The sequence below is a fragment of the Euprymna scolopes genome, chromosome 45 (genome assembly GCF_053919585.1).
Source record: "Euprymna scolopes isolate OS-2025 chromosome 45, ASM5391958v1, whole genome shotgun sequence".
NCBI classification, from domain to species: domain Eukaryota; kingdom Metazoa; phylum Mollusca; class Cephalopoda; order Sepiida; family Sepiolidae; genus Euprymna; species Euprymna scolopes.
Genome location: NC_136526.1, coordinates 20,988,819 through 21,111,318, shown reverse-complemented (window position 1 = coordinate 21,111,318; position 122,500 = coordinate 20,988,819). Strand labels below are relative to the sequence as shown.

Genomic DNA, 122,500 nt, shown 5'->3' with positions numbered 1-122,500 from the left:
AATGTTTTATTTAAATTATAAATTATCTGAATATTATATTGTTTTTACAAACAATAATTTAACACTAGTGTAAATTTTTCTCAAATTTTCCTCTTCTGTGGTAAGTTAAATGAGATGAAGTCGACTTCGTCTAAAGTAAGAAGCAGAGATTGACGTTTCATTCATTAATCACTCCCAAGCATAAATACAATTCATAATATATATATATATGTGTGCGTGTAGATTAAGTTGCCCATTTAAAAGTAGCTCGATTATCTAATCTTTCTCTTAAGAACCAACTGTTTTAGAAACCCAATTTATCCTCCAAAAGATATCTGCCACAATGCTTATTGGCTATAGCCCGACAGCGCAATTCAATATATATATATACAAGTGGCCCACTTAAAAGTAGCCCGATCCTCTCTAATCTTTCTCTTACAACCAACTGACACCACAAGCAAAATGCAATTCTTTTTCCAACAAGATGGCACTACATACCACACGTCTCACAGATCACTGACACGAGTGCAAGACATGTCTACAAGAGAATGAACAATAAGCAAAGTGTTGTGACCATCACATTCCCCAGACTTGTCATCATGTGATTTTTATCTTTGGGGGACTTTAAAACAACAAGTTTATGCAAATAATCTCCACAGTCTAGACCAACTAAAGGAGAACATTACTAACGCTATCAGGAGAATCATGAGAGAAGGTCTAAAGACAGTATCTGCATACACTGTTAAACGTGCTCAGAAATGAATCAACGGGGAGCACTTTGAGCATCTTTTATAACATTACATTTAAAAATTTAATTTAAACAATGCTACAGGTAATTTAAACAATAAAAGAATGTTCCTCGTCTCAACTACCTTTTCTGAGTTACTTTAAAATGGGCCACCCTATATATATATATATATAATAAAATGGTCAATATTCTGAAAAATTCCAAATTTACTTTGAAAACATTTCATTTGCATACAATTGTTTTTGCCCACATCAAAAGTATCTATTTTTATTATATACAAAAATCTTAATCACTTACAAAACGTTTTATCCATGCATATCAATCCATGCATAAAAGAAAGGAAGAAAGGGGAGTGCTGAAGATCTTAATCCAACATGTAAAAAAATACTGACCCACATTGATAGATTTTAAATAAATTTTTTTTCTATTTCTCAATAAAATTTTTATTAGACTTCATTTTATTATTTTAAAGAAGAATTGACTTTCTTTTAAAAAAACAGATTCTACTTATTCGGTTCCCACAATGCAATGTTAATAGTTGATATCTTATTCATCCAGTAGGCTTTGCATTTTTCTTTCTATCTGTGTTAAGTAGCTCTAATTGTCATATATTCCTTTCTTGAATAGATAAAATGCAAGTTCCTACCAGATGAGGTAGAAAAAAATAAAAGTGCATCCAAATTCATTTATACACTCTATTTGCTACTAGAAATTAAAGAGATATTTTAAACAATTCATATTATTTGCATTTAAAAATTCTGAATAAATATTTTCTTATTATTTAACTTTTCATTTGCAATGTTTATATATAAACTAAAACATGTGAAAATGTACATATAAAACTGACTGTGCACTCACCATAAATGTTTATTACCTTATTTTTTCTCTTTTTTAATTTTTTATACTTAATTTTTTTTCACTTTTTTAGAAATTATTTTTTACTTTTCTCACGAGTTTATTACCTTAATTTTCCTCCTTTTTAATTTTCTACTCTTAACTTTTTCAGTTTTTAAAAAATTATTTTTTCTCAAGAGTTTATTTAACTTATTTTTCCTCTTTTTTAATTTTCTATTCTTAATTTTTTTTACTTAAAAAAAAAAATTTTTTTTACTTTTCTCACGAGTTTATTACCTTATTTTTCCTTTTTTTTCATTTTCTATTCTTAAATTTTTTTCATTTTTTTTTAAATTATTTTTTTTAGTTTTCTCACGAGTTTATTACCTTAATTTTCCTCTTTTTTAGTTTTCTATTAACTGTTTCACTTTTTTAAAAATTATTTTTTACTTTTCTCACGAGTTTACTACCTTATTTTTTCTTTTTTAATTTTCTATTCTTAATTTTTGTCACTTTTTTAAAAAATTTTTTTTTACTTTTCTCACGAGTTTATTACCTTATTTTTTTTTTTTTTTTTAAATTTTCTATTCTTAATTTTTGTCACTTTAAAAAAAAATTTTTTTTTACTTTTCTCACGAGTTTATTTTAATTTTCCTTTTTTAGTTTTCTATTCTTAAATTCAAATCAACTAAGAATACAATTAAGAATTACTTAAGACTTCCATTGATCATGACTGATGGAACAACAAACTTAGATCAAAGAAATGATTCGATTCAAAATTCTGTATGCTAGTCCATAACCTCGCCTCCCCCCCACTTACATGGAAAACAAAACGAAGAATGCTTATGATGTATGTATCATGGCAGAAAGAAAATGCCAACAATCACGTAAACTGATCAAGTAGTTTTAGTTTTATAAAGAAAATCATTTTTACATGATTAATGGGAATCTGTAGGCATTACAAGATTGTACAAGGATTATTTTAAACTATTTTTTAAGAACTATCCTAAAGGGAAATTAGCCAGTAATGAATGTGACATTTTCCAATACCTCCATGTTAAGAATGACTTTCAATAATTCCGTCAGTTTGAATTATCTCCCTTGTCCTTCAACCTACTTGCAAAATGGCATTATTTATCGATAAAATTTGATTTTTTTTTTTATATATATATATAAAAATACCTGATCAATTCACGTGATTTCTGTGGTATGATATTTGCTTTCTGTCACAGGTACGTACATCATAAAGATTTTTCATTCTTTCTTTATGGGGTGGTGAGTTATGGACTTGCAGCAAATTCTATACCGATTCCTGAGTTCAACAAGATGCACATGAAGAAGGTCGGAGGTTAAATTGACTGAAACGTTGTGAAGTTACCATACAAGACGAGAACAGTAGTCTGGATAATCCAAGAATTTTTTACATCCAGAAACGTTCACAGTGAAAACAACAACGTGCACATCAGTATGAGAAAATAATCAAATAACCAAGTACTGAATAGTGAATATTGAAACAAACACATTTCAGGTAAAAAGACTTTTACATACTTGCATGCGATGTTAAAATAAGTATAAATTCCCAAAATTACAACAACTTATCCAGATGTTATATATATATATATATATATATATATATGAAAAATGTGACAATCGGAATATCCTGGCAAAATCACTAGGTGTATTAGAATTTTTGACACCCCTAACACGAAACTGCGAATAAAATATAAAAAACTCGTAATTTCTCTTTTAAAAGTGGGTTATTTTCTTTATGGATTATACTTCCAAAATAAACTATTAAAGTTGTTTTAAAAGTAATAGAAATTTTTTTTTTTTTTTTTTTTTTTAAAACAGTAATGAATTTTACGAGTTCAGTATTTTTCAATTTTTAAACTTTAAAAATCTATCAACATTTTTCTATTGATTCTATTTTTAGGATATTTTCAGGGTCAATGTGAAATTTTATGTTCTTTCCAATAAACCGAATATAATATTTTAGATGAACGTTTTTTTTAATTCACGCCCCCCCCATTTTCAAGTGTCTATTAAAAAGTAAATAATTAATTTATTCACCAAAGTTTTATATATCACAAATTGAAGAGAAACGGTCAATAAATAATATATTCAAATTTAAAACAAAAAAGTAGTGTTTTTAAGAAATTTACCTGTAAAGTTCGAAGTTTAAAACCTTTTTTTTTAAACCACGTTGTTTGATTTTTCTTTTTTTTTTTTTTTTTACTGAAACCTTGCTCCTTGCTCCTTTAATTGAAAAAAATTAGGGCTTGAATTAAATTTTTCGAGTAGTTATAAGCTTGGAAAGACAGGGGGCTGAATAATTCACGCCTCCCATTTTGAAATGTCTATTAAAAAGTAAATAATTAATTTACTCACCAAAGTGTTATATATCACAAATTGAAGAAAAAAGGTCAATAAATAATATATTCAAATTTAAAACAAAAGAAAGTAGTGTTTTTAGAAATTAACCAGTAAAGTCCGAAGTTTAAAACCTTTTTTTTTTTTAAAAAAAACATGTTTTAATGAAACTTTGGTCCTTGCGCCTTTAATTGAAAAAAAAAATTAGGGCTTGAATTACATTTTTCGAGGAGTTATAAGCTTGGAAAGACGGGGTGGAATTATTCACTATTTTTCACGAAATTTCTGACACACCTACAAAATCACTGCTAAAAAAATCGTCCGCATCCAGCAAACTTAAAGACCAGACCAGAAAGTCGAAAATGAAATGAACCAAAAATTAATAATAATATTATATATATATATATATATATATATATATATATATATATATATATATTGCTGCACTTATTTTTTCATTTATTTTAGTCCAGCGTACCTGTTTTACCCTGTTATTATTTTCGTAAGACGAATTAATATTTCGTTATCCTTCTTACTAAAATGAAATAAAATTATTAATTTTTGCATTTTTTCCATACGCACTTGAATAAAATTCACTGAAAATGGAAAAAATAAATAAATAAAAATAACGAAAAAAAAATCTTCATTTTCTTCTTGGTCAAATAGCACGACAAATAAGAAACCAACAAGAATTTTTTTCCAAACAGAAAAATATTTGAAAATCAAAACATAATAATAATAATAATAATTATAATAATAATAATAATAATAATAATAAATTTCGTTTCATTTCATTTTAGAGTTTCCGGTCCAGTCTTTAAGTTTGCTGGACGCGGATGATTTTTTAGCCGTGATTTGGCCAGGGTATCCCGGTTGTCACATTTACCTATATTACATTGTAGAGATTAATGGTCGGGTTTTTTTTTCATATGGCAGGATTTCAAGGATAAATCAGTTTCTCATAAATAATGAGATTTTAAGGACTCTCTCACTTTAATATTTTAAAACCTACGATAAAACTCGATAATTCGATACTGACTTCTATTTTTCTACTGGATTATTTTTAGTAATTTTTGGAATTTATGCTAATTTCGACATGACACGTAAGTACGTAATAATGTTTTCACCTGAAATGCGTTTGTTTCGAAGTTCATCCCTCTTCACATGCACTAAAATATTAGTGCATTAGCACGAAACAAAATGGAATGAAATTTAATTGATTAAAATCTAAAAATGACAAAATAACAACAAACAAAATTAGTTGTAAATATACTTACAGTTCTTTGGGGGGGGGGCGTTTGAACTATTTTTTTTTATAGGAAATAGATAAAAATATTTTTACCATTAAAAATCGTTTTATGGTTAATTTTTCCGTTTTTCTATTTCAGATGTGGTTACAAATTCCACTAAGGGCGGCTTCCTAAGACTTGTTTACAGCTAAAGGAATAATAATACTAGCTTTCACAATAGGCGTGGTAGATTACTTCCGCCGGTGTACATCGTATATGTGTTCCGCGAATCGCGATGATCCGTGCATAATGTAGCAGTTTGTAGTTCAAATAGAAAATAGATTTATCACAAGAATTGGTTACCTTGAAGCTACTAATGCAGTTTAATTAAGACATTAAAAAATGAAAATATCGTATAAAAGTTATATCTGTTATGGAATGGATTTCTCCGAAAAAAAGAAATTCACTTAATTTGATCAATAGGCACCCCCAAAAGTCACCACAGAATTAACCCCCCATATGTAAATCTTTGATAATATTTATTTGTTACATATTTGTTTTTGACAACTTTTTCGAATCTATGTGTACAGTAATACAAACCCAATAAACTAGTAATAATTTTAAAAAAAATTTTTTTCATCGTACGAAAATAATGAAATTACGAGTCAAAAATCGTGTTTACATAATTGGCGCTTTAAAATAACGTTCCCATATAGTAAGCATTTCAAACGTGAAAACATACCCGTGTTTAATAAATCTAGCAAAAATCAACTAATGGTCAGATTTTCGTGAAATTTTCTATACTTATCTATTTTAGAATAAAATTACATATAAAATGCAGTTTCCGTAAAATATACGAGGGGAAATATTTTTTTTAGTGCGTGCCGCCCCCTATTTATTTTTTCGAAATTTGAACAAAATATATTTAAATCTATCGAAATTTCTATTTATTATGAAACATAAGAGTTCAAAGAAGGAAAACATTTATTTATTAAAAAATTAAATCCACATATTGAACAAAAACTTACCTTGAAGTTGCAATTAAAAAATAATATTAATTTAATATTAGTATGTTTTTTTTTTAAATAGCGTATTTACTTTTAAAAGATTAAAACGATTAAAATTCCATTATTTCAAAATGTTCGTTACAGCATAGATTTTTAATTAATTGTGTTTAAATTTTTTTTAATATTAACTTTTAATATAAATACGGCTCTTGTCAGCTATTTTATCGCCAGATTAAAACCGATTTGAAAATATTATTACACAAATATTAAGCATTTTGTAGCCCCCACCCCAATATTTTGTTTGTCTCTTTTTACTGAACAAAATATGGAAGCAGGTAGTTACCCAAAATAAACACTCGTAAAACCGTATTTGATATTTAATATATAAATGTTTATAATAATATTAATCATTAAACTGTGTAAATTTTAAACCTATAAAAATTATAACAAAGATTAATTATTAATTGCAGTTTGGAGAAGATAAACAAAGGGTTAAAAAAATTATTAAGTCGCTTCTACTTTTCCATAGTTCGTATAATTAACACAAGTCTGACGTCATGGAATCATGCTTTCTTTTTTTTCACATTCATTTGGCAATGCCTATTAATCAAGTAGTTTTTTTTATATACAGCGAAAAAAAAACAAAACAAAAACAATTTGTTATGATATCAATCAAAACGTAGCCCTGTTTCGATTTTTAAGAAGAAAAGCTATCATTTAAGATATGGAGGAAGGTATTGGCGGCGCATTAGACTGAGTTATCTCCCTTTGGCGTGTTCTAAAATCCAAACATGGCTACCTTCAGCGTGGTGTCATAAAAACGCGTTTGTCCGCTTTGAAAAAAAAAAAAAAAAAAAAAAGGTACTTGTACAGTTTAATTAAGACCGAAAAAAAAAAGAAGTTATATTGTACGTATCCGTTTTGACATGAAGATCTCCAAAAAATTTCGCTTAATTTGATCGAGTATTTTTTTTTTTTTTTTTTTTTTTTACAACGAAAAAAAAACACGTTTTAATGAAAGCGCGTTGAAGGTAGACATATTGGATTTGTTTTAAATTTTTGTTTGAATTTTAGAAACGACACGGGAAATAACTCCATATAAAGCGCCGACACTCCCTCTCCATCTTTAATGACAAGCTTTTCTTTCTAAAAATCGAACCTTTGGCTCGGTAATATAACAAATTGTTTTTTCGCTGTAAAATAAAAACTACTTGATGAAATTAAGTGATTTTTTTTTTCGGAGAACTTCATTCCACAACAAATACATACAATTTAAACTTTTTTCAACATTTTCATTTTTTAATGTCTTGACTAAACTGTACAAGTACCCCCCTCCCCCCAAAAAACCTACTCGATCAAATTAAGTGAATTTTTTTTTTTTTCCGGCGAACTTCAGTTCAAAACAGATATGTACAATATAACCTTTTTTTTTCTCGATATTTTCATGTTTAAATGTCTTGATTAAACTGTTTGGAATAGGGTAAAAATAATATATTTTTACCCTATTCCATTTTTGCAGTTAAGTGCTTGTTAAGCGCCAGTCGACTTATCGATTTTTAAACATATCGTTTTAAGCAAAAACAATATTATAATTGTCATATCGAAAAAAAGCAATATATCAAGAAACTACGAAAATTCATCGAGTAGAATAATGCTTTCGTGTTTTTAGTAAAAAAATAATCGTCTATCGCTATAGACAACAAACATTGCAGCCATGACCAGTGATTTAAAACTTATTCCTTTCATAGTTATTTCCCCTGCGTATAGCCTCCTACTGCTTACTTTATAACGTACCTTTTCTCCACGTTAAAAAACGACCCTGGTGTCTAGCTCTGTCCCGTGGGGAGGCATTGTAAATAGGTACTTTATAACGTCTGTTGCGGACCAGGATATAAAATACCCTAACTCGCTACAAGAAAAAATAATGAAACGAATTGAATGAATAAAACACAGAACTCAAATGCTGGAATAAAATAAACATGTCGTTTATTTTCTATTGAGAAATGATGGTCTTCGTGTACACGTGTTCATTCAGCCGTTGACGACTATGCGCGTGGAAGGAATAGAGAAATGCGAAGTGGCATGCCGGCTGTAGAAAGAAAGGGTTAAACTCAGTAGAAAGTCGCGCACATGTCTGTGTCGATGGGCCAAAGCGAAGGGGAGATAGAGAGAGTAAGTCAATCCAGTTCATGGAGAGGGAAAGCGTATTAAGTGTGCTTGCGCTTGCCCCACATTACAGTAGCAGGAAAAGGGACATTAGAACATGAGGTCAGTTCGTTGACTAAGCAGGTCGAACGCTGGTCCAGACGCAAAAAGGGGAAGTTGACAGGTTTTGTTGACTTTTATACTGGGGTCAGTGTTCTGACTGCGCATGTCTGGCTTTCACTTTAAAGGAAGTGACGTTTCGCATGTGTGCGTACTTGTGCACATATGTGTGCGTATATGTGTGTGCATGAATGTGAGTGTATGTACGTGTCTGTGCGTATGCGCGTGCGTACATGTGGGTGTGTATATGTAAGGGAAAACATGTTCGAACACGTCTAAGTAAAAATGCAATTTTACTCAATTTTTTGTAAAAATTTCTTTTAACTAAAAATAAATTTCTACTCAAAAAACTTTCGTAATTTTGGAATGTATTACTATTTCGGCATCACAATTAAATACGTAATATTGTTTTTGCTTAAAACTGTGAGAAATTACATGACCTTAATCGTGCACTTCATTGCTTGATTGGTGTAACACATTGTTTTAATTACAGCCTTTCTCATGGGTGGATTTGAATTTTAGCCCGCAAACGCGAGCATGTTTAAACTGAAAACTTTAGTCAATGTAAATCTTTCAAGTTTGACAGACTCATTTTTAATATATTAATTTCTCTTCGGCCTTTAAGGTTGGATTTGGAATGTCCAAATTTTACTGAGTCTCCATTAGCCAACAAATCTGAATTTAGAACTGTTGCGGACCAGGATATAAATATCCTAACTCGCTACAAGAAAAAATAATGAAACGAATTGAATGAAGGAAACAAAGAACTCAAATGCTGGAATAAAATAAACATGTTTATTTTCTGTTGAGAAATGAAAGTCTTGGGTGTACACGTGTTCATTCAGCCGTTGATGACTACGTGCATGGAAGGAAAGGGGGAATGCAATAGAGAAATGCAAAGTGGCAAGCCAGCCTGTAGAAAGAGAGGGTTAAGCTCAGTAGAGCGTCGCGTACATGTCTGTTTTGATGGACCAAAGTGAAGGGGAGATAGAGTGAGAAAGTCAATCCAGGTTATGGAGATAGAAAGCGTCTAAAGTGTACGTACTGTCTGTTGGCTTTTTGTCCCACATAGTAGCAAGTGGCGAGAGGTACGCGCACCTGCCAAAACAGCGGTGGCTGGTGTGCCGACCAACCACCTCGGAAGGCAGGTTGGAAAAGGAAGAAGCCGCTTATTGCTCTTTCTTTTATAGTTGTTTCCGGTGGTCTTTTGCGCATGTGTGGATTTCCTTTGAAAGGGGAAGTGACGTTGTCCATGCGTGCTTACGTGCGCGCGTGTGTGAGTACATGTGTGTATGTTAGCGTGTGTGTATATACACGTGAATGTGAGTGTATGTACGTGAACGTGAATATATGGACGTGTGTGGACGTGTGTGCGTATGTTTGTGTGCGCGTATGTATATGACAAGTAATATAGCTTGAAATGTGAACGTGAGTATATGTTTTTGTGTGAGACTTGAAAAAGGCTCGCGCAGAACCTTCCTGAGAAAATTTGAATTTTTCACCACTAATTCAGAGGAAGCAAATGAATTGCTTCTCCTTAAATCTGAGTTGAAGGGGAAAGCCTATGGCTTAATCTAAAATATGGATGTTTCCTATACTATAGCCTTGGATTGTTTGAAAGAAAAATTTCCGAATCCTTTTCTTATCAAGGATTGAAATTTGAAGGAAATTATTCTTCAGGTGGTGCAGATAACAGAATTGAAAGAACTCAAAACCTTTGTAGAACAAGTTAAACTGGACTTGTCTGAGTGGACAAATCTTTTGGGACAGATATTTTACAAAAGGCTCTACCTCTGGATCAGTTGTTGCTTGCATTTTGTTCCGCAAGTTTCCTATTAACGTCAGATGGGAATTAATATTAAGAATGAAGTAGCGTTATTATTCTTTTATATCTACTATGTCCAACTTTTTTGATACGATAGAATTTCTACTGGTAGCGTCTTTGAATATGAAAAAGTGAAAAAGTTGCTTGCTAAAAATGCCATTTTTTCTTCCTCTTCTTCTTCATCAGAAGTTCAACCAAATATAGTGGTCAGCTCTGATTTTAAGACCGTTAATCGTAAAAAAGGGCATAGATCCCTTGAAACTCAATAAAATTGGTGAACGGAATAAAATTTGTAAATTGGCAGACCATTCAGTTTAGGACTAATATCCAAATATTCTTCTTATGACTCGAAGGTTCTACGAGCCAAAGGGTTTCAAATCTGTACTAAGTATTTTGGTAATCACTTAGATCAAGAATGTAAGGGAAATAAGGGATTCCCTTACCCATGCGTTACTTGTAGGTTGAGGACTCACTTCTCTGTAATGTGCCCAAATACATCAAAATCCTTTGTAGGAAGGACTACCTTATCTTATGAGGATAATTGTATATTTCCTGTTATCAGAGTGCCATTAAAAGGAAATTGACCTTCAGTGATTTCCATTGCATTTTGGAGACAGGAAGTCAAAAATCTTTTTTCTCTTCAAACAATGCTCACCTGGAACTGTGAAGATTCAACGTCTCTATCCACTGCGCCATGGAAATCAACGTCTCTATCCACTGCGCCACAGAAATCAACACTTTCGACTTGCATGTGTCGCAGTGGACATTGAATCTCCACAGTTCCGGTTGAGCACTGTCTGAAGATAGTAGTTTCAATCTTACCCAAAGCTGGTCAGAGGCTTAGTCGGCCAAAATGTGGTGAGATGACAAACAACTATGGAAGGCAGTAATTGCTGAAGATGCAATTAGGAGATTCGGCATTCCTATCCCGTTGTAGAAGGTGACGAAGGCCAGAGAAATAGTTAGCTGAAATGTCATGAAACAACAATTAAAAGATGGGGATAATAGTCTGCAATAAATGGATAAATAATACAAATTACTCATCTCAATCAGAATTCCAATTAATAGAGACTTTATATTAGCGTTTATTAGGTTTACCAATCTGCTTAGTGTTCCTACGCATGTTTGTTCCGTAGCATCTGCTATATATGGCAGGAACAAACCTTTGGTAGAGACATTTCAAACCAATCACTGTTTTCAACTCGCATGTGTTAGAAGAAAGCATAAAGACACAACGTTGTGATTTACCTGCATACATATGATAAAAGGACTACGTTATGCTTTACGCGTAGCGATATAACAAATAGTCCGAGATATTCTAGAACTTGACTATATAAGTTTTTGCATAAATCAAACTAGTCCAGTCTAGTATGCAGTTCTATGAATAACATCGCTGCTGACTCCGTCTTGTGGGATGTAAAAACACCAACATGACTTCGCGCGTCATCCACCTAAATTCTCAGCATGGAAAGTACCATATACAAATGAGAATTAATTTTTTTCAACAAGTTATTTTCATATGCATTGGACACACCCACACATGCATATTACTTAAACACATAGGCATATATATTTTAATGGCTATTTTCTTTTCCCTCCAGAAAATAATTATGTGTGTTCCCTCTCAACATGAAAATTCATAATCATTAACTTTTTGCCTTTTCTTCGAGACATACCTTAACAAAGATTATGTCTAATGAACACTTGTTGCAAAAAAATGATTTGAATTACTTTTTCTTAAACATGTTAATTGTTATGTTTGACGTTCATCTTTGTCGCCAACTGTTATAACGTATAAGGCAATACAAATGAAAACTCAACGAACAAAGATAGATCGAGAAGAAGTGTATTAGGAAAAGTATATTTACATAATGGTTGTCAAGTAAGAGAGTCTTGGCTGAAGAACATATGGTGGCTTCTGGTTAACACACTCTCAGACTAACCGAGTCTTTCTGTTTATGTGTAATATTATCCACATATGTAAATGAGTGAGTGTCACCACAACATTAATAAATGTTCTTTTATCCCAGTACAACAATCTAGCGCTTTTGTTTGATTGTCATTATTTTTCCAAAGTTATTCGCGCCTTTTAAATTTGTATGGGTGTAGATGTAACTTCGTAGGACGCTTCTCTAAGTCGAAGATCTCATAAAATTTATCTTTAAAGGTTCCAGTGATACCACTTTCGACTTATAGATATCCCTGCACCTGCAACCATGATCTCTACTATTGATGGATTCCGACTGCAAATTCATGAATGCCGACTCACACCCCACATATCCTATATCTGGTGACTTCACCACGAGTCTTATAATTCGGACAATGTAAAGACCTTCTTAGTGCCCGGCATCATGATATCTGAAATCGTCATTCCGGATTAATTTAAAGAAAAATTTAGGTAAACTTCAATTAGTCATCTCACCATTCCTCTTTATTCAGCTTGGCAAGGAGGTGCATGGGAAAAGGATGATAAAAAGAATCAAACAATGTTTGAAAAAATTAACAGGTAGAAACAAAGTCAACTTCTTCTTTGACTTCTTAACTATCCTTTCGGATGTAAAGAAAGTGATCAATGCTTATATATATTATTACTTCTGAAGGAGGTCTCGAAATTTTAACCTAATCTAATCATTTTTTACAAACTAGTTATAATCAATGTTTGTTGATCAATAATTATGGATCAGACGATTTGTGTCCTGATCCTCCCAGTAGAGCAAAACTTTTTCAATCTCTGGAATTGAGACACAGGCATATTGAAAAATTCAGAAAGATATGGCACAACGATTACTTGTTGTCCTTGAGAGGTTGATGCTAATATATTGGGCAATCACTTGTAGAAAGTGTCGGTGGGAGAAATCGTGTTAATTAAATCTCCAAATAAAACTCGACCCTTTTGGAGTCTTGGCAAGGTACTTAAACTCATTAATGTGAACAATGGCAAAGTTCACTTGGCTTGTGTATTACAGGTTCATTCCTTAAAACATTTATTTCCCCTGGATTTAAAGGCAGCAGAATTTATGGTGGTCTCTTCTTCTGTCCAACTTGTACCATCGTAAATGAGGATCATCTCCTATGGTGTGCTGTGATGCCTGTGGAAGTTGGTATCATTCTGACCGTGTTGCGGGACTATGGGTGTCAGTCTTAGTCCCTAAAAATAAAATAAAAATGTATAAAATGGAGTTGAACAATCAAAGATGGCCAAGGCAGAGAATAAATTTAATACAAAATTTATTTTCTTAAAATCGTAAATAAGTGAAAAGAGAAGACCAGAAAGTTTCCGTTGTTAATTGAGAATCTCTTCCTGCGACTGAGGTAATAAAATGAAATGAAGTAGAAAAAGCAAATGCTCTAGGTTAAAAATAAATAACCAGTTCTTTTCAGAAAATACTTTTCAGAAATACTTAAACAACATAAAACTCAATTGCTTACTTCAGCAAAAAGCAAGAAAATGGTAAAAAGTCCATTCCCACGTGGAGAATCAAATGATGGGTGTACACGCATTTAATGTCCTGTGGACGGAATCGATGTTGATGTTTACAGCATGCTGACAGGGGTCGACTGATTGGTTTTGAGGCAAAATGCCATTTTTATAGATTTCAATCGACTCCACGAAAACTGTCAGAAAAAATATTTTTGAAATTTGTTTTCTTCATAATCCGATTGGATGAAAAAAACATCTTTGTGGCATAAATTGCTTTGGAAGATGTCCACGTGAAAAGGCAGAGTTTTAGTTTTATGCCCACAGAATTTGCTTGGGTGTAGAAAGGCAATGTGCGTGTAGCTGAAATGATATTTACACAGCAGCGACTGGGTTTTACAGTTGGAAAGCATACAGGCGCTGCGTGCCATTATTCTATTTGAGTAGATCCCACCGTCGTTTGCCAAGTCAACAGTGGGGCTACGATAACCATGTTAGGGTGAAAAAACAGGATATTCTCGGGGAGTGGATTTGTCTGAATTATTCAGAAAAGTATCACACTAACCCCTTGATTCCAGAACCTATTAAATTATTATTTGACAATCACTTGAAGTTATCATTCTGGTTATTATTAATAGATTGGTAATCTCAATAAAAATAGGTTTGTTGGCTATAAATTCATTTATCAAAGCAGACAGAAACACATATAGTTCCTTTTTTAAAGAAAATCTACAATAGTTTTATAAGTTCTTGCGCACACCAGAATTATTTACTTGTTGCTTAATTGCCAGTCTAATACACTGTATTCAATAGCTGAAAAAGTCATGGATATCCATTATTTTTATTTATTTATTTTTGCTCCTTTCGCAATGTGTGAGAAATTACATGACTTGAATTGTGTCACTTCATTGGTTGATTGATTTAACACATTGTTTTAATTATAGCCTTTCTCATTGGTTAATTTGAATTTTCAACCCACAAGAACGGACAAGTTTAAATTGAAAACTTTAGTTTGAGTAAATCTTTCATGCATGACAGACTCATTTGTGAAATTTTTATTAATTTAAGGCTTTGGCGTCCAATATTGTCATGGTACTTTTGAGACAATGTAACCTAATAAGTTAGGTGTTCTTTTCTTGACGTAATATCAAATATCATCTTTCTAATGAACAAAAATGTTGATTTTGGTTTTACTTCTTTGACGGAATTATCCACCTTTTTCTATTGGAACATCGTTTAAATGGACCTAAAGCCATGGACTAATGATAATCTGCACAGAAGATTTTTTCCCTACAACTTCTTACAAAGTCAACTACCAAGCTTGGCTGAGCAGCAAAATGGCGCAACATAATTTTGCAATCTAGAAGTGCGGTTTTTTATGTTGTGTGTATTTTTTGCTCTGCCAGAGTTCTGAATTATATGAGGATAAAATTCTCACAAAACAGATTATTTTTTTATTTTAAAATCGATCTGTTAACTGTATGTTAACAAGCGCCATTTTGTATATTATTTTACATATATTATTTTACATATATTGTTTTACATATATCGTTTTACATATATCGTTTTACATATATTGTTTTACATATATTGTTTTACATATATTGTTTTACATATATTGTTTTACATATATTGTTTTACATATATTATTTTACGTATATTATTTTACATATATTATTTTACATATATTATTTTACATATATTATTGTACATATATTATTGGACATATATTGTTTTACATATATTGTTTTACATATATTGTTTTACATATATTATTTTACATATATTGTGGAATTTTTTCTTTCTTTTCATTTTATTATTTTGTTATCTAATTTTTGCGGATCAAACCACTGTGTAAATTATTTTGTGGTGCTTGTTAAGATAGAATCGACAGATCGATTTTTTAAAATATGTCTTTTTAAGCAAAAACAATATTATATACTTAATTCTCATGTTGAAAATAGTAACATATCCAAAAATTACAAAACTTCATCGCATAGAACAACTGCTATTGTGTTTTTAGTAAAATAAAGTCTATCGCTACGAGTTAATCCGAGTCGCCATTAAAATGTAATGTAGAATATGCATTCCAAGTTATGTCACATGTGTGTGGAATCCTCACTGTCTTCTTTAAAACATTGGTAATTATGCCCTAATTGTACTACGCTGAAATAATAACGTTATTTAGAAAGCCATTCTGAACATGGGAAAGGTATTTTGTAACGAGTCTGTACTTTCACCTAACAATTTAATAACTTGAAAATACTATTTTAAAAACACAGTAATTTTCTAAGCACAAAAACATCTAAAAAATGTAATTTTACCCAATTTTTTGTAAAAAATTACTTTTAAGGATTTGTTTTCTAATCCACAAACGTACTGTTGGAATTTATTTAAGGCTTCCCCTTTCCTCACTGATTTGTTGTTGCTTTGTCCCTTTAAGGCCCATGAATTGGCTACTCCCTTAGGGGTCATATGAGCCAGCCTATAAAACCTCTCCCATGTTACGCACGGGTCTCTTTTTCGACCCCAGTAGGATAGCGGCTGAACTTTGGTGACAAAGCCCTTGACGGTAGTCCCAGAAAGCCATCCCCTTCTTCTTTGCCATTATCACATTGAACACTGGCTACTCCTCGGTGCAGCCCCTAATGGCAGCAAGAAGATAAGTCATTATTCATCCTTCAACTCCCGCTTACATTGTGACTAAGGCCAAGAAGCAGAATATATTTACATCCACACCAAAACAGCCAGAATTGAGGGACACACACATGCAACCTGTTACTCCAAATCTACACCCAGGTGAGTTCTTGTGAAGCACATTTTCGCAAACCTAACGATCTTCCTTGTTTCTGAACATTCATCTTTTTCTTGTTATATTATTTTGACTCACCCAGTAAAATTGTTCTTATATTTGTTGTGTTCCTTTTCACAAAAGCTGTTGCCATATTTCTATTTAAGAACTTATCCCCAGAATTATTACCGCATTCTCATGTAGAAGAATTAAACGTTTTTGCAGAGTAAAATTAATCACAATAGTACGAAACATAACTATGAGACGAATGGATTCGCCAATTATATTTATAACCAACGACTGTGCTAAACAACCAATGAAAATGTCCCAAAATTATTATAAAAATTGTCAAATTTTGGATTCAATCAGTTCGCCGTTTACTACGTCATGGACCGCATTTAATTCTTGGTGATTTTCTGAATTAATCGCCTCATTATAACTTTCCGATGCGCTGTTCAACGAATAACAGTAATCCAGAATCCACGGCGTAATCTTGTATCTTTTCAATTTGTAAGTCTGGCCTTTTTCGCTCCCTTATTGGGTATCGACGTGTCTGGTTACTATTTTCGTCAGAAGTACTGCAATTGTCGTCGTTATTAATATTTTCATTGTGATCGATTAAGATGCTAGGCAATATTTCACGTTTTTCAGTCACTGGATCGCCATTTTTTAAATTTAATGTATCATTGAATTTTACACATATAACCCTTTTATGGCATTTTGAGCTGCGAAGTAGATTAAGTATGCCGGGCTATTTTTATCGTAACCTACGAAAGTACCTTTTTCGCTTTTAGTATTTAGTTTACTGGTGTTTTCTTTAAATGCAAAACAATCAGAACCAAATAGATGCATTCTGTTCATTTTAGGTTTTACACCGCAAAACGCTTCATTCAGCGGTTTTCCTAGCCTCTTATTGAACGATCTATTTCTGATATATGCTGCTGCCACTAACACGTATGTCCATAAACTATGCGCTAATTTCGATTCGATAAGTAGCCATCTTGTCATCTCAAAAAGGGTTCGCCATGCCCTTTCAGCTGTGCCATTTTGGAAGGGGGAGTACGGCGCCGGCGCCGATTTCTCATGTTTAATATGGTGGTTAATTAATAGAAGTTCAAAGTCTTTACTAGTAAATCCAGTCCCATTGTCTGAGCGAATACATTTTACTGAACCGTACGGGGCAACATCAGCTAAATATTTCTTAGTGGCGAGGATAGTGTCGGATTTGTTTTTTTAGAAAATAAACTATAATTAAACCGGAAAAATCATCAATTAAGTTCAAAACGTACCTTAGATTGTTTCTCCCCATTGAGCTGATCGAACCTGCTAAGTCACAATGCACAAATGAGAGAATTTTTGTAGCTTTTTTGTCTGGCGTTCGGCTTATATCTTTTGTCATTTTCCCCTGTGCACACACATCACAATTTGGGAGATCGTCTGAAGGTATTATTTTCATGCCTTCGACTACATTTGGTAATTTTTTAATATCAGCTGTATAGCAGTATCCTAGAATTTTATGCCAGGTTTCCAAGTCGTGACAGGCAGTTTTTGAGGGAACCATACTTTTTAAATAATATAGTCGGCCATTTTCTTTTATGTCAAATACAGTTCCATTGGGGTATGTCAATTTTGATGTATTTTGGCCAAATTGTATATTCGTGCCTTGTTTAATTGCAGCCTGCACGGAAAATATGTCTTGCTTAAATGTAGGTATGAACAGAGCATTTTTTAGAATACAGTTACAGATTTCGCCTTTATTATTTTTTAGGGATATTTTAGCATCGCCTCTTTTCAAGACTATATCATTTATTTGACTACCGTCGGCAAGTTTGACAAAATGACTTTGAGGATTAAAGTTTGGAGCGCACGTTATCACCAAGGAATCTGATTTTATTCATTTTGAATAAAATCAGATTCCTTGGTGATAACGTGCGCTGTAGCATCACAGTCTACAAGATTTTTACCGTTTGTGGCATTGTCAAAATTACATGTGAATAGAAATGTATATTCTTCCTCAAAGTTCTCAACGTTTTTTTACGGAGTCCATTTTAGAGCGTTTATATCGACATTGGAAACTTTTGTGGTTGGGTTGTCCACAATTATAGCAGATAATTTTATTATTTTTCTTGGGAAAATTACTTTTGGAGAATACGTTGCGGTGAGGTGCGTAATTTGGTGGTGTCTGCTTTCGAGAAGCATTTTTGAACTTCATAATATTGCTGGAGTTGTTATTGTCCACGAGCATATGATTAGTCTCTTCATAACTGCGCAATGCCACTTTAAATTCGCTGAAATTTATGGGTTTATCTGAGTTATAACAGTTGTAAATGGTTTAAAATCGGCTGGAAGTCCCTTGAAGGTCATTGATATCAACAAGCTATCGCTTATTATTTCACCTGAGAGTTTTAAGGCATTGGCGGTTGTTTCTGCCCTTATAACGTAGTCGGTAATCGTTTCATCCTCGTTACGTTTCAAAGACGTTAATTCTGTATATAGGGATATTATTTTCGGTTTCCCTTTTGATAAATAATGTTCTCTTAATATGTTCAATGCTTTCCTCCCATCATCAATGCGTCTCTTATAATCAGAGACAGACTTCTATTGTCTGAACATTGAATCAGTTCTGCAAAAACAGTCGCGTTTTTTTTCGAGAAATTCGGGGGTCGTTTGGATTCTCTGTTGGAGATTGTATGACTTTGTGTAGTTTTCGAATCCTTAGATATCCCAGAAATTTTACCTGCCACAATTCGAATTTAGATTCCGATCCATCAAAGAAAAGACGGTGTCTGGGCGCATAACCTGTTAAGTTTTGAGACATTGTGTTGAACAAAGATGGCAGCGTAGTTCAGATCAGTAACCACCATCTTTGTTCAACACAATATCTCAGAACTTAAGAGGTTAACTACTCCACGGACCGCATTTGATTCGTGGTCGCCATCTTGGTTACTGATCTGAACTACGCCGCCATCTTTGTTCAACACAATGTCTCAAAACTTAACAATAACGTTAATAATTATTAATTAATATTTTCAAAATAAAAATAATTTATCATAGTGATTGTAAAAACTAAAATCAGTAGTAACCGCTCTGCCTGGCCAGAACAAATGCCCAGTAGGAACATTTCACAGCAATCACCGCTTTGATACACTATGATATGAAGAACAGGTAGGAACATGATGTCATGATGCGACCACTGCACACATAAAACAAAGGGAACTATGTTACGCTCCCTTATGTGTAAAGATAGTGAATAGGCTGGAACATTTTAGAAGTCCTGCATATAAAGATTTGCCTGCCAAAAATCAAATCAGTTTTCTCTTCAATTTCTCACGTGTTAATATGTGTTCAAGTAAACTCCGTCCTGGAAGACATACACTCGTCATGATTTTGCGCATGACTGACATGAACTTTATTACCCTTGAAGAAACTTACCACATTAAGTGAGGCTTAAATTTTCCTTCAAACAATTTTATTTTGAACTACTGTTCTTATAACACACACATGCATGCACATATTCGCTTATATTGATTTATGGACTGCTTTTCTCAAAAATAACCTACATGTGGCACTTTTATGAAAAAAAAAAAAATCAGTAATTTCAAACCTTGTGCTATTCTCACAAAATCCTTCTGTATGAACATTCCACACAAGAAATCATCATCATCATCATCATGACAGGCTTCTTGCCCGGACCAATGTGACTCTTCCTCTTCAGAGTTTCCTGTCTTCCATCAGTTGCCTCAGATCTTCAGGTTCACAGTTGGCGTTGTGTGCTATTTGTTGGATGTACATGGATCTAGGTCGTCCTCTGCTTGCGCATCCATGTCGTGGAGTCCATAGCAATACATCACTCACCAATTCATGCTTGCTCCTCAGACAATGACCGGCAAATCGTAAGCGTCTTTCTCTGATGATATTAGATATGGCAGGTAGATTGCCATATAGTTGCTGCTTCGTGGGAAGATTTTGCCAAGATATATTTAATATTGTTCTTAGCATACGGGTGTATGTGCCGTCTAGTTTTCTTTCCAATCTTTTGGTGAGTGTCCAGGTTGTAGCACCGTAAACAAGGACAGACTCTACCACTGCCCTGAAGAACTGCCTTTTCAGTTTGTCAGCCAGTCTCAAAGTTGGATAATATCACAGGTGATATTATCCGAGCTATCGAAAGATTCAATATGTTGGAACAATTTAAATTAATATTCCTGACATGTAAATAAATGTTTATGTTAATACAATGATTTCGTGTTCTTTGTTGAATGTTTTTAATATCTGGATTTCATTTTTATTTCCTTATGTAAGTATGTGGGTTGGCAAAACTTTTTTATTAATCGGCGATCCCATTAAATTTACTTTTAATGGTCCCACGGATACCCTCCTACTTTCGACTTCAATATATATGTGACATGCGCAACCTCAGTCTTATAAATTGACAAATTCTGATTATAAATTGATTTCCGACCTATATTTCTATAAATTGGTAACTCCACTTTGAATTCGCAATCTGATGACCACTCAGATGAAATACTGATGGTTCATTTCAAATAACATTGCTAACAAAATAGCGACGGCATACATTGTAATGATTTAATAAATTATAACTACTGTGCATACAGACAGTAATCGGGGAATTACTGGACGACAGTGGCTGACTAGAACATCCACTCGGCACACGATAGAGAATGACACTATGTCATTAAATTCAACTACACTTCCAACAGTAAAAGTGTCACCATTTTGGGTAGCACATGTAGAGGCCCAATTTTATATTGAAAGGATCCACAGCAAGCTTACTAAGCTCAACTGTCGTAGCCTTGCTATCACATGAGGTACTGGCTGAAGTGTGTGATTTCATCATAAGTCCACCTGGATCGGTTGCTTATGACACTTTTAAGTAGGAATTGATTAAATGAACGTCAGATTCACAACAACAGAACCTCTGCCAAGTCCTCATGGAAGAGGAGCTGGATGATAGGAAACCTTCTCAACTCTTGAAAAGAATAAAGCAACTACTAGGCAAGAACTCATTTCAACTAGATATTTACAAGCAACTATTTGTCAATAGACTGCCATCCAAAGTCCAACTGATACTTGCGTCCACTCAGGAAACAACACCAGTCGAAGGTTTGGCCAACCTTGCTGATAAAATAATGGAGGTCACAGCATGTCTCGCCAGTCAACCAAACTCCTGTCCTGACCATCTCTCTTTCCACACCTGAAGTTGACAAAGACAACACAGACGTCAGAGAGATGCTTAAAAAGAGTTAAGCAACCAGAATCTACTAACGAGAATCTAACAACAAGGCAGCATAGGCCTTACTGTCTTTAATAGTACATCTTTGATCACCGAAAGTCTGAGAGTCAAAACAGGTACCCTCTTCAAGACAACAACGATAATATCAATTATGCTATTATCATCAGAGTTACCGAGAAAAAGCTGTAAAATGCCAAAAGCTCTGCACATTTACAAACATCTAAATTGATGAGAAATAGCATAGCCAGGTGGTTAATGCCACTGACAGCCCTGGCTGGCTTTGTATGTGTCGCACTTTCTATGACACCGACAGGAATTCAGGCATACATTTTCTCTTTGATACAAAAGTAGAAGTGAGCTTAAAGGCAGCTAAACAAGAGTTTCAACGTATGCTGGACTTAGGCATCATTTGTTCATCTCTAAGCAACTGGTCATCACTGCTCCACATGGTTCGCATGAAAACATCAGGTGACTGGCGCCCTTGTGGGGATTACAGGGCACTTAACAGCTGAATACTATCTGATCCCTCACTTGCATGATTTTTCTAATTCGCTCAACAGAAAATCAATTTTCTCCAAAATCAACCAACAACAGAAAAGATGATTTGTAGTATAAAAACAAATATTGCACTTTGTTCCACGACAAAAAAAAAAAAAAAAGAAAGTAATTTCAAGTTTTATTGTTTACTAATGGAGGGCACCTGGCTTTGCCCGGTTGTAAAATATGCTTAAATATATTTGGATTCATGCAGATTTCGTATTTATTATTGCAGAGCCAATTTTCTATTAGTACTGATTTCAAGATTTAAAAAAAGAACTAGGATGCCATCAACTAGAATCGAAATCAAAACATTTAGCAATGTTTCCTACTGTTTGAGCTATCAACAGGTATAAAAGATTTAAAATTAAACCATGTCATTTAATTTGTACATGCGCAAAAGTAATAGAAATATGTCGGCATGTTGAAAAAAAATTTTGCATTTCAACTTGTTGACTTATTTATGTACACATTATTCATCCATCAAAGCAAAGATTTTACTCATTATTTGGTGTATAGCTATTTTCTGTTCATTTCAGTAGTTGTGTGACCAGTAGTTTAATGACAACTGGTACATATTCACTCGATCACTGTTGGTCAGGATACATACACAATTCAACTTTCCACAGGGTTAAGTCAAGTAAGTTAAGGTCAAAGTTAAATGCCATAAACAAAACAGTGATATGATAAATGACGTCATGTATTCAAGAACTCGAAGAAACAAAGGTTTTCAAATCAGTAAAAAACAATCATGAGACATGGAATAATGCAAGGCAGTTGACCAATAATGTAGAAAAACTAAGAGAATATTAGTCTGTCTGTCTCTCTCTCAAGTCAATACTCTTCAAAACAAAACTTTGAAGTGAACTCTTGGGAACATTTCTTTGCATTAGTTTTTGTGTGAAAAATGCATAAAAAATATTGTTATTGAAAATGTCACAGAGTCTTGAGAGAATAGTCATATGATAGGTTTAGTCTTAGTCATTAATATTTAAGAAAAAGTTAAAAAAAAAAACGATTTTATTTTGTAAGATTTTTAATTGGAATTATTTAAAATTAACTAAAAATCATTTTCGAAGTCAACTGAAATTGAAGAGTTACAATAAAATGTTTTCATTAAAGATTTTATCAGGGTTTATTTTTATAGAAATTATTCTCATGTTAGACAGAAAACACTTGAGAGTTGGGTTATGTCCAAAAATTCAGTATGCAAAGTTAGAATACTGGTAGTGGACTCTCTTTATCTAAATATGGAATGGAAGTCAGTAAACATGAAACGAAACAAAAAATCATATGTAAATAATTTATTTTTAAAAATTATTTTAATGTTAACATTTCTTGTGCTATTATGAAACAATAAAAAAGTAATAAACTTTCATTTTTTTACATTTCTATATTTTTTTAACACAAGTGTTAAAACAAAAACACTTTTGTAATATTTTTTAATTGAAATTATTTAAAAGTAACTAAAGATAATTTTTGAAGTCAACTGAAATCAGAAAGTTATGAAAAATATTTTCGTTAAAGATTTTATCAGAGTTTACTTCCTATAGGAAGTATTCTCATGTCAGACAGAAAACTCATGAGATTTGTATCTAGCAGGCTTTTAAATTCACTAAGTGCAGACATTCATGTGCACTTTTAATTTTGTTTTAAATATTAAAATATTTAAAGAAATGTAAAAAAAGTTTATTTTTTATTGTCATGCTAAAACAAAAACTGGTTCCATAGTGTTTTGTGTTTTATTTAATGTTTCCATTCCATATTTAGAAAACGGAGCCCATTTTTGGTATCTTAACTAAATTTTTGAGCATTACCGAGATTTCATGTGCACTTTTAATTTTGATTTTTCAGAAAATGAGGATCCGCATTTCCTACAGGAAAAATATCTTCTCCGCAGTAACAATAGAAATACACACGTCATTAATATTTAAGAAAAAATAAAAAACAGAAACAAAACGATTTTATAAGATTTTAATTGAAATTAATTAAAAATAACTAAAGATAATTTTGAAGTCAGCTGAAATCAAAGAGTTACAAAAAATATTTTCGCTAAATATTTTATCAGAGTTTACTTTATATATATATATATATATATATATATACACACACACACACACAGCACAATCACATTGACAAACCGGTTCTCACCAGATCACCGAAGTTAAGCAACGTTGAGCCTGGCTAGTATCTGGTGACCATTTGAGAAGGCGAGGCTCTGTATGTACTGTGAGGTAAAAATACTAGGTTGGGAAACTGGTGCTGTTTATCCTTCTCTCAAGGGTGATGGACCTCTCTTAAGCCATGGTAGGCAACCCATCTAGTGATGGCGTTGCAATAAAAAATACCCTTGATAGCTGTGGCAAAGCATCAAGTATTTCCAGCCATTAGAAAAAAACGTGAAAGATTCTGTGGAATTTATCCATGTTTCCCCTGCACCTACAACTACTGGCATCGGATGGAACATAACTGAGATTGGTATCTAGCAGACTTTTAAATTCTCTAATGTGCAGACATTCATGTGCACTTTTAATTTTGATTTTTCTGAAAATGAAGATCCGCATCTTTCACAGGAAAATGATTTATCGCGAGAGTGTAAGCGCATGTGTCGATTTAGGTTGGATTTTTCCGAAAATGAGGATCCGCATATCCCACAGGAAAATATCTTCTCCCCCATGTGAATCCTCACATGCCGATTCAAATTTGACTTTTCAGAAAATGAAGATCCACAAATATCACAAGAATATGGTTTCTCTCCAGTGTGTATACGGACATGGTTTTCAAGATGACATTGCACGGAGAATGAAGATCCACATAATCCGCAACAAAATGGTTTCTCTCCAGTGTGTATACGCATGTGGATTGTCAAATTTGACTGCTGGGAAAACGAAGATCCACAAATTTCACAGGAAAATAATTTCTCCCCGGTGTGTGTACGTTTGTGACGATTTAATTGCGATCGCTCGGAAAATGAAGATCCACAGCTTTCGCAGGTAAACGGTTTCACGCCAGAATGTGTTCGCATGTGTCGAGTTAACTGTGCTTTCTCGGAAACAGAAGATCCACAAATGTCACATGAAAACGGTTTGACCCCGGTGTGTATGTGCATATGACCCTGCAATGTTGATTTCAAAGAAAACGAACATCCACATATTTCACAGGAAAACGGTTTCTCACCGCTGTGTACACGCATATGCGTCTTAAAGTTAGACTTCTTTGAAAAAGAGGAGCCACACACTTCACAGGAAAATGGCTTTTCTCCAGTATGAACACGCAAATGAATATCAAGCTTAGATTTATAAGCAAAAGTTGCCAAGCAAAATGTACAGGAATATGGTTTCGCTACTGTGTGTATTTGTGTGTGCTTTGTTAGTTTGGATTTCAATGAAAATGTAGATCCACAATATGAACAGGAAAATGGTTTCTCTTCTGTCGGTAGAGCCAATTTATCTGAAAATAACAACAATATTAACATAAATGCAATAAATTTTATTTAATAGTCTTCTATTATAGAAATCTCACCTGTCTGTTAGTGTGTATTTATGTATGTGTGTCTGCTAAACATTTTTGTCAGCCGCATTAAAAAATCACAAGCCTGGTATTGTTAGAAAGAGCAAAGTCTCAGATGAATAATATCTCAAAATTAGAAAAAAAATGATTCATTCTATGAGGAGCAACTGGGCCAGTTTTTTGAAAGGGGGAACCTTTTCTCCCGGATTTCCAATGTTATTATGACATAATTTTAAAAGAATTCAATGAATTTATGAATTAATTTGGAAAAATGCTGAATCATTTTACCGGGAATTATGTCATCTCTTTTAAAAGGTGTCTATTATTACATGGAAAATACTGGATGCTTCTATAGTATGAAATCCAAAATATTGATTTTCAAGTAAAACAAATGAAACCTACATTATTGTCACGTGTCAAATAGTAAAATATCCAAGAATCACGAAAAACTATGAGGTAGAAAAATAATTTTAAATATAACTTAAATACATTGTGTTCTATGATTAATAAATGTTTATACTTGTTGTGGTGTGTCCGCCCTACAGATAATAATGAACTCTTTCAGGTCAATATCTTTTGGCATTAGCACTGGTTATGCTCAAGTCTTCCACTGATACATACCCACATTGTTTATTTGTCTTTTGTTCAATATATTGTGTTTCCCCTAATTACAGAGTTGTGTATAACTCAGTATTTGTTTCCGTCAATTAAAGGATGGAATATATTTAGTTTACTCAGATACAGAAAAAAATGTACTCACATTTCGGATGATGATAAAATATTTATTCATGAACTTAGAGTGAAATGAATACAGAAGATAAATGCAATTGAAGAGTCATGTTCACAAATGTTCAAATTGATGACAATTCGTATTATTTGGATTTCTCGGACTACTGTTCTCATCTTGAGTGAGATTTTCACAATGTTTCAGTCGATGTAACCTCTGACCTTCTTCAAGTGTATCTCTCCTGTTTCTCGATGTTAAATGTACATCTCCACATGACATGCGTATTGAACTAATACCCCAACGTATCTCATTACATATCACTTATATCCGTTATGTGATAATCACAATTTCATTCTATACCACCTTAATCACTATAGTTCTCCAATTTTTCTCCCTCCACATTTATAGTTTTACCCTCTGCCTTCAACACCCCATTATTTTGTTCCTAATGTAGTCATTGCTAGATGTCACATTTCTAATATGTTACCTAGCACCTTCTGTTTTCTTTGGATGAGAAACATTAGGGTTTGAAATATTAATATAAAGAGCATATATATAATTCGAAAAATACAATTGCGAATTACTTTGTTCTGAATGAATACCGACTGTATTTAATTTTAAACATGATGAACTAACAAATAAGAAGACAACTGTTTATTTAATCAGTTTTTAATCTTGCTCAAGTCTTTTAATTTTTTAAATAATTCATTATGATTTTTCTTTCTTTTTTTAAAAAAAAAAAAAGGAACTCCTGCAGAATACACAAGTCTTTTAATTTTTTAAATAATTCATTATGATTTTTCTTTTTTTAAAAAAAAAAAAAAAAAGAACTCCTGCAGAATACACACCATGCTATATTTTCAGATAGGATTTACATTTTATATTCAAATATGACGATATCTCTTGCTTATTATAGTTTTAGATGAAAGTATAGATTAGTTACAAAACGCCTTTCCCTCTCTGTGTTAAGAATAAGTTTCTGAATATGATTTCAGCACAGTCCGTAATCATCTAAAAATATCAGAAACATAGTCCAAATAGGAGTACATATTGTATGTTGACATTCTATGAAGAATAAACATTCAATTTTAATCTATTTGTAATTATGTTGTCTTCATCTCAACTGAATAATTCAATCTGAAGAACTATACTTGGTTTGTATAATTAATCAATAACAAATAAAATTCACTGTTCAAAACGTTTGCTGAATTTAAGAAACAAAAGAAATATTTTATTTTTGCTCATTTAACAAACTGAGAGACAGTATTTATCAGCAACTGGTAAATTTTTGGTTTCAACTTAAATTTTACTTCACTATTAAATTGCAATATTTGTTGAATATCAAATTAAATATTTGTTGAATAAAAATGGAAGGAGAAATTTTATTTTATATGTAAAATTTAAGAGAAAATTATCTCTAATGTCATTATTTACTCAAAATATTAACTAGTGTTGACTTGGATTTTTTGGTTCAGACAAATCTTATCAAGTAGAAAAAAAAGGATATAAAGGTCAGCAAGGGGTCAGATGGTTAATCTTGAGGCCATTGTTTTTCTGTGGAAAACAACAACTAGAGATAACTTAGATAAGAACAAGGGCAAAAAGAAGGTAATCTGACTTGAAACACAAAAAAGGGGCTCCTTCAGTCTTAGACTATGGATACCCACAAAGGGGTGCCTGCACATGAAATTTTTTGTGGCAGGAGTTGAGCAATCACCAACCACACCTTTCCTGAGTCGACATTGTTAAATACCAGTGGCAAGTGAAGTGTATGTACAGGACAACTGTAAACAAATGCCGAGATAAGCGGAGAGCACATACAGCACCTAGAATTCGCAAATGATCACCCCTCTGGTACTAATAAGGCTAGAAGTTGCTCAACTTTGGTGATCTGACAATAACTGGTGTGTCAACACGATTATGTGTATATAACTTGAAACACCAACATCAATGAAATGACTTTAAAATCAGTGACGGATAGTGTAAGGTCCCTATGTTTGAAACCTCTTAGCATATACGCATAATAAAAATAATTTCTTCTGAAATGAGAATTTATCGTTGGGTTTGTTTGCAACAACTTTGAAGAGACACCATCAATAAAGTAGTAATAGTTAAGTATTTGAACATGGTTGTCTGCAGAAGATGTTCACAACCATAGTGGAAAGTAGACTCTCAGGTGTTGTCCACAAATTTAGAAAAATGTATATGTAATAGATAAGTCAAAAAGGAACTCAGGAGTAATAAATTCATTCTCACTTCTCATTGTAAACATGTGGAAACAGCGAGAATATAGTCTTCAAAGAAACCAGTGAATGATCAAATTCTTAATAACCTAAAAGCACTAGAAAACAGTTTAAAAATCTTAAGGAAAATGAAAGAAAGAAGAACAAAAACTAAAAATGTGGAGTGAAATATAATCTTGTGAGGACAGTTCCAAGAGCAGCTCAACATCTCAACATCCATATAAACTAAGCTCGACATCTCAACATCCATATAAACTAAGCTCGACATCTCAACATCCATATAAACTAAGCTCGACATCTCAACATCCATATAAACTAAGCTCGACATCTCAACATCCATATAAACTAAGCTCGACATCTCAACATCCATATAAACTAAGCTCGACATCTCAACATCCATATAAACTAAGCTCGACATCTCAACATCCATATAAACTAAGCTCGACATCTCAACATCCATATAAACTAAGCTCGACATCTCAACATCCATATAAACTAAGCTCGACATCTCAACATCCATATAAACTAAGCTCGACATCTCAACATCCATATAAACTAAGCTCGACATCTCAACATCCATATAAACTAAGCTCGACATCTCAACATCCATATAAACTAAGCTCGACATCTCAACATCCATATAAACTAAGCTCGACATCTCAACATCCATATAAACTAAGCTCGACATCTCAACATCCATATAAACTAAGCTCGACATCTCAACATCCATATAAACTAAGCTCGACATCTCAACATCCATATAAACTAAGCTCGACATCTCAACATCCATATAAACTAAACTCGACATCTCAACATCCATATAAACTAAGCTCGACATCTCAACATCCATATAAACTAAGCTCGACATCTCAACATCCATATAAACTAAGCTCGACATCTCAACATCCATATAAACTAAGCTCGACATCTCAACATCCATATAAACTAAGCTCGACATCTCAACATCCATATAAACTAAGCTCGACATCTCAACATCCATATAAACTAAGCTCGACATCTCAACATCCATATAAACTAAGCTCGACATCTCAACATCCATATAAACTAAGCTCGACATCTCAACATCCATATAAACTAAGCTCGACATCTCAACATCCATATAAACTAAGCTCGACATCTCAACATCCATATAAACTAAGCTCGACATCTCAACATCCATATAAACTAAGCTCGACATCTCAACATCCATATAAACTAAGCTCGACATCTCAACATCCATATAAACTAAGCTCGACATCTCAACATCCATATAAACTAAGCTCGACATCTCAACATCCATATAAACTAAGCTCGACATCTCAACATCCATATAAACTAAGCTCAACATCTCAACATCCATATAAACTAAGCTCGACATCTCAACATCCATATAAACTAAGCTCGACATCTCAACATCCATATAAACTAAACTCGACATCTCAACATCCATATAAACTAAGCTCGACATCTCAACATCCATATAAACTAAGCTCAACATCTCAACATCCATATAAACTAAGCTCGACATCTCAACATCCATATAAACTAAGCTCGACATCTCAACATCCATATAAACTAAGCTCGACATCTCAACATCCATATAAACTAAGCTCGACATCTCAACATCCATATAAACTAAGCTCGACATCTCAACATCCATATAAACTAAGCTCGACATCTCAACATCCATATAAACTAAGCTCGACATCTCAACATCCATATAAACTAAGTTCGACATCTCAACATCCATATAAACAAACATGAGACTTCATTTTAATTAACATGGACGATGAAAGATTTTCCCTTAAACATTAAAAGAACTCAAATTTCAATTTCTTCAGTTGTTTACTCCCACCCTAGAATTTTAAGTTGGTGTTATACTTGATTAAATATACAAACACTGAGGACGTGATTATTACCCAACATGTCAGATGTCACAAACGTCATTTGTCCTGTCTGTCCTATAGTTCTGACAACGTTCTCATTTCTGGTCTAAGTAATCTATCAAAAACATTACTTCAGCATTAAATCCATTATAACCCATGGTAGTACATAAGTATAAATTGTATCAATTGGAAATGAATAATTGCTAGTACAGCCATGATCTATCTACACAGTACGTACCTGCACTATACAACATCTGCCACACTAATAAAACAGATGAAGTAGATATCCGAAAAATTAGACATTTCAAAAGTCGTCTAGAGGAATTTGTCAGCTTTGTAAACAAGTTCTATTTTATGTAAACAATGTCATTATTGCATTAACCTAAGTCGGCTGAGCCAAACTTGAGCCATAGTTCCTATAATAAATAAAAAACAGATACTATGTGGGTCGTTCCAAAAGTAAAGCTTCCTATTTTTTAACTAAAGAAATTGAAGAGCTACGAAGATGGGAATGGTATATCAAAATGAGCGATATTTTGCACTCCAGAATTAATTTTTCTACATAGTCACCATCATTCTCAAGTCTTATTTTGACAGGAATTCAATGATGCATCTCAGCTTCTAATGTATGTCTTAGAGTCTCACATTATCAAAATTTGCAACAGAGAGATGCAAATTTCAGGTCATAAATGCAGGAGTTCAGTCATCATAACAATGCAATTTGCAACACCGCTCTGATTCATTCAAGCAGAATAAAAAATAGATATTATTTTTGGAACGTCCCTTATAGATGTGTGACACTGTAAATTATGCGGTCCTTGTTAAAAGAAAAGGTTTTTCAAACAAGACAAACTAAATGGTCTCCTTACCTGAAATATTTCATAATTAACCACTCTTCAAAAGATCCAATTCATGTTTTGCATATAACTTCTATTAATTTTTTTGATTATCAAAAGAAAAATTGGTACTTGTCCAGAATTCTCCCATATTAAAAATCCATATAGAAAAATCTGTATGAGGTATGTACTTATGACAAAACAAAAATATCATATTCGAAAAATCATGTAAATTGATCAAGTAGTTTTATTTTTAAAGAAAATTTGTTTAGGTAATTAATGAGAATTTCTAGGTATTACAACATTGTGGTAAAAACAATCAAATGTTAAATTCAACAAAAACTCTTTACTCCAAATCTCAACACTCTGCTGTTAAAATTGAATTCTAAATCTCAATGCTCTGCTGTTAAAATTGAATTCTAAATCTCAACGCTCTGCTGTTAAAATTGAATTCTAAATCTCAACGCTCTGCTGTTAAAATTGAATTCTAAATCTCAATGCTCTGCTGTTAAAATTGAATTCTAAATCTCAATGCTCTGCTGTTAAAATTGAATTCTAAATCTCAATGCTCTGCTGTTAAAATTGAATTCTAAATCTCAATGCTCTGCTGTTAAAATTGAATTCTAAATCTCAATGCTCTGCTGTTAAAATTGAATTCTAAATCTCAATGCTCTGCTGTTAAAATTGAATTCTAAATCTCAATGCTCTGCTGTTAAAATTGAATTCTAAATCTCAATGCTCTGCTGTTAAAATTGAATTCTAAATCTCAATGCTCTGCTGTTAAAATTGAATTCTAAATCTCAATGCTCTGCTGTTAAAATTGAATTCTAAATCTCAATGCTCTGCTGTTAAAATTGAATTCTAAATCTCAATGCTCTGCTGTTAAAATTGAATTCTAAATCTCAATGCTCTGCTGTTAAAATTGAATTCTAAATCTCAATGCTCTGCTGTTAAAATTGAATTCTAAATCTCAATGCTCTGCTGTTAAAATTGAATTCTAAATCTCAATGCTCTGCTGTTAAAATTGAATTCTAAATCTCAATGCTCTGCTGTTAAAATTGAATTCTAAATCTCAATGCTCTGCTGTTAAAATTGAATTCTAAATCTCAATGCTCTGCTGTTAAAATTGAATTCTAAATCTCAATGCTCTGCTGTTAAAATTGAATTCTAAATCTCAATGCTCTGCTGTTAAAATTGAATTCTAAATCTCAATGCTCTGCTGTTAAAATTGAATTCTAAATCTCAATGCTCTGCTGTTAAAATTGAATTCTAAATCTCAATGCTCTGCTGTTAAAATTGAATTCTAAATCTCAATGCTCTGCTGTTAAAATTGAATTCTAAATCTCAATGCTCTGCTGTTAAAATTGAATTCTAAATCTCAATGCTCTGCTGTTAAAATTGAATTCTAAATCTCAATGCTCTGCTGTTAAAATTGAATTCTAAATCTCAATGCTCTGCTGTTAAAATTGAATTCTAAATCTCAATGCTCTGCTGTTAAAATTGAATTCTAAATCTCAATGCTCTGCTGTTAAAATTGAATTCTAAATCTCAATGCTCTGCTGTTAAAATTGAATTCTAAATCTCAATGCTCTGCTGTTAAAATTGAATTCTAAATCTCAATGCTCTGCTGTTAAAATTGAATTCTAAATCTCAATGCTCTGCTGTTAAAATTGAATTCTAAATCTCAATGCTCTGCTGTTAAAATTGAATTCTAAATCTCAATGCTCTGCTGTTAAAATTGAATTCTAAATCTCAATGCTCTGCTGTTAAAATTGAATTCTAAATCTCAATGCTCTGCTGTTAAAATTGAATTCTAAATCTCAATGCTCTGCTGTTAAAATTGAATTCTAAATCTCAATGCTCTGCTGTTAAAATTGAATTCTAAATCTCAATGCTCTGCTGTTAAAATTGAATTCTAAATCTCAATGCTCTGCTGTTAAAATTGAATTCTAAATCTCAATGCTCTGCTGTTAAAATTGAATTCTAAATCTCAATGCTCTGCTGTTAAAATTGAATTCTAAATCTCAATGCTCTGCTGTTAAAATTGAATTCTAAATCTCAATGCTCTGCTGTTAAAATTGAATTCTAAATCTCAATGCTCTGCTGTTAAAATTGAATTCTAAATCTCAATGCTCTGCTGTTAAAATTGAATTCTAAATCTCAATGCTCTGCTGTTAAAATTGAATTCTAAATCTCAATGCTCTGCTGTTAAAATTGAATTCTAAATCTCAATGCTCTGCTGTTAAAATTGAATTCTAAATCTCAATGCTCTGCTGTTAAAATTGAATTCTAAATCTCAATGCTCTGCTGTTAAAATTGAATTCTAAATCTCAATGCTCTGCTGTTAAAATTGAATTCTAAATCTCAATGCTCTGCTGTTAAAATTGAATTCTAAATCTCAATGCTCTGCTGTTAAAATTGAATTCTAAATCTCAATGCTCTGCTGTTAAAATTGAATTCTAAATCTCAATGCTCTGCTGTTAAAATTGAATTCTAAATCTCAATGCTCTGCTGTTAAAATTGAATTCTAAATCTCAATGCTCTGCTGTTAAAATTGAATTCTAAATCTCAATGCTCTGCTGTTAAAATTGAATTCTAAATCTCAATGCTCTGCTGTTAAAATTGAATTCTAAATCTCAATGCTCTGCTGTTAAAATTGAATTCTAAATCTCAATGCTCTGCTGTTAAAATTGAATTCTAAATCTCAATGCTCTGCTGTTAAAATTGAATTCTAAATCTCAATGCTCTGCTGTTAAAATTGAATTCTAAATCTCAATGCTCTGCTGTTAAAATTGAATTCTAAATCTCAATGCTCTGCTGTTAAAATTGAATTCTAAATCTCAATGCTCTGCTGTTAAAATTGAATTCTAAATCTCAATGCTCTGCTGTTAAAATTGAATTCTAAATCTCAATGCTCTGCTGTTAAAATTGAATTCTAAATCTCAATGCTCTGCTGTTAAAATTGAATTCTAAATCTCAATGCTCTGCTGTTAAAATTGAATTCTAAATCTCAATGCTCTGCTGTTAAAATTGAATTCTAAATCTCAATGCTCTGCTGTTAAAATTGAATTCTAAATCTCAATGCTCTGCTGTTAAAATTGAATTCTAAATCTCAATGCTCTGCTGTTAAAATTGAATTCTAAATCTCAATGCTCTGCTGTTAAAATTGAATTCTAAATCTCAATGCTCTGCTGTTAAAATTGAATTCTAAATCTCAATGCTCTGCTGTTAAAATTGAATTCTAAATCTCAATGCTCTGCTGTTAAAATTGAATTCTAAATCTCAATGCTCTGCTGTTAAAATTGAATTCTAAATCTCAATGCTCTGCTGTTAAAATTGAATTCTAAATCTCAATGCTCTGCTGTTAAAATTGAATTCTAAATCTCAATGCTCTGCTGTTAAAATTGAATTCTAAATCTCAATGCTCTGCTGTTAAAATTGAATTCTAAATCTCAATGCTCTGCTGTTAAAATTGAATTCTAAATCTCAATGCTCTGCTGAAAATTGAATTCTAAATCTCAATGCTCTGCTGTTAAAATTGAATTCTAAATCTCAATGCTCTGCTGTTAAAATTGAATTCTAAATCTCAATGCTCTGCTGTTAAAATTGAATTCTAAATCTCAATGCTCTGCTGTTAAAATTGAATTCTAAATCTCAATGCTCTGCTGTTAAAATTGAATTCTAAATCTCAATGCTCTGCTGTTAAAATTGAATTCTAAATCTCAATGCTCTGCTGTTAAAATTGAATTCTAAATCTCAATGCTCTGCTGTTAAAATTGAATTCTAAATCTCAATGCTCTGCTGTTAAAATTGAATTCTAAATCTCAATGCTCTGCTGTTAAAATTGAATTCTAAATCTCAATGCTCTGCTGTTAAAATTGAATTCTAAATCTCAATGCTCTGCTGTTAAAATTGAATTCTAAATCTCAATGCTCTGCTGTTAAAATTGAATTCTAAATCTCAATGCTCTGCTGTTAAAATTGAATTCTAAATCTCAATGCTCTGCTGTTAAAATTGAATTCTAAATCTCAATGCTCTGCTGTTAAAATTGAATTCTAAATCTCAATGCTCTGCTGTTAAAATTGAATTCTAAATCTCAATGCTCTGCTGTTAAAATTGAATTCTAAATCTCAATGCTCTGCTGTTAAAATTGAATTCTAAATCTCAATGCTCTGCTGTTAAAATTGAATTCTAAATCTCAATGCTCTGCTGTTAAAATTGAATTCTAAATCTCAATGCTCTGCTGTTAAAATTGAATTCTAAATCTCAATGCTCTGCTGTTAAAATTGAATTCTAAATCTCAATGCTCTGCTGTTAAAATTGAATTCTAAATCTCAATGCTCTGCTGTTAAAATTGAATTCTAAATCTCAATGCTCTGCTGTTAAAATTGAATTCTAAATCTCAATGCTCTGCTGTTAAAATTGAATTCTAAATCTCAATGCTCTGCTGTTAAAATTGAATTCTAAATCTCAATGCTCTGCTGTTAAAATTGAATTCTAAATCTCAATGCTCTGCTGTTAAAATTGAATTCTAAATCTCAATGCTCTGCTGTTAAAATTGAATTCTAAATCTCAATGCTCTGCTGTTAAAATTGAATTCTAAATCTCAATGCTCTGCTGTTAAAATTGAATTCTAAATCTCAATGCTCTGCTGTTAAAATTGAATTCTAAATCTCAATGCTCTGCTGTTAAAATTGAATTCTAAATCTCAATGCTCTGCTGTTAAAATTGAATTCTAAATCTCAATGCTCTGCTGTTAAAATTGAATTCTAAATCTCAATGCTCTGCTGTTAAAATTGAATTCTAAATCTCAATGCTCTGCTGTTAAAATTGAATTCTAAATCTCAATGCTCTGCTGTTAAAATTGAATTCTAAATCTCAATGCTCTGCTGTTAAAATTGAATTCTAAATCTCAATGCTCTGCTGTTAAAATTGAATTCTAAATCTCAATGCTCTGCTGTTAAAATTGAATTCTAAATCTCAATGCTCTGCTGTTAAAATTGAATTCTAAATCTCAATGCTCTGCTGTTAAAATTGAATTCTAAATCTCAATGCTCTGCTGTTAAAATTGAATTCTAAATCTCAATGCTCTGCTGTTAAAATTGAATTCTAAATCTCAATGCTCTGCTGTTAAAATTGAATTCTAAATCTCAATGCTCTGCTGTTAAAATTGAATTCTAAATCTCAATGCTCTGCTGTTAAAATTGAATTCTAAATCTCAATGCTCTGCTGTTAAAATTGAATTCTAAATCTCAATGCTCTGCTGTTAAAATTGAATTCTAAATCTCAATGCTCTGCTGTTAAAATTGAATTCTAAATCTCAATGCTCTGCTGTTAAAATTGAATTCTAAATCTCAATGCTCTGCTGTTAAAATTGAATTCTAAATCTCAATGCTCTGCTGTTAAAATTGAATTCTAAATCTCAATGCTCTGCTGTTAAAATTGAATTCTAAATCTCAATGCTCTGCTGTTAAAATTGAATTCTAAATCTCAATGCTCTGCTGTTAAAATTGAATTCTAAATCTCAATGCTCTGCTGTTAAAATTGAATTCTAAATCTCAATGCTCTGCTGTTAAAATTGAATTCTAAATCTCAATGCTCTGCTGTTAAAATTGAATTCTAAATCTCAATGCTCTGCTGTTAAAATTGAATTCTAAATCTCAATGCTCTGCTGTTAAAATTGAATTCTAAATCTCAATGCTCTGCTGTTAAAATTGAATTCTAAATCTCAATGCTCTGCTGTTAAAATTGAATTCTAAATCTCAATGCTCTGCTGTTAAAATTGAATTCTAAATCTCAATGCTCTGCTGTTAAAATTGAATTCTAAATCTCAATGCTCTGCTGTTAAAATTGAATTCTAAATCTCAATGCTCTGCTGTTAAAATTGAATTCTAAATCTCAATGCTCTGCTGTTAAAATTGAATTCTAAATCTCAATGCTCTGCTGTTAAAATTGAATTCTAAATCTCAATGCTCTGCTGTTAAAATTGAATTCTAAATCTCAATGCTCTGCTGTTAAAATTGAATTCTAAATCTCAATGCTCTGCTGTTAAAATTGAATTCTAAATCTCAATGCTCTGCTGTTAAAATTGAATTCTAAATCTCAATGCTCTGCTGTTAAAATTGAATTCTAAATCTCAATGCTCTGCTGTTAAAATTGAATTCTAAATCTCAATGCTCTGCTGTTAAAATTGAATTCTAAATCTCAATGCTCTGCTGTTAAAATTGAATTCTAAATCTCAATGCTCTGCTGTTAAAATTGAATTCTAAATCTCAATGCTCTGCTGTTAAAATTGAATTCTAAATCTCAATGCTCTGCTGTTAAAATTGAATTCTAAATCTCAATGCTCTGCTGTTAAAATTGAATTCTAAATCTCAATGCTCTGCTGTTAAAATTGAATTCTAAATCTCAATGCTCTGCTGTTAAAATTGAATTCTAAATCTCAATGCTCTGCTGTTAAAATTGAATTCTAAATCTCAATGCTCTGCTGTTAAAATTGAATTCTAAATCTCAATGCTCTGCTGTTAAAATTGAATTCTAAATCTCAATGCTCTGCTGTTAAAATTGAATTCTAAATCTCAATGCTCTGCTGTTAAAATTGAATTCTAAATCTCAATGCTCTGCTGTTAAAATTGAATTCTAAATCTCAATGCTCTGCTGTTAAAATTGAATTCTAAATCTCAATGCTCTGCTGTTAAAATTGAATTCTAAATCTCAATGCTCTGCTGTTAAAATTGAATTCTAAATCTCAATGCTCTGCTGTTAAAATTGAATTCTAAATCTCAATGCTCTGCTGTTAAAATTGAATTCTAAATCTCAATGCTCTGCTGTTAAAATTGAATTCTAAATCTCAATGCTCTGCTGTTAAAATTGAATTCTAAATCTCAATGCTCTGCTGTTAAAATTGAATTCTAAATCTCAATGCTCTGCTGTTAAAATTGAATTCTAAATCTCAATGCTCTGCTGTTAAAATTGAATTCTAAATCTCAATGCTCTGCTGTTAAAATTGAATTCTAAATCTCAATGCTCTGCTGTTAAAATTGAATTCTAAATCTCAATGCTCTGCTGTTAAAATTGAATTCTAAATCTCAATGCTCTGCTGTTAAAATTGAATTCTAAATCTCAATGCTCTGCTGTTAAAATTGAATTCTAAATCTCAATGCTCTGCTGTTAAAATTGAATTCTAAATCTCAATGCTCTGCTGTTAAAATTGAATTCTAAATCTCAATGCTCTGCTGTTAAAATTGAATTCTAAATCTCAATGCTCTGCTGTTAAAATTGAATTCTAAATCTCAATGCTCTGCTGTTAAAATTGAATTCTAAATCTCAATGCTCTGCTGTTAAAATTGAATTCTAAATCTCAATGCTCTGCTGTTAAAATTGAATTCTAAATCTCAATGCTCTGCTGTTAAAATTGAATTCTAAATCTCAATGCTCTGCTGTTAAAATTGAATTCTAAATCTCAATGCTCTGCTGTTAAAATTGAATTCTAAATCTCAATGCTCTGCTGTTAAAATTGAATTCTAAATCTCAATGCTCTGCTGTTAAAATTGAATTCTAAATCTCAATGCTCTGCTGTTAAAATTGAATTCTAAATCTCAATGCTCTGCTGTTAAAATTGAATTCTAAATCTCAATGCTCTGCTGTTAAAATTGAATTCTAAATCTCAATGCTCTGCTGTTAAAATTGAATTCTAAATCTCAATGCTCTGCTGTTAAAATTGAATTCTAAATCTCAATGCTCTGCTGTTAAAATTGAATTCTAAATCTCAATGCTCTGCTGTTAAAATTGAATTCTAAATCTCAATGCTCTGCTGTTAAAATTGAATTCTAAATCTCAATGCTCTGCTGTTAAAATTGAATTCTAAATCTCAATGCTCTGCTGTTAAAATTGAATTCTAAATCTCAATGCTCTGCTGTTAAAATTGAATTCTAAATCTCAATGCTCTGCTGTTAAAATTGAATTCTAAATCTCAATGCTCTGCTGTTAAAATTGAATTCTAAATCTCAATGCTCTGCTGTTAAAATTGAATTCTAAATCTCAATGCTCTGCTGTTAAAATTGAATTCTAAATCTCAATGCTCTGCTGTTAAAATTGAATTCTAAATCTCAATGCTCTGCTGTTAAAATTGAATTCTAAATCTCAATGCTCTGCTGTTAAAATTGAATTCTAAATCTCAATGCTCTGCTGTTAAAATTGAATTCTAAATCTCAATGCTCTGCTGTTAAAATTGAATTCTAAATCTCAATGCTCTGCTGTTAAAATTGAATTCTAAATCTCAATGCTCTGCTGTTAAAATTGAATTCTAAATCTCAATGCTCTGGCTGTTAAAATTGAATTCTAAATCTCAATGCTCTGCTGTTAAAATTGAATTCTAAATCTCAATGCTCTGCTGTTAAAATTGAATTCTAAATCTCAATGCTCTGCTGTTAAAATTGAATTCTAAATCTCAATGCTCTGCTGTTAAAATTGAATTCTAAATCTCAATGCTCTGCTGTTAAAATTGAATTCTAAATCTCAATGCTCTGCTGTTAAAATTGAATTCTAAATCTCAATGCTCTGCTGTTAAAATTGAATTCTAAATCTCAATGCTCTGCTGTTAAAATTGAATTCTAAATCTCAATGCTCTGCTGTTAAAATTGAATTCTAAATCTCAATGCTCTGCTGTTAAAATTGAATTCTAAATCTCAATGCTCTGCTGTTAAAATTGAATTCTAAATCTCAATGCTCTGCTGTTAAAATTGAATTCTAAATCTCAATGCTCTGCTGTTAAAATTGAATTCTAAATCTCAATGCTCTGCTGTTAAAATTGAATTCTAAATCTCAATGCTCTGCTGTTAAAATTGAATTCTAAATCTCAATGCTCTGCTGTTAAAATTGAATTCTAAATCTCAATGCTCTGCTGTTAAAATTGAATTCTAAATCTCAATGCTCTGCTGTTAAAATTGAATTCTAAATCTCAATGCTCTGCTGTTAAAATTGAATTCTAAATCTCAATGCTCTGCTGTTAAAATTGAATTCTAAATCTCAATGCTCTGCTGTTAAAATTGAATTCTAAATCTCAATGCTCTGCTGTTAAAATTGAATTCTAAATCTCAATGCTCTGCTGTTAAAATTGAATTCTAAATCTCAATGCTCTGCTGTTAAAATTGAATTCTAAATCTCAATGCTCTGCTGTTAAAATTGAATTCTAAATCTCAATGCTCTGCTGTTAAAATTGAATTCTAAATCTCAATGCTCTGCTGTTAAAATTGAATTCTAAATCTCAATGCTCTGCTGTTAAAATTGAATTCTAAATCTCAATGCTCTGCTGTTAAAATTGAATTCTAAATCTCAATGCTCTGCTGTTAAAATTGAATTCTAAATCTCAATGCTCTGCTGTTAAAATTGAATTCTAAATCTCAATGCTCTGCTGTTAAAATTGAATTCTAAATCTCAATGCTCTGCTGTTAAAATTGAATTCTAAATCTCAATGCTCTGCTGTTAAAATTGAATTCTAAATCTCAATGCTCTGCTGTTAAAATTGAATTCTAAATCTCAATGCTCTGCTGTTAAAATTGAATTCTAAATCTCAATGCTCTGCTGTTAAAATTGAATTCTAAATCTCAATGCTCTGCTGTTAAAATTGAATTCTAAATCTCAATGCTCTGCTGTTAAAATTGAATTCTAAATCTCAATGCTCTGCTGTTAAAATTGAATTCTAAATCTCAATGCTCTGCTGTTAAAATTGAATTCTAAATCTCAATGCTCTGCTGTTAAAATTGAATTCTAAATCTCAATGCTCTGCTGTTAAAATTGAATTCTAAATCTCAATGCTCTGCTGTTAAAATTGAATTCTAAATCTCAATGCTCTGCTGTTAAAATTGAATTCTAAATCTCAATGCTCTGCTGTTAAAATTGAATTCTAAATCTCAATGCTCTGCTGTTAAAATTGAATTCTAAATCTCAATGCTCTGCTGTTTAAAATTGAATTCTAAATCTCAATGCTCTGCTGTTAAAATTGAATTCTAAATCTCAATGCTCTGCTGTTAAAATTGAATTCTAAATCTCAATGCTCTGCTGTTAAAATTGAATTCTAAATCTCAATGCTCTGCTGTTAAAATTGAATTCTAAATCTCAATGCTCTGCTGTTAAAATTGAATTCTAAATCTCAATGCTCTGCTGTTAAAATTGAATTCTAAATCTCAATGCTCTGCTGTTAAAATTGAATTCTAAATCTCAATGCTCTGCTGTTAAAATTGAATTCTAAATCTCAATGCTCTGCTGTTAAAATTGAATTCTAAATCTCAATGCTCTGCTGTTAAAATTGAATTCTAAATCTCAATGCTCTGCTGTTAAAATTGAATTCTAAATCTCAATGCTCTGCTGTTAAAATTGAATTCTAAATCTCAATGCTCTGCTGTTAAAATTGAATTCTAAATCTCAATGCTCTGCTGTTAAAATTGAATTCTAAATCTCAATGCTCTGCTGTTAAAATTGAATTCTAAATCTCAATGCTCTGCTGTTAAAATTGAATTCTAAATCTCAATGCTCTGCTGTTAAAATTGAATTCTAAATCTCAATGCTCTGCTGCCAAAAACTCTTTATCTCCAAATCTCAACACTCTGCTGTTAAAATTGAATTCTAAATCTCAATGCTCTGCTGTTAAAATTGAATTCTAAATCTCAATGCTCTGCTGTTAAAATTGAATTCTAAATCTCAATGCTCTGCTGTTAAAATTGAATTCTAAATCTCAATGCTCTGCTGTTAAAATTGAATTCTAAATCTCAATGCTCTGCTGCCAAAAACTCTTTACTCCAAATCTCAACACTCTGCTGTTAAAATTGAATTCTAAATCTCAATGCTCTGCTGTTAAAATTGAATTCTAAATCTCAATGCTCTGCTGTTAAAATTGAATTCTAAATCTCAATGCTCTGCTGTTAAAATTGAATTCTAAATCTCAATGCTCTGCTGTTAAAATTGAATTCTAAATCTCAATGCTCTGCTGCCAAAAACTCTTTACTCCAAATCTCAACACTCTGCTGTTAAAATTGAATTCTAAATCTCAATGCTCTGCTGTTAAAATTGAATTCTAAATCTCAATGCTCTGCTGTTAAAATTGAATTCTAAATCTCAATGCTCTGCTGCCAAAAACTCTTTACTCCAAATCTCAACAGCTCTGCTGTTAAAATTGAATTCTAAATCTCAATGCTCTGCTGTTAAAATTGAATTCTAAATCTCAATGCTCTGCTGTTAAAATTGAATTCTAAATCTCAATGCTCTGCTGTTAAAATTGAATTCTAAATCTCAATGCTCTGCTGTTAAAATTGAATTCTAAATCTCAATGCTCTGCTGTTAAAATTGAATTCTAAATCTCAATGCTCTGCTGTTAAAATTGAATTCTAAATCTCAATGCTCTGCTGTTAAAATTGAATTCTAAATCTCAATGCTCTGCTGTTAAAATTGAATTCTAAATCTCAATGCTCTGCTGTTAAAATTGAATTCTAAATCTCAACACTCTGCTTGTCAAAATTGAATTCTAAATCTCAATGCTCTGCTGTTAAAATTGAATTCTAAATCTCAATGCTCTGCTGTTAAAATTGAATTCTAAATCTCAATGCTCTGCTGTTAAAATTGAATTCTAAATCTCAATGCTCTGCTGTTAAAATTGAATTCTAAATCTCAATGCTCTGCTGCCAAAAACTCTTTACTCCAAATCTCAACACTCTGCTGTTAAAATTGAATTCTAAATCTCAATGCTCTGCTGTTAAAATTGAATTCTAAATCTCAATGCTCTGCTGTTAAAATTGAATTCTAAATCTCAATGCTCTGCTGTTAAAATTGAATTCTAAATCTCAATGCTCTGCTGTTAAAATTGAATTCTAAATCTCAATGCTCTGCTGTTAAAATTGAATTCTAAATCTCAATGCTCTGCTGTTAAAATTGAATTCTAAATCTCAATGCTCTGCTGTTAAAATTGAATTCTAAATCTCAATGCTCTGCTGTTAAAATTGAATTCTAAATCTCAATGCTCTGCTGTTAAAATTGAATTCTAAATCTCAATGCTCTGCTGTTAAAATTGAATTCTAAATCTCAATGCTCTGCTGTTAAAATTGAATTCTAAATCTCAATGCTCTGCTGTTAAAATTGAATTCTAAATCTCAATGCTCTGCTGTTAAAATTGAATTCTAAATCTCAATGCTCTGCTGCCAAAAACTCTTTACTCCAAATCTCAACACTCTGCTGTTAAAATTGAATTCTAAATCTCAATGCTCTGCTGTTAAAATTGAATTCTAAATCTCAATGCTCTGCTGTTAAAATTGAATTCTAAATCTCAATGCTCTGCTGTTAAAATTGAATTCTAAATCTCAATGCTCTGCTGTTAAAATTGAATTCTAAATCTCAATGCTCTGCTGCCAAAAACTCTTTACTCCAAATCTCAACACTCTGCTGTTAAAATTGAATTCTAAATCTCAATGCTCTGCTGTTAAAATTGAATTCTAAATCTCAATGCTCTGCTGTTAAAATTGAATTCTAAATCTCAATGCTCTGCTGTTAAAATTGAATTCTAAATCTCAATGCTCTGCTGTTAAAATTGAATTCTAAATCTCAATGCTCTGCTGCCAAAAACTCTTTACTCCAAATCTCAACACTCTGCTGTTAAAATTGAATTCTAAATCTCAATGCTCTGCTGTTAAAATTGAATTCTAAATCTCAATGCTCTGCTGTTAAAATTGAATTCTAAATCTCAATGCTCTGCTGCCAAAACTCTTTACTCCAAATCTCAACACTCTGCTGTTAAAATTGAATTCTAAATCTCAATGCTCTGCTGTTAAAATTGAATTCTAAATCTCAATGCTCTGCTGTTAAAATTGAATTCTAAATCTCAATGCTCTGCTGTTAAAATTGAATTCTAAATCTCAATGCTCTGCTGTTAAAATTGCTTTACTCCAAATCTCAACACTCTGCTGTTAAAATTGAATTCTAAATCTCAATGCTCTGCTGTTAAAATTGAATTCTAAATCTCAATGCTCTGCTGTTAAAATTGAATTCTAAATCTCAATGCTCTGCTGTTAAAATTGAATTCTAAATCTCAATGCTCTGCTGTTAAAATTGAATTCTAAATCTCAATGCTCTGCTGCCAAAAACTCTTTACTCCAAATCTCAACACTCTGCTGTTAAAATTGAATTCTAAATCTCAATGCTCTGCTGTCAAAATTGAATTCTAAATCTCAATGCTCTGCTGCCAAAAACTCTTTACTCCAAATCTCAACACTCTGCTGTTAAAATTGAATTCTAAATCTCAATGCTCTGCTGTTAAAATTGAATTCTAAATCTCAATGCTCTGCTGCCAAAAACTCTTTACTCCAAATCTCAACACTCTGCTGTTAAAATTGAATTCTAAATCTCAACACTCTGCTGTTAAAATTGAATTCTAAATCTCAATGCTCTGCTGTTAAAATTGAATTCTAAATCTCAATGCTCTGCTGTTAAAATTGAATTCTAAATCTCAATGCTCTGCTGTTAAAATTGAATTCTAAATCTCAATGCTCTGCTGTTAAAATTGAATTCTAAATCTCAATGCTCTGCTGTTAAAATTGAATTCTAAATCTCAATGCTCTGCTGTTAAAATTGAATTCTAAATCTCAATGCTCTGCTGTTAAAATTGAATTCTAAATCTCAATGCTCTGCTGTTAAAATTGAATTCTAAATCTCAATGCTCTGCTGTTAAAATTGAATTCTAAATCTCAATGCTCTGCTGTTAAAATTGAATTCTAAATCTCAATGCTCTGCTGTTAAAATTGAATTCTAAATCTCAATGCTCTGCTGTTAAAATTGAATTCTAAATCTCAATGCTCTGCTGTTAAAATTGAATTCTAAATCTCAACACTCTGCTGTTAAAATTGAATTCTAAATCTCAATGCTCTGCTGTTAAAATTGAATTCTAAATCTCAATGCTCTGCTGTTAAAATTGAATTCTAAATCTCAATGCTCTGCTGCCAAAAACTCTTTACTCCAAATCTCAACACTCTGCTGTTAAAATTGAATTCTAAATCTCAATGCTCTGCTGTTAAAATTGAATTCTAAATCTCAATGCTCTGCTGCCAAAAACTCTTTACTCCAAATCTCAACACTCTGCTGTTAAAATTGAATTCTAAATCTCAACACTCTGCTGTTAAAATTGAATTCTAAATCTCAATGCTCTGCTGTTAAAATTGAATTCTAAATCTCAATGCTCTGCTGTTAAAATTGAATTCTAAATCTCAATGCTCTGCTGTTAAAATTGAATTCTAAATCTCAATGCTCTGCTGTTAAAATTGAATTCTAAATCTCAATGCTCTGCTGTTAAAATTGAATTCTAAATCTCAATGCTCTGCTGTTAAAATTGAATTCTAAATCTCAATGCTCTGCTGTTAAAATTGAATTCTAAATCTCAATGCTCTGCTGTTAAAATTGAATTCTAAATCTCAATGCTCTGCTGTTAAAATTGAATTCTAAATCTCAATGCTCTGCTGTTAAAATTGAATTCTAAATCTCAATGCTCTGCTGTTAAAATTGAATTCTAAATCTCAATGCTCTGCTGTTAAAATTGAATTCTAAATCTCAATGCTCTGCTGTTAAAATTGAATTCTAAATCTCAATGCTCTGCTGTTAAAATTGAATTCTAAATCTCAATGCTCTGCTGTTAAAATTGAATTCTAAATCTCAATGCTCTGCTGTTAAAATTGAATTCTAAATCTCAATGCTCTGCTGTTAAAATTGAATTCTAAATCTCAATGCTCTGCTGTTAAAATTGAATTCTAAATCTCAATGCTCTGCTGTTAAAATTGAATTCTAAATCTCAATGCTCTGCTGTTAAAATTGAATTCTAAATCTCAATGCTCTGCTGTTAAAATTGAATTCTAAATCTCAATGCTCTGCTGTTAAAATTGAATTCTAAATCTCAATGCTCTGCTGTTAAAATTGAATTCTAAATCTCAATGCTCTGCTGTTAAAATTGAATTCTAAATCTCAATGCTCTGCTGTTAAAATTGAATTCTAAATCTCAATGCTCTGCTGTTAAAATTGAATTCTAAATCTCAATGCTCTGCTGTTAAAATTGAATTCTAAATCTCAATGCTCTGCTGCCAAAAACTCTTTACTCCAAATCTCAACACTCTGCTGTTAAAATTGAATTCTAAATCTCAATGCTCTGCTGTTAAAATTGAATTCTAAATCTCAATGCTCTGCTGTTAAAATTGAATTCTAAATCTCAATGCTCTGCTGTTAAAATTGAATTCTAAATCTCAATGCTCTGCTGTTAAAATTGAATTCTAAATCTCAATGCTCTGCTGCCAAAAACTCTTTACTCCAAATCTCAACACTCTGCTGTTAAAATTGAATTCTAAATCTCAATGCTCTGCTGTTAAAATTGAATTCTAAATCTCAATGCTCTGCTGTTAAAATTGAATTCTAAATCTCAATGCTCTGCTGTTAAAATTGAATTCTAAATCTCAATGCTCTGCTGTTAAAATTGAATTCTAAATCTCAATGCTCTGCTGCCAAAAACTCTTTACTCCAAATCTCAACACTCTGCTGTTAAAATTGAATTCTAAATCTCAATGCTCTGCTGTTAAAATTGAATTCTAAATCTCAATGCTCTGCTGTTAAAATTGAATTCTAAATCTCAATGCTCTGCTGCCAAAAACTCTTTACTCCAAATCTCAACACTCTGCTGTTAAAATTGAATTCTAAATCTCAATGCTCTGCTGTTAAAATTGAATTCTAAATCTCAATGCTCTGCTGTTAAAATTGAATTCTAAATCTCAATGCTCTGCTGTTAAAATTGAATTCTAAATCTCAATGCTCTGCTGTTAAAATTGAATTCTAAATCTCAATGCTCTGCTGCCAAAAACTCTTTACTCCAAATCTCAACACTCTGCTGTTAAAATTGAATTCTAAATCTCAATGCTCTGCTGTTAAAATTGAATTCTAAATCTCAATGCTCTGCTGTTAAAATTGAATTCTAAATCTCAATGCTCTGCTGTTAAAATTGAATTCTAAATCTCAATGCTCTGCTGTTAAAATTGAATTCTAAATCTCAATGCTCTGCTGCCAAAAACTCTTTACTCCAAATCTCAACACTCTGCTGTTAAAATTGAATTCTAAATCTCAATGCTCTGCTGTCAAAATTGAATTCTAAATCTCAATGCTCTGCTGCCAAAAACTCTTTACTCCAAATCTCAACACTCTGCTGTTAAAATTGAATTCTAAATCTCAATGCTCTGCTGTTAAAATTGAATTCTAAATCTCAATGCTCTGCTGCCAAAAACTCTTTACTCCAAATCTCAACACTCTGCTGTTAAAATTGAATTCTAAATCTCAACACTCTGCTGTTAAAATTGAATTCTAAATCTCAATGCTCTGCTGTTAAAATTGAATTCTAAATCTCAATGCTCTGCTGTTAAAATTGAATTCTAAATCTCAATGCTCTGCTGTTAAAATTGAATTCTAAATCTCAATGCTCTGCTGTTAAAATTGAATTCTAAATCTCAATGCTCTGCTGTTAAAATTGAATTCTAAATCTCAATGCTCTGCTGTTAAAATTGAATTCTAAATCTCAATGCTCTGCTGTTAAAATTGAATTCTAAATCTCAATGCTCTGCTGTTAAAATTGAATTCTAAATCTCAATGCTCTGCTGTTAAAATTGAATTCTAAATCTCAATGCTCTGCTGTTAAAATTGAATTCTAAATCTCAATGCTCTGCTGTTAAAATTGAATTCTAAATCTCAATGCTCTGCTGTTAAAATTGAATTCTAAATCTCAACACTCTGCTGTTAAAATTGAATTCTAAATCTCAATGCTCTGCTGTTAAAATTGAATTCTAAATCTCAATGCTCTGCTGTTAAAATTGAATTCTAAATCTCAATGCTCTGCTGCCAAAAACTCTTTACTCCAAATCTCAACACTCTGCTGTTAAAATTGAATTCTAAATCTCAATGCTCTGCTGTTAAAATTGAATTCTAAATCTCAATGCTCTGCTGCCAAAAACTCTTTACTCCAAATCTCAACACTCTGCTGTTAAAATTGAATTCTAAATCTCAACACTCTGCTGTTAAAATTGAATTCTAAATCTCAATGCTCTGCTGTTAAAATTGAATTCTAAATCTCAATGCTCTGCTGTTAAAATTGAATTCTAAATCTCAATGCTCTGCTGTTAAAATTGAATTCTAAATCTCAATGCTCTGCTGTTAAAATTGAATTCTAAATCTCAATGCTCTGCTGTTAAAATTGAATTCTAAATCTCAATGCTCTGCTGTTAAAATTGAATTCTAAATCTCAATGCTCTGCTGTTAAAATTGAATTCTAAATCTCAATGCTCTGCTGTTAAAATTGAATTCTAAATCTCAATGCTCTGCTGTTAAAATTGAATTCTAAATCTCAATGCTCTGCTGTTAAAATTGAATTCTAAATCTCAATGCTCTGCTGTTAAAATTGAATTCTAAATCTCAATGCTCTGCTGTTAAAATTGAATTCTAAATCTCAATGCTCTGCTGTTAAAATTGAATTCTAAATCTCAATGCTCTGCTGTTAAAATTGAATTCTAAATCTCAATGCTCTGCTGTTAAAATTGAATTCTAAATCTCAATGCTCTGCTGCCAAAAACTCTTTACTCCAAATCTCAACACTCTGCTGTTAAAATTGAATTCTAAATCTCAATGCTCTGCTGTTAAAATTGAATTCTAAATCTCAATGCTCTGCTGTTAAAATTGAATTCTAAATCTCAATGCTCTGCTGTTAAAATTGAATTCTAAATCTCAATGCTCTGCTGTTAAAATTGAATTCTAAATCTCAATGCTCTGCTGTTAAAATTGAATTCTAAATCTCAATGCTCTGCTGTTAAAATTGAATTCTAAATCTCAATGCTCTGCTGTTAAAATTGAATTCTAAATCTCAATGCTCTGCTGCCAAAAACTCTTTACTCCAAATCTCAACACTCTGCTGTTAAAATTGAATTCTAAATCTCAATGCTCTGCTGTTAAAATTGAATTCTAAATCTCAATGCTCTGCTGTTAAAATTGAATTCTAAATCTCAATGCTCTGCTGTTAAAATTGAATTCTAAATCTCAATGCTCTGCTGTTAAAATTGAATTCTAAATCTCAATGCTCTGCTGCCAAAAACTCTTTACTCCAAATCTCAACACTCTGCTGTTAAAATTGAATTCTAAATCTCAATGCTCTGCTGTTAAAATTGAATTCTAAATCTCAATGCTCTGCTGTTAAAATTGAATTCTAAATCTCAATGCTCTGCTGTTAAAATTGAATTCTAAATCTCAATGCTCTGCTGTTAAAATTGAATTCTAAATCTCAATGCTCTGCTGTTAAAATTGAATTCTAAATCTCAATGCTCTGCTGTTAAAATTGAATTCTAAATCTCAATGCTCTGCTGTTAAAATTGAATTCTAAATCTCAATGCTCTGCTGCCAAAAACTCTTTACTCCAAATCTCAACACTCTGCTGTTAAAATTGAATTCTAAATCTCAATGCTCTGCTGTTAAAATTGAATTCTAAATCTCAATGCTCTGCTGTTAAAATTGAATTCTAAATCTCAATGCTCTGCTGTTAAAATTGAATTCTAAATCTCAATGCTCTGCTGTTAAAATTGAATTCTAAATCTCAATGCTCTGCTGCCAAAAACTCTTTACTCCAAATCTCAACACTCTGCTGTTAAAATTGAATTCTAAATCTCAATGCTCTGCTGTTAAAATTGAATTCTAAATCTCAATGCTCTGCTGTTAAAATTGAATTCTAAATCTCAATGCTCTGCTGTTAAAATTGAATTCTAAATCTCAATGCTCTGCTGTTAAAATTGAATTCTAAATCTCAATGCTCTGCTGCCAAAAACTCTTTACTCCAAATCTCAACACTCTGCTGTTAAAATTGAATTCTAAATCTCAATGCTCTGCTGTCAAAATTGAATTCTAAATCTCAATGCTCTGCTGTTAAAATTGAATTCTAAATCTCAATGCTCTGCTGCCAAAAACTCTTTACTCCAAATCTCAACACTCTGCTGTTAAAATTGAATTCTAAATCTCAATGCTCTGCTGTTAAAATTGAATTCTAAATCTCAATGCTCTGCTGTTAAAATTGAATTCTAAATCTCAATGCTCTGCTGTTAAAATTGAATTCTAAATCTCAATGCTCTGCTGTTAAAATTGAATTCTAAATCTCAATGCTCTGCTGCCAAAAACTCTTTACTCCAAATCTCAACACTCTGCTGTTAAAATTGAATTCTAAATCTCAATGCTCTGCTGTTAAAATTGAATTCTAAATCTCAATGCTCTGCTGTTAAAATTGAATTCTAAATCTCAATGCTCTGCTGTTAAAATTGAATTCTAAATCTCAATGCTCTGCTGTTAAAATTGAATTCTAAATCTCAATGCTCTGCTGCCAAAAACTCTTTACTCCAAATCTCAACACTCTGCTGTTAAAATTGAATTCTAAATCTCAATGCTCTGCTGTCAAAATTGAATTCTAAATCTCAATGCTCTGCTGCCAAAAACTCTTTACTCCAAATCTCAACACTCTGCTGTTAAAATTGAATTCTAAATCTCAATGCTCTGCTGTTAAAATTGAATTCTAAATCTCAATGCTCTGCTGCCAAAAACTCTTTACTCCAAATCTCAACACTCTGCTGTTAAAATTGAATTCTAAATCTCAACACTCTGCTGTTAAAATTGAATTCTAAATCTCAATGCTCTGCTGTTAAAATTGAATTCTAAATCTCAATGCTCTGCTGTTAAAATTGAATTCTAAATCTCAATGCTCTGCTGTTAAAATTGAATTCTAAATCTCAATGCTCTGCTGTTAAAATTGAATTCTAAATCTCAATGCTCTGCTGTTAAAATTGAATTCTAAATCTCAATGCTCTGCTGTTAAAATTGAATTCTAAATCTCAATGCTCTGCTGTTAAAATTGAATTCTAAATCTCAATGCTCTGCTGTTAAAATTGAATTCTAAATCTCAATGCTCTGCTGTTAAAATTGAATTCTAAATCTCAATGCTCTGCTGTTAAAATTGAATTCTAAATCTCAATGCTCTGCTGTTAAAATTGAATTCTAAATCTCAATGCTCTGCTGTTAAAATTGAATTCTAAATCTCAATGCTCTGCTGTTAAAATTGAATTCTAAATCTCAATGCTCTGCTGTTAAAATTGAATTCTAAATCTCAATGCTCTGCTGTTAAAATTGAATTCTAAATCTCAATGCTCTGCTGTTAAAATTGAATTCTAAATCTCAATGCTCTGCTGTTAAAATTGAATTCTAAATCTCAATGCTCTGCTGTTAAAATTGAATTCTAAATCTCAATGCTCTGCTGTTAAAATTGAATTCTAAATCTCAATGCTCTGCTGTTAAAATTGAATTCTAAATCTCAATGCTCTGCTGTTAAAATTGAATTCTAAATCTCAATGCTCTGCTGTTAAAATTGAATTCTAAATCTCAATGCTCTGCTGTTAAAATTGAATTCTAAATCTCAATGCTCTGCTGTTAAAATTGAATTCTAAATCTCAATGCTCTGCTGTTAAAATTGAATTCTAAATCTCAATGCTCTGCTGTTAAAATTGAATTCTAAATCTCAATGCTCTGCTGTTAAAATTGAATTCTAAATCTCAATGCTCTGCTGTTAAAATTGAATTCTAAATCTCAATGCTCTGCTGCCAAAAACTCTTTACTCCAAATCTCAACACTCTGCTGTTAAAATTGAATTCTAAATCTCAATGCTCTGCTGTTAAAATTGAATTCTAAATCTCAATGCTCTGCTGTTAAAATTGAATTCTAAATCTCAATGCTCTGCTGTTAAAATTGAATTCTAAATCTCAATGCTCTGCTGTTAAAATTGAATTCTAAATCTCAATGCTCTGCTGCCAAAAACTCTTTACTCCAAATCTCAACACTCTGCTGTTAAAATTGAATTCTAAATCTCAATGCTCTGCTGTTAAAATTGAATTCTAAATCTCAATGCTCTGCTGTTAAAATTGAATTCTAAATCTCAATGCTCTGCTGTTAAAATTGAATTCTAAATCTCAATGCTCTGCTGTTAAAATTGAATTCTAAATCTCAATGCTCTGCTGCCAAAAACTCTTTACTCCAAATCTCAACACTCTGCTGTTAAAATTGAATTCTAAATCTCAATGCTCTGCTGTTAAAATTGAATTCTAAATCTCAATGCTCTGCTGTTTAAATTGAATTCTAAATCTCAACACTCTGTTGTCAAAATTGAATTCTAAATCTCAATGCTCTGCTGTTAAAATTGAATTCTAAATCTCAATGCTCTGCTGTTAAAATTGAATTCTAAATCTCAATGCTCTGCTGTTAAAATTGAATTCTAAATCTCAATGCTCTGCTGTTAAAATTGAATTCTAAATCTCAATGCTCTGCTGTTAAAATTGAATTCTAAATCTCAATGCTCTGCTGTTAAAATTGAATTCTAAATCTCAATGCTCTGCTGTTAAAATTGAATTCTAAATCTCAATGCTCTGCTGTTAAAATTGAATTCTAAATCTCAATGCTCTGCTGTTAAAATTGAATTCTAAATCTCAATGCTCTGCTGCCAAAAACTCTTTACTCCAAATCTCAACACTCTGCTGTTAAAATTGAATTCTAAATCTCAATGCTCTGCTGTTAAAATTGAATTCTAAATCTCAATGCTCTGCTGTTAAAATTGAATTCTAAATCTCAATGCTCTGCTGTTAAAATTGAATTCTAAATCTCAATGCTCTGCTGTTAAAATTGAATTCTAAATCTCAATGCTCTGCTGCCAAAAACTCTTTACTCCAAATCTCAACACTCTGCTGTTAAAATTGAATTCTAAATCTCAATGCTCTGCTGTTAAAATTGAATTCTAAATCTCAATGCTCTGCTGTTAAAATTGAATTCTAAATCTCAATGCTCTGCTGTTAAAATTGAATTCTAAATCTCAATGCTCTGCTGTTAAAATTGAATTCTAAATCTCAATGCTCTGCTGCCAAAAACTCTTTACTCCAAATCTCAACACTCTGCTGTTAAAATTGAATTCTAAATCTCAATGCTCTGCTGTTAAAATTGAATTCTAAATCTCAATGCTCTGCTGTTAAAATTGAATTCTAAATCTCAATGCTCTGCTGTTAAAATTGAATTCTAAATCTCAATGCTCTGCTGTTAAAATTGAATTCTAAATCTCAATGCTCTGCTGTTAAAATTGAATTCTAAATCTCAATGCTCTGCTGTTAAAATTGAATTCTAAATCTCAATGCTCTGCTGTTAAAATTGAATTCTAAATCTCAATGCTCTGCTGTTAAAATTGAATTCTAAATCTCAATGCTCTGCTGCCAAAAACTCTTTACTCCAAATCTCAACACTCTGCTGTTAAAATTGAATTCTAAATCTCAATGCTCTGCTGTTAAAATTGAATTCTAAATCTCAATGCTCTGCTGTTAAAATTGAATTCTAAATCTCAATGCTCTGCTGTTAAAATTGAATTCTAAATCTCAATGCTCTGCTGTTAAAATTGAATTCTAAATCTCAATGCTCTGCTGCCAAAAACTCTTTACTCCAAATCTCAACACTCTGCTGTTAAAATTGAATTCTAAATCTCAATGCTCTGCTGTTAAAATTGAATTCTAAATCTCAATGCTCTGCTGTTAAAATTGAATTCTAAATCTCAACACTCTGTTGTCAAAATTGAATTCTAAATCTCAATGCTCTGCTGTTAAAATTGAATTCTAAATCTCAATGCTCTGCTGTTAAAATTGAATTCTAAATCTCAATGCTCTGCTGTTAAAATTGAATTCTAAATCTCAATGCTCTGCTGTTAAAATTGAATTCTAAATCTCAATGCTCTGCTGTTAAAATTGAATTCTAAATCTCAATGCTCTGCTGTTAAAATTGAATTCTAAATCTCAATGCTCTGCTGTTAAAATTGAATTCTAAATCTCAATGCTCTGCTGTTAAAATTGAATTCTAAATCTCAATGCTCTGCTGTTAAAATTGAATTCTAAATCTCAATGCTCTGCTGCCAAAAACTCTTTACTCCAAATCTCAACACTCTGCTGTTAAAATTGAATTCTAAATCTCAATGCTCTGCTGTTAAAATTGAATTCTAAATCTCAATGCTCTGCTGTTAAAATTGAATTCTAAATCTCAATGCTCTGCTGTTAAAATTGAATTCTAAATCTCAATGCTCTGCTGCCAAAAACTCTTTACTCCAAATCTCAACACTCTGCTGTTAAAATTGAATTCTAAATCTCAATGCTCTGCTGTTAAAATTGAATTCTAAATCTCAATGCTCTGCTGTTAAAATTGAATTCTAAATCTCAATGCTCTGCTGTTAAAATTGAATTCTAAATCTCAATGCTCTGCTGTTAAAATTGAATTCTATATCTCAATGCTCTGCTGCCAAAAACTCTTTACTCCAAATCTCAACACTCTGCTGTTAAAATTGAATTCTAAATCTCAATGCTCTGCTGTTAAAATTGAATTCTAAATCTCAATGCTCTGCTGTTAAAATTGAATTCTAAATCTCAACACTCTGCTGTTAAAATTGAATTCTAAATCTCAATGCTCTGCTGTTAAAATTGAATTCTAAATCTCAATGCTCTGCTGTTAAAATTGAATTCTAAATCTCAATGCTCTGCTGTTAAAATTGAATTCTAAATCTCAATGCTCTGCTGTTAAAATTGAATTCTAAATCTCAATGCTCTGCTGTTAAAATTGAATTCTAAATCTCAATGCTCTGCTGTTAAAATTGAATTCTAAATCTCAATGCTCTGCTGTTAAAATTGAATTCTAAATCTCAATGCTCTGCTGCCAAAAACTCTTTACTCCAAATCTCAACACTCTGCTGTTAAAATTGAATTCTAAATCTCAATGCTCTGCTGTTAAAATTGAATTCTAAATCTCAATGCTCTGCTGTTAAAATTGAATTCTAAATCTCAATGCTCTGCTGTTAAAATTGAATTCTAAATCTCAATGCTCTGCTGTTAAAATTGAATTCTAAATCTCAATGCTCTGCTGCCAAAAACTCTTTACTCCAAATCTCAACACTCTGCTGTTAAAATTGAATTCTAAATCTCAATGCTCTGCTGTTAAAATTGAATTCTAAATCTCAATGCTCTGCTGTTAAAATTGAATTCTAAATCTCAATGCTCTGCTGTTAAAATTGAATTCTAAATCTCAATGCTCTGCTGTTAAAATTGAATTCTAAATCTCAATGCTCTGCTGCCAAAAACTCTTTACTCCAAATCTCAACACTCTGCTGTTAAAATTGAATTCTAAATCTCAATGCTCTGCTGTTAAAATTGAATTCTAAATCTCAATGCTCTGCTGTTAAAATTGAATTCTAAATCTCAATGCTCTGCTGCCAAAATCTCTTTACTCCAAATCTCAACACTCTGCTGTTAAAATTGATTTCTAAATCTCAATGCTCTGCTGTTAAAATTGAATTCTAAATCTCAATGCTCTGCTGTTAAAATTGAATTCTAAATCTCAATGCTCTGCTGTTAAAATTGAATTCTAAATCTCAATGCTCTGCTGTTAAAATTGAATTCTAAATCTCAATGCTCTGCTGTTAAAATTGAATTCTAAATCTCAATGCTCTGCTGCCAAAAACTCTTTACTCCAAATCTCAACACTCTGCTGTTAAAATTGAATTCTAAATCTCAATGCTCTGCTGTTAAAATTGAATTCTAAATCTCAATGCTCTGCTGTTAAAATTGAATTCTAAATCTCAATGCTCTGCTGTTAAAATTGAATTCTAAATCTCAATGCTCTGCTGTTAAAATTGAATTCTAAATCTCAACACTCTGCTGTTAAAATTGAATTCTAAATCTCAATGCTCTGCTGTTAAAATTGAATTCTAAATCTCAATGCTCTGCTGTTAAAATTGAATTCTAAATCTCAACACTCTGCTGTTAAAATTGAATTCTAAATCTCAATGCTCTGCTGTTAAAATTGAATTCTAAATCTCAATGCTCTGCTGTTAAAATTGAATTCTAAATCTCAATGCTCTGCTGTTAAAATTGAATTCTAAATCTCAATGCTCTGCTGTTAAAATTGAATTCTAAATCTCAATGCTCTGCTGTTAAAATTGAATTCTAAATCTCAATGCTCTGCTGTTAAAATTGAATTCTAAATCTCAATGCTCTGCTGTTAAAATTGAATTCTAAATCTCAATGCTCTGCTGCCAAAAACTCTTTACTCCAAATCTCAACACTCTGCTGTTAAAATTGAATTCTAAATCTCAATGCTCTGCTGTTAAAATTGAATTCTAAATCTCAATGCTCTGCTGTTAAAATTGAATTCTAAATCTCAATGCTCTGCTGCCAAAAACTCTTTACTCCAAATCTCAACACTCTGCTGTTAAAATTGAATTCTAAATCTCAATGCTCTGCTGTTAAAATTGAATTCTAAATCTCAATGCTCTGCTGTTAAAATTGAATTCTAAATCTCAATGCTCTGCTGTTAAAATTGAATTCTAAATCTCAATGCTCTGCTGCCAAAAACTCTTTACTCCAAATCTCAACACTCTGCTGTTAAAATTGAATTCTAAATCTCAATGCTCTGCTGTTAAAATTGAATTCTAAATCTCAATGCTCTGCTGTTAAAATTGAATTCTTAATCTCAATGCTCTGCTGCCAAAAACTCTTTACTCCAAATCTTAACACTCTGCTGTTAAAATTGAATTCTAAATCTCAATGCTCTGCTGTTAAAATTGAATTCTAAATCTCAATGCTCTGCTGTTAAAATTGAATTCTAAATCTCAATGCTCTGCTGTTAAAATTGAATTCTAAATCTCAATGCTCTGCTGTTAAAATTGAATTCTAAATCTCAATGCTCTGCTGCCAAAAACTCTTTACTCCAAATCTCAACACTCTGCTGTTAAAATTGAATTCTAAATCTCAATGCTCTGCTGTTAAAATTGAATTCTAAATCTCAATGCTCTGCTGTTAAAATTGAATTCTAAATCTCAATGCTCTGCTGTTAAAATTGAATTCTAAATCTCAATGCTCTGCTGTTAAAATTGAATTCTGAATCTCAATGCTCTGCTGCCAAAAACTCTTTACTCCAAATCTCAACACTCTGCTGTTAAAATTGAATTCTAAATCTCAATGCTCTGCTGTTAAAATTGAATTCTAAATCTCAATGCTCTGCTGCCAAAAACTCTTTACTCCAAATCTCAACACTCTGCTGTTAAAATTGAATTCTAAATCTCAATGCTCTGCTGTTAAAATTGAATTCTAAATCTCAATGCTCTGCTGCCAAAAACTCTTTACTCCAAATCTCAACACTCTGCTGTTAAAATTGAATTCTAAATCTCAACACTCTGCTGTTAAAATTGAATTCTAAATCTCAATGCTCTGCTGTTAAAATTGAATTCTAAATCTCAATGCTCTGCTGTTAAAATTGAATTCTAAATCTCAATGCTCTGCTGTTAAAATTGAATTCTAAATCTCAATGCTCTGCTGCCAAAAACTCTTTACTCCAAATCTCAACACTCTGCTGTTAAAATTGAATTCTAAATCTCAATGCTCTGCTGTTAAAATTGAATTCTAAATCTCAATGCTCTGCTGCCAAAAACTCTTTACTCCAAATCTCAACACTCTGCTGTTAAAATTGAATTCTAAATCTCAATGCTCTGCTGTTAAAATTGAATTCTAAATCTCAATGCTCTGCTGCCAAAAACTCTTTACTCCAAATCTCAACACTCTGCTGTTAAAATTGAATTCTAAATCTCAACACTCTGCTGTTAAAATTGAATTCTAAATCTCAATGCTCTGCTGTTAAAATTGAATTCTAAATCTCAATGCTCTGCTGTTAAAATTGAATTCTAAATCACAATGCTCTGCTGTTAAAATTGAATTCTAAATCTCAATGCTCTGCTGCCAAAAACTCTTTACTCCAAATCTCAACACTCTGCTGTTAAAATTGAATTCTAAATCTCAATGCTCTGCTGCCAAAAACTCTTTACTCCAAATCTCAACACTCTGCTGTTAAAATTGAATTCTAAATCTCAATGCTCTGCTGCCAAAAACTCTTTACTCCAAATCTCAACACTCTGCTGTTAAAATTGAATTCTAAATCTCAATGCTCTGCTGTTAAAATTGAATTCTAAATCTCAATGCTCTGCTGCCAAAAACTCTTTACTCCAAATCTCAACACTCTGCTGTTAAAATTGAATTCTAAATCTCAATGCTCTGCTGCCAAAAACTCTTTACTCCAAATCTCAACACTCTGCTGTTAAAATTGAATTCTAAATCTCAATGCTCTGCTGTTAAAATTGAATTCTAAATCTCAATGCTCTGCTGTTAAAATTGAATTCTAAATCTCAATGCTCTGCTGTTAAAATTGAATTCTAAATCTCAATGCTCTGCTGCCAAAAACTCTTTACTCCAAATCTCAACACTCTGCTGTTAAAATTGAATTCTAAATCTCAATGCTCTGCTGCCAAAAACTCGTTACTCCAAATCTCAACACTCTGCTGTTAAAATTGAATTCTAAATCTCAATGCTCTGCTGCCTAAATTCAACTCTAATTCTCAACACTCTGCTCTCAAAACTCATTACTCCAAATCTCAACACTCTGTTGTCAAAACTCGTTACTCCAAATCTCAACACTCTGTTGTCAAAACTCGTTACTCCAAATCTCAACACTCTGTTGTCAAAACTCGTTACTCCAAATTTCAACACTCTTCTGTCAAAACTCGTTAATCCAAATCTCAACACTCTGTTGTCAAAACTCGTTAATCCAAATCACAACACTCTGTTGTCAAAACTCATTACTCCAAATCTCAACACTCTGTTGTCAAAACTCGTTAATCCAAATCTCAACACTCTGTTGTCAAAACTCGTTAATCCAAATCACAACACTCTGTTGTCAAAACTCGTTACTCCAAATCTCAACACTCTGTTGTCAAAACTCGTTAATCCAAATCTCAACACTCTGTTGTCAAAACTCGTTAATCCAAATCTCAACACTCTGTTGTCAAAACTCGTTAATCCAAATCTCAACACTCTGTTGTCAAAACTCGTTACTCCAAATCTCAACACTCTGTTGTCAAAACTCGTTAATCCAAATCACAACACTCTGTTGTCAAAACTCGTTACTCCAAATCTCAACACTCTGTTGTCAAAACTCGTTACTCCAAATCTCAACACTCTGTTGTCAAAACTCGTTACTCCAAATCTCAACACTCTGTTGTCAAAACTCTTTACTCCAAATCTCAACACTCTGTTGTCAAAACTCGTTACTCCAAATCTCAACACTCTGTTGTCAAAACTCTTTACTCCAAATTTCAACACTCTTCTGTCAAAACTCATTACTTCAAATCTCAACACTCTTCCGTCAAAACTTAACTCTAGAACATGACGCACTATTGACAACACTTGCTACTCTGACATCCAAATCCGAAAATCAACCCAGTCTCTGAAAAATCAGCATATTTATATCCAACCGGAAGCATCTCATTTGCATATTAGGTGAAAATATCACAAGCATATAAAAAGAAAAGGCGGTCATTTTTTAACTTTTTCTTTATTTTTTTTGTCTACACAGAACTCTGCAGACTTCACACAAACAGGTTTGTACTAATTTTTTAAGTGTTTAATTACAAAAAAAACCTTATTTTCCCTTTGGTAGCATTTTAGACCACATCTAGTAAGTATGAAATATTATTGAGTTATCTGGTTTGTTTCTATAAACTTTTTTTTCTGAAATGGTGATGAGGCATTCATTCCACGGCTACTCATGAAATTTGATTTTATTTTTAAAATATTTGATCAATTTATGTGATTTTTGTAATTTTATAGTTTTTGTTTTGTTATGACTATGTAACACACACAGATTTTCCTTTATTTTTGTTTTGTTGTGGGAATTCTGAACAAGAACTAATAAATGTTTAAATATTTTTAACACAAATAGATCACAAATAAGTTGGTATCGCAAAATAAATTGTTTTGAATTAAGTTCTTAATGGTATTTCTTTTACAATAGTTTGTCGCTAATAGTAATAATTATGCATCTCCCAATAAATGAAATCTTGATGCTTAAACCAAAAGAGGTGACAGATCGATTTTTTTTTAAATATTAAGCAAAACAATATGATTTACTAAATTGTTTGGTCGAAAATAGTAATATATCCAAAAACTATGAAAATTCATTGAGTAGAACAATTGCTATTGTTTTTGTAAAAAAAAAAAAAAAGTATATCGCGATCAGCTAAACATGTTAGACGCCATTATGATGTAATCTAAAATATGCTTCCTGGGTTATGTTCCATGTTTCTGCAATCTTCACGTTTTACTATAAAACATCTACGAATACTGCAATTTTCCCCAATTTTATGTTATCACCTTTGTTACATTAAAAAAAATGGCAGATGTACATGACTGAGGCCCTCATAAGGAAATATGCATTGGCTCTGATGTTGTACGCACCCCATTCGAGGGAGTGTTCATTATTCTGAAAAGGAAAGAATTTTGGCTTGTGTGGCCTTGTTTTTTTTTAATTTGGGCTTGAACTTTGTGCTTTTCGGATTATTTTGTTATGTTTTTGTTTTTTTTCTTTGGATGGATATTTTTTGGGGGCCCGAGATTCTTAACATGGGGACGGGAGGGTATTGTGTACCTATTTTGTACTTTCACCTAACAATTTAATAAAAACAGATATAATAAAATTTCAATTAAACTTGAAAATATTATTTAAAAACTAGCACGGATCAATAAGTGCACTATCATCAAATAAAATTTCACTGTTTTCGATATGAGATACACACCAACGACATTCCATGACAGATAGGCACACAATAAAAAAACACACACAAAAAAAAACAATAACAAAATAATCAAAAAAGCGCAAAGTTCAAGTCAAAATAAAAAAAAAACAAGGCTACACTAGCAGTGTCAGAAATCGCCATTAAAAATTTGTGGTAAACACTGGAATATTTAGACTTACTGTCTTTCGAAGCTTATAACTACTTGAAAAATGTAATTCAAACCTTAATTTTTTTAATTAAAGGAGCAAAGACCAAAATTTAAAAAAATAACAGGTTTAATAGCAAATTATGCAATATTTGTTTTTTAAATCGGTTTCTTTAAAAAATTTTTAAAGAAAATCAACGAAATTTTAGTAACTTCGATGATAAAAAATATATATGGATTCCAAAAAAATCACTTACCTATAAAAAATACTATTCAATGGGTACTTCCATTGTTCATTGTTAAGAATTTATCCATATTTATACTTACATTGCATGTCCTTTTTAAATAAAATACTTTTTTAAACAAGGATTACAAAAAAGCGCGAACTCAGATATTTTTAACTGTTTAAATAAAGGGAGACAAATTTTTTATTTTCTTCGCCTTTATCTTCCAGTGGCTTCAAAGGGACACAATTAATATCTCTTTCTATTGTGTGCTGTAAACCAAAATTAGTACTTTTGGGCCACCTTAGTTGAAAATGAACACAGTTACTTATAAGTTTTTGCCGTTAAACAAAAAAAAACACTCTACCGATTTTTAAAAATTTTTATTCTCTTAATGAAATAGATGAGTTTTTGATTAATATATTTTATTTTTTCTTTATCGAGTGAATTTTTTTTAAATATCTAAAAAAGAAAACATTGAATGAAATAGAAAAACATTGTTGTAAGCGTCCGATATTTGCTTGACAATCTAAGCATAACATAAGCTTCCACTTAAAAAAAAAAAAAAATCGATGTGGAAAAAAAAAGGGTTTACACTTTGGACTTCACAGGTAAATTTCCAAAAAACACTTCTTTTTTTTTGTTTTAAATTAGAATATTTTATTTATTGATCTTTTATCTTCAATTTGTGATATATAAATCTTTGGTGAGTAAATTAATTATTTAAATTTTAATAGACATTTCAAAATAGGGAGGGGATGGAATTTAAAAAAAACGTTTGTCTAAAATATTATATTCAGTTTATTGGAAAGAGCATAAAATTTCACATTGACACTGAAAATATCGTAAAAATTGAATCAATAGAAAAATTTTGATAGATTTTTAAAGTTTAAAAATTGAAAAATATTTAACTCGTAAAATTCAATTGATTTCATTACGTAAAAAAAAAAAAAATGGCTGCATGAAGGAACGCCGGCACTTTGTAAACACTGTTTTTTAAAAAATAAAAAATAATATTACTATTATTTTTTAAACAACTTTAATAGTTTATTTTAGAAGTATATTCCATAAAGAAAATAAACAACCCACTTTAAAAAGAGAAATTATGAGTTTTTTATATTTTATTCGCAGTTTTGTGTTAGGGGTGTCAAAAATTCCTCCAAAATTCTGATACATCTAAGGCTACACAAGCCAAAATTCTTTCCTTTTTCAGAATAATGAACGCTCCCTTGAATGGGGTGCGTACAACATCGGAGCTGATGCATATTTTTCTATGGGGGCCTCACTCGTGTACGTCAGCCAAAAAATTTGTCGCAACTTTTTTTTACTGTCCTGATTTAATAAAAATGTTGTTCCATTAAGTGTCCTAAATTATGAGATGAAAAAATAAACGAATCTCTTAGTAAACAAGAGTTGTCTCCCTCTGCACAATGACAATTTGTAAACCAGTGCCAACATATATATATATATATATATTAGGATTTTCAGAATGTGAGAGATTGTATAATAAATTCCACAGCCAAACAACGTCGCAGCTCACAAGAGCCATGACAGTCAACAAACCGGAAGTCCAAGACTAGAGTTTCGCCCTCATTTGGGCTCATCAGTTAGACACATCCAAACTCAGGATTCGAAACCCGAGCCTCTTGCATGCGAGGCAAGCACTCTACCAACTGAGCAAACGGCGTTGTTTGGCTGTGGAATTTATTATACAATCTCTCACATTCTGAAAATCCTATTATAAGTTGCTCGTTGGGTTAGCATTGCTGGATGGCGGCGTCCCTTCGAGTTAAAATCCTACTTGTGAGACATCGGCAAGGGTTACTGACTGGTTGGATGGCCGCGTCCCTTGTCGAGACGAAGTGGGTTCATTTCACAGTCGGATTTCGATGCGGTTTACTTGATCTGTGTTGGTTAATAGAAATTCTTGTGTGTGGGGCGTTTGCTCAGTTGGTAGAGTGCTTGCCTCGCATGCAAGAGGCTCGGGTTTCGAATCCTGAGTTCGGATGTGTCTAACTGATGAGCCCAAATGAGGACAAAACTCGAGTCTTGGACTTCCGGTTCGTTGAATGTCATGGCTCTTGTGAGCTGCGACGTTGTTTGGCTGTGGAATTTAATATATATATATATATATATATATATATATATATATATATATATATATATATATATATATATATATATTAGGTATGGGCAATTAGTGTTTTTATTGTGGTATCTCTAACCCATATTAATTTTCTTATCAATTTTAAATTCAGACCTTCATTTTAATTTTTTCCAGATACATCTGCCTTACTTTTAATGCTAGGTTTATTTATGGTGTCTTTTAAATTTAATAAAAACCCTTCACAATTTGCTGATGAGGAAACCTTGTTTATTAAAAAAACTATATGTAATAATTATTGTCCGTAACTTGATGTCTACCACAATAAAAACACTGTTTTCCGAAACGATCTTACAAATAATTGATTTTGTTGTTGTTCTTTCTTATGAAACGGATTTTTAATTTAATTATAATTTGATTTTTAAATTTTAAATTATCAATCACATTACTAAATATTAAATTAGCTCTAGGATATTTACCTATCGAGCTTATATATCTAATTTACAACGAGCACTTTTTCTTTCCTGTATTTTAATTAAACTAGTAATTTCACTATTACATTAAAATACACTCTGCTCTTTAGACTATTGTTCTAATCTCCTTTAAATTATATATATATATATATATATATATATATATATTATATATATATATTAGGTACGGGCAATTAATGGCTGTTTCGGTAGGGGCGGGCATGGTTTTTAACGCTGGTTAATCATAATAATTTTTTAAATTTTCGAATACTTTTTTATTGTATTTGAAAGATTACAGTTTAAAGTTAATTTCTCAAAGAAAAAAGTGTGTGAAATAAAAAATACATGCATAATTTTATCTCAAATCTGAAAAATCGTATATTTCACATAAAAATTCATCATGACAAAAATCGCGTTCACATTTTTCTGGCAAGAAAAATATAAGTTTTCTGGAATTATTTCCAAGTTAAGTATTAAGTTAAAGTCTTAAGATAATGAATTAATACAATAAATGTACTTGACTTTTGCTAAAAAATGTAATAATTATCCAAAAATGTATCACTGGTAGGAATGAGCTTTGTTTATCGTATCCATAAAACCTCTGGTGGAAAATTTCAAATGTGTATGGAGGGACAAATTAGACATAATTTATGTCTTTATTTAATATTATTTCGGCATACAGAGCGACTTTTATTTTTTTTTTGAGTCGCAGATCCGCCTTCCTTCATTTAAAAATGCATAAAAGTTAATTAAATTCATTAATTATACTACTGACAATTTATTCTTTGAAAAAAAAAAAAGTTAGCACCATTATTTATTAATATTAATACAGAATTAGAATTAGTTAAGAAAACAATTTATAATCATTGAAAAAATTACACACTTATGTTAAAATTTATCATAATGTTTACGTGAAATTTAAAGTTGATAAACACAAACAGGCGGGTAGTTGAAAAGAGGAGGAGAGTGGACAAAACACTGGTTTTCTTTTCAACTCTGTACATCCGTACTTACTGACATGGAACGTTTGTATAATTTTTGCCATTTTTTAATTAAATTATTTTTCTATGTTCCTGTTTTTCAATTTAATTTTTTTTACTTTATTTTCCAAGATTATATGAACATTATTTTACGTTGATAATTATACGTTCTTGCGTAGAATGGAAATATTAGAATCTTACATGTAAAGATCACGTTAAAAATGTAAGCGTAAAAAAAGTAGAAATAATTTTTGCAATTATAATTTTTTTTGTGAAAATATTAAATAAACAATGCTTAATTCAATGATAATATTGGTAGTTCGAGAAATAAATTTTTCTTTGAGTTATATCGAATTCATTAATATGGACTTTAGGGGCTTTTTTCATAATCCTGTAAAAATTATTTTATTTTTAATTCATTGTTACAAATTACGATGCTTTTTTTATTTACTACTGAAAACCATAACTTTAGTAAAAGCATTTTTTGTTTAAACAAAATAATACAATTTCACTAAGATTTAAATAAAAATAATTAGTTCATTATATTCCGTGATCATTATTTGATAAATACTGAAAATTTCATTAAAATTGGTTAATTTCCTGATTTTTGGTGAATTTTTAAGTAAAAGGGAGGGGTCAAAATGTTTATACATTTTGAGCATCGGCATTCATTTTGGCCGTACCTAATATATATATATATATATATATATATATATATATATAATAGGACAACAACAGTATGAAATGCAGTCACAAAACTATATATTGGTAGATATAGAATGGATCATTTATTGAATAATGGAATACAAGCAAAATTTGGGGGATAGAAGGGACTCTTTATGCCAGGGCATTTCGAAGCCTAATGCTTCTCATCAGAAGAGTAGAGATGGTGTTAGGTAGCATGGGGAAGATGCGGCATCTAGTGTAAGGTTCATTAGGGATGAAAAAGATTAAGAGGAATTATAGAATGTTGGGGGAAGCTTTATTGAATTCTAAATAAATAAGGAGAAGCTTGTTATATATAGTATGATATATAAGAATATATATGGTCTTTAACATAGTGTTGAGATTAAGGGGTATATGTATTAGGGTTAAATTGGGGGTGTATTGTTGCTGCGTTGCAATTTATTTTAATTGTTTGTGGTGTGTCTATTTTCTATGGAGTGGTATTTTTGACTGGTGCAACCTAAACGGCAAATGGCGGCTATAAAATCGCTTATAATTTGGGTGGGGGGAAGTATGCAAGGTTGTAAAATTGAAAGGTAATATGCGGCAATATTTTTAAGTTTCTTCTATTATGATATAGGGAGTATGATTATAAGGGGGCAGCCGGAGATTAGGATGGCAATGACTATGAGTGCGTTTAACTTGATGCAAAAGGTTAAGGATACATAAAGATGACAAAGGAGACCATTCCTACCCATAAGAGTGGTAAAAATATACCAATAATAGTAGGGTAATTATAATAGTGAGAAAGATAATAGTAATGAAAATTATAATAATAGTAATAATAAAAATGAAAATAAAATAGAAGTAAAATTGAAGATAAAAATAAAGATAAAGACAAAATTAAAGGTATACATTAAAAATAATATTAACAATAGTTGTGATAAAAATAAAGTCAGAGTTAACAGTGAAAATGAAGATAATGGGAGCAGTTATGGTAGCAATTACGGGGATAATAACGGGATAATGATAATAACAGCAATTATAATGATGAGATAATAATAATAATAATAATAATAATAATAATAATAATAGCGGTAAAAACAAGACAGTAATAATAATGAAATAATAAAAATAATAGTAACAATACTACTACTACTACCTCCACCAATCACCACCACTACTACTAATAATAATAATGATAATACTGTTAATAATAATTACTAAGGAATGCGTAAAAGAAAGGGATACAGACAAGTGGGGGGGGGTATGTGTTCCTGTAAAAAATAAAATAAAGTAAAATAAAAGAATATATATATATATATATATATATATAAATAAACATAAACACATACATATATCCATATATACAAACACAGATTAAAAAAAAAGATGTATAATTAGCCGGGAAAGCGTAAGAGTTCGGTGAACAAAAAAAAAAACCTTGGGTTTACATATATATATGTGTGTGTGTGTGTGTGTGTGGAAGAAAGAGAGAGCCTGTTTCCTCCGTTTAACTATAGGTGGTGTTGGTGTTACTGTCTGTCCACCCAGTTATGGAAGCACAAAATGTATATAATGATACCCTTGAAATAAAAATAAATGTTTTTGTTATATTTTAATTTTAAACATGTTTTTTTTTTTTTTTTTTTTTTTTTTTTTGCAAACATATTTAAGTTTGTTTTTTTTTTCAAACATATTTACGTTTTTTTTTGTTTTGCTTTTGCAAACATATTTACCTTTTTTTGTGTGTGGGCTCTTTCTTTGATCACGCGAATATATATATATATATATATATATATACTCGCGGAAAAGATAAAATAAGTGCAGAAAAATTAAGAAAAAGGGGGGGGCATAAAAAAAAAGGTAAAAGAAAAAACATTGATTTTTTTTATTATTATTATAAGAGCGTAAAAAATACTCGCGGAAAAACGGTTGTACCCATAAATATGTTTAAAAGAAAAATATAGCAAAAATATTTAGTTTATGCTTTTAATTAAGGGACTACATCCCTATCACAATATTTTCGACAGAAATCTTATCTCAGTGTTAGGATTAATGAACAGTATTCGTACTTATCATTACTTTTAAAAACAATAATTCATGTTTTCCATTCACGTGTACGGTGTCTGCGTGCCGTTATTTGGGATATTGTTGATAATGTGTGGCCGGCAAATTGTCATAATTTTTTTAAGTTAAAATAGCTTATAAAATAATTAAAATCAATTATTTACAGTTTTGGGTGCTTCTACACTTTATTGCCGAAATTGGAAACGCCATTTTATTTCACGCACCTGCTCTCCAAATCCAGGGGAGATTGGCCGAAGCATGAAATAAATAAAAAAATTAAAACAGAAAATAAATAAAAAAACAAAAAAACAACCCACTTACCTGTTAAAAAAAGAAGAAAAAAACAATCATTTAAGTTAATTTGTTGTTGACTTTTCAAAGTTGCTTTAATTTAAAAAAAAAAAAAATGTTTAAAATTATTTGTTCGAAAACAACAACCTATTTTATAAATGTTGCTTTCATTACAAAATTGTTTTATTAAAATTATATTTTTTTTGCGCAAACTTTTCAATAAATGTTTTTCCAATTATATTTTGATAAATTTTTATACAATAAATGTTTTGGTTTTGTTCAAATGGCGCTCGCCCAGTTTAAACCATTGTCATTTCATTTTCTGTTTTCAATAATAAAAAAAATGTTCCATGAAAAACTTTCCCCGTTCTTAAATCGAAACATTTCCAATTAAACAATTACGGATATATGTTCTTTCACTTTATTTGCTTTTTTTTTTTTTATAGTTCTTTCCGGAAGTTTAATTTTTTGTTATTTATTTCATGCTTCGGCCATAGTTTAATATAAAGTTCTCCCCTTAATTTGGAAAGCAGGTGCGTGAAATAAAATGGCGGGTTTGTATTACTGTACACATAGATTCGAAAAAGTTGTCAAAAAAGAAATATATAACAAATAAATGTTACCAAAGGCAAGATAAGTTATTTTTCTACCAAACTGGATATATTTTTCGTGTTTTTATTCAATGTAACATGTTTATTCAGCTCGAAAAACATACAGTGTTTACCGATGTATTGGAAAATTCAAGATGGCGCCTCACTCCCTCTTTAACACGGTAAGTTCGGGAAAAGGTGTTATAATTATAAAACTAGACAAAATACTGTTAGAAACTCGCTCAATATATGTCAACCTATGTCACGGTAACATATATTGAGCGAGTTTTTAACAGTATTTTATCCAGTTTTTTTTATTTATAACACCTTTTCCCAAACTAACAGTGTTAAAGAGAGAGTCAGACGCCATCTTGAATTTTCCAATACATCGGTAAACAGTGTATGGTTTCCGAGCTGAATAAACATGTTACATAAAAACACGAAAAATATATCCAGTTAGGTAGAAAAGTAACTTATCTTGCCTTTGATAACATTTATTTGTTATATAATTGCGTCTCCAATTTCGACAATAAAGTGTAGAAGCACCAGTTCGTTTTAGCTTTATTTGAAAGAAATTAACACAATTAGTATGAGTAAAATCAGAAAACTAAAAATTCTTTAATCTGTGAAATGTTTAAATAAAATGCAATTGTCTCAAATTTGGTAACAAAAAATTAAAAAAAAACATTTTAAACTAAAATTTTAAAAGACTTCAATTAAAAAAAAAATTAAACAGGTAACAGAACTATTTAAAATCTTAATATATACAAAAATATTTAAATGGAGTAGAAAATACATCAATGAAATACCTTTTCGCACTTCAGACATCTCAACGTCAGCCTCCAAAGGAGCCGCCATTTTGGCTATTTACATTGTAACGTGTGATTACGAATGTACGGAAGTTTACAAAAAATAATTTTATTTAGTATAAAAATTGTATTATAGGTATACTCAAGTTTTTTTGTTAAAAGAAAGAAATTAAGTACTTTTGTCTATGAATGTACAATAAAAACCATCACTAATTAAATTATATTTAAATAACTTAATATTTAATTTTGTAATTGATTAAGAAAATGTTGCATTTTTTGTTGCATTTAATTGTTATAGAGATCGACTTTGTTAAATATATCTTATAAAATAATTCTTAATACAAATAGACATAAAAAAAATTTTAAAACTACGAATATAAAATGAAATTCAAGGGATGTAACTCTTATTTTTCTTCCATTATCAAGGAAAAGTTAAATCCTAATTATTTCGTTATTGTGCTACCGTAGATTTATTTATTATTATTATTATTATTATTATTATTATTATTATTTTTTAATTATCCTTTGTCGTATCAAAATAAACAAAAAAGAAAGAAAGAAACTTCGTTTTTTACCATTAAAAATAATTGGGGAATGTGCAATAAAATTAACAAGAAAAATGGGTTCGGTGCAGGGCGGGGGGGACAACACAAATGGATTAAAAGGTAAATAGTCGTCCGTTGTTGACAAAAGATTTCTGCGGGCCTGACGACCGGTGAAGACTGAAAAATTCCTTCTTTTTTTATTACAGTAAAATGAAACAAGGTGTCTTTTTTACACACTGAAAATGAGGTAAACTTAATCATGTTTTTATTTTAAAAAATCAAATAAAGATTATATTTCATGTAAACTACTGTTACAATATTTGGTTAATGTGCATTTCAGCGGCGTAAATTATTTCACAGACAAAAGTTTATAAAAATTATTTATTTTTATATAAGACACATTATTAGACCCTAGGGCTGTAGGGTCTGCCAAACAACGATTGTGAAAAATGGAACGCATGTTTCCGTGACGTCAAATTTGTGTTAACTATGCGAACTATGGAAAAGCAGAAGCGACTTAATCATTTTTTAAAACCTTTGTTTATCTTCTTCAAATTGCAATTAATGATTAATCTTTGTTATAAGTTTGTTAGGTTTTAAGATTTTCACAGTTTAACGATTAATAATATTATAAACATTTGTATATTAAATATGAAATACGGTTTTACTGAATGTTCACATTTGACACACCGGTTCCCGTCAGATCACTGAAGTTAAGCAACGATGGGCCTAGTCCCAGTACCAGGGATGACCATTTGGGATTTCCAGATGTTGTATGTGCTCTCCACTTATCTCAGCATTGTTTCCAGTCGTCCTGGACTTCTTGCCACTAGACCCAGGCAATGCCGATTCAGGAGAGGTGTGGTTAGAGATTGTGCAACCCTTGCCTCATAATTACACGTGCAGCTGCCCTAACAGAGGGAGTATCCTTTATCTTTTGAGACTGAACGGAGATATCATTTATTTATTTGCGGACTGTTATCCTCATCTTCATAGTTGTTGTTTCAACACATTTCAGCCAACTCATCCTCTGACCTTCTTCAGGTGATTAACCATGACGGGATAGGAATTCTGAGTCTCTTAACTTTCTATCCCTAATACTGCCTTCCATAGTTGTTGTTGTTGTCTCACCACGTTTTGGATAACTAATCCTCATTAATTATTCAACGCTTTTATCCACGGTGCCACAAGCCCCTCCGTTCAACAATGAAGATGAGGATAACAGTCCGTGAACAAATAAATAAATCCCCACAGATATTTGTTTTCTTATTGGCTTTTGTTTTGTGATTAAGCCAGCTAGGTTTTTTTTTTTTTAATAAAATAACATTTTACATTAAAATATGTTTCTTCTTGTCATCCTTTTGTGATTCAGAAGAAAATAAAATCTCTAGAATCATTCACGGTTTATTTATCCTCTGGGTTGTTGGCTGCAAGAACTGCAGCTAAAAATGCGGCCTCTTTTTCTATGGCCCTGCGACGGTAATCCTCCCTTTTCCGATTATAGTTTTCGCGGACTATATCCATTTCCAGCTGTAAATACAAAAAGATTTCATATGTTTAATCAAGTACATCACGAGAATATCAATAGCACTATTAGCATTATGCAATAGTAAGCACTTGTGCATGAATTAGCCACCTAGTTTCAGTCAGAAAATATCCAACAGTCTTTGTTCAATTATAAAAACATGTAACAAACACATTGAAGACATTGCTGTTGCGAGACTATGGGTGTCGATGTTAGTCCCGCAAACTTGAAAAAAATAAAAATGAAAAAGTGTAAAATGGAGTTGAACAAACAAAGATGACCAAAGAATAAATTTGATTTTCTCAAAATCGATATTAAGCGAAAAGAGAAGACCAGAAAGCTTTCTTTGTTAATTGAGTCTCTTCCTGCGACTGAGGTAATGAAATAAAGTAGAAAAGTAAAAGTTCTCGCTTAAAAATAACCAGTCCTTTTTTTCAGGAATAATTAACCAACATAAAAGTCCATCGCTTACTTTAGTAGAGAGATAGAAATAATTATCCAACATTACTTTAGTAGAGAGATAGAAATAATTATCCAACATTACTTTAGTAGAGAGATAGAAATAATTATCCAACATTACTTTAGTAGAGAGATAGAAATAATTACCCAACATTACTTTAGTAGAGAGATAGAAATAATTATCCAACATTACTTTAGTAGAGAGATAGAAATAATTATCCAACATTACTTTAGTAGAGAGATAGAAATAATTATCCAACATTACTTTAGTAGAGAGATAGAAATAATTATCCAACATTACTTTAGTAGAGAGATAGAAATAATTATCCAACATTACTTTAGTAGAGAGATAGAAATAATTATCCAACATTACTTTAGTAGAGAGATAGAAATAATTATCCATCGCTTACTTTAGTAGAGAGATAGAAATAATTATCCAACATTACTTTAGTAGAGAGATAGAAATAATTATCCAACATTACTTTAGTAGAGAGATAGAAATAATTATCCAACATTACTTTAGTAGAGAGATAGAAATAATTATCCAACATTACTTTAGTAGAGAGATAGAAATAATTATCCAACATTACTTTAGTAGAGAGATAGAAATAATTATCCAACATTACTTTAGTAGAGAGATAGAAATAATTATCCATCGCTTACTTTAGTAGAGAGATAGAAATAATTATCCAACATTACTTTAGTAGAGAGATAGAAATAATTATCCAACATTACTTTAGTAGAGAGATAGAAATAATTATCCAACATTACTTTAGTAGAGAGATAGAAATAATTATCCAACATTACTTTAGTAGAGAGATAGAAATAATTATCCAACATTACTTTAGTAGAGAGATAGAAATAATTATCCAACATTACTTTAGTAGAGAGATAGAAATAATTATCCAACATTACTTTAGTAGAGAGATAGAAATAATTATCCAACATTACTTTAGTAGAGAGATAGAAATAATTATCCAACATTACTTTAGTAGAGAGATAGAAATAATTATCCAACATTACTTTAGTAGAGAGATAGAAATAATTATCCAACATTACTTTAGTAGAGAGATAGAAATAATTATCCAACATTACTTTAGTAGAGAGATAGAAATAATTATCCAACATTACTTTAGTAGAGAGATAGAAATAATTATCCAACATTACTTTAGTAGAGAGATAGAAATAATTACCCAACATTACTTTAGTAGAGAGATAGAAATAATTACCCAACATTACTTTAGTAGAGAGATAGAAATAATTATCCAACATTACTTTAGTAGAGAGATAGAAATAATTATCCAACATTACTTTAGTAGAGAGATAGAAATAATTATCCAACATTACTTTAGTAGAGAGATAGAAATAATTATCCAACATTACTTTAGTAGAGAGATAGAAATAATTATCCAACATTACTTTAGTAGAGAGATAGAAATAATTATCCAACATTACTTTAGTAGAGAGATAGAAATAATTATCCAACATTACTTTAGTAGAGAGATAGAAATAATTATCCAACATTACTTTAGTAGAGAGATAGAAATAATTACCCAACATTACTTTAGTAGAGAGATAGAAATAATTATCCAACATTACTTTAGTAGAGAGATAGAAATAATTATCCAACATTACTTTAGTAGAGAGATAGAAATAATTATCCAACATTACTTTAGTAGAGAGATAGAAATAATTATCCAACATTACTTTAGTAGAGAGATAGAAATAATTATCCAACATTACTTTAGTAGAGAGATAGAAATAATTATCCAACATTACTTTAGTAGAGAGATAGAAATAATTATCCAACATTACTTTAGTAGAGAGATAGAAATAATTATCCAACATTACTTTAGTAGAGAGATAGAAATAATTATCCAACATTACTTTAGTAGAGAGATAGAAATAATTATCCAACATTACTTTAGTAGAGAGATAGAAATAATTATCCAACATTACTTTAGTAGAGAGATAGAAATAATTATCCAACATTACTTTAGTAGAGAGATAGAAATAATTACCCAACATTACTTTAGTAGAGAGATAGAAATAATTACCCAACATTACTTTAGTAGAGAGATAGAAATAATTATCCAACATTACTTTAGTAGAGAGATAGAAATAATTATCCAACATTACTTTAGTAGAGAGATAGAAATAATTATCCAACATTACTTTAGTAGAGAGATAGAAATAATTATCCAACATTACTTTAGTAGAGAGACAGAAATAATTATCCAACATTACTTTAGTAGAGAGATAGAAATAATTATCCAACATTACTTTAGTAGAGAGATAGAAATAATTACCCAACATTACTTTAGTAGAGAGATAGAAATAATTACCCAACATTACTTTAGTAGAGAGATAGAAATAATTATCCAACATTACTTTAGTAGAGAGATAAAAATAATTATCCAACATTACTTTAGTAGAGAGATAGAAATAATTATCCAACATTACTTTAGTAGAGAGATAGAAATAATTATCCAACATTACTTTAGTAGAGAGACAGAAATAATTATCCAACATTACTTTAGTAGAGAGATAGAAATAATTATCCAACATTACTTTAGTAGAGAGATAGAAATAATTATCCAACATTACTTTAGTAGAGAGATAGAAATAATTATCCAACATTACTTTAGTAGAGAGATAGAAATAATTACCCAACATTACTTTAGTAGAGAGATAGAAATAATTACCCAACATTACTTTAGTAGAGAGATAGAAATAATTATCCAACATTACTTTAGTAGAGAGATAGAAATAATTATCCAACATTACTTTAGTAGAGAGATAGAAATAATTATCCAACATTACTTTAGTAGAGAGATAGAAATAATTATCCAACATTACTTTAGTAGAGAGATAGAAATAATTATCCAACATTACTTTAGTAGAGAGATAGAAATAATTACCCAACATTACTTTAGTAGAGAGATAGAAATAATTACCCAACATTACTTTAGTAGAGAGATAGAAATAATTATCCAACATTACTTTAGTAGAGAGATAGAAATAATTATCCAACATTACTTTAGTAGAGAGATAGAAATAATTATCCAACATTACTTTAGTAGAGAGATAGAAATAATTATCCAACATTACTTTAGTAGAGAGATAGAAATAATTATCCAACATTACTTTAGTAGAGAGATAGAAATAATTATCCAACATTACTTTAGTAGAGAGATAGAAATAATTATCCAACATTACTTTAGTAGAGAGATAGAAATAATTATCCAACATTACTTTAGTAGAGAGATAGAAATAATTATCCAACATTACTTTAGTAGAGAGATAGAAATAATTACCCAACATTACTTTAGTAGAGAGATAGAAATAATTATCCAACATTACTTTAGTAGAGAGATAGAAATAATTATCCAACATTACTTTAGTAGAGAGATAGAAATAATTATCCAACATTACTTTAGTAGAGAGATAGAAATAATTATCCAACATTACTTTAGTAGAGAGATAGAAATAATTATCCAACATTACTTTAGTAGAGAGATAGAAATAATTATCCAACATTACTTTAGTAGAGAGATAGAAATAATTACCCAACATTACTTTAGTAGAGAGATAGAAATAATTACCCAACATTACTTTAGTAGAGAGATAGAAATAATTATCCAACATTACTTTAGTAGAGAGATAGAAATAATTATCCAACATTACTTTAGTAGAGAGATAGAAATAATTACCCAACATTACTTTAGTAGAGAGATAGAAATAATTATCCAACATTACTTTAGTAGAGAGATAGAAATAATTATCCAACATTACTTTAGTAGAGAGATAGAAATAATTATCCAACATTACTTTAGTAGAAAGATAGAAATAATTATCCAACATTACTTTAGTAGAGAGATAGAAATAATTATCCAACATTACTTTAGTAGAGAGATAGAAATAATTATCCAACATTACTTTAGTAGAGAGATAGAAATAATTATCCAACATTACTTTAGTAGAGAGATAGAAATAATTATCCAACATTACTTTAGTAGAGAGATAGAAATAATTATCCAACATTACTTTAGTAGAGAGATAGAAATAATTATCCAACATTACTTTAGTAGAAAGATAGAAATAATTACCCAACATTACTTTAGTAGAGAGATAGAAATAATTACCCAACATTACTTTAGTAGAGAGATAGAAATAATTATCCAACATTACTTTAGTAGAGAGATAGAAATAATTATCCAACATTACTTTAGTAGAGAGATAGAAATAATTACCCAACATTACTTTAGTAGAGAGATAGAAATAATTATCCAACATTACTTTAGTAGAGAGATAGAAATAATTATCCAACATTACTTTAGTAGAGAGATAGAAATAATTATCCAACATTACTTTAGTAGAGAGATAGAAATAATTATCCAACATTACTTTAGTAGAGAGATAGAAATAATTATCCAACATTACTTTAGTAGAGAGATAGAAATAATTATCCAACATTACTTTAGTAGAGAGATAGAAATAATTATCCAACATTACTTTAGTAGAGAGATAGAAATAATTATCCAACATTACTTTAGTAGAGAGATAGAAATAATTACCCAACATTACTTTAGTAGAGAGATAGAAATAATTATCCAACATTACTTTAGTAGAGAGATAGAAATAATTATCCAACATTACTTTAGTAGAGAGATAGAAATAATTATCCAACATTACTTTAGTAGAGAGATAGAAATAATTATCCAACATTACTTTAGTAGAGAGATAGAAATAATTATCCAACATTACTTTAGTAGAGAGATAGAAATAATTATCCAACATTACTTTAGTAGAGAGATAGAAATAATTATCCAACATTACTTTAGTAGAGAGATAGAAATAATTATCCAACATTACTTTAGTAGAGAGATAGAAATAATTATCCAACATTACTTTAGTAGAGAGATAGAAATAATTATCCAACATTACTTTAGTAGAAAGATAGAAATAATTACCCAACATTACTTTAGTAGAGAGATAGAAATAATTACCCAACATTACTTTAGTAGAGAGATAGAAATAATTATCCAACATTACTTTAGTAGAGAGATAGAAATAATTATCCAACATTACTTTAGTAGAGAGATAGAAATAATTATCCAACATTACTTTAGTAGAGAGATAGAAATAATTATCCAACATTACTTTAGTAGAGAGACAGAAATAATTATCCAACATTACTTTAGTAGAGAGATAGAAATAATTATCCAACATTACTTTAGTAGAGAGATAGAAATAATTATCCAACATTACTTTAGTAGAGAGATAGAAATAATTATCCAACATTACTTTAGTAGAGAGATAGAAATAATTACCCAACATTACTTTAGTAGAGAGATAGAAATAATTACCCAACATTACTTTAGTAGAGAGATAGAAATAATTATCCAACATTACTTTAGTAGAGAGATAGAAATAATTATCCAACATTACTTTAGTAGAGAGATAGAAATAATTATCCAACATTACTTTAGTAGAGAGATAGAAATAATTATCCAACATTACTTTAGTAGAGAGATAGAAATAATTATCCAACATTACTTTAGTAGAGAGATAGAAATAATTACCCAACATTACTTTAGTAGAGAGATAGAAATAATTACCCAACATTACTTTAGTAGAGAGATAGAAATAATTATCCAACATTACTTTAGTAGAGAGATAGAAATAATTACCCAACATTACTTTAGTAGAGAGATAGAAATAATTACCCAACATTACTTTAGTAGAGAGATAGAAATAATTATCCAACATTACTTTAGTAGAGAGATAGAAATAATTATCCAACATTACTTTAGTAGAGAGATAGAAATAATTATCCAACATTACTTTAGTAGAGAGATAGAAATAATTATCCAACATTACTTTAGTAGAGAGATAGAAATAATTATCCAACATTACTTTAGTAGAGAGATAGAAATAATTATCCAACATTACTTTAGTAGAGAGATAGAAATAATTACCCAACATTACTTTAGTAGAGAGATAGAAATAATTATCCAACATTACTTTAGTAGAGAGATAGAAATAATTATCCAACATTACTGTAGTAGAGAGATAGAAATAATTATCCAACATTACTTTAGTAGAGAGATAGAAATAATTATCCAACATTACTTTAGTAGAGAGATAGAAATAATTATCCAACATTACTTTAGTAGAGAGATAGAAATAATTATCCAACATTACTTTAGTAGAGAGATAGAAATAATTACCCAACATTACTTTAGTAGAGAGATAGAAATAATTACCCAACATTACTTTAGTAGAGAGATAGAAATAATTATCCAACATTACTTTAGTAGAGAGATAGAAATAATTATCCAACATTACTTTAGTAGAGAGATAGAAATAATTATCCAACATTACTTTAGTAGAGAGATAGAAATAATTATCCAACATTACTTTAGTAGAGAGATAGAAATAATTATCCAACATTACTTTAGTAGAGAGATAGAAATAATTATCCATCGCTTACTTTAGTAGAGAGATAGAAATAATTATCCAACATTACTTTAGTAGAGAGATAGAAATAATTATCCAACATTACTTTAGTAGAGAGATAGAAATAATTATCCAACATTACTTTAGTAGAAAGATAGAAATAATTATCCAACATTACTTTAGTAGAGAGATAGAAATAATTATCCAACATTACTTTAGTAGAGAGATAGAAATAATTATCCAACATTACTTTAGTAGAGAGATAGAAATAATTATCCAACATTACTTTAGTAGAGAGATAGAAATAATTATCCAACATTACTTTAGTAGAGAGATAGAAATAATTATCCAACATTACTTTAGTAGAGAGATAGAAATAATTATCCAACATTACTTTAGTAGAGAGATAGAAATAATTACCCAACATTACTTTAGTAGAGAGATAGAAATAATTATCCAACATTACTTTAGTAGAGAGATAGAAATAATTATCCAACATTACTTTAGTAGAGAGATAGAAATAATTATCCAACATTACTTTAGTAGAGAGATAGAAATAATTATCCAACATTACTTTAGTAGAGAGATAGAAATAATTATCCAACATTACTTTAGTAGAGAGATAGAAATAATTATCCAACATTACTTTAGTAGAGAGATAGAAATAATTATCCAACATTACTTTAGTAGAGAGATAGAAATAATTATCCAACATTACTTTAGTAGAGAGATAGAAATAATTATCCAACATTACTTTAGTAGAGAGATAGAAATAATTATCCAACATTACTTTCGTAGAGAGATAGAAATAATTATCCAACATTACTTTAGTAGAGAGATAGAAATAATTATCCAAAATTACTTTAGTAGAAAGATAGAAATAATTACCCAACATTACTTTAGTAGAGAGATAGAAATAATTACCCAACATTACTTTAGTAGAGAGATAGAAATAATTATCCAACATTACTTTAGTAGAGAGATAGAAATAATTATCCAACATTACTTTAGTAGAGAGATAGAAATAATTATCCAACATTACTTTAGTAGAGAGATAGAAATAATTATCCAACATTACTTTAGTAGAGAGACAGAAATAATTATCCAACATTACTTTAGTAGAGAGATAGAAATAATTATCCAACATTACTTTAGTAGAGAGATAGAAATAATTATCCAACATTACTTTAGTAGAGAGATAGAAATAATTATCCAACATTACTTTAGTAGAGAGATAGAAATAATTACCCAACATTACTTTAGTAGAGAGATAGAAATAATTACCCAACATTACTTTAGTAGAGAGATAGAAATAATTATCCAACATTACTTTAGTAGAGAGATAGAAATAATTATCCAACATTACTTTAGTAGAGAGATAGAAATAATTATCCAACATTACTTTAGTAGAGAGATAGAAATAATTATCCAACATTACTTTAGTAGAGAGATAGAAATAATTATCCAACATTACTTTAGTAGAGAGATAGAAATAATTACCCAACATTACTTTAGTAGAGAGATAGAAATAATTACCCAACATTACTTTAGTAGAGAGATAGAAATAATTATCCAACATTACTTTAGTAGAGAGATAGAAATAATTATCCAACATTACTTTAGTAGAGAGATAGAAATAATTATCCAACATTACTTTAGTAGAGAGATAGAAATAATTATCCAACATTACTTTAGTAGAGAGATAGAAATAATTATCCAACATTACTTTAGTAGAGAGATAGAAATAATTATCCAACATTACTTTAGTAGAGAGATAGAAATAATTATCCAACATTACTTTAGTAGAGAGATAGAAATAATTATCCAACATTACTTTAGTAGAGAGATAGAAATAATTATCCAACATTACTTTAGTAGAGAGATAGAAATAATTACCCAACATTACTTTAGTAGAGAGATAGAAATAATTATCCAACATTACTTTAGTAGAGAGATAGAAATAATTATCCAACATTACTTTAGTAGAGAGATAGAAATAATTATCCAACATTACTTTAGTAGAGAGATAGAAATAATTATCCAACATTACTTTAGTAGAGAGATAGAAATAATTATCCAACATTACTTTAGTAGAGAGATAGAAATAATTACCCAACATTACTTTAGTAGAGAGATAGAAATAATTACCCAACATTACTTTAGTAGAGAGATAGAAATAATTATCCAACATTACTTTAGTAGAGAGATAGAAATAATTATCCAACATTACTTTAGTAGAGAGATAGAAATAATTATCCAACATTACTTTAGTAGAGAGATAGAAATAATTATCCAACATTACTTTAGTAGAGAGATAGAAATAATTATCCAACATTACTTTAGTAGAGAGATAGAAATAATTATCCATCGCTTACTTTAGTAGAGAGATAGAAATAATTATCCAACATTACTTTAGTAGAGAGATAGAAATAATTATCCAACATTACTTTAGTAGAGAGATAGAAATAATTATCCTACATTACTTTAGTAGAGAGATAGAAATAATTATCCAACATTACTTTAGTAGAGAGATAGAAATAATTATCCAACATTACTTTAGTAGAGAGATAGAAATAATTATCCATCGCTTACTTTAGTAGAGAGATAGAAATAATTATCCAACATTACTTTAGTAGAGAGATAGAAATAATTATCCAACATTACTTTAGTAGAGAGATAGAAATAATTACCCAACATTACTTTAGTAGAGAGATAGAAATAATTATCCAACATTACTTTAGTAGAGAGATAGAAATAATTATCCAACATTACTTTAGTAGAGAGATAGAAATAATTATCCAACATTACTTTAGTAGAGAGATAGAAATAATTATCCAACATTACTTTAGTAGAGAGATAGAAATAATTATCCAACATTACTTTAGTAGAGAGATAGAAATAATTATCCAACATTACTTTAGTAGAGAGATAGAAATAATTACCCAACATTACTTTAGTAGAGAGATAGAAATAATTACCCAACATTACTTTAGTAGAGAGATAGAAATAATTATCCAACATTACTTTAGTAGAGAGATAGAAATAATTATCCAACATTACTTTAGTAGAGAGATAGAAATAATTATCCAACATTACTTTAGTAGAGAGATAGAAATAATTATCCAACATTACTTTAGTAGAGAGATAGAAATAATTATCCAACATTACTTTAGTAGAGAGATAGAAATAATTATCCAACATTACTTTAGTAGAGAGATAGAAATAATTATCCAACATTACTTTAGTAGAGAGATAGAAATAATTATCCATCGCTTACTTTAGTAGAGAGATAGAAATAATTATCCAACATTACTTTAGTAGAGAGATAGAAATAATTATCCAACATTACTTTAGTAGAGAGATAGAAATAATTATCCAACATTACTTTAGTAGAGAGATAGAAATAATTATCCAACATTACTTTAGTAGAGAGATAGAAATAATTATCCAACATTACTTTAGTAGAGAGATAGAAATAATTATCCAACATTACTTTAGTAGAGAGATAGAAATAATTACCCAACATTACTTTAGTAGAGAGATAGAAATAATTATCCAACATTACTTTAGTAGAGAGATAGAAATAATTATCCAACATTACTTTAGTAGAGAGATAGAAATAATTACCCAACATTACTTTAGTAGAGAGATAGAAATAATTACCCAACATTACTTTAGTAGAGAGATAGAAATAATTACCCAACATTACTTTAGTAGAGAGATAGAAATAATTACCCAACATTACTTTAGTAGAGAGATAGAAATAATTACCCAACATTACTTTAGTAGAGAGATAGAAATAATTACCCAACATTACTTTAGTAGAGAGATAGAAATAATTACCCAACATTACTTTAGTAGAGAGATAGAAATAATTACCCAACATTACTTTAGTAGAGAGATAGAAATAATTATCCAACATTACTTTAGTAGAGAGATAGAAATAATTACCCAACATTACTTTAGTAGAGAGATAGAAATAATTACCCAACATTACTTTAGTAGAGAGATAGAAATAATTATCCAACATTACTTTAGTAGATAGATAGAAATAATTATCCAACATTACTTTAGTAGAGAGATAGAAATAATTATCCAACATTACTTTAGTAGAGAGATAGAAATAATTATCCAACATTACTTTAGTAGAGAGATAGAAATAATTATCCAACATTACTTTAGTAGAGAGATAGAAATAATTATCCAACATTACTTTAGTAGAGAGATAGAAATAATTATCCAACATTACTTTAGTAGAGAGATAGAAATAATTATCCATCGCTTACTTTAGTAGAGAGATAGAAATAATTATCCAACATTACTTTAGTAGAGAGATAGAAATAATTATCCAACATTACTTTAGTAGAGAGATAGAAATAATTATCCAACATTACTTTAGTAGAGAGATAGAAATAATTATCCAACATTACTTTAGTAGAGAGATAGAAATAATTATCCAACATTACTTTAGTAGAGAGATAGAAATAATTATCCAACATTACTTTAGTAGAGAGATAGAAATAATTATCCAACATTACTTTAGTAGAGAGATAGAAATAATTATCCAACATTACTTTAGTAGAGAGATAGAAATAATTATCCAACATTACTTTAGTAGAGAGATAGAAATAATTATCCAACATTACTTTAGTAGAGTGATAGAAATAATTATCCAACATTACTTTAGTAGAGAGATAAAAATAATTATCCAACATTACTTTAGTAGAGAGATAGAAATAATTACCCAACATTACTTTAGTAGAGAGATAGAAATAATTACCCAACATTACTTTAGTAGAGAGATAGAAATAATTATCCAACATTACTTTAGTAGAGAGATAGAAATAATTATCCAACATTACTTTAGTAGAGAGATAGAAATAATTATCCAACATTACTTTAGTAGAGAGATAGAAATAATTATCCAACATTACTTTAGTAGAGAGATAGAAATAATTATCCAACATTACTTTAGTAGAGAGATAGAAATAATTATCCAACATTACTTTAGTAGAGAGATAGAAATAATTACCCAACATTACTTTAGTAGAGAGATAGAAATAATTATCCAACATTACTTTAGTAGAGAGATAGAAATAATTATCCAACATTACTTTAGTAGAGAGATAGAAATAATTATCCAACATTACTTTAGTAGAGAGATAGAAATAATTATCCAACATTACTTTAGTAGAGAGATAGAAATAATTATCCAACATTACTTTAGTAGAGAGATAGAAATAATTATCCAACATTACTTTAGTAGAGAGATAGAAATAATTATCCAACATTACTTTAGTAGAGAGATAGAAATAATTATCCAACATTACTTTAGTAGAGAGATAGAAATAATTATCCAACATTACTTTAGTAGAGAGATAGAAATAATTATCCAACATTACTTTAGTAGAGAGATAGAAATAATTATCCCACATTACTTTAGTAGAGAGATAGAAATAATTATCCAACATTACTTTAGTAGAGAGATAGAAATAATTATCCAACATTACTTTAGTAGAGAGATAGAAATAATTATCCAACATTACTTTAGTAGAGAGATAGAAATAATTATCCAACATTACTTTAGTAGAGAGATAGAAATAATTACCCAACATTACTTTAGTAGAGAGATATAAATAATTACCCAACATTACTTTAGTAGAGAGATAGAAATAATTATCCAACATTACTTTAGTAGAGAGATAGAAATAATTATCCAACATTACTTTAGTAGAGAGATAGAAATAATTATCCAACATTACTTTAGTCGAGAGATAGAAATAATTACCCAACATTACTTTAGTAGAGAGATAGAAATAATTATCCAACATTACTTTAGTAGAGAGATAGAAATAATTATCCAACATTACTTTAGTAGAGAGATAGAAATAATTACCCAACATTACTTTAGTAGAGAGATAGAAATAATTATCCAACATTACTTTAGTAGAGAGATAGAAATAATTATCCAACATTACTTTAGTAGAGAGATAGAAATAATTATCCAACATTACTTTAGTAGAGAGATAGAAATAATTATCCAACATTACTTTAGTAGAGAGATAGAAATAATTATCCAACATTACTTTAGTAGAGAGATAGAAATAATTATCCAACATTACTTTAGTAGAGAGATAGAAATAATTATCCAACATTACTTTAGTAGAGAGATAGAAATAATTATCCAACATTACTTTAGTAGAGAGATAGAAATAATTATCCAACATTACTTTAGTAGAGAGATAGAAATAATTACCCAACATTACTTTAGTAGAGAGATAGAAATAATTATCCAACATTACTTTAGTAGAGAGATAGAAATAATTATCCAACATTACTTTAGTAGAGAGATAGAAATAATTATCCAACATTACTTTAGTAGAGAGATAGAAATAATTATCCAACATTACTTTAGTAGAGAGATAGAAATAATTATCCAACATTACTTTAGTAGAGAGATAGAAATAATTATCCAACATTACTTTAGTAGAGAGATAGAAATAATTATCCAACATTACTTTAGTAGAGAGATAGAAATAATTATCCAACATTACTTTAGTAGAGAGATAGAAATAATTATCCAACATTACTTTAGTAGAGAGATAGAAATAATTATCCAACATTACTTTAGTAGAGAGATAGAAATAATTACCCAACATTACTTTAGTAGAGAGATAGAAATAATTATCCAACATTACTTTAGTAGAGAGATAGAAATAATTATCCAACATTACTTTAGTAGAGAGATAGAAATAATTATCCAACATTACTTTAGTAGAGAGATAGAAATAATTATCCAACATTACTTTAGTAGAGAGATAGAAATAATTATCCAACATTACTTTAGTAGAGAGATAGAAATAATTATCCAACATTACTTTAGTAGAGAGATAGAAATAATTATCCAACATTACTTTAGTAGAGAGATAGAAATAATTATCCATCGCTTACTTTAGTAGAGAGATAGAAATAATTATCCAACATTACTTTAGTAGAGAGATAGAAATAATTATCCAACATTACTTTAGTAGAGAGATAGAAATAATTATCCAACATTACTTTAGTAGAGAGATAGAAATAATTATCCAACATTACTTTAGTAGAGAGATAGAAATAATTATCCAACATTACTTTAGTAGAGAGATAGAAATAATTATCCAACATTACTTTAGTAGAGAGATAAAAATAATTATCCAACATTACTTTAGTAGAGAGATAGAAATAATTACCCAACATTACTTTAGTAGAGAGATAGAAATAATTACCCAACATTACTTTAGTAGAGAGATAGAAATAATTATCCAACATTACTTTAGTAGAGAGATAGAAATAATTATCCAACATTACTTTAGTAGAGAGATAGAAATAATTATCCAACATTACTTTAGTAGAGAGATAGAAATAATTATCCAACATTACTTTAGTAGAGAGATAGAAATAATTATCCAACATTACTTTAGTAGAGAGATAGAAATAATTATCCAACATTACTTTAGTAGAGAGATAGAAATAATTATCCAACATTACTTTAGTAGAGAGATAGAAATAATTATCCAACATTACTTTAGTAGAGAGATAGAAATAATTATCCAACATTACTTTAGTAGAGAGATAGAAATAATTATCCAACATTACTTTAGTAGAGAGATAGAAATAATTACCCAACATTACTTTAGTAGAGAGATAGAAATAATTATCCAACATTACTTTAGTAGAGAGATAGAAATAATTATCCAACATTACTTTAGTAGAGAGATAGAAATAATTATCCAACATTACTTTAGTAGAGAGATAGAAATAATTATCCAACATTACTTTAGTAGAGAGATAGAAATAATTATCCAACATTACTTTAGTAGAGAGATAGAAATAATTATCCAACATTACTTTAGTAGAGAGATAGAAATAATTATCCAACATTACTTTAGTAGAGAGATAGAAATAATTATCCAACATTACTTTAGTAGAGAGATAGAAATAATTATCCAACATTACTTTAGTAGAGAGATAGAAATAATTATCCAACATTACTTTAGTAGAGAGATAGAAATAATTACCCAACATTACTTTAGTAGAGAGATAGAAATAATTATCCAACATTACTTTAGTAGAGAGATAGAAATAATTATCCAACATTACTTTAGTAGAGAGATAGAAATAATTATCCAACATTACTTTAGTAGAGAGATAGAAATAATTATCCAACATTACTTTAGTAGAGAGATAGAAATAATTATCCAACATTACTTTAGTAGAGAGATAGAAATAATTATCCAACATTACTTTAGTAGAGAGATAGAAATAATTATCCAACATTACTTTAGTAGAGAGATAGAAATAATTATCCATCGCTTACTTTAGTAGAGAGATAGAAATAATTATCCAACATTACTTTAGTAGAGAGATAGAAATAATTATCCAACATTACTTTAGTAGAGAGATAGAAATAATTATCCAACATTACTTTAGTAGAGAGATAGAAATAATTATCCAACATTACTTTAGTAGAGAGATAGAAATAATTATCCAACATTACTTTAGTAGAGAGATAGAAATAATTATCCAACATTACTTTAGTAGAGAGATAAAAATAATTATCCAACATTACTTTAGTAGAGAGATAGAAATAATTACCCAACATTACTTTAGTAGAGAGATAGAAATAATTACCCAACATTACTTTAGTAGAGAGATAGAAATAATTATCCAACATTACTTTAGTAGAGAGATAGAAATAATTATCCAACATTACTTTAGTAGAGAGATAGAAATAATTATCCAACATTACTTTAGTAGAGAGATAGAAATAATTATCCAACATTACTTTAGTAGAGAGATAGAAATAATTATCCAACATTACTTTAGTAGAGAGATAGAAATAATTATCCAACATTACTTTAGTAGAGAGATAGAAATAATTATCCAACATTACTTTAGTAGAGAGATAGAAATAATTATCCAACATTACTTTAGTAGAGAGATAGAAATAATTATCCAACATTACTTTAGTAGAGAGATAGAAATAATTATCCAACATTACTTTAGTAGAGAGATAGAAATAATTATCCAACATTACTTTAGTAGAGAGATAGAAATAATTACCCAACATTACTTTAGTAGAGAGATATAAATAATTACCCAACATTACTTTAGTAGAGAGATAGAAATAATTATCCAACATTACTTTAGTAGAGAGATAGAAATAATTATCCAACATTACTTTAGTAGAGAGATAGAAATAATTATCCAACATTACTTTAGTCGAGAGATAGAAATAATTACCCAACATTACTTTAGTAGAGAGATAGAAATAATTATCCAACATTACTTTAGTAGAGAGATAGAAATAATTATCCAACATTACTTTAGTAGAGAGATAGAAATAATTACCCAACATTACTTTAGTAGAGAGATAGAAATAATTATCCAACATTACTTTAGTAGAGAGATAGAAATAATTATCCAACATTACTTTAGTAGAGAGATAGAAATAATTATCCAACATTACTTTAGTAGAGAGATAGAAATAATTATCCAACATTACTTTAGTAGAGAGATAGAAATAATTATCCAACATTACTTTAGTAGAGAGATAGAAATAATTATCCAACATTACTTTAGTAGAGAGATAGAAATAATTATCCAACATTACTTTAGTAGAGAGATAGAAATAATTATCCAACATTACTTTAGTAGAGAGATAGAAATAATTATCCAACATTACTTTAGTAGAGAGATAGAAATAATTACCCAACATTACTTTAGTAGAGAGATAGAAATAATTATCCAACATTACTTTAGTAGAGAGATAGAAATAATTATCCAACATTACTTTAGTAGAGAGATAGAAATAATTATCCAACATTACTTTAGTAGAGAGATAGAAATAATTATCCAACATTACTTTAGTAGAGAGATAGAAATAATTATCCAACATTACTTTAGTAGAGAGATAGAAATAATTATCCAACATTACTTTAGTAGAGAGATAGAAATAATTATCCAACATTACTTTAGTAGAGAGATAGAAATAATTATCCAACATTACTTTAGTAGAGAGATAGAAATAATTATCCAACATTACTTTAGTAGAGAGATAGAAATAATTATCCAACATTACTTTAGTAGAGAGATAGAAATAATTACCCAACATTACTTTAGTAGAGAGATAGAAATAATTATCCAACATTACTTTAGTAGAGAGATAGAAATAATTATCCAACATTACTTTAGTAGAGAGATAGAAATAATTATCCAACATTACTTTAGTAGAGAGATAGAAATAATTATCCAACATTACTTTAGTAGAGAGATAGAAATAATTATCCAACATTACTTTAGTAGAGAGATAGAAATAATTATCCAACATTACTTTAGTAGAGAGATAGAAATAATTATCCAACATTACTTTAGTAGAGAGATAGAAATAATTATCCATCGCTTACTTTAGTAGAGAGATAGAAATAATTATCCAACATTACTTTAGTAGAGAGATAGAAATAATTATCCAACATTACTTTAGTAGAGAGATAGAAATAATTATCCAACATTACTTTAGTAGAGAGATAGAAATAATTATCCAACATTACTTTAGTAGAGAGATAGAAATAATTATCCAACATTACTTTAGTAGAGAGATAGAAATAATTATCCAACATTACTTTAGTAGAGAGATAGAAATAATTATCCAACATTACTTTAGTAGAGAGATAGAAATAATTATCCAACATTACTTTAGTAGAGAGATAGAAATAATTATCCAACATTACTTTAGTAGAGAGATAGAAATAATTATCCAACATTACTTTAGTAGAGAGATAGAAATAATTATCCAACATTACTTTAGTAGAGAGATAAAAATAATTATCCAACATTACTTTAGTAGAGAGATAGAAATAATTACCCAACATTACTTTAGTAGAGAGATAGAAATAATTACCCAACATTACTTTAGTAGAGAGATAGAAATAATTATCCAACATTACTTTAGTAGAGAGATAGAAATAATTATCCAACATTACTTTAGTAGAGAGATAGAAATAATTATCCAACATTACTTTAGTAGAGAGATAGAAATAATTATCCAACATTACTTTAGTAGAGAGATAGAAAAAATTATCCAACATTACTTTAGTAGAGAGATAGAAATAATTATCCAACATTACTTTAGTAGAGAGATAGAAATAATTACCCAACATTACTTTAGTAGAGAGATAGAAATAATTATCCAACATTACTTTAGTAGAGAGATAGAAATAATTATCCAACATTACTTTAGTAGAGAGATAGAAATAATTATCCAACATTACTTTAGTAGAGAGATAGAAATAATTATCCAACATTACTTTAGTAGAGAGATAGAAATAATTATCCAACATTACTTTAGTAGAGAGATAGAAATAATTATCCAACATTACTTTAGTAGAGAGATAGAAATAATTATCCAACATTACTTTAGTAGAGAGATAGAAATAATTATCCAACATTACTTTAGTAGAGAGATAGAAATAATTATCCAACATTACTTTAGTAGAGAGATAGAAATAATTATCCAACATTACTTTAGTAGAGAGATAGAAAAAATTATCCAACATTACTTTAGTAGAGAGATAGAAATAATTATCCAACATTACTTTAGTAGAGAGATAGAAATAATTATCCAACATTACTTTAGTAGAGAGATAGAAATAATTATCCAACATTACTTTAGTAGAGAGATAGAAATAATTATCCAACATTACTTTAGTAGAGAGATAGAAATAATTATCCAACATTACTTTAGTAGAGAGATAGAAATAATTATCCAACATTACTTTAGTAGAGAGATAGAAATAATTATCCAACATTACTTTAGTAGAGAGATAGAAATAATTATCCAACATTACTTTAGTAGAGAGATAGAAATAATTATCCAACATTACTTTAGTAGAGAGATAGAAATAATTATCCAACATTACTTTAGTAGAGAGATAGAAATAATTACCCAACATTACTTTAGTAGAGAGATATAAATAATTACCCAACATTACTTTAGTAGAGAGATAGAAATAATTATCCAACATTACTTTAGTAGAGAGATAGAAATAATTATCCAACATTACTTTAGTAGAGAGATAGAAATAATTATCCAACATTACTTTAGTCGAGAGATAGAAATAATTACCCAACATTACTTTAGTAGAGAGATAGAAATAATTATCCAACATTACTTTAGTAGAGAGATAGAAATAATTATCCAACATTACTTTAGTAGAGAGATAGAAATAATTATCCAACATTACTTTAGTAGAGAGATAGAAATAATTATCCAACATTACTTTAGTAGAGAGATAGAAATAATTATCCAACATTACTTTAGTAGAGAGATAGAAATAATTATCCAACATTACTTTAGTAGAGAGATAGAAATAATTATCCAACATTACTTTAGTAGAGAGATAAAAATAATTATCCAACATTACTTTAGTAGAGAGATAGAAATAATTACCCAACATTACTTTAGTAGAGAGATAGAAATAATTACCCAACATTACTTTAGTAGAGAGATAGAAATAATTATCCAACATTACTTTAGTAGAGAGATAGAAATAATTATCCAACATTACTTTAGTAGAGAGATAGAAATAATTATCCAACATTACATTAGTAGAGAGATAGAAATAATTATCCAACATTACTTTAGTAGAGAGATAGAAATAATTATCCAACATTACTTTAGTAGAGAGATAGAAATAATTATCCAACATTACTTTAGTAGAGAGATAGAAATAATTACCCAACATTACTTTAGTAGAGAGATAGAAATAATTATCCAACATTACTTTAGTAGAGAGATAGAAATAATTATCCAACATTACTTTAGTAGAGAGATAGAAATAATTATCCAACATTACTTTAGTAGAGAGATAGAAATAATTATCCAACATTACTTTAGTAGAGAGATAGAAATAATTACCCAACATTACTTTAGTAGAGAGATAGAAATAATTATCCAACATTACTTTAGTAGAGAGATAGAAATAATTATCCAACATTACTTTAGTAGAGAGATAGAAATAATTATCCAACATTACTTTAGTAGAGAGATAGAAATAATTATCCAACATTACTTTAGTAGAGAGATAGAAATAATTATCCAACATTACTTTAGTAGAGAGATAGAAATAATTATCCAACATTACTTTAGTAGAGAGATAGAAATAATTATCCAACATTACTTTAGTAGAGGGATAGAAATAATTATCCAACATTACTTTAGTAGAGAGATAGAAATAATTATCCAACATTACTTTAGTAGAGAGATAGAAATAATTATCCAACATTACTTTAGTAGAGAGATAGAAATAATTATCCAACATTACTTTAGTAGAGAGATAGAAATAATTATCCAACATTACTTTAGTAGAGAGATAGAAATAATTATCCAACATTACTTTAGTAGAGAGATAGAAATAATTATCCAACATTACTTTAGTAGAGAGATAGAAATAATTATCCAACATTACTTTAGTAGAGAGATAGAAATAATTACCCAACATTACTTTAGTAGAGAGATAGAAATAATTATCCAACATTACTTTAGTAGAGAGATAGAAATAATTATCCAACATTACTTTAGTAGAGAGATAGAAATAATTACCCAACATTACTTTAGTAGAGAGATAGAAATAATTACCCAACATTACTTTAGTAGAGAGATAGAAATAATTACCCAACATTACTTTAGTAGAGAGATAGAAATAATTACCCAACATTACTTTAGTAGAGAGATAGAAATAATTACCCAACATTACTTTAGTAGAGAGATAGAAATAATTACCCAACATTACTTTAGTAGAGAGATAGAAATAATTACCCAACATTACTTTAGTAGAGAGATAGAAATAATTACCCAACATTACTTTAGTAGAGAGATAGAAATAATTATCCAACATTACTTTAGTAGTAAGATAGAAAGAATTACCCAACATTACTTTTGTAGAGAGATAGAAATAATTACCCAACATTACTTTAGTAGAGAGATAGAAATAATTATCCAACATTACTTTAGTAGAGAGATAGAAATAATTATCCAACATTACTTTAGTAGAGAGATAGAAATAATTATCCAACATTACTTTAGTAGAGAGATAGAAATAATTATCCAACATTACTTTAGTAGAGAGATAGAAATAATTATCCAACATTACTTTAGTAGAGAGATAGAAATAATTATCCAACATTACTTTAGTAGAGAGATAGAAATAATTATCCAACATTACTTTAGTAGAGAGATAGAAATAATTATCCAACATTACTTTAGTAGAGAGATAGAAATAATTATCCATCGCTTACTTTAGTAGAGAGATAGAAATAATTATCCAACATTACTTTAGTAGAGAGATAGAAATAATTATCCAACATTACTTTAGTAGAGAGATAGAAATAATTATCCAACATTACTTTAGTAGAGAGATAGAAATAATTATCCAACATTACTTTAGTAGAGAGATAGAAATAATTATCCAACATTACTTTAGTAGAGAGATAGAAATAATTATCCAACATTACTTTAGTAGAGAGATAGAAATAATTATCCAACATTACTTTAGTAGAGAGATAGAAATAATTATCCAACATTACTTTAGTAGAGAGATAGAAATAATTATCCAACATTACTTTAGTAGAGAGATAGAAATAATTATCCAACATTACTTTAGTAGAGAGATAGAAATAATTACCCAACATTACTTTAGTAGAGAGATAAAAATAATTATCCAACATTACTTTAGTAGAGAGATAGAAATAATTACCCAACATTACTTTAGTAGAGAGATAGAAATAATTACCCAACATTACTTTAGTAGAGAGATAGAAATAATTATCCAACATTACTTTAGTAGAGAGATAGAAATAATTATCCAACATTACTTTAGTAGAGAGATAGAAATAATTATCCAACATTACATTAGTAGAGAGATAGAAATAATTATCCAACATTACTTTAGTAGAGAGATAGAAATAATTATCCAACATTACTTTAGTAGAGAGATAGAAATAATTATCCAACATTACTTTAGTAGAGAGATAGAAATAATTACCCAACATTACTTTAGTAGAGAGATAGAAATAATTATCCAACATTACTTTAGTAGAGAGATAGAAATAATTATCCAACATTACTTTAGTAGAGAGATAGAAATAATTATCCAACATTACTTTAGTAGAGAGATAGAAATAATTATCCAACATTACTTTAGTAGAGAGATAGAAATAATTACCCAACATTACTTTAGTAGAGAGATAGAAATAATTATCCAACATTACTTTAGTAGAGAGATAGAAATAATTATCCAACATTACTTTAGTAGAGAGATAGAAATAATTATCCAACATTACTTTAGTAGAGAGATAGAAATAATTATCCAACATTACTTTAGTAGAGAGATAGAAATAATTATCCAACATTACTTTAGTAGAGAGATAGAAATAATTATCCAACATTACTTTAGTAGAGAGATAGAAATAATTATCCAACATTACTTTAGTAGAGAGATAGAAATAATTATCCAACATTACTTTAGTAGAGAGATAGAAATAATTATCCAACATTACTTTAGTAGAGAGATAGAAATAATTATCCAACATTACTTTAGTAGAGAGATAGAAATAATTATCCAACATTACTTTAGTAGAGAGATAGAAATAATTACCCAACATTACTTTAGTAGAGAGATATAAATAATTACCCAACATTACTTTAGTAGAGAGATAGAAATAATTATCCAACATTACTTTAGTAGAGAGATAGAAATAATTATCCAACATTACTTTAGTAGAGAGATAGAAATAATTATCCAACATTACTTTAGTAGAGAGATAGAAATAATTATCCAACATTACTTTAGTAGAGAGATAGAAATAATTATCCAACATTACTTTAGTAGAGAGATAGAAATAATTATCCAACATTACTTTAGTAGAGAGATAGAAATAATTATCCAACATTACTTTAGTAGAGAGATAGAAATAATTATCCATCGCTTACTTTAGTAGAGAGATAGAAATAATTATCCAACATTACTTTAGTAGAGAGATAGAAATAATTATCCAACATTACTTTAGTAGAGAGATAGAAATAATTATCCAACATTACTTTAGTAGAGAGATAGAAATAATTATCCAACATTACTTTAGTAGAGAGATAGAAATAATTATCCAACATTACTTTAGTAGAGAGATAGAAATAATTATCCAACATTACTTTAGTAGAGAGATAGAAATAATTATCCAACATTACTTTAGTAGAGAGATAGAAATAATTATCCAACATTACTTTAGTAGAGAGATAGAAATAATTATCCAACATTACTTTAGTAGAGAGATAGAAATAATTATCCAACATTACTTTAGTAGAGAGATAGAAATAATTATCCAACATTACTTTAGTAGAGAGATAAAAATAATTATCCAACATTACTTTAGTAGAGAGATAGAAATAATTATCCAACATTACTTTAGTAGAGAGATAGAAATAATTATCCAACATTACTTTAGTAGAGAGATAGAAATAATTATCCAACATTACTTTAGTAGAGAGATAGAAATAATTACCCAACATTACTTTAGTAGAGAGATATAAATAATTACCCAACATTACTTTAGTAGAGAGATAGAAATAATTATCCAACATTACTTTAGTAGAGAGATAGAAATAATCATCCAACATTACTTTAGTAGAGAGATAGAAATAATTATCCAACATTACTTTAGTCGAGAGATAGAAATAATTACCCAACATTACTTTAGTAGAGAGATAGAAATAATTATCCAACATTACTTTAGTAGAGAGATAGAAATAATTATCCAACATTACTTTAGTAGAGAGATAGAAATAATTACCCAACATTACTTTAGTAGAGAGATAGAAATAATTATCCAACATTACTTTAGTAGAGAGATAGAAATAATTATCCAACATTACTTTAGTAGAGAGATAGAAATAATTATCCAACATTACTTTAGTAGAGAGATAGAAAAAATTATCCAACATTACTTTAGTAGAGAGATAGAAATAATTACCCAACATTACTTTAGTAGAGAGATAGAAATAATTACCCAACATTACTTTAGTAGAGAGATAGAAATAATTATCCAACATTACTTTAGTAGAGAGATAGAAATAATTATCCAACATTACTTTAGTAGAGAGATAGAAATAATTATCCAACATTACTTTAGTAGAGAGATAGAAATAATTATCCAACATTACTTTAGTAGAGAGATAGAAATAATTATCCATCGCTTACTTTAGTAGAGAGATAGAAATAATTATCCAACATTACTTTAGTAGAGAGATAGAAATAATTATCCAACATTACTTTAGTAGAGAGATAGAAATAATTACCCAACATTACTTTAGTAGAGAGATAGAAATAATTATCCAACATTACTTTAGTAGAGAGATAGAAATAATTATCCAACATTACTTTAGTAGAGAGATAGAAATAATTATCCAACATTACTTTAGTAGAGACATAGAAATAATTATCCAACATTACTTTAGTAGAGAGATAGAAATAATTATCCAACATTACTTTAGTAGAGAGATAGAAATAATTATCCAACATTACTTTAGTAGAGAGATAGAAATAATTACCCAACATTACTTTAGTAGAGAGATAGAAATAATTACCCAACATTACTTTAGTAGAGAGATAGAAATAATTATCCAACATTACTTTAGTAGAGAGATAGAAATAATTATCCAACATTACTTTAGTAGAGAGATAGAAATAATTATCCAACATTACTTTAGTAGAGAGATAGAAATAATTATCCAACATTACTTTAGTAGAGAGATAGAAATAATTATCCAACATTACTTTAGTAGAGAGATAGAAAAAATTATCCAACATTACTTTAGTAGAGAGATAGAAATAATTATCCAACATTACTTTAGTAGAGAGATAGAAATAATTATCCATCGCTTACTTTAGTAGAGAGATAGAAATAATTATCCAACATTACTTTAGTAGAGAGATAGATAATTATCCAACATTACTTTAGTAGAGAGATAGAAATAATTATCCAACATTACTTTAGTAGAGAGATAGAAATAATTATCCAACATTACTTTAGTAGAGAGATAGAAATAATTATCCAACATTACTTTAGTAGAGAGATAGAAATAATTATCAAACATTACTTTAGTAGAGAGATAGAAATAATTACCCAACATTACTTTAGTAGAGAGATAGAAATAATTACCCAACATTACTTTAGTAGAGAGATAGAAATAATTATCCAACATTACTTTAGTAGAGGGATAGAAATAATTATCCAACATTACTTTAGTAGAGAGATAGAAATAATTATCCAACATTACTTTAGTAGAGAGATAGAAATAATTATCCAACATTACTTTAGTAGAGAGATAGAAATAATTATCCAACATTACTTTAGTAGAGAGATAGAAATAATTATCCAACATTACTTTAGTAGAGAGATAGAAATAATTATCCAACATTACTTTAGTAGAGAGATAGAAATAATTATCCAACATTACTTTAGTAGAGAGATAGAAATAATTATCCAACATTACTTTAGTAGAGAGATAGAAAAAATTATCCAACATTACTTTAGTAGAGAGATAGAAATAATTATCCAACATTACTTTAGTAGAGAGATAGAAATAATTATCCAACATTACTTTAGTAGAGAGATAGAAATAATTATCCAACATTACTTTAGTAGAGAGATAGAAATAATTATCCAACATTACTTTAGTAGAGAGATAGAAATAATTATCCAACATTACTTTAGTAGAGAGATAGAAATAATTATCCAACATTACTTTAGTAGAGAGATAGAAATAATTATCCAACATTACTTTAGTAGAGAGATAGAAATAATTATCCAACATTACTTTAGTAGAGAGATAGAAATAATTATCCAACATTACTTTAGTAGAGAGATAGAAATAATTATCCAACATTACTTTAGTAGAGAGATAGAAATAATTATCCAACATTACTTTAGTAGAGAGATAGAAATAATTATCCAACATTACTTTAGTAGAGAGATAGAAATAATTATCCAACATTACTTTAGTAGAGAGATAGAAATAATTATCCAACATTACTTTAGTAGAGAGATAGAAATAATTATCCAACATTACTTTAGTAGAGAGATAGAAATAATTATCCAACATTACTTTAGTAGAGAGATAGAAAAAATTATCCAACATTACTTTAGTAGAGAGATAGAAATAATTATCCAACATTACTTTAGTAGAGAGATAGAAATAATTATCCATCGCTTACTTTAGTAGAGAGATAGAAATAATTATCCAACATTACTTTAGTAGAGAGATAGATAATTATCCAACATTACTTTAGTAGAGAGATAGAAATAATTATCCAACATTACTTTAGTAGAGAGATAGAAATAATTATCCAACATTACTTTAGTAGAGAGATAGAAATAATTATCCAACATTACTTTAGTAGAGAGATAGAAATAATTATCAAACATTACTTTAGTAGAGAGATAGAAATAATTACCCAACATTACTTTAGTAGAGAGATAGAAATAATTACCCAACATTACTTTAGTAGAGAGATAGAAATAATTACCCAACATTACTTTAGTAGAGAGATAGAAATAATTATCCAACATTACTTTAGTAGAGAGATAGAAATAATTACCCAACATTACTTTAGTAGAGAGATAGAAATAATTACCCAACATTACTTTAGTAGAGAGATAGAAATAATTATCCAACATTACTTTAGTAGAGAGATAGAAATAATTATCCAACATTACTTTAGTAGAGAGATAGAAATAATCATCCAACATTACTTTAGTAGAGAGATAGAAATAATTATCCAACATTACTTTAGTAGAGAGATAGAAATAATTATCCAACATTACTTTAGTAGAGAGATAGAAATAATTATCCAACATTACTTTAGTAGAGAGATAGAAATAATTATCCAACATTACTTTAGTAGAGAGATAGAAATAATTATCCATCGCTTACTTTAGTAGAGAGATAGAAATAATTATCCAACATTACTTTAGTAGAGAGATAGAAAAAATTATCCAACATTACTTTAGTAGAGAGATAGAAATAATTACCCAACATTACTTTAGTAGAGAGATAGAAATAATTATCCAACATTACTTTAGTAGAGAGATAGAAATAATTATCCAACATTACTTTAGTAGAGAGATAGAAATAATTATCCATCGCTTACTTTAGTAGAGAGATAGAAATAATTATCCAACATTACTTTAGTAGAGAGATAGAAATAATTATCCAACATTACTTTAGTAGAGAGATAGAAATAATTACCCAACATTACTTTAGTAGAGAGATAGAAATAATTATCCAACATTACTTTAGTAGAGAGATAGAAATAATTATCCAACATTACTTTAGTAGAGAGATAGAAATAATTATCCAACATTACTTTAGTAGAGAGATAGAAATAATTATCCAACATTACTTTAGTAGAGAGATAGAAATAATTATCCAACATTACTTTAGTAGAGAGATAGAAATAATTATCCAACATTACTTTAGTAGAGAGATAGAAATAATTACCCAACATTACTTTAGTAGAGAGATAGAAATAATTACCCAACATTACTTTAGTAGAGAGATAGAAATAATTATCCAACATTACTTTAGTAGAGAGATAGAAATAATTATCCAACATTACTTTAGTAGAGAGATAGAAATAATTATCCAACATTACTTTAGTAGAGGGATAGAAATAATTATCCAACATTACTTTAGTAGAGAGATAGAAATAATTATCCAACATTACTTTAGTAGAGAGATAGAAAAAATTATCCAACATTACTTTAGTAGAGAGATAGAAATAATTATCCAACATTACTTTAGTAGAGAGATAGAAATAATTATCCATCGCTTACTTTAGTAGAGAGATAGAAATAATTATCCAACATTACTTTAGTAGAGAGATAGAAATAATTATCCAACATTACTTTAGTAGAGAGATAGAAATAATTATCCAACATTACTTTAGTAGAGAGATAGAAATAATTATCCAACATTACTTTAGTAGAGAGATAGAAATAATTATCCAACATTACTTTAGTAGAGAGATAGAAATAATTACCCAACATTACTTTAGTAGAGAGATAGAAATAATTACCCAACATTACTTTAGTAGAGAGATAGAAATAATTACCCAACATTACTTTAGTAGAGAGATAGAAATAATTATCCAACATTACTTTAGTAGAGAGATAGAAATAATTACCCAACATTACTTTAGTAGAGAGATAGAAATAATTACCCAACATTACTTTAGTAGAGAGATAGAAATAATTATCCAACATTACTTTAGTAGAGAGATAGAAATAATTATCCAACATTACTTTAGTAGAGAGATAGAAATAATTATCCAACATTACTTTAGTAGAGAGATAGAAATAATTATCCAACATTACTTTAGTAGAGAGATAGAAATAATTATCCAACATTACTTTAGTAGAGAGATAGAAATAATTATCCAACATTACTTTAGTAGAGAGATAGAAATAATTATCCAACATTACTTTAGTAGAGAGATAGAAATAATTATCCATCGCTTACTTTAGTAGAGAGATAGAAATAATTATCCAACATTACTTTAGTAGAGAGATAGAAATAATTATCCAACATTACTTTAGTAGAGAGATAGAAATAATTATCCAACATTACTTTAGTAGAGAGATAGAAATAATTATCCAACATTACTTTAGTAGAGAGATAGAAATAATTATCCAACATTACTTTAGTAGAGAGATAGAAATAATTATCCAACATTACTTTAGTAGAGAGATAGAAATAATTATCCAACATTACTTTAGTAGAGAGATAGAAATAATTATCCAACATTACTTTAGTAGAGAGATAGAAATAATTATCCAACATTACTTTAGTAGAGAGATAGAAATAATTATCCAACATTACTTTAGTAGAGAGATAGAAATAATTATCCAACATTACTTTAGTAGAGAGATAGAAATAATTATCCAACATTACTTTAGTAGAGAGATAGAAATAATTATCCAACATTACTTTAGTAGAGAGATAGAAATAATTATCCAACATTACTTTAGTAGAGAGATAGAAATAATTATCCATCGCTTACTTTAGTAGAGAGATAGAAATAATTATCCAACATTACTTTAGTAGAGAGATAGAAATAATTATCCAACATTACTTTAGTAGAGAGACAGAAATAATTACCCAACATTACTTTAGTAGAGAGATAGAAATAATTATCCAACATTACTTTAGTAGAGAGATAGAAATAATTATCCAACATTACTTTAGTAGAGAGATAGAAATAATTATCCAACATTACTTTAGTAGAGAGATAGAAATAATTATCCAACATTACTTTAGTAGAGAGATAGAAATAATTATCCAACATTACTTTAGTAGAGAGATAGAAATAATTATCCAACATTACTTTAGTAGAGAGATAGAAATAATTACCCAACATTACTTTAGTAGAGAGATAGAAATAATTATCCAACATTACTTTAGTAGAGAGATAGAAATAATTATCCAACATTACTTTAGTAGAGAGATAGAAATAATTATCCAACATTACTTTAGTAGAGAGATAGAAATAATTATCCAACATTACTTTAGTAGAGAGATAGAAATAATTATCCAACATTACTTTAGTAGAGAGATAGAAATAATTACCCAACATTACTTTAGTAGAGAGATAGAAATAATTACCCAACATTACTTTAGTAGAGAGATAGAAATAATTACCCAACATTACTTTAGTAGAGAGATAGAAATAATTACCCAACATTACTTTAGTAGAGAGATAGAAATAATTATCCAACATTACTTTAGTAGAGAGATAGAAATAATTACCCAACATTACTTTAGTAGAGAGATAGAAATAATTACCCAACATTACTTTAGTAGAGAGATAGAAATAATTATCCAACATTACTTTAGTAGAGAGATAGAAATAATTATCCAACATTACTTTAGTAGAGAGATAGAAATAATTATCCAACATTACTTTAGTAGAGAGATAGAAATAATTATCCAACATTACTTTAGTAGAGAGATAGAAATAATTATCCAACATTACTTTAGTAGAGAGATAGAAATAATTATCCAACATTACTTTAGTAGAGAGATAGAAATAATTATCCAACATTACTTTAGTAGAGAGATAGAAATAATTATCCATCGCTTACTTTAGTAGAGAGATAGAAATAATTATCCAACATTACTTTAGTCGAGAGATAGAAATAATTATCCAACATTACTTTAGTAGAGAGATAGAAATAATTATCCAACATTACTTTAGTAGAGAGATAGAAATAATTATCCAACATTACTTTAGTAGAGAGATAGAAATAATTATCCAACATTACTTAAGTAGAGAGATAGAAATAATTACCCAACATTACTTTAGTAGAGAGATAGAAATAATTACCCAACATTACTTTAGTAGAGAGATAGAAATAATTACCCAACATTACTTTAGTAGAGAGATAGAAATAATTATCCAACATTACTTTAGTAGAGAGATAGAAATAATTACCCAACATTACTTTAGTAGAGAGATAGAAATAATTACCCAACATTACTTTAGTAGAGAGATAGAAATAATTATCCAACATTACTTTAGTAGAGAGATAGAAATAATTATCCAACATTACTTTAGTAGAGAGATAGAAATAATTATCCAACATTACTTTAGTAGAGAGATAGAAATAATTATCCAACATTACTTTAGTAGAGAGATAGAAATAATTATCCAACATTACTTTAGTAGAGAGATAGAAATAATTATCCAACATTACTTTAGTAGAGAGATAGAAATAATTATCCAACATTACTATAGTAGAGAGATAGAAATAATTATCCATCGCTTACTTTAGTAGAGAGATAGAAATAATTATCCAACATTACTTTAGTAGAGAGATAGAAATAATTATCCAACATTACTTTAGTAGAGAGATAGAAATAATTATCCAACATTACTTTAGTAGAGAGATAGAAATAATTATCCAACATTACTTTAGTAGAGAGATAGAAATAATTATCCAACATTACTTTAGTAGAGAGATAGAAATAATTATCCAACATTACTTTAGTAGAGAGATAGAAATAATTATCCAACATTACTTTAGTAGAGAGATAGAAATAATTATCCAACATTACTTTAGTAGAGAGATAGAAATAATTATCCAACATTACTTTAGTAGAGAGATAGAAATAATTATCCAACATTACTTTAGTAGAGAGATAGAAATAATTATCCAACATTACTTTAGTAGAGAGATAGAAATAATTATCCAACATTACTTTAGTAGAGAGATAGAAATAATTATCCAACATTACTTTAGTAGAGAGATAGAAATAATTATCCAACATTACTTTAGTAGAGAGATAGAAATAATTATCCAACATTACTTTAGTCGAGAGATAGAAATAATTATCCAACATTACTTTAGTAGAGAGATAGAAATAATTATCCAACATTACTTTAGTAGAGAGATAGAAATAATTATCCATCGCTTACTTTAGTAGAGAGATAGAAATAATTATCCAACATTACTTTAGTAGAGAGATAGAAATAATTATCCAACATTACTTTAGTAGAGAGATAGAAATAATTATCCAACATTACTTTAGTAGAGAGATAGAAATAATTATCCAACATTACTTTAGTAGAGAGATAGAAATAATTATCCAACATTACTTTAGTAGAGAGATAGAAATAATTATCCAACATTACTTTAGTAGAGAGATAGAAATAATTATCCAACATTACTTTAGTAGAGAGATAGAAATAATTATCCAACATTACTTTAGTAGAGAGATAGAAATAATTATCCAACATTACTTTAGTAGAGAGATAGAAATAATTATCCAACATTACTTTAGTAGAGAGATAGAAATAATTATCCAACATTACTTTAGTAGAGAGATAGAAATAATTATCCAACATTACTTTAGTAGAGAGATAGAAATAATTATCCAACATTACTTTAGTAGAGAGATAGAAATAATTATCCAACATTACTTTAGTAGAGAGATAGAAATAATTATCCAACATTACTTTAGTAGAGAGATAGAAATAATTATCCATCGCTTACTTTAGTAGAGAGATAGAAATAATTATCCAACATTACTTTAGTAGAGAGATAGAAATAATTATCCAACATTACTTTAGTAGAGAGATAGAAATAATTACCCAACATTACTTTAGTAGAGAGATAGAAATAATTATCCAACATTACTTTAGTAGAGAGATAGAAATAATTATCCAACATTACTTTAGTAGAGAGATAGAAATAATTATCCAACATTACTTTAGTAGAGAGATAGAAATAATTATCCAACATTACTTTAGTAGAGAGATAGAAATAATTATCCAACATTACTTTAGTAGAGAGATAGAAATAATTACCCAACATTACTTTAGTAGAGAGATAGAAATAATTATCCAACATTACTTTAGTAGAGAGATAGAAATAATTATCCAACATTACTTTAGTAGAGAGATAGAAATAATTATCCAACATTACTTTAGTAGAGAGATAGAAATAATTATCCAACATTACTTTAGTAGAGAGATAGAAATAATTATCCAACATTACTTTAGTAGAGAGATAGAAATAATTACCCAACATTACTTTAGTAGAGAGATAGAAATAATTACCCAACATTACTTTAGTAGAGAGATAGAAATAATTACCCAACATTACTTTAGTAGAGAGATAGAAATAATTACCCAACATTACTTTAGTAGAGAGATAGAAATAATTATCCAACATTACTTTAGTAGAGAGATAGAAATAATTACCCAACATTACTTTAGTAGAGAGATAGAAATAATTACGCAACATTACTTTAGTAGAGAGATAGAAATAATTATCCAACATTACTTTAGTAGAGAGATAGAAATAATTATCCAACATTACTTTAGTAGAGAGATAGAAATAATTATCCAACATTACTTTAGTAGAGAGATAGAAATAATTATCCAACATTACTTTAGTAGAGAGATAGAAATAATTATCCAACATTACTTTAGTAGAGAGATAGAAATAATTATCCAACATTACTTTAGTAGAGAGATAGAAATAATTATCCAACATTACTTTAGTAGAGAGATAGAAATAATTATCCATCGCTTACTTTAGTAGAGAGATAGAAATAATTATCCAACATTACTTTAGTAGAGAGATAGAAATAATTATCCAACATTACTTTAGTAGAGAGATAGAAATAATTATCCAACATTACTTTAGTAGAGAGATAGAAATAATTATCCAACATTACTTTAGTAGAGAGATAGAAATAATTATCCAACATTACTTTAGTAGAGAGATAGAAATAATTATCCAACATTACTTTAGTAGAGAGATAGAAATAATTATCCAACATTACTTTAGTAGAGAGATAGAAATAATTATCCAACATTACTTTAGTAGAGAGATAGAAATAATTATCCAACATTACTTTAGTAGAGAGATAGAAATAATTATCCAACATTACTTTAGTAGAGAGATAGAAATAATTATCCAACATTACTTTAGTAGAGAGATAGAAATAATTATCCAACATTACTTTAGTAGAGAGATAGAAATAATTATCCAACATTACTTTAGTAGAGAGATAGAAATAATTATCCAACATTACTTTAGTAGAGAGATAGAAATAATTATCCATCGCTTACTTTAGTAGAGAGATAGAAATAATTATCCAACATTACTTTAGTAGAGAGATAGAAATAATTATCCAACATTACTTTAGTAGAGAGATAGAAATAATTATCCAACATTACTTTAGTAGAGAGATAGAAATAATTATCCAACATTACTTTAGTAGAGAGATAGAAATAATTATCCAACATTACTTTAGTAGAGAGATAGAAATAATTATCCAACATTACTTTAGTAGAGAGATAGAAATAATTATCCAACATTACTTTAGTAGAGAGATAGAAATAATTATCCAACATTACTTTAGTAGAGAGATAGAAATAATTATCCAACATTACTTTAGTAGAGAGATAGAAATAATTATCCAACATTACTTTAGTAGAGAGATAGAAATAATTATCCAACATTACTTTAGTAGAGAGATAGAAATAATTATCCATCGCTTACTTTAGTAGAGAGATAGAAATAATTATCCAACATTACTTTAGTAGAGAGATAGAAATAATTATCCAACATTACTTTAGTAGAGAGATAGAAATAATTACCCAACATTACTTTAGTAGAGAGATAGAAATAATTATCCAACATTACTTTAGTAGAGAGATAGAAATAATTATCCAACATTACTTTAGTAGAGAGATAGAAATAATTATCCAACATTACTTTAGTAGAGAGATAGAAATAATTATCCAACATTACTTTAGTAGAGAGATAGAAATAATTATCCAACATTACTTTAGTAGAGAGATAGAAATTATTATCCAACATTACTTTAGTAGAGAGATAGAAATAATTACCCAACATTACTTTAGTAGAGAGATAGAAATAATTATCCAACATTACTTTAGTAGAGAGATAGAAATAATTATCCAACATTACTTTAGTAGAGAGATAGAAATAATTATCCAACATTACTTTAGTAGAGAGATAGAAATAATTATCCAACATTACTTTAGTAGAGAGATAGAAATAATTATCCAACATTACTTTAGTAGAGAGATAGAAATAATTACCCAACATTACTTTAGTAGAGAGATAGAAATAATTACCCAACATTACTTTAGTAGAGAGATAGAAATAATTACCCAACATTACTTTAGTAGAGAGATAGAAATAATTACCCAACATTACTTTAGTAGAGAGATAGAAATAATTATCCAACATTACTTTAGTAGAGAGATAGAAATAATTACCCAACATTACTTTAGTAGAGAGATAGAAATAATTACCCAACATTACTTTAGTAGAGAGATAGAAATAATTATCCAACATTACTTTAGTAGAGAGATAGAAATAATTATCCAACATTACTTTAGTAGAGAGATAGAAATAATTATCCAACATTACTTTAGTAGAGAGATAGAAATAATTATCCAACATTACTTTAGTAGAGAGATAGAAATAATTATCCAACATTACTTTAGTAGAGAGATAGAAATAATTATCCAACATTACTTTAGTAGAGAGATAGAAATAATTATCCAACATTACTTTAGTAGAGAGATAGAAATAATTATCCATCGCTTACTTTAGTAGAGAGATAGAAATAATTATCCAACATTACTTTAGTAGAGAGATAGAAATAATTATCCAACATTACTTTAGTAGAGAGATAGAAATAATTATCCAACTTTACTTTAGTAGAGAGATAGAAATAATTATCCAACATTACTTTAGTAGAGAGATAGAAATAATTATCCAACATTACTTTAGTAGAGAGATAGAAATAATTATCCAACATTACTTTAGTAGAGAGATAGAAATAATTATCCATCGCTTACTTTAGTAGAGAGATAGAAATAATTATCCAACATTACTTTAGTAGAGAGATAGAAATAATTATCCAACATTACTTTAGTAGAGAGATAGAAATAATTATCCAACATTACTTTAGTAGAGAGATAGAAATAATTATCCAACATTACTTTAGTAGAGAGATAGAAATAATTATCCAACATTACTTTAGTAGAGAGATAGAAATAATTATCCAACATTACTTTAGTAGAGAGATAGAAATAATTATCCAACATTACTTTAGTAGAGAGATAGAAATAATTATCCAACATTACTTTAGTAGAGAGATAGAAATAATTATCCAACATTACTTTAGTAGAGAGATAGAAATAATTATCCAACATTACTTTAGTAGAGAGATAGAAATAATTATCCAACATTACTTTAGTAGAGAGATAAAAATAATTATCCAACATTACTTTAGTAGAGAGATAGAAAGAATTACCCAACATTACTTTAGTAGAGAGATAGAAATAATTACCCAACATTACTTTAGTAGAGAGATAGAAATAATTATCCAACATTACTTTAGTAGAGAGATAGAAATAATTATCCAACATTACTTTAGTAGAGAGATAGAAATAATTATCCAACATTACTTTAGTAGAGAGATAGAAATAATTACCCAACATTACTTTAGTAGAGAGATAGAAATAATTATCCAACATTACTTTAGTAGAGAGATAGAAATAATTATCCAACATTACTTTAGTAGAGAGATAGAAATAATTACCCAACATTACTTTAGTAGAGAGATAGAAATAATTATCCAACATTACTTTAGTAGAGAGATAGAAATAATTATCCAACATTACTTTAGTAGAGAGATAGAAATAATTATCCAACATTACTTTAGTAGAGAGATAGAAATAATTATCCAACATTACTTTAGTAGAGAGATAGAAATAATTATCCAACATTACTTTAGTAGAGAGATAGAAATAATTATCCAACATTACTTTAGTAGAGAGATAGAAATAATTATCCAACATTACTTTAGTAGAGAGATAGAAATAATTATCCAACATTACTTTAGTAGAGAGATAGAAATAATTATCCAACATTACTTTAGTAGAGAGATAGAAATAATTATCCAACATTACTTTAGTAGAGAGATAGAAATAATTATCCAACATTACTTTAGTAGAGAGATAGAAATAATTATCCAACATTACTTTAGTAGAGAGATAGAAATAATTATCCAACATTACTTTAGTAGAGAGATAGAAATAATTATCCAACATTACTTTAGTAGAGAGATAGAAATAATTATCCAACATTACTTTAGTAGAGAGATAGAAATAATTATCCAACATTACTTTAGTAGAGAGATAGAAATAATTATCCAACATTACTTTAGTAGAGAGATAGAAATAATTATCCAACATTACTTTAGTAGAGAGATAGAAATAATTATCCTACATTACTTTAGTAGAGAGATAGAAATAATTATCCAACATTACTTTAGTAGAGAGATAGAAATAATTATCCAACATTACTTTAGTAGAGAGATAGAAATAATTACCCAACATTACTTTAGTAGAGAGATAGAAATAATTACCCAACATTACTTTAGTAGAGAGATAGAAATAATTATCCAACATTACTTTAGTAGAGAGATAGAAATAATTATCCAACATTACTTTAGTAGAGAGATAGAAATAATTATCCAACATTACTTTAGTAGAGAGATAGAAATAATTATCCATCGCTTACTTTAGTAGAGAGATAGAAATAATTATCCAACATTACTTTAGTAGAGAGATAGAAATAATTATCCAACATTACTTTAGTAGAGAGATAGAAATAATTACCCAACATTACTTTAGTAGAGAGATAGAAATAATTACCCAACATTACTTTAGTAGAGAGATAGAAATAATTACCCAACATTACTTTAGTAGAGAGATAGAAATAATTATCCAACATTACTTTAGTAGAGAGATAGAAATAATTACCCAACATTACTTTAGTAGAGAGATAGAAATAATTACCCAACATTACTTTAGTAGAGAGATAGAAATAATTATCCAACATTACTTTAGTAGAGAGATAGAAATAATTATCCAACATTACTTTAGTAGAGAGATAGAAATAATTATCCAACATTACTTTAGTAGAGAGATAGAAATAATTATCCAACATTACTTTAGTAGAGAGATAGAAATAATTATCCAACATTACTTTAGTAGAGAGATAGAAATAATTATCCAACATTACTTTAGTAGAGAGATAGAAATAATTATCCATCGCTTACTTTAGTAGAGAGATAGAAATAATTATCCAACATTACTTTAGTAGAGAGATAGAAATAATTATCCAACATTACTTTAGTAGAGAGATAGAAATAATTACCCAACATTACTTTAGTAGAGAGATAGAAATAATTATCCAACATTACTTTAGTAGAGAGATAGAAATAATTATCCAACATTACTTTAGTAGAGAGATAGAAATAATTATCCAACATTACTTTAGTAGAGAGATAGAAATAATTATCCAACATTACTTTAGTAGAGAGATAGAAATAATTATCCAACATTACTTTAGTAGAGAGATAGAAATAATTATCCAACATTACTTTAGTAGAGAGATAGAAATAATTACCCAACATTACTTTAGTAGAGAGATAGAAATAATTATCCAACATTACTTTAGTAGAGAGATAGAAATAATTATCCAACATTACTTTAGTAGAGAGATAGAAATAATTATCCAACATTACTTTAGTAGAGAGATAGAAATAATTATCCAACATTACTTTAGTAGAGAGATAGAAATAATTATCCAACATTACTTTAGTAGAGAGATAGAAATAATTACCCAACATTACTTTAGTAGAGAGATAGAAATAATTACCCAACATTACTTTAGTAGAGAGATAGAAATAATTACCCAACATTACTTTAGTAGAGAGATAGAAATAATTACCCAACATTACTTTAGTAGAGAGATAGAAATAATTATCCAACATTACTTTAGTAGAGAGATAGAAATAATTACCCAACATTACTTTAGTAGAGAGATAGAAATAATTACCCAACATTACTTTAGTAGAGAGATAGAAATAATTATCCAACATTACTTTAGTAGAGAGATAGAAATAATTATCCAACATTACTTTAGTAGAGAGATAGAAATAATTATCCAACATTACTTTAGTAGAGAGATAGAAATAATTATCCAACATTACTTTAGTAGAGAGATAGAAATAATTATCCAACATTACTTTAGTAGAGAGATAGAAATAATTATCCAACATTACTTTAGTAGAGAGATAGAAATAATTATCCAACATTACTTTAGTAGAGAGATAGAAATAATTATCCATCGCTTACTTTAGTAGAGAGATAGAAATAATTATCCAACATTACTTTAGTAGAGAGATAGAAATAATTATCCAACATTACTTTAGTAGAGAGATAGAAATAATTATCCAACATTACTTTAGTAGAGAGATAGAAATAATTATCCAACATTACTTTAGTAGAGAGATAGAAATAATTATCCAACATTACTTTAGTAGAGAGATAGAAATAATTATCCAACATTACTTTAGTAGAGAGATGGAAATAATTATCCAACATTACTTTAGTAGAGAGATAGAAATAATTATCCAACATTACTTTAGTAGAGAGATAGAAATAATTATCCAACATTACTTTAGTAGAGAGATAGAAATAATTATCCAACATTACTTTAGTAGAGAGATAGAAATAATTATCCAACATTACTTTAGTAGAGAGATAGAAATAATTATCCAACATTACTTTAGTAGAGAGATAGAAATAATTATCCAACATTACTTTAGTAGAGAGATAGAAATAATTATCCAACATTACTTTAGTAGAGAGATAGAAATAATTATCCATCGCTTACTTTAGTAGAGAGATAGAAATAATTATCCAACATTACTTTAGTAGAGAGATAGAAATAATTATCCAACATTACTTTAGTAGAGAGATAGAAATAATTATCCAACATTACTTTAGTAGAGAGATAGAAATAATTATCCAACATTACTTTAGTAGAGAGATAGAAATAATTATCCAACATTACTTTAGTAGAGAGATAGAAATAATTATCCAACATTACTTTAGTAGAGAGATAGAAATAATTATCCAACATTACTTTAGTAGAGAGATAGAAATAATTATCCAACATTACTTTAGTAGAGAGATAGAAATAATTATCCAACATTACTTTAGTAGAGAGATAGAAATAATTATCCAACATTACTTTAGTAGAGAGATAGAAATAATTATCCAACATTACTTTAGTAGAGAGATAGAAATAATTATCCAACATTACTTTAGTAGAGAGATAGAAATAATTATCCATCGCTTACTTTAGTAGAGAGATAGAAATAATTATCCAACATTACTTTAGTAGAGAGATAGAAATAATTATCCAACATTACTTTAGTAGAGAGATAGAAATAATTACCCAACATTACTTTAGTAGAGAGATAGAAATAATTATCCAACATTACTTTAGTAGAGAGATAGAAATAATTATCCAACATTACTTTAGTAGAGAGATAGAAATAATTATCCAACATTACTTTAGTAGAGAGATAGAAATAATTATCCAACATTACTTTAGTAGAGAGATAGAAATAATTATCCAACATTACTTTAGTAGAGAGATAGAAATAATTATCCAACATTACTTTAGTAGAGAGATAGAAATAATTACCCAACATTACTTTAGTAGAGAGATAGAAATAATTATCCAACATTACTTTAGTAGAGAGATAGAAATAATTATCCAACATTACTTTAGTAGAGAGATAGAAATAATTATCCAACATTACTTTAGTAGAGAGATAGAAATAATTATCCAACATTACTTTAGTAGAGAGATAGAAATAATTATCCAACATTACTTTAGTAGAGAGATAGAAATAATTACCCAACATTACTTTAGTAGAGAGATAGAAATAATTACCCAACATTACTTTAGTAGAGAGATAGAAATAATTATCCAACATTACTTTAGTAGAGAGATAGAAATAATTACCCAACATTACTTTAGTAGAGAGATAGAAATAATTACCCAACATTACTTTAGTAGAGAGATAGAAATAATTATCCAACATTACTTTAGTAGAGAGATAGAAATAATTATCCAACATTACTTTAGTAGAGAGATAGAAATAATTATCCAACATTACTTTAGTAGAGAGATAGAAATAATTATCCAACATTACTTTAGTAGAGAGATAGAAATAATTATCCAACATTACTTTAGTAGAGAGATAGAAATAATTATCCAACATTACTTTAGTAGAGAGATAGAAATAATTATCCATCGCTTACTTTAGTAGAGAGATAGAAATAATTATCCAACATTACTTTAGTAGAGAGATAGAAATAATTATCCAACATTACTTTAGTAGAGAGATAGAAATAATTATCCAACATTACTTTAGTAGAGAGATAGAAATAATTATCCAACATTACTTTAGTAGAGAGATAGAAATAATTATCCAACATTACTTTAGTAGAGAGATAGAAATAATTATCCAACATTACTTTAGTAGAGAGATAGAAATAATTATCCAACATTACTTTAGTAGAGAGATAGAAATAATTATCCAACATTACTTTAGTAGAGAGATAGAAATAATTATCCAACATTACTTTAGTAGAGAGATAGAAATAATTATCCAACATTACTTTAGTAGAGAGATAGAAATAATTATCCAACATTACTTTAGTAGAGAGATAGAAATAATTATCCAACATTACTTTAGTAGAGAGATAGAAATAATTATCCAACATTACTTTAGTAGAGAGATAGAAATAATTATCCAACATTACTTTAGTAGAGAGATAGAAATAATTATCCAACATTACTTTAGTAGAGAGATAGAAATAATTATCCATCGCTTACTTTAGTAGAGAGATAGAAATAATTATCCAACATTACTTTAGTAGAGAGATAGAAATAATTATCCAACATTACTTTAGTAGAGAGATAGAAATAATTACCCAACATTACTTTAGTAGAGAGATAGAAATAATTATCCAACATTACTTTAGTAGAGAGATAGAAATAATTATCCAACATTACTTTAGTAGAGAGATAGAAATAATTATCCAACATTACTTTAGTAGAGAGATAGAAATAATTATCCAACATTACTTTAGTAGAGAGATAGAAATAATTATCCAACATTACTTTAGTAGAGAGATAGAAATAATTATCCAACATTACTTTAGTAGAGAGATAGAAATAATTACCCAACATTACTTTAGTAGAGAGATAGAAATAATTATCCAACATTACTTTAGTAGAGAGATAGAAATAATTATCCAACATTACTTTAGTAGAGAGATAGAAATAATTATCCAACATTACTTTAGTAGAGAGATAGAAATAATTATCCAACATTACTTTAGTAGAGAGATAGAAATAATTATCCAACATTACTTTAGTAGAGAGATAGAAATAATTACCCAACATTACTTTAGTAGAGAGATAGAAATAATTACCCAACATTACTTTAGTAGAGAGATAGAAATAATTACCCAACATTACTTTAGTAGAGAGATAGAAATAATTACCCAACATTACTTTAGTAGAGAGATAGAAATAATTATCCAACATTACTTTAGTAGAGAGATAGAAATAATTACCCAACATTACTTTAGTAGAGAGATAGAAATAATTACCCAACATTACTTTAGTAGAGAGATAGAAATAATTATCCAACATTACTTTAGTAGAGAGATAGAAATAATTATCCAACATTACTTTAGTAGAGAGATAGAAATAATTATCCAACATTACTTTAGTAGAGAGATAGAAATAATTATCCAACATTACTTTAGTAGAGAGATAGAAATAATTATCCAACATTACTTTAGTAGAGAGATAGAAATAATTATCCAACATTACTTTAGTAGAGAGATAGAAATAATTATCCAACATTACTTTAGTAGAGAGATAGAAATAATTATCCATCGCTTACTTTAGTAGAGAGATAGAAATAATTATCCAACATTACTTTAGTAGAGAGATAGAAATAATTATCCAACATTACTTTAGTAGAGAGATAGAAATAATTATCCAACATTACTTTAGTAGAGAGATAGAAATAATTATCCAACATTACTTTAGTAGAGAGATAGAAATAATTATCCAACATTACTTTAGTAGAGAGATAGAAATAATTATCCAACATTACTTTAGTAGAGAGATAGAAATAATTATCCAACATTACTTTAGTAGAGAGATAGAAATAATTATCCAACATTACTTTAGTAGAGAGATAGAAATAATTATCCAACATTACTTTAGTAGAGAGATAGAAATAATTATCCAACATTACTTTAGTAGAGAGATAGAAATAATTATCCAACATTACTTTAGTAGAGAGATAGAAATAATTATCCAACATTACTTTAGTAGAGAGATAGAAATAATTATCCAACATTACTTTAGTAGAGAGATAGAAATAATTATCCAACATTACTTTAGTAGAGAGATAGAAATAATTATCCATCGCTTACTTTAGTAGAGAGATAGAAATAATTATCCAACATTACTTTAGTAGAGAGATAGAAATAATTATCCAACATTACTTTAGTAGAGAGATAGAAATAATTATCCAACATTACTTTAGTAGAGAGATAGAAATAATTATCCAACATTACTTTAGTAGAGAGATAGAAATAATTATCCAACATTACTTTAGTAGAGAGATAGAAATAATTATCCAACATTACTTTAGTAGAGAGATAGAAATAATTATCCAACATTACTTTAGTAGAGAGATAGAAATAATTATCCAACATTACTTTAGTAGAGAGATAGAAATAATTATCCAACATTACTTTAGTAGAGAGATAGAAATAATTATCCAACATTACTTTAGTAGAGAGATAGAAATAATTATCCAACATTACTTTAGTAGAGAGATAGAAATAATTATCCAACATTACTTTAGTAGAGAGATAGAAATAATTATCCATCGCTTACTTTAGTAGAGAGATAGAAATAATTATCCAACATTACTTTAGTAGAGAGATAGAAATAATTATCCAACATTACTTTAGTAGAGAGATAGAAATAATTACCCAACATTACTTTAGTAGAGAGATAGAAATAATTATCCAACATTACTTTAGTAGAGAGATAGAAATAATTATCCAACATTACTTTAGTAGAGAGATAGAAATAATTATCCAACATTACTTTAGTAGAGAGATAGAAATAATTATCCAACATTACTTTAGTAGAGAGATAGAAATAATTATCCAACATTACTTTAGTAGAGAGATAGAAATAATTATCCAACATTACTTTAGTAGAGAGATAGAAATAATTACCCAACATTACTTTAGTAGAGAGATAGAAATAATTATCCAACATTACTTTAGTAGAGAGATAGAAATAATTATCCAACATTACTTTAGTAGAGAGATAGAAATAATTATCCAACATTACTTTAGTAGAGAGATAGAAATAATTATCCAACATTACTTTAGTAGAGAGATAGAAATAATTATCCAACATTACTTTAGTAGAGAGATAGAAATAATTACCCAACATTACTTTAGTAGAGAGATAGAAATAATTACCCAACATTACTTTAGTAGAGAGATAGAAATAATTACCCAACATTACTTTAGTAGAGAGATAGAAATAATTACCCAACATTACTTTAGTAGAGAGATAGAAATAATTATCCAACATTACTTTAGTAGAGAGATAGAAATAATTACCCAACATTACTTTAGTAGAGAGATAGAAATAATTACCCAACATTACTTTAGTAGAGAGATAGAAATAATTATCCAACATTACTTTAGTAGAGAGATAGAAATAATTATCCAACATTACTTTAGTAGAGAGATAGAAATAATTATCCAACATTACTTTAGTAGAGAGATAGAAATAATTATCCAACATTACTTTAGTAGAGAGATAGAAATAATTATCCAACATTACTTTAGTAGAGAGATAGAAATAATTATCCAACATTACTTTAGTAGAGAGATAGAAATAATTATCCAACATTACTTTAGTAGAGAGATAGAAATAATTATCCAACATTACTTTAGTAGAGAGATAGAAATAATTATCCAACATTACTTTAGTAGAGAGATAGAAATAATTATCCAACATTACTTTAGTAGAGAGATAGAAATAATTATCCAACATTACTTTAGTAGAGAGATAGAAATAATTATCCAACATTACTTTAGTAGAGAGATAGAAATAATTATCCAACATTACTTTAGTAGAGAGATAGAAATAATTATCCAACATTACTTTAGTAGAGAGATAGAAATAATTATCCATCGCTTACTTTAGTAGAGAGATAGAAATAATTATCCAACATTACTTTAGTAGAGAGATAGAAATAATTATCCAACATTACTTTAGTAGAGAGATAGAAATAATTATCCAACATTACTTTAGTAGAGAGATAGAAATAATTATCCAACATTACTTTAGTAGAGAGATAGAAATAATTATCCAACATTACTTTAGTAGAGAGATAGAAATAATTATCCAACATTACTTTAGTAGAGAGATAGAAATAATTATCCAACATTACTTTAGTAGAGAGATAGAAATAATTATCCAACATTACTTTAGTAGAGAGATAGAAATAATTATCCAACATTACTTTAGTAGAGAGATAGAAATAATTATCCAACATTACTTTAGTAGAGAGATAGAAATAATTATCCAACATTACTTTAGTAGAGAGATAGAAATAATTATCCAACATTACTTTAGTAGAGAGATAGAAATAATTATCCATCGCTTACTTTAGTAGAGAGATAGAAATAATTATCCAACATTACTTTAGTAGAGAGATAGAAATAATTATCCAACATTACTTTAGTAGAGAGATAGAAATAATTACCCAACATTACTTTAGTAGAGAGATAGAAATAATTATCCAACATTACTTTAGTAGAGAGATAGAAATAATTATCCAACATTACTTTAGTAGAGAGATAGAAATAATTATCCAACATTACTTTAGTAGAGAGATAGAAATAATTATCCAACATTACTTTAGTAGAGAGATAGAAATAATTATCCAACATTACTTTAGTAGAGAGATAGAAATAATTATCCAACATTACTTTAGTAGAGAGATAGAAATAATTACCCAACATTACTTTAGTAGAGAGATAGAAATAATTATCCAACATTACTTTAGTAGAGAGATAGAAATAATTATCCAACATTACTTTAGTAGAGAGATAGAAATAATTATCCAACATTACTTTAGTAGAGAGATAGAAATAATTATCCAACATTACTTTAGTAGAGAGATAGAAATAATTATCCAACATTACTTTAGTAGAGAGATAGAAATAATTACCCAACATTACTTTAGTAGAGAGATAGAAATAATTACCCAACATTACTTTAGTAGAGAGATAGAAATAATTACCCAACATTACTTTAGTAGAGAGATAGAAATAATTACCCAACATTACTTTAGTAGAGAGATAGAAATAATTATCCAACATTACTTTAGTAGAGAGATAGAAATAATTACCCAACATTACTTTAGTAGAGAGATAGAAATAATTACCCAACATTACTTTAGTAGAGAGATAGAAATAATTATCCAACATTACTTTAGTAGAGAGATAGAAATAATTATCCAACATTACTTTAGTAGAGAGATAGAAATAATTATCCAACATTACTTTAGTAGAGAGATAGAAATAATTATCCAACATTACTTTAGTAGAGAGATAGAAATAATTATCCAACATTACTTTAGTAGAGAGATAGAAATAATTATCCAACATTACTTTAGTAGAGAGATAGAAATAATTATCCAACATTACTTTAGTAGAGAGATAGAAATAATTATCCATCGCTTACTTTAGTAGAGAGATAGAAATAATTATCCAACATTACTTTAGTAGAGAGATAGAAATAATTATCCAACATTACTTTAGTAGAGAGATAGAAATAATTATCCAACATTACTTTAGTAGAGAGATAGAAATAATTATCCAACATTACTTTAGTAGAGAGATAGAAATAATTATCCAACATTACTTTAGTAGAGAGATAGAAATAATTATCCAACATTACTTTAGTAGAGAGATAGAAATAATTATCCATCGCTTACTTTAGTAGAGAGATAGAAATAATTATCCAACATTACTTTAGTAGAGAGATAGAAATAATTATCCAACATTACTTTAGTAGAGAGATAGAAATAATTATCCAACATTACTTTAGTAGAGAGATAGAAATAATTATCCAACATTACTTTAGTAGAGAGATAGAAATAATTATCCAACATTACTTTAGTAGAGAGATAGAAATAATTATCCAACATTACTTTAGTAGAGAGATAGAAATAATTATCCAACATTACTTTAGTAGAGAGATAGAAATAATTATCCAACATTACTTTAGTAGAGAGATAGAAATAATTATCCAACATTACTTTAGTAGAGAGATAGAAATAATTATCCAACATTACTTTAGTAGAGAGATAAAAATAATTATCCAACATTACTTTAGTAGAGAGATAGAAATAATTACCCAACATTACTTTAGTAGAGAGATAGAAATAATTACCCAACATTACTTTAGTAGAGAGATAGAAATAATTATCCAACATTACTTTAGTAGAGAGATAGAAATAATTATCCAACATTACTTTAGTAGAGAGATAGAAATAATTATCCAACATTACTTTAGTAGAGAGATAGAAATAATTACCCAACATTACTTTAGTAGAGAGATAGAAATAATTATCCAACATTACTTTAGTAGAGAGATAGAAATAATTATCCAACATTACTTTAGTAGAGAGATAGAAATAATTACCCAACATTACTTTAGTAGAGAGATAGAAATAATTATCCAACATTACTTTAGTAGAGAGATAGAAATAATTATCCAACATTACTTTAGTAGAGAGATAGAAATAATTATCCAACATTACTTTAGTAGAGAGATAGAAATAATTATCCAACATTACTTTAGTAGAGAGATAGAAATAATTATCCATCGCTTACTTTAGTAGAGAGATAGAAATAATTATCCAACATTACTTTAGTAGAGAGATAGAAATAATTATCCAACATTACTTTAGTAGAGAGATAGAAATAATTATCCAACATTACTTTAGTAGAGAGATAGAAATAATTATCCAACATTACTTTAGTAGAGAGATAGAAATAATTATCCAACATTACTTTAGTAGAGAGATAGAAATAATTATCCAACATTACTTTAGTAGAGAGATAGAAATAATTATCCAACATTACTTTAGTAGAGAGATAGAAATAATTATCCAACATTACTTTAGTAGAGAGATAGAAATAATTATCCAACATTACTTTAGTAGAGAGATAGAAATAATTATCCAACATTACTTTAGTAGAGAGATAGAAATAATTATCCAACATTACTTTAGTAGAGAGATAAAAATAATTATCCAACATTACTTTAGTAGAGAGATAGAAATAATTATCCAACATTACTTTAGTAGAGAGATAGAAATAATTATCCAACATTACTTTAGTAGAGAGATAGAAATAATTATCCAACATTACTTTAGTAGAGAGATAGAAATAATTACCCAACATTACTTTAGTAGAGAGATATAAATAATTACCCAACATTACTTTAGTAGAGAGATAGAAATAATTATCCAACATTACTTTAGTAGAGAGATAGAAATAATCATCCAACATTACTTTAGTAGAGAGATAGAAATAATTATCCAACATTACTTTAGTCGAGAGATAGAAATAATTACCCAACATTACTTTAGTAGAGAGATAGAAATAATTATCCAACATTACTTTAGTAGAGAGATAGAAATAATTATCCAACATTACTTTAGTAGAGAGATAGAAATAATTACCCAACATTACTTTAGTAGAGAGATAGAAATAATTATCCAACATTACTTTAGTAGAGAGATAGAAATAATTATCCAACATTACTTTAGTAGAGAGATAGAAATAATTATCCAACATTACTTTAGTAGAGAGATAGAAAAAATTATCCAACATTACTTTAGTAGAGAGATAGAAATAATTACCCAACATTACTTTAGTAGAGAGATAGAAATAATTACCCAACATTACTTTAGTAGAGAGATAGAAATAATTATCCAACATTACTTTAGTAGAGAGATAGAAATAATTATCCAACATTACTTTAGTAGAGAGATAGAAATAATTATCCAACATTACTTTAGTAGAGAGATAGAAATAATTATCCAACATTACTTTAGTAGAGAGATAGAAATAATTATCCATCGCTTACTTTAGTAGAGAGATAGAAATAATTATCCAACATTACTTTAGTAGAGAGATAGAAATAATTATCCAACATTACTTTAGTAGAGAGATAGAAATAATTACCCAACATTACTTTAGTAGAGAGATAGAAATAATTATCCAACATTACTTTAGTAGAGAGATAGAAATAATTATCCAACATTACTTTAGTAGAGAGATAGAAATAATTATCCAACATTACTTTAGTAGAGAGATAGAAATAATTATCCAACATTACTTTAGTAGAGAGATAGAAATAATTATCCAACATTACTTTAGTAGAGAGATAGAAATAATAATCCAACATTACTTTAGTAGAGAGATAGAAATAATTACCCAACATTACTTTAGTAGAGAGATAGAAATAATTACCCAACATTACTTTAGTAGAGAGATAGAAATAATTATCCAACATTACTTTAGTAGAGAGATAGAAATAATTATCCAACATTACTTTAGTAGAGAGATAGAAATAATTATCCAACATTACTTTAGTAGAGAGATAGAAATAATTATCCAACATTACTTTAGTAGAGAGATAGAAATAATTATCCAACATTACTTTAGTAGAGAGATAGAAAAAATTATCCAACATTACTTTAGTAGAGAGATAGAAATAATTATCCAACATTACTTTAGTAGAGAGATAGAAATAATTATCCATCGCTTACTTTAGTAGAGAGATAGAAATAATTATCCAACATTACTTTAGTAGAGAGATAGATAATTATCCAACATTACTTTAGTAGAGAGATAGAAATAATTATCCAACATTACTTTAGTAGAGAGATAGAAATAATTATCCAACATTACTTTAGTAGAGAGATAGAAATAATTATCCAACATTACTTTAGTAGAGAGATAGAAATAATTATCCAACATTACTTTAGTAGAGAGATAGAAATAATTACCCAACATTACTTTAGTAGAGAGATAGAAATAATTACCCAACATTACTTTAGTAGAGAGATAGAAATAATTACCCAACATTACTTTAGTAGAGAGATAGAAATAATTATCCAACATTACTTTAGTAGAGAGATAGAAATAATTACCCAACATTACTTTAGTAGAGAGATAGAAATAATTACCCAACATTACTTTAGTAGAGAGATAGAAATAATTATCCAACATTACTTTAGTAGAGAGATAGAAATAATTATCCAACATTACTTTAGTAGAGAGATAGAAATAATTATCCAACATTACTTTAGTAGAGAGATAGAAATAATTATCCAACATTACTTTAGTAGAGAGATAGAAATAATTATCCAACATTACTTTAGTAGAGAGATAGAAATAATTATCCAACATTACTTTAGTAGAGAGATAGAAATAATTATCCAACATTACTTTAGTAGAGAGATAGAAATAATTATCCATCGCTTACTTTAGTAGAGAGATAGAAATAATTATCCAACATTACTTTAGTAGAGAGATAGAAAAAATTATCCAACATTACTTTAGTAGAGAGATAGAAATAATTACCCAACATTACTTTAGTAGAGAGATAGAAATAATTATCCAACATTACTTTAGTAGAGAGATAGAAATAATTATCCAACATTACTTTAGTAGAGAGATAGAAATAATTATCCATCGCTTACTTTAGTAGAGAGATAGAAATAATTATCCAACATTACTTTAGTAGAGAGATAGAAATAATTATCCAACATTACTTTAGTAGAGAGATAGAAATAATTACCCAACATTACTTTAGTAGAGAGATAGAAATAATTATCCAACATTACTTTAGTAGAGAGATAGAAATAATTATCCAACATTACTTTAGTAGAGAGATAGAAATAATTATCCAACATTACTTTAGTAGAGAGATAGAAATAATTATCCAACATTACTTTAGTAGAGAGATAGAAATAATTATCCAACATTACTTTAGTAGAGAGATAGAAATAATTATCCAACATTACTTTAGTAGAGAGATAGAAATAATTACCCAACATTACTTTAGTAGAGAGATAGAAATAATTACCCAACATTACTTTAGTAGAGAGATAGAAATAATTATCCAACATTACTTTAGTAGAGAGATAGAAATAATTATCCAACATTACTTTAGTAGAGAGATAGAAATAATTATCCAACATTACTTTAGTAGAG

General features: G+C 29.0%; 1 protein-coding gene across 1 annotated transcript; it reads right to left on the bottom strand.

Annotated features, from left to right (window-relative positions):
- Positions 1–24,217: 24,217 nt before the first annotated feature.
- LOC145269283 (uncharacterized) lies at positions 24,218–70,056 on the bottom strand. The gene is made up of 2 exons (XM_080124966.1): positions 69,579–70,056; positions 24,218–25,707 (listed from the first exon to the last, which is right to left on the bottom strand). The coding sequence occupies exons 1-2, from the start codon at positions 69,625–69,627 to the stop codon at positions 24,740–24,742; spliced, it is 1,017 nt and encodes a 338-aa protein (XP_079981092.1). The 5' UTR covers positions 69,628–70,056; the 3' UTR covers positions 24,218–24,739.
- Positions 70,057–122,500: the final 52,444 nt, after the last annotated feature.

Excerpts from the sequence above, each read along its gene's own strand:
- LOC145269283 (XM_080124966.1), bottom strand. The coding sequence starts at position 69,627 with ATGGCGGCTCCTTTGGAGGCTGACGTTGAGATGTCTGAAGTGCGAAAA. Across the intron at positions 25,708-69,578 it reads GATGTCTGAAGTGCGAAAAG|ATAAATTGGCTCTACCGACA; the intron begins GTATTTCATTGA and ends TGTTATTTTCAG.